This window comes from Phlebotomus papatasi, chromosome 1, assembly GCF_024763615.1.
Source record: "Phlebotomus papatasi isolate M1 chromosome 1, Ppap_2.1, whole genome shotgun sequence".
In the NCBI taxonomy this organism is placed as follows: Eukaryota; Metazoa; Arthropoda; class Insecta; order Diptera; family Psychodidae; genus Phlebotomus; species Phlebotomus papatasi.
This window is the reverse complement of record NC_077222.1, coordinates 80431924-80561098: the sequence shown is the minus strand read 5'-3', so window position 1 is coordinate 80561098 and position 129175 is coordinate 80431924. Positions and strand designations below refer to the sequence as shown.

The 129175-nt window shown below is 35.5% G+C and overlaps 18 protein-coding genes across 20 annotated transcripts; 11 read left to right on the top strand and 7 right to left on the bottom strand.

Moving 5' to 3' along the window:
* Positions 1 to 4548: 4548 nt before the first annotated feature.
* Positions 4549 to 5387, top strand: LOC129810306 (60S ribosomal protein L32). Its single transcript, XM_055860679.1, has 3 exons — positions 4549 to 4632; positions 4855 to 4952; positions 5015 to 5387. Exons 2-3 carry the CDS (start codon positions 4860 to 4862, stop codon positions 5324 to 5326), a joined length of 405 nt encoding a protein of 134 aa, XP_055716654.1. The 5' UTR covers positions 4549 to 4632; positions 4855 to 4859; the 3' UTR covers positions 5327 to 5387.
* A 2443-nt stretch (positions 5388 to 7830) lies between these two features.
* LOC129810268 (small G protein signaling modulator 3 homolog) lies at positions 7831 to 14368 on the top strand. The gene is made up of 4 exons (XM_055860615.1): positions 7831 to 8015; positions 8081 to 8236; positions 8362 to 9467; positions 13087 to 14368. The coding sequence occupies exons 1-4, from the start codon at positions 7947 to 7949 to the stop codon at positions 14144 to 14146; spliced, it is 2391 nt and encodes a 796-aa protein (XP_055716590.1). The 5' UTR covers positions 7831 to 7946; the 3' UTR covers positions 14147 to 14368.
* On the bottom strand, positions 14317 to 17815 carry LOC129810302 (DNA-directed RNA polymerase II subunit RPB7). Its single transcript, XM_055860673.1, has 4 exons — positions 17690 to 17815; positions 17301 to 17621; positions 14500 to 14637; positions 14317 to 14432 (listed from the first exon to the last, which is right to left on the bottom strand). The coding sequence occupies exons 1-4, from the start codon at positions 17804 to 17806 to the stop codon at positions 14382 to 14384; spliced, it is 627 nt and encodes a 208-aa protein (XP_055716648.1). The 5' UTR covers positions 17807 to 17815; the 3' UTR covers positions 14317 to 14381.
* A 31-nt stretch (positions 17816 to 17846) lies between these two features.
* On the top strand, positions 17847 to 24698 carry LOC129810269 (cullin-5). Its single transcript, XM_055860616.1, has 4 exons — positions 17847 to 18039; positions 18193 to 20050; positions 23746 to 23921; positions 24009 to 24698. Exons 1-4 carry the CDS (start codon positions 18031 to 18033, stop codon positions 24294 to 24296), a joined length of 2331 nt encoding a protein of 776 aa, XP_055716591.1. The 5' UTR covers positions 17847 to 18030; the 3' UTR covers positions 24297 to 24698.
* Positions 24691 to 25585, bottom strand: LOC129810301 (COMM domain-containing protein 2). Its single transcript, XM_055860672.1, has 4 exons — positions 25469 to 25585; positions 25337 to 25414; positions 25191 to 25273; positions 24691 to 25127 (listed from the first exon to the last, which is right to left on the bottom strand). Exons 1-4 carry the CDS (start codon positions 25533 to 25535, stop codon positions 24708 to 24710), a joined length of 648 nt encoding a protein of 215 aa, XP_055716647.1. The 5' UTR covers positions 25536 to 25585; the 3' UTR covers positions 24691 to 24707.
* A 260-nt stretch (positions 25586 to 25845) lies between these two features.
* On the top strand, positions 25846 to 26737 carry LOC129810299 (uncharacterized). Its single transcript, XM_055860670.1, has 2 exons — positions 25846 to 26026; positions 26089 to 26737. Exons 1-2 carry the CDS (start codon positions 25935 to 25937, stop codon positions 26690 to 26692), a joined length of 696 nt encoding a protein of 231 aa, XP_055716645.1. The 5' UTR covers positions 25846 to 25934; the 3' UTR covers positions 26693 to 26737.
* Positions 26668 to 27378, bottom strand: LOC129810300 (DNA replication complex GINS protein SLD5). Its single transcript, XM_055860671.1, has one exon. The coding sequence runs from the start codon at positions 27376 to 27378 to the stop codon at positions 26728 to 26730; it is 651 nt and encodes a 216-aa protein (XP_055716646.1). The 3' UTR covers positions 26668 to 26727.
* A 2824-nt stretch (positions 27379 to 30202) lies between these two features.
* LOC129810262 (histone-lysine N-methyltransferase SETD1) lies at positions 30203 to 44028 on the top strand. Its single transcript, XM_055860608.1, has 6 exons — positions 30203 to 30734; positions 30839 to 31070; positions 31143 to 31392; positions 31462 to 31709; positions 36272 to 40232; positions 43324 to 44028. Exons 2-6 carry the CDS (start codon positions 30844 to 30846, stop codon positions 43495 to 43497), a joined length of 4860 nt encoding a protein of 1619 aa, XP_055716583.1. The 5' UTR covers positions 30203 to 30734; positions 30839 to 30843; the 3' UTR covers positions 43498 to 44028.
* On the bottom strand, positions 43926 to 44598 carry LOC129810307 (mediator of RNA polymerase II transcription subunit 21). The gene is made up of 2 exons (XM_055860680.1): positions 44474 to 44598; positions 43926 to 44414 (listed from the first exon to the last, which is right to left on the bottom strand). Exons 1-2 carry the CDS (start codon positions 44513 to 44515, stop codon positions 44067 to 44069), a joined length of 390 nt encoding a protein of 129 aa, XP_055716655.1. The 5' UTR covers positions 44516 to 44598; the 3' UTR covers positions 43926 to 44066.
* Positions 44599 to 49359: 4761 nt separating this feature from the next.
* Positions 49360 to 69253, top strand: LOC129810292 (uncharacterized). The gene is made up of 3 exons (XM_055860662.1): positions 49360 to 49804; positions 67631 to 68153; positions 68299 to 69253. Exons 2-3 carry the CDS (start codon positions 67640 to 67642, stop codon positions 68880 to 68882), a joined length of 1098 nt encoding a protein of 365 aa, XP_055716637.1. The 5' UTR covers positions 49360 to 49804; positions 67631 to 67639; the 3' UTR covers positions 68883 to 69253.
* An 879-nt stretch (positions 69254 to 70132) lies between these two features.
* Positions 70133 to 73209, top strand: LOC129810274 (serine protease gd-like). Of its 2 annotated transcripts, none has more exons than XM_055860627.1 (4): positions 70133 to 71065; positions 71137 to 71572; positions 71790 to 72067; positions 72572 to 73209. In XM_055860627.1, exons 1-4 carry the CDS (start codon positions 70684 to 70686, stop codon positions 73099 to 73101), a joined length of 1626 nt encoding a protein of 541 aa, XP_055716602.1. In that variant the 5' UTR covers positions 70133 to 70683; the 3' UTR covers positions 73102 to 73209. The 2 variants fall into 2 exon arrangements, with proteins under 2 accessions (XP_055716602.1, XP_055716601.1); XM_055860626.1 differs by having other exon boundaries at positions 70134 to 71065; positions 71787 to 72067.
* A 702-nt stretch (positions 73210 to 73911) lies between these two features.
* Positions 73912 to 85555, top strand: LOC129810275 (serine protease gd-like). The gene is made up of 3 exons (XM_055860628.1): positions 73912 to 74427; positions 78632 to 79487; positions 84804 to 85555. The coding sequence occupies exons 1-3, from the start codon at positions 74212 to 74214 to the stop codon at positions 85343 to 85345; spliced, it is 1614 nt and encodes a 537-aa protein (XP_055716603.1). The 5' UTR covers positions 73912 to 74211; the 3' UTR covers positions 85346 to 85555.
* LOC129810304 (actin-related protein 2/3 complex subunit 3) lies at positions 85524 to 91682 on the bottom strand. Its single transcript, XM_055860675.1, has 3 exons — positions 91543 to 91682; positions 91044 to 91413; positions 85524 to 85757 (listed from the first exon to the last, which is right to left on the bottom strand). The coding sequence occupies exons 1-3, from the start codon at positions 91546 to 91548 to the stop codon at positions 85600 to 85602; spliced, it is 534 nt and encodes a 177-aa protein (XP_055716650.1). The 5' UTR covers positions 91549 to 91682; the 3' UTR covers positions 85524 to 85599.
* Positions 91683 to 91715: 33 nt separating this feature from the next.
* On the top strand, positions 91716 to 92712 carry LOC129810297 (GPN-loop GTPase 3). Its single transcript, XM_055860666.1, has one exon. The coding sequence runs from the start codon at positions 91788 to 91790 to the stop codon at positions 92640 to 92642; it is 855 nt and encodes a 284-aa protein (XP_055716641.1). The 5' UTR covers positions 91716 to 91787; the 3' UTR covers positions 92643 to 92712.
* Positions 92650 to 98353, bottom strand: LOC129810295 (polymerase delta-interacting protein 2). Its single transcript, XM_055860664.1, has 5 exons — positions 98150 to 98353; positions 97793 to 98072; positions 97383 to 97724; positions 92893 to 93098; positions 92650 to 92830 (listed from the first exon to the last, which is right to left on the bottom strand). The coding sequence occupies exons 1-5, from the start codon at positions 98245 to 98247 to the stop codon at positions 92713 to 92715; spliced, it is 1044 nt and encodes a 347-aa protein (XP_055716639.1). The 5' UTR covers positions 98248 to 98353; the 3' UTR covers positions 92650 to 92712.
* Positions 98354 to 98418: 65 nt separating this feature from the next.
* Positions 98419 to 105602, top strand: LOC129810270 (snRNA-activating protein complex subunit 4). Of its 2 annotated transcripts, XM_055860618.1 has the most exons (4): positions 98419 to 98579; positions 98649 to 99871; positions 104457 to 105385; positions 105497 to 105602. In XM_055860618.1, the coding sequence occupies exons 1-3, from the start codon at positions 98514 to 98516 to the stop codon at positions 105379 to 105381; spliced, it is 2214 nt and encodes a 737-aa protein (XP_055716593.1). In that variant the 5' UTR covers positions 98419 to 98513; the 3' UTR covers positions 105382 to 105385; positions 105497 to 105602. The 2 variants fall into 2 exon arrangements, with proteins under 2 accessions (XP_055716593.1, XP_055716592.1); XM_055860617.1 differs by having other exon boundaries at positions 104457 to 105602.
* Positions 105603 to 107734: 2132 nt separating this feature from the next.
* Positions 107735 to 118335, bottom strand: LOC129810283 (deformed epidermal autoregulatory factor 1). The gene is made up of 4 exons (XM_055860652.1): positions 118258 to 118335; positions 117293 to 117929; positions 113290 to 113726; positions 107735 to 109007 (listed from the first exon to the last, which is right to left on the bottom strand). Exons 1-4 carry the CDS (start codon positions 118333 to 118335, stop codon positions 108837 to 108839), a joined length of 1323 nt encoding a protein of 440 aa, XP_055716627.1. The 3' UTR covers positions 107735 to 108836.
* A 318-nt stretch (positions 118336 to 118653) lies between these two features.
* On the top strand, positions 118654 to 119994 carry LOC129810291 (SWI/SNF-related matrix-associated actin-dependent regulator of chromatin subfamily B member 1). The gene is made up of 2 exons (XM_055860660.1): positions 118654 to 118734; positions 118803 to 119994. The coding sequence occupies exons 1-2, from the start codon at positions 118654 to 118656 to the stop codon at positions 119829 to 119831; spliced, it is 1110 nt and encodes a 369-aa protein (XP_055716635.1). The 3' UTR covers positions 119832 to 119994.
* Positions 119995 to 129175: the final 9181 nt, after the last annotated feature.

Below are 129175 nucleotides of genomic sequence, written 5' to 3'. Positions count from 1 at the left end.
GGAATTAGAATAACTTATTTTTTAATATTGAAACATGTGTTGAGATTCTAATTTCAAATGTGAGGTCAAATCAAAAGTGAAAAAAATTATTTTTCATATTTAGGTCTTTTATTGACGTCTTTTTACGATGTGAATGAAAAAAAACGAAGAGTATATTTTTAAGTAGATTTTTTTTGAAATGTAATATTGTGAAAAGATATTTTTTGTAATTTTCTTGCCTGAAAAGGTGACAATTTGGGCAACTTAATTTTTTTTTAGATTTTTTTTGTCTAGTAAACGATAAAAGTACCAGATATCAAAGTGCCTTCTATAAACTTACACACAAAAAAAAATGTTGCAACGTTAACACGTAGATTTTTTTTCTTTTTAATATTTATGAAGAAAGTTGTGTGGAAAACAAATTTAATTTTATAAGCAAAAAAAAATATAGGTAATAAATTTGTAAAAAAAAAGAAAACTTGTGGCCAATTTCGACCCAAAATTCTTTCTTTGATGAAAAAAAAATGAATGTTTTACTACTCAGTATTATTTTAATTTTTTCTCTGTAAATATTATGATAATCAAACAACTAATATTTTACTAAATTATTGTGTTAGAAAATTTCTAGAGTTGTATACTTGAGTGAGAATGGGTAAAAGTGTCATTTTTATTCACGAAATGCCGACCTATCTTTACAAAACGCGCTATTTTTAGCGATGGAAAACGTTAAGGGATGCGCACAATTGATTTTATTTTGCATGAGGATGCCTTTAAGCTGAAGGTTTGAGTGAATGAGACAGCTAAGTGCGTTTCACTCCCTCTGAAAAATCAAAACATTTTCGCAAAACAAAAGAAATTGTGCTTTGTCCATTAGTTTATCTGAAAATGCAATAAAAATAAACAAATCACACAGTAAATCCTTCCAGTTTTAGTCCAATTTTCTCCAAATAATTTTTCCCAAAAAGAAAACAAAAAGAATAACGTGAATTTCTTATTTTATATTACACTTTGTAAATATTATCACTTTTATTTAGGAGGCATTCAATGTGGGTTGAGCCATTGAAAATATTTGTATAATGTTTCACAATAAACGCACTATGTAGCAATTGAAGTGTTTATTTTTCAGTCTTCTGATCCAATTGAAATGGTAAAGAGATATCGACTTATGTCGAGATATGACCTTTGAAAAATGACATAATCCCGAAGCTAATCTCTTTCTTTTTCGCCACTCCTTTTTATGTTTTCCATATCGCCCTAAAATACGTCAAAAATTAGATTTTTCTAATTTTGCAAAAAATTGGCCTACACAGAAAAAATATTTTGTAAAAATGTCCGTAAGTGTTTGGGAATTCCTATGGGGGAGTTACGAAATGCTCGTGAATCGTATAACCCAGAAACATGTTCGTAAAAGTTTGTACTTTTTCACTAACAATGTTCGTAACATGATCACTTGACGAGCATTTTTTGTACTTTTACAAACATTTGTTCGTTAATGTTCGTAAACACACAAAAAATGTTCGTAAAATTTTGTCATTTGTTCGTAAGTGTTTGTTTTCCTGTCGAACATTTTTTGTGTGTTTACGAACATTTACGAACAAATGTTTGTAAAAATACAAAAAATGTTCGTCAAATGATCATGTTACGAACAATGTTTGTGAAAAAAAGTACAAGCTTTTACGAACTAGTTTGTGGTTTGTACGATTCGCGAGCATTTCGTAACTCCCCCATAGGAATTCATAAACATTTACGAACATTTTTACAAAATATTTTTTTCGGTGTAGGCGATTTCATTCATTTTTGGATTATGTTTTGGAGGTAGTCCATTTGAACATGTCGACGTTGATACCTATCATAAGAAAAATCGCCATCTTGAATTATTGGAGGTCAAAATTCAATCACACTGGGAAGGACTAAGTTTCAACCGATTGGCAAATTTGGGTTTTTTTTAAAGGTCGTGAAATTCTGAGCCCGACTACATTGGTCACAATCGGTGATGAATCGGTAAAGTAACGGTAATAGCTCTATTAAAAATACTGTTTTTCGCATTTTTTTCATATTCCAAACCATATAAAATTGAAACGGTAAGAGTTATCGACTTACGGTCTTCGATGACCCTTTTAAAATTTTTGCTGTAGGACGAAGTGCTTTGAAATTGGGATTTTTCTCCTATGTTTGAGTGGAACTGAGCCATATCATGATGTAACACAGCTTCTCAATCTGTTTATGCACCTAAATTATTTCACGATAAGGCTCAATTTTATTTAAATTATGTGAAAAAATCCCAATTTCAAAGGTACTCCACTTCTCCCTATTTACAGATTACTTTAACATTTTAATACCCAACGCAAAAAATCTTGTTGTGGTAAAACCCAAAATGGCATAAAACGCCAAGTCAATTCTGTAAAGGGAATATAAAAATTTCAATCAGACTCCAAAGACTTTATATTATAATGATTTTAAATGTTTTCTCTAGTTTCTTATAAAGTGTCTTTATATTTTCTTCTAGTTCTTACTTTTTGTTTTTTCAATGAGTTTTAAATTTTATATACAATTACACCGGATTATGATAAATTAAGATCTTATAATTTTTTTTATCCCAATGTTTTTTATGAAGAGGCATCGACCTCGGAGCAGACCTAGAGCAAGGTGGCTGAATCAAATTCAGAATCTTGCCTTTGGAGCGCCTTGAGATCGAGCCTGAACATCTTATTGAAGTGACGGAGGATCGACAGGTGTGGACTGCTAAATTAGATGTCATGGGCCCGCGACCCATGTTTTGATGATAAATGTTTTTCTCAAATTTTTCTTTTATGATTCTCACAATCGTGTTTCTTACAATGATCGCAAACTGCAGTTACTCTCTTTTGCAAGAAAAATGAAAATGGTCTCGGAACGCATTTCTCTTCTTCTTTTTTTTTGAAATCTATCCTGGGCCTTTGTGCCGCTTTATTTGTGGTCACACCAATTCCTTTGCAGCATGCATGAGAAAGTTTACCCGGTTTACCCTTTCTTTACTGCGATTGATAGCGCACATAGATCCGGTTATCGTCAATCCTCTTTTTTCGCATCCAGCATCAAGGGCAATGAAGTAAAAAAAATTGTCTGACGTTATCTGTTAGTTTGAAAATATTTGCTGGAAAATTCCAAAACCATATTGGGACCAATATTGATAACTTCGGTCTGCAAACTTAGGGAATGCCTTTTAGAGAGGATACCCTGTGTAGAATCATTTAGCTAAAGTATTTTTATTCCATATATTCATGGTTCAGGAGACCTCGACCTCGGGGCAGACCTAGGACAAGGTAGCTGAATCAGCTTTAGGATTTTGCCTTGGAGCAACTTCAGATCCAACCCAAACAACTTCCTGAAGTGGCGGAGGATCGACAGGCTTGGGCTGTTAACCTTGATATCGTCATGAGTCCGCGACCCCAATTATTATTAATCGTATCGAGATTGTATTAGAAGGTAATAATTTTTACAATGTCAATTCTTGTAGTGGAAGAATCTGCTGCAGAATGGGAGCGCCTTCCAGTGGTGTGGATGCTTCTCCCAATAGGGATAAGCTGTTGAAAATGATGATGATGATCTTCATGGTTTCGAAGGGTATAATGGATATCTTTTACTGGCATCAGTTTGTCTTTTTCCTCCCTATGAGCATGTGTTCCGGTTATCAAATCGAAGAAATTGCATAATTTCTTTCAGTCGATTTCTTGACATTGTAGCTCGGATCATATTTACTGCATAAGATGATCCCAGATCATTTGAATAGGCCGCTATTCCGAGTTGAAAGCTGCAGTTAAAGATAGAATACCAATGAAGGGATTTATATCTATTTCATCCACTGGTCGTTCTTGTCCGTACACCCCGTACACCCTACTGGAATAGTGTCCTTCTCCTTCATAATGAAATCATCCGGCTCTTCAATACCTCGAAAAGAAAACTCTTGTAAAAGATATTCCGGCTTTTGTAAGACCAAAACCACCTGAAGCAAATACAAATTTGTTCACGTAGCCACGATTCTTATTGTGTACATGAGTCTTTTTTAAACAGCAGACAAGGCTTCCTGCTTCATAAAATACTATTCTTATTCTTTGTATAAAATAATGGTTCTACTTCCACGATATTTACAGAATAGGCAGAATTTTGAGGGGTCACAGAGGTTATGCTGCTTTGATCCCATTCCACGATATCCTCTCAGACTCAATGGACTCATTTAACTCAGGCATATCTCCAGCTTTTCCCAAAAACTCATTTTGCAAAATATTGGTTCTTTCTGATCTTCCAAGTAGTTCACTCTTTCTTCATCTTGCGAAAGAAAATCTTCATCCTCGTTCCAGAACTAGAACTAGTGAACCACATCACTATATCTGATTCTCTTCCTCGTTGTGTAAATGTAAAAGATGATCGTAAAATCTGAATTTTGTCCATTTTCTCATACGAAAATTTCAAAGCAGAAAAAAAGTCACTCATCAAATGAATCTTCGTAACTGTGTTTTGTTTCAAAATCATTTTCATAGATTTTTCGATATTAAATATCGAAATAAACATCGAATGGCGAAATCGGGTTGCCATATGTTCTTCCGGCTTCCATGTCTGCCTTTTCGATCGGTGTTGTCAGAAAACGTGGATTTCCTTGATAGTTTTCCTCAAATTGTAAGTGAAATACTGGGAATATTGTGAAAATTTGTGCTGAATGTTTGAGCTAAAGGATTAGTGCATCCGAAAAATGTGTAGAATGCCTGAAATACTTATTTTAAACATGAATTTAATGTGTGAATGGGAAATGTGTGGTTATGCTATGGATTGTTTTGTGTTTCTCTGCAATATCTTTAGTATTTATTCTCTAATTTTACTAAAATTTCTTGTGAATTTCAGTGAAAATGACCATCCGACCAGCATACAGACCCAAAATCGTCAAGAAGCGCACAAAGCGCTTCATCCGTCATCAGTCTGACCGATACGCTAAGCTAAAGGTAAAAATATTCTATGCTTCCTCGATATAAAAAGACTAATTTGTTTATCTCTTCTCTTTCAGCAAAAATGGAGAAAACCCAAGGGTATCGACAATCGTGTTCGTCGTCGTTTCAAGGGCCAGTTTCTGATGCCCAACATCGGTTATGGTTCCAACTCCAAGACCCGCCACATGCTTCCAACGGGTTTCAAAAAATTCTTGGTGCACAATGTGCGTGAACTGGAAGTGCTCATGATGCAGAATCGTGTCTACTGTGCAGAAATCGCCCATGGAGTGTCATCCAAGAAGCGACGAGATATCGTCGAGAGGGCCAAGCAGCTCTCAATCCGCGTGACGAATCCCAATGGAAGACTCCGTTCGCAGGAGAATGAATAAGCTGACCGTGTTATTCTTAAGAAGGGAATTATCGGCCAATAAATGGATAAAATGGACAAAATGAGTTTTCTTATGGATTTTTTGGGGAACCCAGGATAACCTTTCAATCATTCCGGGAGTTTTTTTTGGTAAAAAAAACTGCAGAATTGTTGCTTCTTCCATATGGCAACCCGGACTAATCATATCAGTGAATTATTCGAAAGAAATCACAGCTCTTGCAACCAGAACAAAATTTTTGGATAATTTTTTTATGTAATTTTTAATAATAATTGTAAATCTACATAATAATTATCTCCTCTAGGCATTTTAATGTAGGGCAAGTGTGCCAAATTTCGGTCAGCTTTATATTTCGGCCACTGAGTGTAATTCCGGCCAAGCAATTAAATGAATTACAATTATGGATTTAATCTTCGAATAATCAATGAATTCATTTTGCTTTTAAATATTTATTCATTTTAGGATGTATTAACACAAAAATCGTTAAATTTTAGGTATAATTTGAATTTAGATTGTACAGTACTCTCTCAAATTCGGGCATTTGGAACCGAAATGTCACCCGAATTAGAGAGTTCGGGCGACAAAGTTTTTGAAATGCGACGAATATTTATTCATCTGAATACACATATTGAGTTTACATACTCATATATATCGTAAATTGCATGAAAATTCCTTTATAATGCAAAAGCACATCAAAACTAAGACAAACCATGCCAAATTTGAGCATGTTTGATTCATTTGATAATCATAATCACACTTGAAAAATGACAACAAACTTTTTTCAAATGTAACTGCTGCTTGAATTAAAAAGTAGCCAGATCTTAAAAGATCTGAATTAGCGAGAGTCTACCATATTGTAGAAACTCAGTGTGGAAATGGAAAGAGTCTTATGCCCTAGACACACTTACGACTAAAGTCCAGAGACAACTAAGCTAGTTCATAGCCAAGTCAGTTCCTGACACACTACAAACAAGGCTTAACAGTTTTTGGCACTCATAAAACATAACTCGTGGGTTTTTATGCAGATATTTCTGCTGAAATGCACTAGTAGTCCTTTGAAAATGAACTACTTTTAAATGTACTTCACAATTCACGTATAACAACAAGAATTATTCACTAGAATCGACTAAATTGACTTAAGTCGCGAGTTAGCTTCCACCTCATAAATAATTACAATTAACATTACATATGTTCTGAGACATGAATTTACAAATAGTTTCATTTTCAGAGGAGTATTAGTGCATTTCAGTAAAAATATCTGCATAAAAACCCAAGAAAGTTATTTTTTGTGGATACAAGTAAATGCTAATCCTCGTTCACAGTGTGTCAGAAACTGACTTGGCTGTGAACTAGCTTAGTCCTCTCTGGACTTTAGTCGTAAGTGTGTCTAGGGCAAAAAATGTGACAGATCGCTTGTGTTTCTAGCAGTCTTGTGATTTGTGGTGAAGTGCAGAGCTTTTTCCTTGGATGTTTTTCATGAAAATTGATTAGTTTTCATTAAAGATTGTTTCTGTTTATGTTAATAGTGAATCATTCTTTAAATTTCGGGTGAAATTTCCCAGCTGGATCCTGTATTTCGCGTGAAAAAGTAGATTTTTTGTGAGCGTCTCTCCAGTGAGGTAATGTTGCTTATTCCGGCAACATCTTTTGGCTTTTCTAAATTTCTTATTCATTTTATTTTCTTTTTATTTCTGAGTTCTGCAATGCCCATAGAAAAAAAGCATCGCCTCTATGAAAAAGATGATGTACACTAGACTCTCTTTCAATTGGGTATTTGGGGCAAAATGTCATCCGGTTTACTGATAGATTTGGGCATCAAAGCCTTTGTAAATTCCACAAAAAGCGCTCAATTATAAAGAATCACGATAAAATAGGAAGAACTACAGCGAATTTGAGCAAATTTGCTTCATAATTTTTCGCCCGATTGAATAAGAGCCGATTGAGCGAGAGTCTACTGTAGAATAGGCCTAGGAAGAGCTCAGGAAGGGCAAACTGCTACGGGAATCTGGTCGTAAATTTGGGATACCAAGGTAAACTCTTCAGGTCTTCAGAACAAATTATACGGAAGATCTCAGGGTTTGTGGGTCATATAAACGTATTAAAGTAAATATTTTTAAACTCGTTCTGCATAACGTTTTGTAATTTTCTATCCGTTACTTCACAAAAGGTGGTCACAAACAAAGTGGACGGTATTACACTCAAAGTGGCCGGAATACTACAAAAAGCAATGTCTATATTTTTATTAATTTTAAAATATGTTAGGAACTGATTTAAAGAAAACAGAGATGATAAACTAGTTTTCAAGAAAAATTTTTCCTTTTCCCGAAAAGGAAGTAACAAGAAACTTCAATATTAAAAGTATTGCATTTCAAACTTAGGACTTCGGTGCTTATTTGCAACTATGCCGAAATTTGGCACACTTACCCTACTTGCTCCAAAGAGCATTTAAAATGTCCAACGAAGCGAAGCATTGTTATCAAAAAAATCACATGGATCATAAGCAAATATAGGTTCACCTAAAACTTTTTCTCTGTGTGAGTGGGTGTTGCGGGATTTCTTCTTGTCCAGCAGGATTCCAGTTGTTTTCGTTCCTTGTGCAATTTCTGGTGTGAATTTCCTGAAAATGGAAATGGCAAAGTCACTCTTTGGCACACGAGATCACGAGGGATACGTTGGCAGAGAAGAACATACGGTGAGTCAGGGAGAAATTGCTAATGAAAGTGCACAATAACAATGCAGTTGGATTAATTTTGGCAGAAGAAACTCGACACAGCTGCTTCCGAGGATGATGCTGAATTGGCAGAAATCACTGAATCTCTCCACCTTGTTCGACCAAGTCCCGGAGGTCCCTTTTCAGCCCTCACGCCATCCATGTGGCCACAGGACATTCTCACGAAACTCGGTCAGCCTGAGGTGAGTGTGGGTGTTTCTTATCTCTAGCCCTTGCTGAAATATTATTTATAGACTCCCTCGAGAGGTATTAATCCATCCAACTGATAAAAAAGACATTGATGCATGGTGCTTTTTTGCATTTGTAGAGTGACAGTGACCAGGCTGATTATCGATTTGATGAATTTGGTTTCCGGGTTGAGGAGGAAGATGGCCCAGAACAGAGTTCCAATAAATTACTCAGCATTCCTTTTGTCGAAGATGACAAACATCGTTTGCAGTGGATTGCCCATTTGGAATTTTCCCATCACAAGGAAGCAACAGAACTCACCTGGGACACGGTGGATGTTGTTCTGCCACGCACAGAGAAGCTGAGAAATATGGTCAGAGCTGGAATTCCGCATTCCCTGCGTCCGCAGATGTGGATGCGGCTCTCGGGAGCGTTGCAGAAGAAGCTAAAAACCGAGACTACATACCGTGAAATTGTCAAAGCATCCAGCAATGATGCCCTAATGACATCGAAGCAGATAGAAAAAGATCTCTTGCGCATCATGCCAACAAATGTCTGCTTCAGTTCACCATCTGGCACAGGAATTCCACGTCTTAGGCGTGTCCTCAGAGGCATAGCCTGGCTCTATCCGGACATTGGATACTGCCAAGGAACTGGCGTAATTGCTGCTTCACTGTTGCTCTTTATGGAAGAGGAAGATGCCTTCTGGATGATGGCAACAATTGTAGAAGATCTTCTGCCAGCCTCCTACTATTCCTCCACCCTTCTGGGCATCCAGGCAGATCAAAGGGTGATGCAGACCCTGATTGGCAATTACCTGAGCACAGTGGATGATGCCCTCAAGAGTCATGACATCGAACTCTCTCTCATCACTCTCCACTGGTTTCTCACCATCTTCGCCAGTGTCGTGCACATGAAGATTCTCCTGCGTGTATGGGATTGGTTCTTCTACGATGGCTCCATTGTCCTCTTTCAGCTCACCTTGGGCATGCTCAAAATCAAGGAGCCCAATTTGAAAGATCTGGAAAATTCTGCACAAATCTTCAATTCACTGAGTGACATCCCTGGGGACATTGACGACGTGGAGAATCTCTTTGCCATTTCCATGGAAGTGGGTGGATCTCTCAGTCAGACTGTCATTGATACCCACAGGAGACGGCATCTGGCCTACCTTATGGCAGACCAGGGTACTCTTGTGGGTAATCCCGAGGCTACACCCAATCTGCCCAAACAGCAATTGGTCAAGTAAGTTATCTCCTAATAACTTAATTTATTTTAGCGTCCTGAATAATTATCTTATTGTGTTCAATTTATAAATCGAGTTCAAAATTTCGTTTCGCTTTTTTGGGGACTTCTATTTCAACACACCCTCGAAAATGCATTAACCCAAAATTATAAATGTAGAGGAAAGTGGGGCAGCTTTGGAATTAGTCTATTTTAAAATAGGATTGAGCGTTATCATAGTGTAATTTAGCTTCACAATTGATTGCTAGATTATATCATGGCAAGGTTTCAATTTAATTTAAAAATAGAAGAAAAAGCCCTATTTTAAAATTACCCCAATTCAAAGCTTCCCCTTCCACCTATTAAAAAGCAAAAATTTATCTAATGACTGGCGCTTAATAGCGAGGCTGGACTTCCTAAAAAAAATAGACCACGCCCCAAGAATAAATCTCGCATAATCAAAAAAATTGACTTTTCATGAAATATTTTTAAAAAATTTATAGTTTCCAAAAACCCTATAAATTAAACCTGAGATTATTGTTTTTCCTTTCCTGTTTGCTTGCCTACAAACTTAATTCTCTTACCGAACACTTCTAAAAATTCTATATAAAATAAATATTTTTTAATACAAATTTAGGGCGTAGTTTATTTTATCAATTTTATCAGATGTAAGGCTGTCTACATACTATGAGCATTTTTTAAAAAAATTCTTTAAAAAATAACCCTAAAAAGGTTTTTAAAAAGAATCGGCTCTACACTAGTGAAAATTTTTGTAAAAAAATGGATTTTTTACAGAAATTTGCCTAGTATGTAAGCAATTTTGTAAAAAAAACCAACCCATTCTTATTTTTTAAAAATTTTTTTAAAGAATTTTTTTAAAAAATGCTCATATGTGTAGACAGCTTAAGGGCGTTTTTGTAAAAATTATCAATAAAAAATTAATTTTGGTCAGCGAAATAATCAAAGTAACATATTTACATTTGGACAATGGTTTCGGAACATCTTTTAGATCAGAAAAATTTCATGAAGTCGAAATTCGGTATCCCTTTCTTTGTCAAACCTATATTGTATATGTCTATCTCACTCTTTCGTGCTCATCTTCTTCTTTTAAACACCATATCAAATTAAATTTGGCTTAACAGAATTTGGAGTGCGAAGCAATGAGACATACATACGCTAAACGTTTGAGAAAAAATGTGAATTTTGATTTCATAAAATTTTCCTGTTCTAAAAGGTGTGCCGGAGTCATAAAGGTATCCGATTTATTCAGTTATTCTATTGAGAACTTAAAAAAAATCTTCAAGTTAAATTAAAAGTTGGTTAAAAGGGAAAATTAATAGTATAATTCGTTAGCTCTACTACTATTTTATGTGTAGCAGTTATTAATTTAGATTTATTTATGTGAAGATTTAGGCATTGATTCGACCAAAATTTAAAATTTTAACACTATTCACTATTAACGATCGAAAAAAAATTAACTGACCACTTTAAATTTATCACTAGTTAAGTTTTTTTGTAATTATGTATTTTAATTTGGCACAATTTTTTTCTTTGGATGCAGAAGTTTAAGCAGTAGTTTGGTGAAAATGATCAGTAAAAATTAAATTCGTCAGTGATAGCATTAGCTTCTTCCCAACGGTTAAACCCTCCGTTGGTATCTTAATTGACATCAAAAGGTCTCAAAAAGCATTCCTAGTGTTAGCCCTTAGAGTTAAACTCTTCATGGGGATATCGTAGAGAAGTTTAATATTGAGAGTTGATTCATGTTGGATAGGAAAGCTGAGTGGATAAATTTCTTGTGACCAAGGCGGTCATCCATTCGTTCCTTTAAAAGCTTCCACCCTTAGAGATTTCTTGTACGGATATAACATCAATAATGTAAATAAAACAGAAATTAAACAGTATATACTGACAAAAAATTGTTAAAATATCTTGCCAAGAGGTAATAAAAAGCTATGGCTCTGGCACAGATTTTGGATCAGAAAAATTTCATAAAATCAAAATTCACATCCCTTTCTTTCTTAAAAGCACTTTGTGATCATGTACAGGTATTAGAAATGAGTCAATCATCCTTCTAAAATCTAAAGCTTGAAGGGGTTTATGATCACTTTTTAGATTTTTACTGACCATAATGGAATATTTTACTGATCAAAATTATTTTTTACTGATAATTGTGCCGCTTAGAAAAAAAGTTGGCTATTTTGATAGGTCGGTTCAAGGATAATGCCACCTTAGCTCTGAAAACTTCAATTTTGATTTTTTTACAAATCGATCTGATAGGTTACTGAAATATTTTTTTTTTTTTATTTACTGACCAAATATATTTTCTTTTGAGGAAGAATAACCTAATTTAGAACCTGATCTAAATGGGAACATTTTTAATTAAAACTTGTCAATGTGAATGGAATTTTGATTTATCTGGAGCGCAAATCTGGAAGAATCCGCTAAGTCCATGTGTAGACCCGCCCAGGAGCGGCTTCCCCGTGTTGTGTATGCTTCTTTCATGCTCCCGGAGTTTTTTTTTTTGGGCAGAGGCGGTGCAGTTTTATTACGTTATATCACAGTGAAAATGTCTTTTTCTAAACATTCAGATCTTTGGACCTGGCGGGACTCGAACTCACAACTGTGAGAGTCGAGCCAGAGATCTCATCCGTCCAAGAACCAACGGTCTTGCCTATTGCGCCACTGAGACCCCCGATTCCGTGGATTCCGTGGGTCACTGAGACCCTGATTCCGTGATAATTTAGTGTAAATCTCTCATAAAAAAACAAAAGAAATTCACATTATTCGAACACTGAGAGAAATCCGAAAAGGTTAAAATAACATTCCGGAAATGTTTATTTTACCCTGTAGTATTGATCCGAAATCGGTGTAAATATTATGCTTTTTAGGTATATTGGGGGTTAAAGGTACCCTTTTTCATGTTAATTTTACCCTTAAAAAGGTGTAAAATTAACATTAAAAAATGTTGATATATTTTTATACATAAAGAGTGTTAAAATAATGAGGAAAAAAAAGTTAATCGCACCCCCGTTTTTTTCTCAGTGAAGCCATGAACGTTCGAAGGGAGAGCACTTTCCCCTATAACACTGATAAAAAAAAGGCTACGATTAACTTTTTTTCGTCATAACTTTAGCACTTTTAGTGTTTAAAAATATCGTCGGTTGCGTCTACCTCTGTCGTATCTGCATTTGTTTTGTATCTGCATTTGGTGCAAGCTACAATACCTACAATACAGACGTCCCCTCTTGCATGAAATGCTGACACAAAAGAAATGCAGATACGACAGAGGTAGACGCAACCGACGATATATCAACGTTTTTAATGTTAATTTTACACCTTTTGAGGGTAAAATCAACATGAAAAAAGGGTAACTTTAACCTATAATATACCTAAAAAAGGGTAATATTTACACCGATTTCGGATCAATACTGCAGGGTAAAATTAACATTTCCAGAATGTTTTTTTTTTTAACTTTTTCGGATTTCTCTCACAGTGATGCTATACAAGAATTGCTGAACTAAATTACAAGTTACGACAATTACTGATTGAAGCGACGTCGTAGCAAACTCAATTGACTAGATACAGGGAATCCGATCTACCGTAGGACTTACGAAAGCTTCCAACATTTTTTTTTCAGGCGTCAGGTGAAGAAGAATAAATCTGTCATCCAGACACTCCTCTTTGGTGCTGAGAATGGAGATGAGGATCTCAAATCGAAAAATATCAAGCAAACGGAAATCCTTGTGGATCTCCGAGAGGCTATTCTCAAGGTAGCTCGTCACTTTCTCACAATCGAACCCAAACTTCAGGCTCACATTAAATTAGTGGCTGACTACACGATGGACAGTCATGCCAAGGATCATGAAGACTATATCAATGTGTCGCGGAATAGAAAGAGACGTGCCAAGGCACTGCATGACTTTGAGCGTCATGACGATGATGAATTAGGTTTCAGGCGCAATGACATTATAACAATTGTGAGCCAGAAGGATGAACACTGCTGGGTGGGTGAACTCAATGGACTCCGTGGATGGTTTCCGGCAAAATTTGTCGAATTGCTCGATGAGAGGAGTAAGCAGTACAGTTCTGCTGGAGATGATGCCATCTCTGAGACCGTTACGGATTTGGTGAGAGGAACATTTGCACCGACAATTAAACAGGTGCTAGAGCATGGGATGCGGAGACCATCTTTTCTCGGTGGTCCATGCCATCCGTGGCTGTTTATCGAGGAGGCAGCTACGCGGGAGGTAGAGAAGGATTTTGATTCGGTTTACAGTCGCCTGGTGCTGTGCAAGACGTACCGTTTGGATGAGGATGGAAAGGTGCTGACACCAGAGGAATTACTCTACAGATCCGTCCAGTCGATTAATCAGAGTCACGACAATGCTCATGCTCAGATGGATGTAAAATTGCGATCATTGGTTTGCCTAGGGCTCAATGAACAGGTGCTGCATCTGTGGCTCGAGGTACTGTGCAGTTGTGTGGAAATTGTTCAAAAATGGTACTATCCATGGAGTTTTATCTATTCACCCGGATGGGTGCAGATCAAGTGTGAAGTGCGAATTCTTTCGCAATTTGCCTTCAATCTCAATCCCGATTGGGAATTGCCGGCCAAAAAGGGTGTTCAGAGTCAACCGCTTAAGGATGGTGTCCGGGATATGTTAGTGAAACATCATCTCTTCTCCTGGGACCTCTAAATTATCAATTGTATTGAACAAGGTTATTGCATTTCCTTTTCACCAATTTTGCCATCTTCTAGTGCAGCTCACATTGTCTTTTTTTTCATGGACAAGATCTTAACAAAAACAAAAACTATTTTTTAATTTAGGAAAAAAAAACCATGCTATTTTATGAAAAAGAAAAAGTGTAAATTGTAAAGTTAATTTATTCAAATAGAAAATCTTACGTAAGATTCTTGATTCTGGAAATGTTCTAATTGCAAACAAGACCCAAATAATCATCCATTAGAGTTCCTATCGCGAACTGGAAGAAGAAATAATTGTGATTGAATCCTACTGACAGTGTCAATTTCAAAAGAAAAGTTACTTACAATTCCGGTTGCATCAACTCTGGTGCCCACAATCTTGAGTCGTATCTTGTCTTCTGCCGCTATGACCACATCTTCGTCTTTGGATTTGTAGCAGGGTGGATTCCCATTCGGGCAGAACTGCATATCGGCGGGGATTGACTGAAATAGAGGAAAGCCAGTGATAAGCCTAAGTCAGCTTATAAAGATGTGATTCTGTCTCTGAAAAATGGGTTTGTTGGCACAGCTGAGGAATTTTTATTTGTAAGTAATTCTAATTTCGCTACTAGACCTTACACTGAGGCATATTATTTTTGGTTTTTTTTTTTAATTATATAGTATTAAAATAAATAAAAATTCATTTCTCACAGCAATTTTGTTACCAATTGCGTAGAAATAAGTTATTCAACATTTCTCAACTTGCTTATGATATGTAATGCTATAGTAAACCAGTGATAAGCCCATTTAAGCTTATGGTAGCTGAGATTCTTTACAAGTGACCTCGAAATGCTAATGCTTGCAACTCAGGGTGCTTGCAACTCTGAATGCGTGAAAATTCGATTGTGAGTTGAATTTTGGGGGCAAAATGTCATCCAAATTATCGAGAGATTTGGGCATTATAAACAAATTATAAATTCCAAAAAAGCGCTCAAATTTAAAGAATCACGATAAAACGGGGAAAATACAGCAAATTTGCTTTAAAATCAATCGTGAAAATGGCCAACAAATTTTTGTGCCCGATTGAAAAAGAGACGATTGAGCGAGAGTCTACTGTATGACAGATGTTCGCTTCGTAATCCGGATAGATTTTTTAAATTTGTTCAACGTCTCGAAAATATAATACAAGGTTCTTTTTGTAGAATTAGAATAAAAGTTTTAAAGAAGCTTAAAAAGACATATTTAGAGAATTCTATGCTATTATACTTCATTTATTAAACAAAAACATCACAGGATAAATCATTTTCATTGTTGAGCACACATGCATACATGACCTCAAAATTATTTTGAATGTAACCGTCGATAACTCGTCCGGATTACGCCGATCCGTATTAGAGAGCGGGCACTGTAGTCTGAGTGGGGAAGGCCAACAAAAGAAAAAAAAGTTCATTGAAATCTGTTAATAAATATTAGAGATAGAGTCCGGTCCATATGAATATAGTAAGGGTCGGAGTACTGTGGGTTGGTGTAGAGACGGATGGGACCCGTCGGTCGTTAGAAAGATCTCGATCTCAGATACAATATATACTAAAATTTCATCGAAAACGCCCCATAAACACTGAAAATATGATCCGGTCAAGATATATTCGATTATAGCTCGGGTCAGGGAACATTTAGGTAGGAGTGCGACCCACCGTTAGAAAGGTCTCGACCTCAGCTACAACATACTAAAGTTTAAAGAAAAAACATCGTCTAGTTTTCGAAATATTCGTGATTAATAATAATAATAATGGTGGCAACATTGCATTAGGCCTTCCGGCAAGGGCAGTTCGGAATATCCATTTTTATTTTTTCTTATACGAGATGAGATTGTCAGTCTCATGCCCGTGGAATCAAGTGCAGTGAAGCTCACTGGATGCAATCCGAACACCTTTAAGGCCAGAAAAATTCCTGGTGACCTAAAGGGAACTCGAACCCGGGACACTTGCATCATAGAGCGAGTGCTCTACCACTTGACCCATTGAGTACCTTAGAAAATCACTAGAAAATGTGGCGAATTCAATGAGAATAATATAGAAGTAGTAAGGTAGATGGGGTAGTAAGGTAGAAGTAGGTAAGATAGATGGGGTAATTCGGAATCATGTCTATTTTGGAATTTGGAGATTTTCTTACTGTTTTAGATGGCCAAAGAGAAAAAGAAAACCACAAAAGTCAAAAACTTTATACATTTGAGAGTACTTCTTCGTTGTTTTTTTTTTCCTTTTGCCATCTAAAACGGTTGAGAAATCTCAATATTCCAGATGAGACATGATTCAGATCAGATATATTACAATTAAAAAAAAAGGAGAGGGGAATTTAAGTGCTACGTGATCTATCTGATAAAGTATTAAGATTTTTTTGAGGATAATTTAGTGCCTAAATGTACATTCGCTTTTTTGTGAATTTATTGCAACAAATTCGTTCAATTCATTATAATGAGATTTTTTGAAAATTCAAATTGTCTTTAAAATTGGTGCCGAGTGGCGCGAAAGTTATTTTATATTTTGAAATTGGTCTTCTTAAAACACAGCTTTGCGACATGAACATGATCAAAATCGCACGATAAGATTTCGAGATACCGTACACTGTACACAGTAGACTTTCGTTTATCCTTGCAAAGCGGAGTCAAAATACGGATTTAAAGATTGACACACATCGAATTGTTTGAAATCAAAAGATTTTTTGTTTGTCAAAAATTGTGGGGTGAATCCTGATCTGACTCAATCGATATTCTTCCTGAATACACTCCAAAAGTCATATTGAGAAAGAATTACAGTAGACTGGAGGACATTTGGTTTAACAAAAACCTCCAAAACCTGAATGTCAACAATTTTTAAAATATAACTACCTTACGGACTAAATTATATCATCCGGACAAATAGTTCACGAATAAAAGAGTATAACGATCTTGTTACACATTTTTTAAAATAGCTCAAAGACAGTGCATAGAATTGGAAAATTCAGTTACTTATTTTTATCATCCAGGGATGCACAAAACATGTACTCTGTGAGTTTCAGACCGATCGGAGAAAGTCGATCAACCGTGCTTGAATACAATAGCTGTGATTATGTAATAATCACACATAATTAAGCATGCATAGTTGTAAAATGAGCTTTGGATTACTTACATGATGAGAAATGAAACAGGATAGGGGTCCAATTTCGGCAAACATTCCGACTTTGTTGACCTGCGTCACAACGGCATCCAGAACTTCTCCCTTGAATGGCCGGAAGACAATGGCTTTGTACTTGACGGGATATACGACAAATCCCTGACCGGGCTGTATGATTCCTGATCCTATATTGTCAATTGTGGTCACAGCAATCACAAAACCGTACTTTCCTGTGCATGTTCCCTCGACTTCCGTGTAAAGTTTCTGTTTGACTGTCTCCAGGAGTTGGGGCCCAAAGTAGCGTGGATGGAGCAAAATTTCATGTTCCAGGGAGATCTGTGGGATAAATTACAAATCTAAGTAGTTGATCAAGGGCATAGAACATCCAAGTATGATGTACTTACGTGATAAAACATTTTCAGAGCGTAATATTTGCAGGAATGCCGATTTTGTTTCCTTTTAGTAATTTTGTTTACAACGCACACTGTTGCAACAATGTCATGACTACACGCAATTTGCATAACTTTCGGCGCATTTTGCCTCCGCGAGAATGTTCAGCGACTCTTAGCTCTGACGAGCGAGGTGATACTTCATAACCTCAAAAAGAGTTTGCTGTCAGAGATGTTTGACTTTCCGTAGAAGATTTTTATTAGGTAAAAATTAGTGGCATTAATTGCAATCTAGTGTCACAAATAGAATATATTCTGTCTAATGGTGCATCCTAGATTCCCAGGAAGTATTCACAATGTTGAAGGTGAGTTTGTGTGTGATGGGAAAAAAGTGTGTATGACATTGAGGGATATTTTCGAGGGGGGTGCTTCAATGCCGCAACTTTCGCCCCAATTTGGATGGATTTTCTCATCTTTGTGTGTTTTGTTTTGTACGGCTTGGTGTGTGTGTCTGATAGGGCAAAGGGGATCAGCAGACATTCGACGGCTCATGGCCAGAGATGCGTCCCATAATACTGAAAGTGTTGAAGCAAGAAGCTGTGACGCATCATGAATGGCAGGACATCTTCTATCTGATCCATTTGGTGTGCCTGTGGGATGAGAAGGGTGCCACAAAGATCTATGAATGCCTTCAGGAGGATATTGTTGCATTTATCAAGCAGGCCCAGACAAGGGTACTGGCACACAGGGAGGAACAGGCACTCCTCAAGGCCTACATTGTTGAATGGAGAAAATTCTTTACACAGAGTGAATACCTTCCCATGCCATTTCGTACGCTAGAGAGTGTGCTGCAGGGCAAGAGTTCATCATCTAATCACAATTCGGGTAGTGGATCACAGAAAAAATCCACCATTGATGACAGCATTGTGCGCAAATTGATGTTGGATTCGTGGAATCAGAGCATTTTTATCAATATCAAGCATCGCCTTCAGGATTCAGCCATGAAGCTGGTACATGCTGAACGCAATGGAGATGCCTTTGATTCACAATTGGTGATTGGGGTGCGCGAAAGCTATGTGAATCTCTGCAGTAATCCTGAGGATCAATTGGAGATCTACAGGGATAACTTTGAGGCAGCTTATCTGCAGGCCACAACAACCTTCTACACCCTGAAGGCCAGTGAGCAACTGCAGGCCAATGGGGTGCAGAGCTTCATGCGATATGCCGACACTAAGTTGCGCGAAGAAGAAGCCCGGGCAAAGAGGTATCTGGAACCGAGTAGCTTCAATGCTCTGACACAGTGTTGCGTCTCTGTGTTGATTTGTGATCATCTGCCAACACTCCTGGCTGAGTGTGCGCCCCTGATCAAGGCCGGTGAGACGGAGCGGCTACAGCTGATGTTTAGGCTGCTGGACAGGGTGACGGGTGGTGTGGAACCGATGTTGCGTGATCTGGAGAGTCATATTGTGTCTGCTGGCTTGGCAGATATGGTAGCGGCAGCTGATATCATCACGCAGGATTCGGAGAAGTATGTAGAGCGCCTATTGGAGCTCTTTAGGCGCTTCAGTACACTCGTACGGGATGCCGTCAATGATGATCCTCGCTTCCTAACGGCACGTGACAAAGCCTTCAAGACCGTGGTAAATGACACGACAGTATTTAAACTGGAACTGCCCACAGCCACAACGGCACGTGGCACCAAAGTCACAACGCCCGAGAGCAAGTGTCCAGAGCTCCTGGCAAACTATTGTGATATGCTGCTGCGTCGGACGCCACTGAGTAAGCGTCTAACGAGTGATCAGATCGAATCTCGCCTCAGGGATGTCCTGCTTGTGCTCAAATATGTCAGCAATAAGGATGTTTTTATGCGATACCACAAGGCCCATCTAACACGGCGTCTCATCCTGGACTCCAGTGCAGATAGTGAAAAGGAGGAGGATATGGTGGAGTGGTTGCGTGAAGTGGGAATGCCAGCGGATTATGTCAATAAATTAGCACGCATGTTTCAAGACATCAAGGTCAGTGAGGATCTCAATGCTCAATTTAGATCATCCACCACACGTCACGATGCCATCAATATCAAAATCCTCAATGCTGGTGCCTGGGCCAGGGGTTCAGAGAGGGTATCTGTGAGTCTTCCTGTAGAACTGGAAGACTACATTCCCGAGGTGGAGGAGTTCTACAAGAAGAAACATTCCGGACGGAAGCTTCAGTGGTACCATCATATGAGCAATGGTACCATCACCTTTGCCAATGATGTGGGACGCTTTGATCTGGACGTGACGACTTTTCAGATGGCTGTCCTCTTTGCATGGAATCAGCGTCCACTTGAGAAGGTGTCCTATGAAAACTTGAGATTAGCCACGGAACTTCCAGGTGAGCTACCCTAAGCTCAATTTTATTTTTAGCGCTCGGGGCAGAATTTAATTATTTCCGATTGGGCTCAAACTTTGCCAAAGTGTGTGTTCTTTTTACAATTCCTTGATTCAAATCTTAGGGCAGGGGCCCATCAAGCCTAATAAAAAGTGAAGCTATTTTTCATTTTTCCTAGTAAAAAGTTTGCAGATATTGCACCGCGACTTAAATAAATTTCCTCGTAGTTGTTGTATTATTTCGGCGAACATTATGAAATATGTATTTTTAGATAGCTTTTAACGCACAATTTCGAAATATATCAGAATGATAAGTCAATTCTCTTTAGGAAAAAACTTGCCAATAGGCTTCAGTGCCTCTATGCAAAAACGTATGGAAAAATGAAATGTCGAGAGGCCCCTGCTTAGGGTTTTCTTGAACAGTTTTCGGTTTTTCTAACAATCAGAGATGGCAGAGATAGTTACCAGAGCTAAAGAATAACAATAAACGGTTAGAGATAGTGACTTTGGATATTCCAGTATTTTCTGATAAGTCAACCCAAGGATTATTAAAATGCCATTATTTTTCATTCACTTTTCTATATATATATATATTACAAAGGATTTTTATTTCTGGATCAATCAAAAATTTATGAGGCTGCAACGTCCCTTTAAGAGACCTGGAGGGGAATTCTGTAACGCTCTGGCAATGCCATATGACAAATTGGGTTTGAGTCTCAGGATAGCTTTTTCGAAATTACGATTCTGTAGCTGTGGCATTGCCATTTCAGCTCACGTGGCATTGTCAAAAGTCATATATTTGAGATTTCTGGCAATTCCGGCAATTCAAATGACAATGAATTTTGTTAAACAAATCAACCAAGACGTACTGTATTTTCATAAAATCATCAAGTAAAGGGATTTCATTAAAAATTCAATGAATTGCATTTTCGAACTCATGATATGACAAAAAAGTTAATATTAGATGCTCGGTCAGTAGATTAATTGAATGAAAAGAAACACAGATTTTGACCTAGAACTAAGTCAAAATCTGTGTTTCTTTTCATGACAAAAAAAACTCCATTTGGCATTGTCAAGTTTCGAACTCACGCGTGACAATGCCACGAAAATTATGGAATTCCCCTACTGGAGGAGAATTCTGTAACGCTCTGGCAATAACATATGACAAATTGGGTTCGAATCTTAGGAGAGCTTTTTTCGAAAATGCGATTCTGTAGCCGTGACATTGCCATTTCAACTCACGTGGCATTGTCAGAAGTCATAAAATCATAAAAAAGGGATTTCTTTAAAAAATTCAATGAATGAAAACGCGTCGTGCATTTTTTTTTTAACTTTTGGATATGTTTTAGAGATTACCCAGGCGGACATTTCGTCCTTGTACAAAATTACCATTGAATCATTCCTAAATAATGGTTTTCAAGGGTTTAAAAAGTTCTATAGACCGTATTTCTCAACGGAATGGTTTCGTTTGGGCTCGTTGAAAATGTCTTGGAATTCCTGATATAACTTAAACGATTCTAATCGGTTATGAATCGGTAATGATACATTCGACAGTAGTCTTCAAATATATTTCTCCACGTAGTTTCTCAAAATCAAAATTAGCTGTAGATTCTTAAACGATTGGAGAAATTATAGAATCATGTGAAAGGCCTTGGAATTTTGGTTGAGCGTAAACCGTTTGCAATCGTTCACGAACCGATCATTTAATTTTGCTTAAAGTCTCGGTGTTATGGAGCAAATTTTAAATTGATTTACGAATTGGTTGAAAACCGCTAAATTATAGAATACGCTATACGACTATTAAATAATACAGTCAATATTTACCCTATGTAGAGGACAGTTAGGTAGTTTCAGGCTACTGAAGTTTTCATCAAAATTTATTTGACAGAAGAATCTTATTTTAAATTTTGAGACTCCTTTATGGCCAGCGCACAATAACTTTTGTTTAGTAAAAATGTTTTTTGACATTTCTGTGAGAATGAGTGAGATCTAGATCTAGTCAGTCATATCGCTCTCTCACAGAAATTTTAAAAACATGTTTACAAACAAAAGTTATTGTGCGCTGGTCATTACTGTTTGAAAGAGAGGAAGAGAAGGCTACGGAAAAAGTAGCTAGGAGAAAAATAATAAATGCAATTCTTCCTGGTCCTTCTCTTTTTATCCGACATTATTTTCATTACTCCATTGCACCCTAAGTTCACTTAAGGTGTCTACATATTATAAAAAAATTCTGTCAAAAATTATAGTTTCAAGAAGTGTGCTTCAAAAAATTTATCTACTGGTATGAATGGCTCCGTTCACTAATAACACTGTGCAACAAAATGAAACTTTTTTTCTTGGGATGGAAAATAATGAGTAGTTTCTTGTTCCTTGGTATGTCGTGAACATTTCTCCCGAAGAAACTTGTGGTCCATCACGTCAAGTTTCTGAGATATCTTAAGAAAAAATCTTTAAGAAATTTTTCGAAATATTTGAAAAAAAGTTGTTTATAATCAATAACGGTACATCCTAGGATGTTGGTATCAAAAGATAATTCAAGGATGTGTAGAGGAGGATTCAATGACATTTTTCCTGGAACATCGCATATCCCTATCCCTTCATTTTTTAGATTTGTTTCATAAACTCCTAAATGTCCTCTAAGTCCATGAAAAGGATTCGTGGGACGACTTGAATCCTTTACAAAAATAGTCTCCTGAATATCATAGGTTCGTAAAATATACCGTTATCCAGAAATTACGTATTTGAATGACTTATGAACAAAAGAATTTTCTCTCAAAAATTCATTATTTTATTTCATATCTTAACAACATGCACTATAAGTCAATAAGACCTCGATATGGCATCGATCGGGTTCAAATTTAAATATGTTTTACCTGGGCCTTAGATCTTTCGATATTTTTGAATGAAAATTAATTCAATATGGGGACAGTGTTCTTGAAAAATTCCTTCAAAAATTTTTGTTTAAATCAGCTTTAATGCGTAGACACCCCTTTAGTTCCTCTTTGTCTATTTCAAAAATTGTCCGAATGGCTTTCGGTGAGCTTCACTGAAGTTGGTTTCACAGAGCTCGCACAGAGTACAGAGGGATAGGGTTTTTTATAGCTCGTCATCCTGAGATCCTGAAAATTTCCGAGGCCCCGAAAATCCTGGAAACCCAAAAATTCCGGGATCCCGAATATCTTAAGGCTCCGAAAATCCCGGGATCCTGCGTGAGTTTTGATGCCGGGATCCTAAATTCTACATTTCCCAGATACCGGGATCCTGAAATTTGGGACTAGCCAAATATTTTAAACAGGATCCAGTAATTAAAAAAAATCAGGTGTGACATGATAACTTGTTTTCGATACTATCGACTGTCGATTCTGAAAAATTTAAACGATAGCTGCACTTCCTGCAACTTATACAGATTTTTATTATCAATCACATTCTTTTAAAAATGTCACAATAAATGGTCTAACAATGCGGAAAAATTCGACATTCACTTAATCTAACAGATACAGATTTATCGATACTGTCGATTCGATAGTATCGAAAAGTTATCATTCCACCCCAGGGTTTTTCGAAAACTCTATATGTGAGTGATAATGATATCATTCACTCCATCCCTGCACTTAAACTGTTTTCTACCGATTTTTAAAGCGACTTTGAGAATCCCATCTACCATAAGCAGATGTAGTCTGACTTGTGTTTATGTTGCAGATCCGGAACTCAGACGTACTCTGTGGTCGTTGGTAGCTTTTCCCAAGCTTAAACGCCAGTTGCTCCTCCATGAGCCGGCTGTGACTGCGCCCAAAGACTTCATTGAAAATACTCTGTTCTGGGTAAATCAGGAATTTGCTCTGATAAAGAACAATCGGCCACAGCGTCGAGGAAAGGTTTGCAGATAATATTTTTAAGAAAAAGAATAAAAGGTTCATGACAGAGGATTAATTTAACGAATGATTTTTATCGTTCCTTTGCAGATTAACATGATTGGTCGTCTCCAGTTGAGTACAGAGAGGTCTCAGCAGGAGGACAATCAATCCATAGTGCAATTGCGAATATTGCGCACGCAGGAAGCAATTATAAAGATAATGAAGATGAGAAAGAGACTCAATAATGCAGCTCTCCAGGCGGAACTCATTGATATTCTCAAGAATATGTTTCTACCGTCAAAGAAGATGATTAAGGAGCAACTTGAGTGGTTGATTGAGCACAAGTACATGCGACGGGATGACGATGACATCAATACGTTCATCTATATGGCCTAGATTTGAAGAAAAAAAAAGAACAGGTCTCCCTCCTACTCAAATTGTTTTGATCCAAAATTTTCGGGGGCGATATAGGAGGACAATCTTATCAGTTCATCCAATCCTGATTTCAATCTCCTCTCTCTAGCAGTTATTTGATGAAAAAAAATGCTCTTATTCTTTCAATATTCTTAGCATTAATCTTTGCTTCTGGATAATGTGCAGCAGCGTTGCAAAGAAGTAATAGGCTTTTCTATTCGCCCCGTGGCAATTTTCTTTTTTTTTCTTCAAGTTCTCCCTCCCTCGTAACACAAACAATTATTATAATACAATTTAATTGTAAATATTGTAATGCAGTTGGACAATTTTAAAATCTAGATATCTAGAACTTTGAAGGTGTAATAAAATTGCGTAATTTGAAAATAATTCTATTTATTGCTGGAATGCCTTTACAAAGTTCCTTGTTCTGTGTGTTTTTGACTGCTGCAGAGCATTCTCCAGGGTTGAAATAACATGAGTGAGATTGCACGGATCTGTACTTACGACAATCTGCTTCCGGCTCGAAGATCCCTCAGCGTCATCGTGAATTCTGTCCTTGTGCTCGTCAATTGTCTCACGGTCTAGGTGAAATTTCATGGTGATCATGGGAGTAGCTTGGGCCAGATTGGATCTACTAGCTACTCGAGCTTCCAGTCGCCATTCCAAGTCCCGGAATCTGTATTCTTGACTCCGTCGACTTTGCAGGAGAGTTCTCACATATTGATTTTTATTTGTGACAAATTGCCAGAGAATTCCAACTTGTTCAGGAGTAAAGTTCAAATTAGTCAACTCCTCAAAGTCTGTTTCAGTCACCTGAAAGGAATTCAGATGGAAATCTTAGCTAGAAGTCAAAAGAAATCCCAGGAAGCTCCATACATTGAAAGCTGAACAATCGATCAGAAGGGAAATCAAGCATTCAACTGTTGCCTCCACATCTTCGGGTGTTGCAGATAGTTTCTCTAGACAAAAGACATTGCAATTGTGTAATATTACTTTTTATCACAAGAATTTCTCAATCTTACGAGCTGCAATTGTGTATTTCTTCTCATTTGGACCACTTCCCAGGTACTCAAGGGCTAGCTTGCAAAAATCCACGAGAACTGAAAGAATTCCAATGGTAAGTACAAAGACTTTGTTTCTAAATCAAAGTGTACCTTCTGGAGTTTGTTTTGAGAGGAATTGAAGACGGTCTTTTTGGGAATTCTTCACGAAAAATGCCATTTCTTTGAAAAATAAAAAAAATTGTGGTGTTTTGGTTTTTAGTTGCGCATAATCCCGCTAGGGAGCACACATATATCTTTTTAAACAAAGTAGCAACGGATTTTTGGGTCTTTTTTTATTTTTCAAGTAAAAGTCATTAAACAAAAAATAGTGTTGGGTAATTATATGATATTTGAGATTTTTGCAATTAAATTGGCACTGAAAATAATTTTTTTTATTCCAGTTAAGGTAATATTTCCATAAAGTTAGAAGTTACCCAAAAATCAAGTTTTTTAAATTTTCCTCAAGAGGTCCTCACTGGCTCCCGAAACAGTGCAAAGTGAGGTTAGGTTGGAATTATAAGCAAAAATTTTGTTGTTTACCAGGAAAACCGCTAATTCCGCAGAGAAAATCAGGAAAATGGAAGTAGATTTTGGTGAAATCTTAGAGCCAGTGTCTCGTGCATTCTGGGATGACTACGACGATCTGACAGACAATGAAGAATACAAGAAGTAAAGAAGACAGTAACATACCTGTTGAACTTTTGTGTAAAAAAGATGTTTTTATCTTCCAGGCCGGAATGGAATGCAGAAGAAAAAGACATAATTTGTCCAGGAAATGTGAAATCTTGCATTGTGATTGAAGGGGATAAGGTAGAAGAGTTAATGAAGCTCCTGATTCTCAATGAAGCCAAACCCATTGCCAGGCTAAAGTCAGGAAAAGTCTCTCTATTCCATCTTCCGGATGTGGGAAGCATAATTTGTGTTTCCGAGGAGAAAACCCTCAATTATTTTGCAGCAATAACGGAGTTAATGAAACCATTTATCGAGAAGACTCCTCAAGTAGTCTGCATTTCCATTCAGCCCTCATCTCTTCACAAAGGACCAAAGGAGGGCGATTCTGATAAGGTATCGTTTATTCGTGGCCTTGATTCACCCTTCCCAGAAATTGTGGCACTTAAAGAACCAAATTTTATCACTGGAGTTTGTGCTGGAGTTGCCTCTTGGAGGAAATTCAATGACCTTTCCACATCTTGCTATGTGGTCTACGTGGAAACTCTTCGATTTGATTCCCAGACAATTGAACCTCTCATTAGGATTCTCCAGAAGATCGGAGTGCGATGCAATGAGAATAGCTACATAAACATAAAAGCTACAGATTCAAATCTTTATATGTAAATTTTGGGGATTACAATAAAACTCTGTACAATTTTTCAGATCAAGTCCACCTTTCCCTTTAGTACGAGATCCTCAATCAATTTGTAGGGTACAATGTGTTGTGAGCCCTGTTCCAAGTCCACTTCCTCCTCATCATCTCTGAGCACTACGCTATCAACATTCTCATTGGCACGGATGAAGACGTGACTGTCGAGATTAGGCTGCACAATCCTCTTTCTAGGGTCATCTGGAAAGCTCCGGGGAAGATGTCGAAGAACAAGTTGCTGAAAATGGGTTTCCATGTGACTGAGGTATTCATTTGCAAAGGCTGCTTCCTCGTCAGATAGCCTCTTGTCCGTAACCCTCCGAGATTCTTCGTCTCTGATGATGGCCTGTGTGAATCCTTCAATTTTATTCAGCCGACACCGCAAGTAACTGGCAATGAGATAGCGAATCCTCTCCAATTCCATCCTATGGGCCACTGAGCGAAAGTCATTCTTGTCCAATTGCTTAGTACTCTCCTCCATGTATGCCAGCTGACTCAGCATAAGGTCCAGCATTTCAGTCTGATGCGGGAGGATGTCTGGCGAGAGTTTCTCATTGAGCCAGGCTTTCTCCAGAATCTCCAATACTTTTTGTGCTGTTATTGGCTCTTCTTCTTCATTACTTTCGTATCCATTGGTGATTGCAGGTTCTGTGTCTTCCATTCTGGACTAATTATTCTACTCAGTTCCTTAGACTCCACGAATAAAAAGCCCTAACTATTTTTATTTACTTTTTTGGAGAAAAAAATATAACCTAACAAAAACAAAGAGATTGGAATTTTCCCGCGCTTGGACAGCAGTTGCCCAAACATACCTTGCTTAATGTGTTACACGTAAGCAATGCGTAAGGTATATTGGACAAGAAAAAATAAATTTAACACTTTATGGCTCCGGCACACCTTTTAGATCAGGAAAATTTCATGAAGTCGAAATTCCAATCCCTTTCTTTCTCACATGCTTTGTATATGTCTATCTCATTATCTCGCACTCTTCTTCTTCTTTTAAACATCACACCAAATTTAATTTAGCTCAATCGAATTTGGTATGCGAAAGAATGAGATAGTCATATGCAAAACATGTGAGAAAGAAAGGGATGCGAATTTCTACTTCATGAAATTTTCCTGATCTAAAAGGTGTGCCGGAGCCATTAAAACCCAAAATGGCATTTTAGTCCAATTTTAAGTTTGGAGCTCCATAGTAGAAATTTTATTCAATATTATGCTAAAAGCTAAAGGTGATGACACTAATGTATAGACTATAGAGATAATTTAATTAGCTTTCGTTTAGTAGAAAAAAAAATAGTTGACAACTTTTTTATTATTTAAAAAAATTGGAAAAAAGACCAAAAAATGGGCGTAGAATACCAAATTGGCGTAAAATGCCACCTTTTTTATATGGAGTTGGCATCCGAAATGGACATAACCTAAAATATGTTAACATTTTTTGAGTTTTGTCACGATTCGAAAAAATCGTAAAAAAATACGTGAAAATGTTAAAATAATTATTAAAAATTAAGTATTATAAGACCTAGAATTGTTGTGAAATGGCAATGTAAAAAAAGTACGGTGAAAATTCACTTTTCGCTTTGTTTTTCTTTTTCGATTCCCTGTTGGAATTTCACATAAAATTTTCCTAAACAACAGCACAAACTATATATGAGAATTTGAAAATTTTACAGGAGAATATATAGATATGAGTTCTAAGATTCTTGCCAAATTGCTAGGAAAAAGGAAATTCAATAAAAATTGCCTTTTTGCTACGAAAATCTGTAAAAATTCACTTTGGCATTTCTTGTTAATTTTCACAAAATTTATATAAAAATGACAAGAAAAAATAGAAAAATATTTATTGTAAAAATAATTTATGAGTCCTAGAACTGCTGTAGAAGTCTTACGGAACGAAAAACTATTGAAAAAATGCTTTTTTGTGGAGAATATCTGCACTGGCATTTTATGCCAGCTTGGTATTTTACGCGATTTTTTGGCTCGGGTTTTAAAGTGTTAAACGAAACTAATAGATATTGAAGCATTCAACAAATCATTTGCAATGCCTGCAATTCTATCTAAAAATAGTAAAACAATTATACAAAAACGTGGGAAGTTAATTTTTTTATTAACTCTTTCCGGACCACATCATATCGTCAGTTAAATCAGCATTTATCGTAACTTCATTTTTGCGATTTTGAGATATATACATATTTGGAATCAGCGTAATTTTGTTTATTAAACGCACTTGTGAAAAAGAAACTTTTATAAGCCCAATAAAAATTATTTTAAACAAAAATTATCGTAAGTGCCCTTAATTAACAAAAATTTATCAGAATTTGTCGTAACTTTCATTTTTGGGGAAGTTACGACAAATTTCCATACAAAATTTTTAATAATCAGCATTTGCGGTAACTTCTTTTGCTCACTTGCGTGGCTTGTAATTTCCAGAAAAAATTTGCAATATTTCTCAATAAAACGTTTATAAACTCTTACAAATATCGAAAGACAGTGCGAATAGTGTAACATGAAATTATTTTAATTCAATATTTGCGAGAAAAAAGTGAGAAAAATCCCTACCCATCTGTCATTAATACAAAACAAAACAAGCGACGTGGCGCACAAAATTTATTCAATAAAAGTTATGAAATAAAAGCTTTTAGGGACAGAGATAACAGTATTATTGACTAATTTAGTCAAATAAAGGCGCTTATTGTCACTAGAATAATTCAAATTGATATAATGCATTTTAGAAAATTGTCGTAACTTCCAGAATCTCCATACATTGGAAGTTACGGCTTTATAAATGATGGAAGTTACGATAAAATATTATTGTGTTTCTTCTAACATATTTCTCAATATTGCAGCTTTTAAATAATTTTATAAAGATTCTCTCGAGCTAACTTACAGTTTATTAGTGCCCCTTTTATTATTTTGACTCAAAAGTATCGCATTCGGGGCTCATTTTTAAGAAAAAAAAATATTGAATTGAAAATTTCGTCTCCTGAAAAGTTATCAAAAGGAAATTTCGACAAATGCTGATTTAACTGACGATATCCAGCGAACGAATTTCAGTTAAACTCACTTTATTATAAGTCTTAGTGGTCAAATATGATACTTTTTTAGAGAAAGAATATTTTCCGCCTCTGGGAAATTGGAAAACTCGTGGGTACTCTCGTCCCCAAAAGAACGCAAAGGATACAAACTTCAATTTTCCAAAAATATCTTTTTATTTTCCAAAAAAATTATCTAAGCTCAGGAGTTATTTAAGATCCTGCAAAAATATCCTAGGTTTGGACATCCTTCTAGTTTATAATCATCCATAAGAATCGGATTTTTATCGATTCTAAATAGTCCAAACAAATTCTTTTTTCCATGGGTACCCAGAGTCCCAAAGGAGACGAAAGAGTTAAAAACATTTATCTCAAAGTCCTTGCATACCGAGCATGAGTATGCATTACCCCATTGCATACGCGAATGAAAGAAAAATCGACATGTCAGCCGGGGAGTTTAATTTCGTCACGCAAAAAATGGAGACAGCTGCGGAAAATCTTCTGAATTATTTTAATTTTTCTCATATCGTTTGCATTTCAACTATGAAAAGAGTAGCTGGAGGGATCAAGGAAGAGTTGCAGTTGCTAAATTCACTGAAATGCACTGGGTTTTGGCTGAAAAGAGGCTTTTCCTCTTGTGCGAGGATTTTTTTTTTCATATGTCTTCCATGTTGCTTTCCCGTCTCGCTTGCTCTGCTTGCTTGTCTCATTGGCAATCGAGTGAGCCAAGAGGCGAGTTGTGTGATTATTGTCTTTTGATATAATTGACGAAAACATCAAGAAAATCGGGATTTTTACTGAATTTTCTCCACTGAACTAGTCTCTGGGTGATAGAGTTTGGGATGGATATGGAAGTTTCCCCAAGGCTACACAGTGAATGAGCAGGGAATCGTTTTGGTGGTTGGCAGAGGGGTCTGGCAATATTAGATGAATTTTTGTCATCTCTCGCCCTCCCAGGAAAAGAAAATCACTCTTAATTGAGGTAATATTTGTCAGAGAGTCAGTAGAAATGGATATTTCATGTTTTTAGGCTTTTTGTCTGATTTGGATGTCAAAACAATTTAGAGGTTATGTTTACAATTTCAGGAAAAATGAATGGCGCAATCGAGAAATGCGGAGCCCCACCAGGTCACAAGGCCCCACGAAACTACAAATTGCTGGTGGATCCGTTCCTTCAGAAAGGAGCCACTAAGGTCTATCGATATGATGGAGTTGTTCCGGGAGATACATCGCATCCTCCCATTGTCCTTCGGGATCCACGGAATCCCCTGGCAAGACTTCGGGCACGGCTGGAGGCACTCGATTTGCCCGTGCCACGGTACATTTCATTGACTTCTTGGTATTTTCAGGGAAGCGTAAACAAGGGAGTTTGTTTTTGTCATGGTTACAGGTTCCGGATCGATCAGAACTACGTGGGAGAGCCACCACCGGTGGAAATAACTATAACAAATCTCAATGACAACATTGATAAGACTTTCCTGGCGGAAATGATAAGTAAATGTGGTCCAACGGATGAGATGCACATCTACTACCATCCTGTGACCAATAAACATTTAGGCTTGGCCAGAATTGTCTTTGAGAGTGTCAAATCTGCCCGGACGTGCATTGATCGCCTCAATGGGACATCTGTGATGGGAAAGGTGAGATTTTCCACATGAGCCCCTCTTTTGTTCCAGGAAAATTTGCTACATTGCACTTTTTTCGCGTAGGTCTTGAGTGTCTTTCACGATGCCTTCGGTGATGAGTGCAAAAAGTTACTTGAGAATGCTACAAGTGAGAAAAAGCCCACATCAATCCCTTCAGCACCCTCAACTGTGCCATCCATGGACGAGAACACAAGATCAGACATCCATGGAGATTGGGATATCGAGACTAACAGCATGGATGGACACCACAAGGAGAAAAGCCGCGAGTATGAGCACTACTCTTCTCATAGCCGGGACTATGAGAGTGATAGGTGAGTTGCAATTTCAAATTTTAGACTTTTCATTATTGTCTATGCAAACTCTTCATGAGAAAAGTTCAGATAGGGTAAGTGTTCCAAATTCCGGCCGGCTTGCAATTTCGGCCACTTTTTGTTCCACGAATTTCGATGAATTTTAGTTTTTGCGTACTCCAGAGATCATACAATGCAAAAACATAACAAAAATGTCGTTTCGACACAAGAGATAATCCGAATAAGACACAGGAAAAATTCTGGGAAGGCAAAGAACTTTAAGAATGAAGGTGGCCGAAATTGGCCACCAAAGCTGTGTCTACATTTTTATTTATTTTAAAATGGAATAATGAATTAATTTGACTGAAAATGAAGATGATAAACTGCGTATAAAGTCCCAAGCAACACTTCTTAAAAAGAATGAATAAAAAAATCAATGTGTATTAAAAATATTACATTTCAAACTTGAGACTTTGGCGCTTGCACGCAACTATGCCAAAATTTGGCATAGTTACCCTACATATTTTTGAGAGTTCTATGGCAAATTATTTGTCCAATTTACTGTTTATATGGAGCAAATTTTTGGTTTAAGGAAAAGGAAAGTGTCTCGGATAAATAGAAAAAGGTGTGTTGTATGAGATAAAAATTGTTAGTAGTGTCCAAGCTTCATAATAACTCAACTTTCAAAATTTTGAAAGCTAAAATCCAGATTGGGGCAAAATCCTGAACAGCCAATATCCCAAAAACGCAAATTACGGACGTCAAACTCACGAAAGTGCCAAAATGCGAACGCAGAAATCCTGAAAGCCAAAATTCTGAATTTCGAATTTTGGCTTTCGGAATTTTAAGTCTTCTGGATATTGACTGAGACCCCTTTTCTTAGTTTCAGCAGGAAGCAAAAATAGGCGCAAAACTGCAATTTCGATCTGTAATATTTCATACAATTTTTTTTATAATTTATAATAATTTTTCAGAAGAAATTTCAATTAGAAGAAATTTTATTAGGGTTTAATATTTATTTAAAAAAAAATGATTTAGGGGGAATATTAATTTTGTGAACAGTGGAAAACTCAAACCGTATCCTTTCCGTACAAATTCTTCGTAATAAAAAAGCTGTGCTTCGGAATATAAAGCAAGGCAACTCTATCAGTTAACCAGTAATTGCATTTTAGTTTGAATGCTTTACATTCAAACAAATGTGAAAACAAAAAAAAGGTTTACAAATGTTAAACTAAAATTTATTATTATTATTATTATTTTTTTCTTAAATTTCAATCGATACTTGCGATCGCGGCAGCGTTTAGCCTAATGTGTTTACAGTAACTGTGTTATCTTTTGCGTGTTTTTTTTTAAGTGACTGTATAGTTTGTTTTACTTTTGTCCAGCAAAACAAAATAGTTTCTGGAATTGAAAAGAAAAGATGGGTGGCAAAGCGTCCCAGGTTTTGCGAAATGCTCGAACTTGTGACTTAGATGCTATGCCTTAAAAGTACTTTCGCATCATTTACCATTTAAAGGTTCTTAACCGATTTCAACTGGTTCATAAATCATTCAAAAGATCCTCCAAAATTGATTTAAAAGTAAATAGAATTGATTTTCGGATTAAAATTAGTTATCGGCTATGAACCGGTTTAGAATCGATTAGAACCGGTTCAGTTTTATAGGAAATTCCAAGACCTTTCCAACGACCCCAAACATGACCCCATTCGCTTAATAATGCGCTCTTTAGTGTTTTTTAACCTGAAAAACCATTATTAGTAATGATGCAACGGTATTTACGGAGTGCTCGAGCTCACGAGAAAGAACTCTCCGTGTATTATCTTTTCGCACGGTTTTTAGGTACTTACTGGTTTATTGCCAATTAAATTGATTATAAATTTAAAAAAAATCTTTCCGAAATAATAAAAAGTGCATAAGAAAAGCATATTTTAGAATATTTTAGAATGATTAGCAAGCATGCGGACAAATAAAAAGTAAATCCGAGAAAGGTATTTCATTTACGGGTATATTATCGATTCATTACTGATTGAGTTCGATGCAGTCGGGTTGGAAATTTCAAGATTTTTCAAAAAACTCCAAATCTAATAAAATCGGTTTAGAAGTAGACCCGTCAAAATGGTTAAACTTTGACCTTTGAAAATTCAATATAGAAATGCTTTTCGAACATAGGTTTATCTAAGAACGAAATATTCACCTTGATTAAATCTCAAAAACATATACGAAAATGAAAAAAAAATCTAGGAGCCCTTTTTGAAAGAAACTAAGAAAAACATGGCTTTGGAGGGATTGAAGGGTGTGGGAGAAAGGAAAAAAGACTGTCCTAGATAATGCTGAATTATAGGGGGGGGGGTCGTCGAAAACTGAAAGTTGATATCTTTCACCGTTTAGCTTCTAGTTGTGTCACAAGTTGAACAAAATGTGGATTATATAACTGCTCTTTCTTTGAGTTCGAGAAATAAAAAGTAGGATGAAAAGGAACACTTATTGACACTTTAAGAATTTGTCATGCCATACTTATTGAGACTTTCACTACCGATTAAGGATATGAAATTTGAACACCTATATTCTTTTTGTAAGAAAAGGTACATTACAAAAAAATATCATATTACTTGTATTTTACCAGTTTAAATTTAATCATTTTGACAAAAGTGTCAATAGGGGTTCCCTGTCGAAGAGGTGTTCCTTCGACCTTAGGACTTAATACAATTGAATTTTAAGCGTAATTTATTGGTTTATTGCTGGGTTTAAGGGAATTGTTCCAAATTCAGGACAGTTTGCGTGTAAATATCATTTCCGCAGCTTATTTTAAATGCTATATTTTTATTACGAATTAGTTTTTTATCACTTCCTTTTCAGGAATATTTTTGCAAACATTGAAGGGTAGTTTATAGTCTCGGTTTTCTCTAAAAAAAATTGTTTTTTTTTATATTTGAAAATTAAAACAAATATAAATATTGCTTTGGGTACTATTTTGGACACAACATTTTTCGAAGTTTCTTGACCAAAAGGAATACTTGTAAGGATATTTCCACAGTATCTTGTTTCTAGAGGCCATATTTTTTTCCTTTCTAAACCCAAAGTTATCCTAGACAAGAATGAAAGTATCACAGTTCTTATAAGTTCAAAAAAAAAATGGATAGGGTATATGTGCTAAATTTCGCCATAGTTGCATGCAAGCGCCAAAGACTCAAGTTTGAAATGAAATATTCATCTGCATACTTATATTGAGTTTATATGCTCATTGCTATTATAAATTTCATGAAAATTTCTTAATAATGCAAAATCACATCAAAGCTAAGACAACACCGAGAAAAATGTGGATGGTAAAATTTACCATCCTCCATACAAGATTCTAATGGCTGGATAGTAAAAAAGTCACCCAGCAAACGCTATATTAAATTGGTCTGTCAAAAATTGTAGAATCTATTGCATGGATAGTAAATTCTAATAGCCGAATGGTAAATTCTAATATCCTCGGATATTAGATTTTACTAGCCGGATGGTAAATTTTACTGGCAGGATAGTAAATTTTACTAGCCAGATATTAGAATGAAAAATTTATTTTTCCTTATTTTCATTGATTTTTGGCCATTGTTTGAGGGCTTGGGACCTTTCTTGGATGACATTCTTTGTATTTCAAACCATTTTGGTGCGTGAAAATTGACGACTGCGCCGAGATTTGAACACGCGACCTTTGTGATGACAGTCGAGCGTCTTCCAGCTGCACCACGAATTCCTATAATGTATGCAAAGCATATCGGGACACGTTGCATTGGCATCAACGATATTCCAAAATGACATTCTAACAACAGGATGGCAAATTTTACTGACTTGGATAGTAATTTCAATCCAAATTACTATCCTCCGGTAAAATTTATTGTCTTCCAGTTAAACTCTAACATCTAATATGCGGCCAGTAAAATCTACTATCCGGATATTAGAATCTAAGAGTAGTCAAGGTAAGATCTAAAGGAGGATAGTAGATTTTACCATCCGACTATTAGAATTTACTATCCATAGGATAGTAAATTTTAAAATGTGAAGATAGTAGATTCTAAAGGAAAGTTTCTATGGAGGATGGTATTTTCTACTATCTTTTGGGGCAGTAGAATTTAAAGACACGATTTGTAGAAAATACCATACAAATTTTTTTCGGTGAAATAATGACAAATTTGAGCATATTTGCTTCATTTTTGATAATCGTAATCGAACTTGAAAAATGACAACAAACTTTTTTCGAATTTAACTGCCGCCCGACTTATAAAGTAGCCCGATCTTAAAAGAGTCGAATTAGCGAGAGTCTACTGTAGTTCCTTGTTCATTCATTTTCACTGTAGTTCCTTGTCCTTTTGGAATTCTTCCAATGCGTTTTTCAGATCATCTTGCTCGCCGAAGCGATATTTTTTGTTATTTTTTGCATTGTATAATCTCTAGAGTACGCAAAAACTAAAAATTAATGGAAATTAAAGGAATAAGAAATGTGGCCGGAATTGCAAGCTGGCCGAAATTTGGTACACTTATCCTAAATGTGGGGGGTTGCCGGAGAGAAAGGCTTTGATTGATGTTATGATATTGTTGTTGCAGGCGCGAGAAGGACAAGTACAGCGATAAGAAGGATAGTAGGCGGTGGGAGAAGGAGCGGAAGCACCATAGATATCATCACAAGAGTGATCGGGAGAGAGAGAGAAGGGATAGGGAGCGTGAGTATGAGCGTGAGAGAGAACGTGATCTACATGAGCATGAACATCACCGAGATAGAGTGGAGCGAAAGAGTAAGAGTCGACGACATCGGGAACGACAGAGGAGTACCAGCATTGACAAATATGGCTACAGTAGCCGATCAGAGAGAGAATATTCCGTGTCTATCGATGGCTATGGTACATCAATGTCCTCCACTGAGTTGATGTATGGCAATCATTCGGGTTACATGAGTAGTCACTATGATTCAATGTATTCCTACTCGGCTACGGCTTATGCCTCAGCATCTCAGCCTCATGCCTATGAACAGTATGCAACGGTTGCAACGCCAGTATGGCATACTGGGATTCCCTGGACAGCGGCACCACATGCAGCACCACCGCCACCTGAGGAGGAGGATTGGGATGCTGAATTGGCACCAGCACCACCACCGCCGGAGGAGAAGCCAAAGAGGAAGAATAAGGAAGAGAAACAACGTGAACCTGAACCCGTAGCGGCAGCAGCGGTTGACAATGAAGAAAACTCCAATCTCGATCTCGATACTCGAATTGCCATGATGTTCAAGGATAAGGCGGCTCCACCATTTCTTCAGTTTGACAGCAGTGATAGTGAGACTGAGGGTGGAAAGGTGAAGGAAGAGGGTGAAATTAGTGAGCAGATTGCAGAGGAGGTCAAGGTGGAAAGTGGGAATTGTCGAGAGAATTCTCTGAGTCCACCTGGAACACCACCGAGTCCCTTTTTGTCCCTGGAAGCTTATCAGGAGGCCAGGATTTTGTCACGGAAACTGTTGCGAAAGATGGAGAAGGCAGCAAAGAAGTTGGCACTGGATGAGGGTGCCAGTGATATATCGTCCAGTGACGATGAGGTACTTCTTGAGAAGGGAACGTATAGTCCTCTGCCACCGGATAAAATTGAGAGGGATGATGATCAGATGTCATTGTCATCATTGTCGTCTACTGAGGCAAAAATTGATGAAGATCCTCCACTTGCTCAAGATTCAGTGTCCCTTGTGGTCAAGCATGAATTTCATCCGTCGTCAACTTATCTCTATCCAGCTGGTACAAATCCCTACTATCACTATTCGTCCGAATATGATTCCTATCACTACATGAATCCCTATATTTCGGGCTTTATGATGAATCCTGCATCGAGTTACTATCACATGAGGCAGGAAATTCAACCGGAACCACCTAAGAATTCTGGTGATCCACATGCAGGTACAATATCTGCTGTGGTGGATCAGGTAACGGCTGAATTGAAGCAGATTTTGAAGAAGGATTTCAATAAGAAAATGATTGAGAATACAGCATATAAGCGTTTTGAAACATGGTGGGATGAGCAGGAACGCAAGAAAACAGCTAAAGTGCATGATAGTAGTGGGATTAGGCCCCTTGGTGAGGCAAATCAGATTCGTACGGAGAAGAAGGCTCCTGATATCAATCAATTGTTGAATAATAACATTGAGAACCTCGATTTGAGCAACTATACGGGTAACTTTGGCCTAGGCTTGAGAGCTACTATTCCAAAGATGCCCAGTTTTAGACGCAAGAAACCATCTCCGGTGCGACATGATGATGAAGACAGCAGAAGGCATCTCAGTGATCAGGAAGAGATGGTACAGGGATCAGATTCGGAGAAGGAAGATGTACAGCAGCATAAATCGAAGATCTCATATAGTCGTCCGGTGCATCATCAACAACGTGTAAGGAAGCGTAAGGGTAGTACATCAAGCTTCTTCACAACCTCCAGCGAAGATAGGAGTAGTGGCAGTGAATCTGACACGAGTACAGTGTACAGTTCGGGATCGGAATTGATGAATGAGAGGCGTGTACCGCAGAAGAGGGACAATGACAAGAGGATCTATTCGGACTTTGACACAGATGATGAGGATATAACACCGACAAAGGTAGTGGAATCAGTGGCAGGACGTATTGGAAGTGGAAAGATGAAGGGTGTCTACTCAGATACGGAGACAGAAGATGAAACAGAGACGGAAGTTGTGAAGAGGAAAAAAGGAAGAAAGTCTCCGGTAGAGAAAAAATCTACAATTATTGTGACCCAGGAGAAGGAAAAGGAGAAAGATCAGGAAGATTCCAAAGTACCTCGAACTCCAGGAACAGAAGAACAGCATGAAGAGAAATCATCAACCGTTGGAGTAGCAGCAGTTGCAGAGCCGTCGAAGAAGGTATCTGTGTTGAATTTGGACAGATTGTACAGTGATTCCGAGGAAGAGAGGGAGTATCAAGAGAAGAGGAGACGTAATACAGAGTATATGGAGCAAATAGAGAGGGAATTTGAGGAAGAACAGAGACGGAAGCGTGAAGAAGAAGCTGCTGAAAAGAAGGTGGATAAAAAGGTGGAAGAGAAACCTCCTGAGAAGGCTATTGAAGAATCCATGCCACCTGTTCCATTTAGTCCAATGGATCCCGAAACGCCAATTCTCACAAAACCTCCACCAACTCCAGGCGCCAAGTTATTTGACAATCTTGATCCTCTGAGTAAGTTTATGGCCAAGGATAAAGTTGTTGAGACAACAGAGAAGAAACGTAAGAAACCAATGACAGAAGATACAGCCACCAAGGAGCCGCCGAAGAAGAAGAAAGCTTCGAAGGATGTCAATGGATATATTCAGTCATTTGAGAAGTTTGTGAAAGATCAGGAAGAGGTGTCTAAGGAGGAACCTAAGGCTACTGTTACTGATGCATCATCAGTTGAGAAGCCACCAGAGCCAAAGTATTCACCCACAATGTCAGATGGGAGCTCAAGTCAGACCAGTCAAGCGAGTCAAGTGGCACTTGATCATTGTTATTCACTTCCACCGTCAGCATCACCATCATCTTCATCGCCATCGTCAGCACAGCAACAAGCAACGGCCAATGCTGTCAAAGTCACTTCGCAGATCTTGGCACATGATCATGGATATACCACAAGTACCGCTCCAGATATCACTCCTGTGACTCAATCTTCAGCACAGCAACAGAAACCTGCAGCTCCTCCAGTCAAGGCTAAGAAAGACACAACAACGGCCAAGACCAAGAAGGAGCCAGTGAAGAAGCAACCGGAGAAACAAGTAAAAACCACGCCATTTGTGCCACAGATGAAGTACGCCAAAAGAGATACCCACGGAGAACTCCTGGTGCTGTATGAATTCCTCATGAAGGGCATCGATGCCGAAGATAGTGAATATCTCCGGCGGAGCTATGAAGCTCTCCTACAAGATGACGCAAATAGTTGCTGGCTCAATGCAACTCATTGGGTTGAGCATTGTGTAACAGATAGAAATTGGATGCCAGCAACACCGGCTAAGAAGCGAAAACGCGATGTGGATGATCTGAAGCCTCATGTGACAGGATCAGCACGTACAGAGGGCTACTACAAAGTTGATGTGCGCGAGAAGCAGAAGCACAAGATGACACATATAAAAGCAGAAGGTGGTGCAGGTGGTGGTGCCATTGGAGAGACAGCCAGCAAAGTGCTAGTGGCCAAAATGCAGGGAATCTCGAGGGAGGCAAGATCCAATCAGAGACGTCTGCTGACAGCTTTCGGTGCCAGTACAGAATCGGAATTGCTGAAATTCAATCAGTTGAAATTCCGCAAGAAACATCTGAGATTCGCAAAGTCACAAATTCACGATTGGGGACTGTTTGCACTGGAACCCATTGCAGCGGATGAGATGGTGATTGAGTATGTGGGACAGATGGTCAGACCTGTTGTAGCGGATTTGAGGGAGAATAAGTACGAGGCCATTGGTATTGGTAGTAGCTACCTCTTCCGCATTGATCTGGAGACGATCATTGATGCTACAAAATGTGGAAATCTCGCAAGATTCATCAATCACAGCTGCAATGTGAGTACAGTTCATTTATTTTATGGGGTTTTTTTGGTTTTTGGGTTTTCGGGTTTTGGGGCGAAAATTCGGAAAATTTGATAAACAAATCCAATTTTAGAAGATTTCAAAAGATTATGAGTAAGACCGTCTTCAGGCTAGAAGTTTAGCCTAGTTTCCGAAGGTCTCAAAATCTTAAATAGCAATCATTAAGAAAAAAAACCTAAAATGTTAAAACAACTCTATGGCAGAGTTGAATTAACTCTACGAATATCGATGTAATTGTTACTCTTTTTCGTTGTAAAATTTAGTAAATAGAGTTGTAACAACTCTTCGTGTGAGTTGAATTAATTCGTCGGATATCGATGTAATTATTACTCTTTTTCGATGTAAAATTTCATCTCGACTGAAGTATATGCTTAAGTGTTTTCGTTTTAAGAATATACTTCAGTCAAGAAGATTTTCGTGTGACAAAGTTCATATCGATCCCTCATAATATAATCCGAACAACTCGCGAATGGCCAACTTTACGGTGTTCTACAAAGGTGTAGTAGAGGAATAAATTTCCTATGAAAATATGTCATCTAGGTTTTTTTTTTCAAATTTGCGGAAGCCCAAGCAAATCAAAATGTGTTTATACCCCATGCCTGGTACAATTTGCTCCAGCATTTTTTGAGAATGGTCACAAAATTACTTTAAAGCAAACGACTCCATAAATGTATTTCCTTACAAAATAGAGCAAAATGTGTGTCACAAAGTTGTAAAGCGGTAAATTTCCTGTAAAATTTCGCTAATTAGAAATTTCTAGGGCTCTCGTGTAGCTTGTAAAAAAACAAAATATCCGTTTTGTGACTTTTTGCCCCACTCTCTCATATTGCTCATTTTTTCAGACTAAATATTTTCGAAAATTAGTCTGAGTCTATTTGGGCCTGGCATTTAGCCATATGGCCTAAATTTTCTAATTTTTATTCACTCATGATTTTTTTTGGAAAATTTTGACTTAGGGCAGAATCACATTGACAGTAAAATGCTCACCGTCACCGTCAAACCCCTCACCGTATTTCGTTAATTTACGCATTTTCATTGCAATTCTTACGCAAATTTTCCATTCCTTGTCTCATACTCGGTGGCCCTAGGTGAAAATAGTATAAGAAAATTGAATAAATAAAGCGAAAATGCGATAAACGGTGAGCAATAAAACTGTACGAAAAACTGTAGCAAAAAAATCCTACAGTATATGTTTTGCTTACCGTTTATCGCATTTTCGCTTTATTTATTCAATTTTCTTATACTATTTCCAGCTAGGGCCACCGAGTATGAGACAAGGTAATATCGTAATGGAAAATTTGTGTAAGAATTGCAATGAAAATGCGTAAATCAACGAAATACGGTGAGGGCTTTGACGGTGACGGTGAGCATTTTACTGTCAATGTGATTCTGCCCTTATGATTGGATATACTAAGGGTAAATGATGCATTATATTCTGAGTGACTAGCAAAATTACTTGTTATTTAAGATTTTGAGACCTTTAGAAACTTTGCTAAACAAGTTCCTGTCAAGTTGCCTGAAATTTGAAGCCACTGTGCTAAACCTATAATCTTCTGAAAACTGCTTAAAGCTGTCTTCTGACAAGAGGTTTAGGGTAAATTAGGCTAAATCAAAACCTGCTCTAAATGGAAATTTTTCGCTACTCCAAATGGAAACGTCATTGTTTTCACAATAAATACAGTATTAAATAATTATATTTATATATTTTCTATACCACATATTCATTATTTAGTTAATTTTGCTCTCAGAGGATAATAGAAACTTGATTCATCTATCGGACAAATCGCCATTAAATTTTCATTTTCCTCTGGAGGAAAATCTAAGGATTTCCTGGGATTTTGTTTGGTGGGATTATGAACCTTATAAGTAAGACATTTTTTTGGCATAGTTGGAGAATCCATACGGTTTGCATGGTAGTCAGAAAAAATCATTGAACTTGAACATCATTTTTGTGTGCGAAAGTTCAAAGCCTCCCCCTACCTTTTTACCATCGAATTTTGAATCGATCGTCCATGTTTTCCAATGAACTGTTGTTTATTCGTTTTGTTTAACATTTAATGTCATATTTTTGGCTAATTTTAGTTAAATTAAGTGCTATTCTTTATTGTTAACAGTACGTGAAGTTTTCAAATGAAGTAATTACCTATTTCGTGAACAAAAAGGATTTTTCTGAAGTGTCTGCAAATGCTTCAATAGGAAACCCCGGAAATATGATTTTTTTGGAGAGATTTTCCTATTATTTTTGATGGGAAAGGAGAAAAGACCGGAAATAAGAATAAGCGGTTTCACTTACACTGTTTGTCTCCAATTAGAAACTTTCCCTTGTCTCCATTTGGATTAATATGTTTCCAATTGAAGAATTTTACACTTGCGTATTTTTCTTGTATTTAAGAAGTTTTTAAATTTATATCTAAAGAATTTTCACTAAACAGTAACATTCTAGAAGAGTGAAGCAGCAAATTTATGTAATTCTCTTCAGAGAAATATGAACTTAATGTGTTGAATCTTCTGTTAAATTTAAAACATCTGGAAATGGTTTTGAATTAGGACATTTACCCTAGTCCAGTTCCCCAAGGTATCAAAATCCTAAATGGTAACCAATTTTATGGGATTTTCAGGATCTAATAAATCATTATCTGTCCTTAATAATCGAATCCTAAATCAGTTTTCTTAAAAAAAAATCTTAACTAATAAGAATTCGAGAAGTTAGGCCAAATGTCTATGCTCTAACTAAGCCTTAGGTCTGAAGTCCGTATATACATACATACAGCCGTGTGAGATTTTTAGGCCATTGACGGACGAACAGAGTGATATAATTTTTTCGGAAAATCTTTAGTTCAAAAATTCTACTAAATTATTATCCTTTGGGGGAAGGATAAATAAATATGTTACTCAAAATTGAGGGATTATCTTGATTTCTTCGTGGAAATCATTATAACATAATTAATTGAAAAATTCGTGAGAAAAAAATTGGGAGAACCCTCCAAAAAAACCCTTCAATGAGTGTATCACAATAATTAAAATTAAAAAAAAAATCCTTTATTTGAAAAATTTTTATTTGCAGCCCAATTGCTATGCCAAAGTGATCACAATAGAGTCAGAGAAGAAGATTGTCATCTATTCGAAACAGCCCATTGGGATCAACGAGGAGATCACGTATGATTACAAATTTCCGCTGGAGGATGAAAAAATTCCATGTCTCTGTGGGGCTCAGGGATGCCGTGGTACTCTCAATTAAGTGGCAGGAGAGAGGCACCGCCGCCTATGGAGCTGCAGATGGGAAGATTTCGTTTTGCCGTTGTGAATCGTTTTCTCATCTTTCCGATTTTTTTCTCCCAATTTAAAGTCTCTTTTCTATAATTGCAGAGTTCTGTTTTTCTTTTTGAAAAAAATATGTAGGATAAATTTTTTGTGTAAAAGAATATTAAGATAAGTTTAATATTTTTTAAGAGAGCAAATAGGAATATTTTTTTAGTTCATTCACCTAATGATCCTTTAATTTGTAAGTTGAAATCCTGAACGAGAATTCTTCTGTTTCATTCTTAATAATGAAATAATAATTTTTCGTCGACACTGAAAAAAAGATGTTTGAAGATTATGTAAAAAGTTGTAACTTTTAAAACGTTAACGAAAAGAAGGGTATCAATAGAATAACTAAATTCAGCATTATGTAAAAAAAAACTTGTCTTTTTATTAGGATCATGCTTGTAAAATAATTTATTCCTTGAGAGACAGAGTCAGTGAATTAATAAAATCGCCCTCGAGATGATTGGGAGAGCATTTTAATGGATTCCTGGCTGGGGTGCTTCAGTGTTGCATATCGAGTTGTGCTTGGGCTATATCACTCAGAGCCGATTGGATTTTCTCCAGGAGGGCTTCACCTCGTTTAACCACTTCTTCGAGACGTTCAGCTGCGTCTTGATTCTCCACTTCCAGCCTCTTTAGGCTCTGTACCTGAAGTTCCGGACCAGAATCTTCATTTGGCAGGGATTCAATGAGGGTGTCGATATCTTTGGCACAGCGACTGATCAATGTGGAGAAGAGCTGAGCATAGTCCTCTTGTTGATTTTGCTGAGGCGTCTGAGAGCCGGAAAAGCGACTTGGGGGCGCATACTGCTGAAGAATTCCGATGCTATTGCAAAAATTGTCCGCTTGCTAAAAAAATTATTCTTAGGATTTATTTTCCTGGGTTTTGAATGGTTTTTGACACTCACGAGATTGATAGTATCTTGTAGTTGCGTTAGACGATCTGCCATAGAGATTTTTGATGAATTTTCTTTAGAAAAAACAATAATTTCCTAAGAAAATCCTAATCAAAACAAACAAATTTTGACAGTGACTGAGAACTGAGAGTGCTCAATAGGCAACAACTCAGCGGACTCAGCGACTTTATATCAAAGACACCAACCGTCGCTCATTTTGGAATATGTCTTGAATTACGTGGTTACACTTAATCGATTAATAATCGAAATACCGCCTAAATTGATATTTTGGCGGGTAAAATATAAAACGACTCTGCATAGTGCTTGCTGCAGAAAATAACGACACAGAAAAAAATTTCTTGTCAAATTAACAAGAAAAGTTTGGGGAAAGCATGCTCTTTTATACAGAATTTGGAAAAGTTTTGTCAAATTGGCAGCCATAACTCGCATAACTCGATCTTGTGAAAAGTTTGTCAAAAGTATGTTTTTCCATATAAAATGTGAGAAAAAGTTTTATAAAACTGGTAAACAACATCTTTTGACGATGTCCTTTCAACAAGACATTTTTTTTAGAGTAAAAATAGATTTTCACGAGCTTCCCAATTAACACATTAAGAACTTCATTAAGTTATTTACTAAGTTTTTAACTTAATGACTTAATTTTAAGGACTTTGTCGAACATCCAATTAAGGTAAGGGGCTGTATGTCGGCCACTTAAGGATGGGTTTTATGAAAAACTTATGTAAAAGGACATTTAATTTGCCTGTTTTGATCAAATTTTCACCCTAAGTTGTAGTATAGATCTTTGTCCATCTGATTGTACACTTCATTTGGAGATAAAATAATTTTAGATTATTAAAAAATTAAAATGTTTTAAAAATGTAGAGTGTTCCTCAATTCGGCCACTTCAATATAAGCGTTTCTCTACTCGGCCACCTGGGGTTCCTCTAGTCGGCCACCCATTTTTCAAATTTTAAAAGCCCGTAACGTTTTTACGGACTAGAAAAGGATATTGAGAAAGAAAGAAAGAAAACCTTTAAAGAATAGTAATTTTAAGAAAACAAAAAATTGTAAGGGAAAAATTCTTTTTATTCTTTTATTTAGCCGGCCGAATTGAGGAACATGGCTTTAAAATTTCACACCTTCACATTTAAGACAGAAAATTAATATTTTTATCAATAATGAAAATAAATTTATTGCACAGTGAGTTAGTTAAAGTTCTCAACTTGCGGTTTGACTCAAAATTTGACTGCTAAAGTAATCTGTACAGGTAATAAATCGAATAACTCTTTGTGAAAAAATGTCGTGAATATTATAAAGAACATTAAAATATGCTGAAAAATGACCAATATTGCTTAAGGTAAATTTGAATCCTCTGACTTTTAATAATTTTTTTTAATGTTTTGTGTATAATTTCATTTGTATTCTCGGTCATTTGTGTTATTTATACAATTATTGACCTTATGATGTTATAAAACTCCTGGAATATTATTGCAAAATTATATAATATGAATAAATAATTCCACCGGCCGACTTGAAGAACACATAGTGGCCGACTTGTTAAACGGCCGACTAGAGAGTACCTTACCTTACTTGAAAGATATAACGCCACTGCTTTGTATCGAATAGGGAAACTAATTCAGCATCGTGTCGTGACACAACCTTATGCCATTGACACACTTACGACTTAAGCCGAGAGATGGCTTAGTGGAAAATTAAAGTAATGAGGTTTAACCACTATTTTGAATATACTTACGCTGAGCCGTCTCTCGGCTAATCCCCAGGTCTGTCAAGGCCCTTAACATTAAGTAGTTTTTAAGACTTTTGTAGAAGTCCTTAATTGAGTAGTCTGAATTAAGGCCATGAAAAATATTTTTACTAAGTACTTATTTAAGGACTTTCGGCTACACACAGAAGAATGGAAAATTCGTAGACACACTCAGGAATTCAATTTCGAATCCCATCTGACGAGTGCCAATGTCCTAAATCTGAATCCTTGATCATTTAGTTTCAGTTGAAATTTGCAAGTCTAATGGCCTCTACACACTAGAGAAATTTATGTCCATATTGAAGTGTTTTTCCTACACAAGCGTAGGGAATTTTATTCAATATGTACATAAATTTCTCTAGTGTGTAGAGGTCATAACCGTGCTATCACACTAGGATTTTTTTCAATTTGTAAATTCAATTTAATTTTCAGATGAATTGTTCCTATGCGTTATTTTGCATTAAAAATCATTTGAATTAATAAATTTTCGCTTATTTATTCATATAAAGTAATACTTGGCCCACCAAAACATGTTTAAATATGCTAAATTAGCATAAATGTGATTGCTCAAATTAAATTTGAATTCAGCATATTAAAATGCTAAAATTGGTCATTAATTTCAATTTTATTGCAAATAAACAAGTATCTTTTTGAACCAAATTGTTCTTCTTAAATTTATTTACTCGTAATTAATTATTATTTGTGACCAAAAAATAAGATAAATACAGTAATTTAGTGATAAAATTGTACGCGAGTGAAGCATATCGGGAGTAAATTACTAAGTTTCTCCAAAGCCATTATTGTGCCAAGAAATCTTCTGTTTATATGACTTCAACAAATCTTTCAAATCTTTCTTCTGGCTTTGGGGAGCCTTCTGAATAACAGTTAAGTGACTTATCTCTTTCCGGACCGCAGCATATACTGCAAGCCAATTTCATAATTTTTTAATCAAAAATATCTAAGGTCAGGAATTAATTGAGGTCATACAAAAAATATCTTACATTTGGATATCCTTATAGTTTGCAATCATCCACAAGAATCGGATTTTTATCAGTTCTGAATAATTAAAAAACACTGTTTTTCACAGAATATTCATATGCTGCTTTGGGTACTCAGAATCCCAAAAGAGACGAAAGAGTTTATAAGACATTTTAAGTACTATCACACATTTTCCGGAGTCATTCAGAATTAAAAATCTCGCGGCAATATTTAAAATTGAGGAAATTTCTTGCAAAATGTGTCCTGCCTGTGAGAATTTTCAAGTAAATTCTAGAAATCTTATAATGCTCAATTGACTCAATTGAATTTAAATTTAAGTTCTGAAAATCCTAGTGTGATAGCACTGTAAGGCCATGAAAAGTACTTATTTAAGGACTTCCGGTTACACACAGAAGAATGAAAAATTCTTAGACACACCCAGAAATTTAATTTCAAATTTCAACCGATGAGCGCCCGTGCCCTAAATTTGAATCTTTGATCCTTTTTGTTTTAGAATTTGCAAGTCTCAAGACATTTATCATTTTTCAGCTAATGCTGAACTTAAGTTCCCGATCGCTTAGAGCTTCTATCTAAACTTAAACGTCTCGGGGATTCACGGTCAAGTTATGTCAAAAGGATCTATTAATTTTTAAGTATTGTAATTTCTTTTACCAAAATAGTTTTGCTTAAAAAAAATTTAAAGTATAAAAAATAATTAAAATCAATTTTTCAATAATATTAGAATTTAAAAATTCGTCATTTTTTAGCCTAAAAATTTACTAATATAGAAAATAGCTGGAGGCTTGCAAAAATATCCTAGATTCCTTCAACCTTCTACTTTGCAATTACTTACAAAAATAAGAAAAAAATAACTTTAGGTAGTAAATTAATAATAATTTTGTAAAATGTAGACCCAGGACATGAATGTATGGTACTCAAAGAGAAGGTATGCAGTCCTGGCTTTCACGTTATTTGCTGGTGACGTGGGACTTGTGAGAGGATTAGAATTTGGAAATCTTGTGGATTATAATTTACCCTTCCGGATCACGTGCTCAAAGAAAGGTTTAGCAGAATATGGGACTGTTGAAAATATACGCTTCCTTATCAGAAGTTGTGAGCATGAAAGAGTAATTTAGCCAGATTTTGGGCTACTTGTGGGCAATGTAACGTTCCCGAATAACAAGCTGTTGACACTAAAAAAGAGCTATGAGTTATACAGTAGACTCTCTCAAATTCGGACATATGGGACCGAAATGTCAGCCGAATTAGACAGAAATTCGGGCGACACACTTTATGAAATGCAACGGTTTTTTATTCATGTGCATATAGATATTGAGTTTACATACTCATATATAACGTAAATTGCATGAAAATACCTCAATAATGCAAAATCACATCAAAACTAAGACAAACCATGCCAAATTTGAGCATATTTGATTCATTTGATAATCATAATCAAACTTGAAAAATGACAACAAACTTTTTCAAATGCAACCGCTGCTCGAATTAAAAAGTAGCCCGATCTTAAAAGAGCCGAATTAGCGAGAGTCTACTGTAACAACTTACCGTAGATGCAGGTGACTTTGTCCTCAATGGGTGACTTTGCTTCCCTCCTGGTCGTAAGCTTTTCTTTAATTCTAGCACTTAAGGATGGTCTTTACAGATCCGATCTACCATGTCTGATCGATGAGGACCATTCTTACACATAAGAATTAAAGAAAAGGTTACGAACAGTAGGATGGCAAAGTCACCCACGGAGGACAGTCACCCGCACGGCCGGTACTAAATCAAAATGCAAACAAGAATGTTAATTTTATCACTAATTTCACTGAACTTACTTTTTATGCTTTTTATAGATTTATTACAAAAATAAAGAAAACTTTAGGAAACCATATCACGTACTGAAGAACGATCCAATATGGTTAATATATGTCCATCGCATACTCTAGTTCACAGCTTTTGCTACCAGATGATGCTACCGTCATTTAAAAATGACTTAATTAAGGTTTTAATAAGTACTTATTTAAGGACTTATTTTATGCACTTGGACAGTTCTTTTTAAAAATCACGCACAATACGTTTATAACATTGGGCTAATAACAGCTTACGTTGTGCAGGGCTATTAATTTTCATTTTTTTTGTTTAGTCGCAGTTGCCTGAAATGCCTTTTATTTGAGAACTTGCAAAAATATCATAGATTTTTAAATCAGTTGATTACACTATCTTGCCCCTCGTGGAGGAGTTTTGCGTGTTTGAGTAGTGTAATTGTGGAGCAGCCTCTCTCGATGGAGCTGCTGAAACAGTTCCATCGAGGCCGCAGAGAGTGGCGGACGCATAGTAAAGAAAAGTGAACAAGAAGTGCCGCAGAGTTTACCAAGATTTTCTTGATCAAGTGGTTATAAAAACTTCTGTGCTAAAAAATAATTTTGAACAAGAAAGGATCAAAGAGTGTGTGTTGAGAAATAGAGCGGAGGAAGTGATTATGGATTAATTTGGCCAGTAAAGAGAGCCAACAAGACTCACTAATCTGACCGTCATACAAGAAAAAACCTTCTCCAGCGTTGGATAGAGACTAAAAAATCGAGTTCATAGAAAAGGTATTTTCATTGATATTTCTCGAGGAGTTAGTGTAAGAAAAACTCGCTTTAGTTTTATTGCTGCAGTGTCACGAGAGTCTTGCAAAATATTCCTCCGGAGTAGAATTATTCCACTAAAAGAGACGCGTTTCACTGCATAGGCGCATAGACCGAAGCCCTCCAGGAGAGGTGCAATCATTCCGGTTTGGTACTTTTTGCCTTCTCCCTTTGTTGCATTCTTTGAGAACACGAATTGAATTACATTCTCCATCCGGGCATTGTTGTGCCCAAGAGGAAGAAATTCAATGAGAGATCAAAAAACCACAGAGCAATTGTGGCTCAATCGACAAGCATTGAGAATTAAGAGAAAATTCTTGCAGAGTTAATTAAATGTGAAATAATCTCGATGACTTTAGCCACTACTGGGGCTGGGAATTAATTTACCACGACATTTTTTTATCATTATTCTTTGTGGTGATAGATTCAAGAGAAAAAAACCCATGTACTCTTTATTAAATAACAATTAAATAATTTCTTACCACAGAGCGTGCGTGTACTTAAAATATACTTTTAGAGTGAATATAATATCTAAAGAAAAAATAAATAAATCGAGGATTAATAACGGGTCTCGAGAATCGTTCATGTGGATCATTTTAGAAATTTTATGAATCACACCCATTCATTTTCACAATTTGCTGCAAAGGTTTTTTGGTGTTGTAAGAAAAGCTCAATTATCTTTGTAAACAAATCTCTTCTACATGCTGGAAAATTTTATATATAGAATCACTTGTGATAGTGAACTTGAACGACTTGAACGCTTGATGGAGGCGCTCAATCGAGGTAAAAGAGAGAGTATCTTGGTCGCTGGGATGACAAAAACAACATAATATAAAGCCAGTTTGAATCTAGGGTACAGTGAGGTAATTTGGAATCGAATCTAAATTGGAATTTTGAGATTTATAGAAAGACCATGAAGATAGTACAAGACATTTCAAGAGTAGGGTTGAAGGAACACTTATTGGCACTTGAAGAAATCTTATCCTGATCTATTGGCACCCTATTTTGTATATCATTTGGGATATAAAGTTTGAAGACCTATTCTTAGGAAATGGTAGATTAATAAAAAATGTCGTATTAATTGCATATTTTGACGAAATTGTCAATAAAAGTGTTCCATGTCGAATATAGGTAATTCCTTTCCTTCTTTTTCGACCCCTCTTCTTCATGGTATTTTTCTTTTGCTCCAAAAACAGTTCAAAATACCAATTTAAATCCGATTCCAAATTACCTTTTTGTACCCTAGACTGAAATGGTAATTCAAACGGAAAGCCTCTTAAATAAAATGTCTAAAATACCATAAAATTCTTTGTCGTATGGCACGATCTTGGTGTTTTTCGCATTTTGTGCCTTTTTTCCATCTTGTTTTTGCCACATTTCGTGAGGTTTTTTTCCATGAAAATTTCACCAGACATCCCACGAAAATCATGTTGATAAAAAAAAGACTCATTAAATTCTTTTTATTTTTATATCAATACTGAATCATGGACTTGAAGAGAATGAAGGAAGCAATTGATGAATTTAATTGTAGATGATATTTCTGGTGGCCTCGATTTTCGTGTGCAGAATACTTAACGCATCCACACTGTCTTCCTCATATTCTCTCCTTCTGAATTTGGTCATCTGCGACGTTTTCTCTTGTGGGAGACACTTTCAAGCACCACTCTGAGTGACTTCTTCCACCTACAGATTAATTGGGTCATTGGCCGAGGTCACGAGGCTGGTCCGTTCTCATGAAAAGTAAAACGATATGGGGTCTCATCGAAAGACAAACATAAATGTGTTAACTGATTGTTTATGCAAGGTGTATATACCGTATTAGAGTTTCCTGCAAAAGAGAGATTTTTGGTTGGCTAAATGCAAAAAAAGAGTCATTTAATGAGATATTACAAGACATAAGTAAACTAATTTGTTGGGTTTTACTCGCCAATTAAAGTTACAATGGTGAACAATAAGAAAAAAGGGAGGGAAATTAGCGAATTCCTCTCAGCTGTTAACAGGAGAGAAAGAATAGTGAATGCTTTTAAAGCTTGCGCATTTTTCAATGAAATTTTCACAAAAGCTCGCATTCAATTATGAAAAAGTAAGAAAGTAAAAATTATAATTTTTTCATATTATAATTCTAGAATATAATAATCCCCCTATAACAACTCAAAGATCTAAGTTAAATATTTTGTGCCAATATAAAGTATTATAAGGGCTATAGTGCTTTATAATCCAATCTATCTCTAAATTTTCTGAAATTAAAGATGTAAAAGGTCCTACCGATAAGTTTAACACTATAAAACGGAGGTGGCACTTAATCCTAATTTCTGTTTTTATTCTTAAATACCTCGAAAACCTGTTATCAAATCACAATTTTTTGGAAAAATTCAACTTAGGATTTTTGTCAAAGATAATTAATCTATTAGGCTCTCAAAAATCTATAAAATTGCTCGCTATTTAGGAATTAGAGACCTTCGGGAACTGGGCTAAACCTCTAGTTGGAAGACTGTTTAAAAATTTTGATTAGATAGATATTTATTTAATCATCAATGACTTAAGAATGCGCTACGGCTTTGAGTTAGACCTGTGATTCTGCGGTTTTCGCCGTCTTTCCGTTGATAACTAACCTACGCCGGTGTAAAACGGTGAAAAACTCCGATTGTATAAATGCCACAGAAGTCTCGATGTGATTTAAAATAAATCAAGAGTTTTACTTAAGTTTTTTAAAAAAACTTTTTTAATGCAAAAAAACTTTTTTTTTAGAATTTCTTGTAAAGACAATTCATTGCGCTTTATTTTTTGTTATTAAAAGAAGCTCAAATCGTTTTTATTTAAAGATGAAATGGATAAGGAACTATAAAGCAATTCACGGTCAATATTTTATGTAAATCTGAGATGATTTAAAATCGGAGATCAGATACGGAAGTTTATATGGGTTTTACAACTAAGGTATATCTATATTATGGCCTAACTGCTGCAATAAGTAAGGTTTTCGGCAAAATTATGACTTAAGAATTGTAATTTATGCCAACTGACTTAGTATTGAAAAATTATGCATTTGCTTGTTGTTTAGAAAATCCAGAGTTTGCGTAACTAGGCTTTAGTTTGCGTAACCTTTAGTACGATGACCACTTTAGAACGCTCTTTTATCCCTAAAGAATTAAAAAGAGATTGATATTTCCACTCTAACTTCGTTATGGTGATATATTGTAAATTGAGTACTTTAAAATTAAGGGCCTTAATTAGAGAATATAAGGTTAGCTTTTAAAGCCCGATTTAAGGATAACGTTTAAATCTATCGCAGAATCTAGGGGGTACCTCTCTATGTGTAAAAGTTCATTTACTTATGTTGGAAAGTTTATCGTATTTTTTATTTTCTGGTTCTTCTGCATATCAATATTTGATTTAATTTAATAATTCAGATTAAATCTCGAAGTAATTAAGAGAACAAATTCCAAAATCAACCGAGAAATTATTAGGCGCAAGGGAACACCTATTGGCACTTTAAAATATAGTATAATGTCCTATTGGCACTCAATTTTGTACGATTTTATTAATAAAATCGTTATAGGACAAGGTAGATTTATGAAAAAAATGTCATAATTACTTGAATTTTATTAGGTAAATATAAGTTTCAGTATTTTTGACGAAATTGCTGCTTCCCTACCGAACAGGTGTTGCTTCAACCCTACAAAAACAGAAAGGTAAACAGAAAGGTGCATTTGTACTGTAGAGATATTATTAAGATACGTTAATCTTTTAGGGACAAAAAAAAATAAAAAAAAAATATTATTTCTTTCAATTTATAAACAAAATAAATTACACAGTTGCAGAATTTAATTTTTCCATTTCCGAAGCTTAGAACATAAAGGGAGTCTGTAAGGGAGTAAGCGAGATGTAAGGGAGACTGGTGAAAATTTGTCGAATCGAAAATTCCAAAATTAAATAATTTTACAAAATTAAAAATTTAAGTAAAAATTTAAGGTTTCAAATTTTAACCTACCTTCAAATTTTTACGTAGAATTTTTTAAGTGGTTCGAGCAAAGAATATGGAAATAAAAAAATATATTATATATTGAAATTTTTAGATTATTTTTATTTCAATACTAAATAACTTAATAAAAGCACATCTTTTGTTAAGAAAGATAAAAGCTTTTGTTAAGCTTTAAAGATAAAATGATCTTCAACAAAGTTGTAGAGAAATTTCCTTTAAAAAATTGGGTATTTTTTGAGTTTTCGAGAGTTAAAATGTCACAAATTTTATCGCATGTCTGAAAAAATCCGCCGCAGTAGTTTTGATGATCTACATACATGAAACCGATTTTTATTACTCGAAAAGCGCATTATCTATATCGAAAGAGGGGAAAGTAGTCTTCAGAAATGTTGTAGAGCAGTAAATTTTTTGTAAGAATGTAGAAATTAATTTGGAGAAAGACTATTATTTATACAGTAGTAGATCTGCATTTTCAGTACAGACGTCTCATGAATTAGTTTTCGTTTCTTGAATCCTATAAGAATATTTTCATTTAGATCGATTAATTTCTTGAGAGTTCACGAAAAAAATTAAATAATTATTTTCATAAGTTTTAGCCCAGTCTCTCTTATTTAGCATAAACTTATCTACATATATTCCTCCATATCATTGTTTAAATAGTATAAATTAAAATAATTGATAATTTACAATTCCGATTTCCAAGAAAATTTTAGAGTCGGTAAGAGCTTTCTAATTGATACTAAAATTTATCAAAATTTAACTAATACACTTTGTTATATCAGAAATATTTTTTTGGATTTTTTTTTACGTTTAATATGTTTATAAAAAGTTTTGAATATGCGTCAATTGTAGTAAAAGTGAAGACCTTTCCATCGGTACTAATTTTATGCAGATCAATTAAGCGACTTGGCTGAAATTGAATTAAAAAAAAATATAAAAGAGTCTTTCAAAGAAATTGTCGTCTTGTTTCTTTTCAAATTAAAACTAAATATATATCATGTCCATACTCCATATGCGTTTAGGTAGTCTTTCATCATTAGGATTGGTAGAACAGAAATTGAAGTGAAAAACCTGCCCAAAACATTTTGTAAAAAAAATGTACATTTTTGTGCAGAACCAAGGATTTATCGACATTCATTTTTTTCATATTATTTTTAAACAGAGGCACTGAAACCTATTGACGAGTTCTTTAAAAATATATAATTCATCATTTTCGCCAAAATCAAACAAGAATTTATGAGCCAATTTGTTTGAGTTGCGGTGTTAAAGGGTGAAGCGAGAATAGCTTCACTTTTATTAGGCTTGATACCCCCTGGTCTGGTGTAGCTATTATAGGGGCAGTTTTTAAAAAGTCTCAGATAACTCAAGTATCGTACCGATCGTACCTCTCGATTGCCTAATTAATCTTTCTATGTTGCCTAATTAATTTGGCTCATGTCAATATGTATTATATTGCATTACCGTGGGTCAGTTACATAAAGAACATAGAAAAAATCGAGTGGTACGATACTTCCGTCATCCGAGACATAAAAATCTTCTCTCCCACTCGAAAACATAACACTCTGGTAGTCCAAAGTAATTGAATAAATACTTATCATATAATTATGAGTTTATAGTCTCCTCTTTATTTGCTAAAGATTATTAAATTTCTTTTAATGCAAATGACTTTTAATACCGAATTAATTTCAAACTGCTAATGTTATTTATCGGTTTTTGAATAAATAACAATTACAAAAAAGACTGAATTTATAGACTGCTTTATATGTTTATTTTTTTTATTTCATGAAATTTATCTCAAATCATTAACTCTTGAGAATAAAAATTACAAATTGGAGGAAAGGAGCTACACATAAAGTTGAAAAAGACGGAAGTGTGGTATTTACCCTTCACATAAAATCTCGGAATAAAGTTGTTAGCACTTTTGCATGCTTTATTAAATATATAATGCAGTATAGTGAGTGTATGCGAGGAGCAATTAGACAATTAATTAAATCAGCAGGGAGATATAAATATAGCCTGTGAAAGCCATAGATTGGGAATGGTAAAATGGCAAAATATGACATAAAATCACGGAATTTTTGTCTTTCTTTGGGCTCAATGCCCATGTTACTACCCTATACCAGAAGATCACGCGATCATGTCAATTTTTTCAATTATTCAAATCTACCTTTATAGTCCCATTGATCTTTCTCAAGATGATCAGATTGCACAATTCAATTGCATGGAAGATTTTGAGAATGATAATTCCATTTATAGAATTATTCCTGGGAGAGATTGTCTCTCATACGATTGACACATAATTTAATTAATTCCACCTTTTGACCGTGAAAGCTTCCGAATTTTCGCAATTTGTAATGCGTATGTGAGTGAATGAAAATGTGACCCAATTAGGCAAAAAGGCCTCTCTAACGCAATTTCAAGGGGTCCACAATTTATTAGCAGTTGTCTGTTGACTCTCTTGAGTCTGCAAATTGATGGCACACGATGATGTTACTGGACACAATTTGTACGAATAGGTAGAAAGTTCCTGGTCACATTTTTCTACAACTATTGCCATGGAGAAATTTCTACTTCATTCAATTTACCACAGTTTAGTGTATTGCACAAAATATATCTGACCACAAAGTCCTAAAAAAGAAGAATTCTTTCTATTTGGAGTCAATTTTTTCCGATAAAAAGTGTTGCAATGCTCAAAAGAGTAATTGATTGCGTTAACAGGGCCTCAAAAGCGTGTGCTTCACAAATTCTTCCATTCAGTGTTATGACGATTTGGTAATTTCTACACCAATATGCTGGTAGTTTAATTATTGTATGGCAATTATTATTAAAATTCCTGCCAATAAGCTGCAGATGACACGTACAAAAGGAGAGAGTGAGAGAAGACCAACTCTTTGATAACATTAATATGTGACATGAAATACAATAATAAAACTGCAAGAAGAAAACAAAGTGGAACAAACGTTTAGTTGCACTGTCGCGAACATTTTTTTATGCTGAAGGAATATATTTTTTCTCAATCTTTTTTAAAATGTAATAAAAAAGTTTTTGTTGTTACGAAGAAATGACTTTGTTGCTGAAAATATGGTTAAAACAACAATTATTAGGTAATTAAATGGCGAAATATTATTTTCTTGTATAATATTTTGTAGTTTTTTGTATAAATTAGCAGGTTCCTTTCGCACGATTGTAAAATTTTTATTTGTATTTTTATTAGATAAATTTTTGGTGCTTAAAAATACTAGTGCTTAAATTCTTGGCAGAAAGTAAATTCAGAAGTTATGTTACGATCTTGGCATCTCAGGCTTTTGATCAATTTTGAGTTACTTGGGAACGCTTTCAGGCTTCACACACATTCTGGGCTTTGAAAACTTTTTTCCCCATATTCCTTTAACGAATCTGATCTATATGGCAATATAATTAATAGCTATGTATTAAGCTACACATTTCCTAGAAAAATTAGATCAGATTTATTAAAGGAATATGGGAAAAATATGAAGTGTTCACAGCCTGCGTGTGTGCGAAGCTTCAGTAAATAGTCTTCAGTAATGATAGTCTATCGTTTTTCGCAATAATTTCACGTTGTTTAATTTTTGTCTAAATAAACTAAGATTAAATAGTTTTGAAGAAAGAATATATTAATGTTTAATAAACATTTTTTCATTAAAAGAAAACAAAAAAATAAATGAAGTGAAAAAAAAGAAGCAATAAAATATTGAATTTTGTTCAATAAAAGACCTAAATTTACAAACCTTTTCTAAAACGTCAATGATAAATTCACCATTTTCCAAAAGTATAAATTTAGTTTGACTCAAATTTGATTTCAGAAAATATTTTGGATCAGTAAATCAGTAAATTGGGCAGTAAAATATGGAAAAAAAATACTTAATAAAATTGATTTTTTTACGGACCATTTTAAATTTTATTCACTAAATTTTAATTTTTCTCTTACCTTAATTTACCAATTTATTATTATTTTTAGGCACTTCTTTTAATATCGCGCCGTATAAATTACAAAATTTACCAATTTACAGGTCAAAATATTTTTTTTCTTAAAGAAAATGAAATGGCCAGTAAAAAGAAGAAAGTGAACATAAAATATTTTTAAATCAAATCAAAATGCCAAGATGGTTTATTACTCCTTCACGATCCATTTGCCAAAAATATTTTTCCAATTTATCTTTTTTTTTATATTACTACTTTAAATATCATCTAATTACAACTTAGGGGAGACCGGGGTACTTTTAGCCAGCAAATGAGGCTTTTTTTCGCTCATGATTTGTGAAAAAATGATAAGGCTTGTCTAATATTTTTATGTTTTATAAGCAGCATTAGGATATTGGCTTTATGAAACAGTGTAGTTCAAAGCTCTAAATATACTTAGAGAGGAAAATGAAAAAAAGTATGACACATTGGCTACAAGTGCCCCGGCCTGAATAGATATAGCCACTTCTGGGGTACTAATTGCCACCAGTTTTCCAGCCGAAATTTTAAACTGGAGATACCAAATAATGTTTCACTTGATACACTGAAACCCACTGATTTAAAAAAAAAATTACTAAAACCTAAAGGAAAAAGCTTTGGCAGACTTTTTAAAGTATTTTTTGTAATTGAGTTAAAACCGATGCAAATATCGTGAAAAAATCTATTTCACAAATTGCTCATCCGAATGCCAATATTGCTTGGAATATCAATAGTACTTTTTCATCTAACAATTATCCATGTATTAGTAAAAAATCATCAATAGTTTTATCCCGCCACGGAAGAATGGCTACATCTGCCCCGAGCGCTGTTTCAGTGTTTATCAGCTGATATAAAAAAGTAGATAATTATTGTCCAAGTGAAAAATATCTCTTAATTAACTTTTTTGAAAAAGAAACAAAGTAAAACTATGAGATTCTGATTAACAACTTAGAAAACCAAATGCTGGGCCAAAAACAGTAACATCAAAACTACAATTTCATACCAATTTTATAAAACTGCTTTTAAATTGTAGGATAACAGGATCAGACTTATAAATATTTCTGGGAATATGGGGATGTGCTCCCCCTTTCATTAAAAATTTTTTGCTCAATGTACATTTTAAGGGAAATGAGAAAAATCCACTGTCTAATTCTTCCCCTGGTTAATTGTACCCCGGTCTCCCCTACTAATCTTTTTTATTAAAATTTTATCCAATCTATGCTCATTTTTGAAATGCCTCATTACAGATTAAAGTTAGATTGTAAAATTTACCATTCTTTATATTAAATTCTAAATTCAGAATTTGTATAATTGTATTTCGATAGCTCAGAATAAGAAACGAGTAACTCGCAGTAGGCAAATTTTACAGGACAGCGATTAGAAGCTGAGATTTTACATGCAGAATATAGTATATTTGTGATTTAAAAGCTTTATAACTTTGAAAATAATTATCTTTTAAGTATAATATTCACAGGGTATAAAGAAGTATTCAAAGAGCGAATAAAACGATTTTCGTAAAAAATCGAGTTATTTGACTTATATTCTGAGTGCTTTTATAATTTTATAATTTTAGTTAAAGTTTAGCTTTTCTTCTGCTACACTAAATATGGATTTTAGAAAATACTAACGACTTTTTCTCGATATTTTAAGATAAAGAGACGAACAGAATTTTGTATCTTTAATCATGTTAATGATATAATGAGACATATCTTTCTGCTTTATATGTTTTAACGTCTGAGGCAAATCGTATTAAAAATATATAATAAATATTAAAAATCTCAATGAGTTTCAGTAAATTGAATATGTTTAAAAGATTCTTCAGTTTTTAATTTCAGAAACTCATTATTTTGTCTGAAGACAAGATTGATATGATGGACGTTCTAATAATAAACCTTAACCCAAAATACCATTCTTATACCACGATTTAGCGATATTTTATAACACTGAACAGCACACTAATGAAGCACTGAAGTCCAAATTTTTTTGATTATGCATGCGATTTTTATTTTTTTACATAAAATTTCACTGAGTGGAAAAATCATTATAATTAGTCCAGTTCGTCCAATTAAACTATAGTCAAATATTAAAAATAAAAAAAGTTCATTAGTTCCAAATTATAAATCTAAAATCTAACATGAAGTGAGAAATGAAAGATGTCTCATTTGCCTTAATTAAAGTAAAGTACGTTAATGTCAAATGTTGACTGTAAAAATTTAAAAATCGATAATTTATTTTTTTAAATAATAATTTAATTTTTATTGAAAATTAAATTATTCTGTTTAATTTATTATTATTACAAACTAAATACAAGAAAAGAGTAGGGGGAAGAAGAAACCCTTAAAAATTGACTTTTTCCTTCTGTTTTTAAAAGAAATTAAGCCTTATTCGTATGTAATTTAGCTTTACAATATGGGTTTTTTAAAGCTAAATATTGTCACGATAAGGTTCAGCTCCGTTTAAAAATAATAGAAAAAAGCCCCTTTTTGAAGCTGCCCCACTTCTCCCTACATAACCCGCATGTAACAAATATGATCCTGACTTTTGAATCATTATAAAATTGAGGTTTGCTAGCACTTCGCGAATCTATTTTTACCACTATTTAGGTGTGATTGCTTTTAAGTTTAGTTTTTTATATGTTTACCAATTTTTTTATACATAGCATTCCCTCCAAATTGTGTAGCTTCCATTCACTAAACAAAGTCTGAAACCTTATTTGGTTTGTTTTTAAATGACTCATTTATTTTTTGGTGAAAAAATGTTGTGACTATTTTCCATGTTATTTTAATGATGTTCTTAAGCTTTTGTGGATTGTGTGACGACTTTAGTTAATTTAAATTAAGATTTTTTTTTGCAGAAAACATTTAAATGCAAATTTGACCATCACAATAGCACAGCTAAAAAGAAAACAAAAACGGTCACAAGAGATGAAAGTTGTTAGAGGTCAAATATCATATTACTCAATTTACTCTCACGATGTGAATTATTTCTTAATTATTTTGAGAAAATTGCTAATTCTCTTTTTTGAAGGGTTTTTTGGGGAGAGAGAAAAAAAAGAGAAACAAATTGAATTAAATTTTATATACAAAGTCTTGGCCCATAGTCTCACGAGTTCGTGTATTTGTTTCGAATTTTGTATGGCATTATGGGTGATTAATCTCAATGGAATATATTTTTGTATAATTTTTCTGTCAGATTTCTTAAGGAAAAATCACGTAAAATTGTTGCTATACCAAGGATGATTGAGAATTTTCGTGGAAACACAGAATGAATCAAAGAGTTTCTTGTTGTTTTCAAGCAATCATTTCCGGTTTTATTCTCACGTCTCTCACCATCTCGCTGGTCATTTGTGTCTCTTGCTATGAAATACGGTGCAGCAAGCATCAGGGTCAGTGGTGGTACATGAAATACTCTCAATTGAGCTCTCAAAATAAGTTTTTTTTTCTTCAATTTGCAATTCAATGATGCTATTGTACTTAAACTTATTTGCATTCCAGAAATGATCTGTTTTTTTCTTTTCAAATGTTAAAAAAAAATAAATTGCCAAATAGCTTTTTCTTATACATGAAGTTTTGAGCCAATTTTTTGAGAGAAATTCATTGAAATTTTTCTCACATATCTCTTTTCTTAAAACGGAAATTTGTCTTAGCTTTCTTCCTTGTTACCGAAAATATTTCAATTAAATTGCAACAATTTCCGTCAATTGTTAACTCGGAATATTTATTTTGGCAATTTTGCGCTTGACTTGAATTACTTTATTTCCTTCCTCAAATACAAAAAAAATTCCATAATAATGTAATGCCTCTAACGAAGTGTCTTGTCTTTTTGTCGGTAAAGATAATTCAAGTGAAATTTTTGGTTCTTTTTTTCTCTCTCAATCTCCTCAACTCTGGGCGTTAAGAGGAAATATGGTAAATATTTGACGATTTTTTTTTCAATTTACCTTTTTACTAATGAATTCGTTCTTCGTTCACACCTAAATCACTGTCCATCAACAGTTACAAGAGATGTACTATTAACGCTTTTGATGGAAAGGCCAAGTGGAGTGAAAATTTAGCCACATTGAAAGTTTTTCCCTTCATTTGCTTTTATTTCTCACTATTTGCACTGAGGATGAATGAAAAATTCATACAATGTTATATTCCCAGTGAAAATGTTCATAAGTTATTATTGTGAATGTCATATTTTCAATTTTATTTAATATGTAGGGGAAGGCTTTCAAGCTTTGCACACACTCTAGCTTGGAACACTTCATATTTATTCTATATTCCCTTAATGAATCTGACCTAAGGGAGTGTGCCAAATTTCGGCCAGCTTCTAATTTCGGCCACTTTGAGTGTAATTTCAGCCATGGAAGTAAATTAATTAAAATTATGTATGTTATCTTCGAATAGTCAATGGATTCATTTTGCTTTTAAATATTTATTCATTTTAGGATATATTTACGCAAAGATCCTTAAATTTTAGGTATAATTTGAATTTAAATTGCGTTGTAAAAACTCAGTGTGGAAAGAGTCTTACAAAAAATGTAACAGATCGATTGTGTTTCTAGCAGTTTTACTATTTATGGTGAAGTGCAAAAGGTTTTTCTTCGGTGTTTTTCATGAAAATTGATTAGTTTTCATTAAAGATTGTTTCTGTTTATGTTAATAGTGAATCAATCTTTAAATTTCGGGTAAAATTTCCCAGCTGGATTCTGTATTTCACGTAAAAAAGTATATACTTTGTGAGCGTCTCTCCGGTGAGGTAGTGTTGCCTATTCCGGCAACATCTTTTGCTTTCCTAAATTGCATATTAAAGTAATATGGGAAAAATCAAGCGTTCGAAGCCAGAGTGTGTACGAAACCCAAAAACTTTCCCCTAAGTTCATTTTTAAAGTACCAATTATATTGTACCAATAATGATGATAGACTTGGGATCTTTTTCCTCAAAAGAGGTAAAAGTTACAATGTGCCAGCGTTATTCATCATTGGGATAGAAGAATGTGCTCACTGAATTATAGGTGTTTCGACTGAAAATGAAATTCATTACCAATTTAAAGTGATTTGCTATAGTGAAATGAAGACATTTCGTGCAAATTGGACGAATAATTATAATCTGTTTAAGTGTTAAAGACAACACAATTTTAATATTCATCAATCTTAATTTTAATGAAAGCCAATTGTGCTGTGAAAGAAAGGTATATACTTTCCAGCATGAAAACGCGACGATTTTTTCTCACTACGAAATTCCACGTGAATTTTTCATAAGATAGTTGTTGTTCACTGATTTTGTGAATTAAACTCGAAAGTTGGAAAGTATATAGACATAATATTTATTTAGCGATACACTTTATTGAGTGCCTTAGAATTTTTTAAGTAAATATTGCGAAAGATCAAAAACGCTTCAATTTATCAGACTTACGATGTTAGTTTGTTCAAATCAATTATGTTGTTGTCGAGGTTGTTGTAGTACAAAGTGTTGTACGTAGTTAAACCACAATGATTCACTTTACTAACAAAATAGTTTTCCGTTTTATTTCATCCATTCCAGATTGAATTTGGTAGAGTTTGTCATATGAGATTTTCCAGAGATAATTGCAGAGTTATTGAACTCCTTGTGAAGGAAAGCCTTATTGGCCTTCAATTGTAGAAATTTCTACAATTTTCCGCCACGAGGTTGTTATGCAAATTTTCATAGACAAAATAATCAAATAGAAAAAAAGTGACTCATAATATAACGCAAAATTCTCACAATTCATTTTCATCTTTCAAAGTAAAGAGATACGGCTCTTTGGTATTATTTTCGTGTCGGAGAAAACTGTTTTTGTCTTCTCAGTTTTAACCCTATTCTCATGCACTGACTATAATGGAAATAATGAGATTTTTCTTATAAAAATACAATAATGAATTTAAACATCAACTCATCACTTGGCGATGTGAGAGAAAGACATGAGATCAGTAGAGCCAATAAAATGTAAATGAGATTTGAGAAGCGATCACTCTTATTTTCATCCCAGAAGCATGAATAATCTCACATGATTATTCCAAAAAAAAAAACTTGTATCAAAGAAAAAGACGCAATTTCTTTAAATGCTTGTTCTACCTAAAAATCACGTGACATCATTTATCCTCGAGCGTAAAATGTTAACTTTTTGGTGTTATACAAGAGGAACTAAATTGATTTCTTTTCCTCGCATTTGATGGATGATGGATTTATGGAATGGATTTAGCCTGAAGGAGAATTTATAATCGTGTACAATTCTTCTGTGAGAATAGAGTATTAGTCACTGAAAAGTCTCACTGCAGTGGAAATTTTTGAAATTCACCGATTTATACTGAAAAATTCCTCAAAAATCTCATACGAAGTTATATAGCGAAGGCCTTTACTGGATTCTGCAGGAAAACAATGGCTAAAGAAAATTCGCCAAGTGCTCGGTTACTTTTTTTTTTAATAATTTCATGATTTTTTTGTTGTAGTTTTGTTTTTTTTTAATTCAGGATCCACTAATTTACCGGATAATTTATGGATTCAGAATTGCAGGGAAATTCAAGACCTTTCAAATGAATTAAATTTTGACCAAACCGGTTAAGAAATACGTATTTTGAAGAAGTTTTATTGTCGGTCTTAAAACCGATGGAATGATTGGTCAAAGGCGCAGCGAGGGAGGAGTCTTTGCCCTTCTACACGACATTTAAATAATAAAAAAAAGTTTAATATTAAAAATAAATAAATAATATGAACTCTCCAAAAAGTTCAAAATAATTTAATTTGGATTAAAAACGAATTTCCGGAGAATTTTAATAAGAAATTTTGCACAAAATCTCATAGGGTAATGTAGGCATGGTTCGCACAGAATGAACCTTCAAACGATGCGAATTTTCTCTTTGTTTGCAAAGAGCTGACCTACCATTTCTCATCTCGTTTTATGAGCTTAATAATGATCTATCTTATGGCTAAGAAAAGAAATGACGAACTAACTCTTTGCAAACAAAGAGAAAATTTGCGTTGTTTGTAGGTTCACTCTGTGCGAACTATGCCAACATTCCCCTATTAAAAACTTTTAAAATGTCTTTTTGGGAGGACTTTGGGTAAGCTTTTAATTAACTTTTTCCCAAAGAACAGTTTTAAGGAAGTTTTTCAAGCTTGTCGCATCTTTTCCAAAATAAATCAAAGTCAGTTTAACTCTTTCGTCTCTTTTGGGACTGTCGTACCCAAAGAAGCATATGAATGTTCTATGAAAAACAATGTTTTTTAATTATTCAGAACTGATAAAAATCCGATACTTGTGGATGATTACAAACTATAAGGATGTCCAAATGTAAGATATTTTTTGTAGGACCTCAATTATTTCCTGAGCTTAGATATTTTTGATTAAAAATTGTGAAATTGGCTTGCAGCATATGCTGCGGTCCGGAAAGAGTTAACATTATTTTTTTTTAGGAAATTTTTGAAAGAAACTTTGCAGAAAAGCTTTTGAGACTTTTCCGGCATAGAAAAATTTCTTCTCGGTATCTTTAATGAGCTTTTAGGTTACTAAATCCACCAGATTAATCGAAATTGGGTTTGAATTATTTTTTTAACCTATAAGAACATTTTTATTTGTTAGAATTTTTACCCAAGAAAAGCCCATTTCAGAAAATTTTTGGGGTAAAAATCTTGTTATCTTTACAAAGAGTTTAAAATTCTAAAAAAATTTAATGGATATGAATTTATGGTAAACTCGTAATTAGAAACCATAGAAAACTTCGAAAGGAAGTTTCATAGAAACATTGAAGTTTTCATATCCTTTCTGTTAAAACTGAACAGAATTAACGTGCACACTTTAAAAAACTAAGGAAAAAGTATATCAGCTGATTCCAATTACTCAAAACCATTAAAACAAATCAAAATCGGATTAAAACGGAATTTTCTCCTAGAAAAGCTATCGCTTCTCGGCCTAACGGCTAATATCAAAGTGTAGTATCCTAGAAAAGCTATTCAGATACGAGAACGTTTCTATGGTACTCGTATAAATCTTTTAAAATTGATTCAGAAATGAAACAAAGAACGAAGTATCCTCAAAGATCTGGTCATTAGGCTAATATGGGATATTTTTGCTCGAATTTTCGAGAAAATTTTTGTTCTTTGCGTTTGAAAAAAAATTCTTTGAGGCATAATTCCGCAAATTCTCTTCAAATATCAATCAACATTAGGGTAAAGTGGTACAAGTTGGACAACTGTACAATTTGGGCAATCAATGGTACAAGTTGGACAGGATTTTTTTTCTTGATAAATTTAGTACATTTTTATTTGTATATTTTTAATGTTTTAGTTTTATATTTTGGTTCCTTGTGCTTAAAAAAATTTTGTACTGTATTTATCAAGAAAAAAGCTTTGTGCAACTTGTACCGGGGAATTGTCCAACTTGTAACACTATGTCCAACTTGTATCACTTTACCCTATTTCAGATTTGCTCCCCGTCTTACTAAAATCCTGACCACGCCCTTGTAATTGATTAACAGTACCAGATTCGGGTGACTACCTCTTGCTCTCCTTAAGTTTTTCTCTAATCCAAGTCAAAGATGGTCTTTCACCGTTGCGATTTACCATATTCGATCGGTGAAGACCATTTTTAAGTGCTAAATGTAAGAAAGGTTTACGATCGAAAGGGAGGCAAACGCGCCCCCAGAGAGCAAAGTCATCCGCATCTACGGTACTTGCTCTATTTGAATTGATTATCTGCAAAACAGATTCGAAAGTGATAAGTCAAAACGTGGTTTTGTGGCGGTGAGGGAAAATATGTGAAAAAACTTGAAAACACGAATCCATCGTTGGTTAGGGGTTGGACACACCTACGGCTTAAGCTGAAAGACTGCTTACCGTAATTATAATCAAAATCATGATTAGGCTATACATTCCCATTAGTTAGCCACTAAACTGACTCTCGGTTTAAGCCGGAAATTAAATGAGTCGCTGTGGTATCTGCATTTCCTTTGTGTCTGCAATTAGTGTAAACGTGTACACAGCGATTCATAGTTTTCAAGAAAGATACAAATGAAATGCAGATAGCACTATTGTTGAGGTTTCTGAAAACCCTAAGTCGATATTTCAAACTGTTTATCGCCTCTTTTTAGGCCAAAAAACATACCTTGACCAACAATAAACAGACATATTATTTATTTATTTATAGTAAGGATTTGATACTCGTAACTAAAATTTGACAATTATATGCATCGCTCTTCCATAGAGTGCGAGCAATAAAAATCTCAATTGCCGTTTACCATGAAAAGTACCAGAAAGATTATCTAAAAATCCCAAACCTAAGAGGTGGTCACGATTGTCGAGTCGTGCTTTTGATATAATTAAGTGATTGGCGCAATACTCAAATTGCTATGCAGACGGCGGGAATATTCTTTGGCTACCTCTCCTGAGAGTTAGAAAAAAGTGAATCTTGGGAAGAAATTGAGAAAGTTACCACAGAGGAGTTTCACTTTGATGAATGGGAAGATTCACGCAATTCTATTGAAGTGAAATAAAGCATAATTGAATTGGCGCGGGCAGATTCAACGTTATTTTGCACTCTTTTGATTGACGTTGGGGTATTTGGCTATATGTTGAGAAAAAACATCAATCAGGCTGGACTTGGGGGAGGAGAGAAAAATCACGAGGAGCGCCCTAAGATCGCGACACAATGCACGATAGAAAAAAAAATGTATATATATATAAAAGAAGGTTGTCCAGGAAGTGGCAACACCGTGTAAAAGAATGGTGTGATTTTTCCTCCATAATTCTCCCTATAGCAATATTGTGGGTGTGATGCAATTTCTCTCTCGACTTAACACAAAAGAATATGCGGCTTCATTGAAGATGTTTTCCTGGATTTTCTCTTGCAGGGCACTATCATGTTGAGGGTAATTGCCGCAATCACTGTATTTGCCGGCTTGGTGACTTTAAGCTGGGGACATGGCCGTATGATTGAGCCACCGAGCCGAGCATCAGCCTGGCGCTATGGTTTCAATACACCACCAAATTACAATGATCACGAGCTATTTTGTGGGGGCTTCTCCAGACAGTGGCAGCGCAATGATGGCAAATGTGGAATATGTGGAGATGCATATGATACTCCCGAGCCACGTGATAATGAGCTGGGTGGAAAGTATGGACTTGGGGTTATTGTGAGGCGGTACAATCCAGGATCAGATTTTCTTATTCGAATTGAATTGACTGCCAGCCATTGGGGATACTTTGAGTTTAGATTGTGCCCTGATCCAGCCGGAAAGCAAGACTGTCTCGATGAAAATCTTCTAGAAATTCTCAGTGGATCACCTGCTGTGCTAAACGTTGATGATCCTTCTACACGTTTTTATCCCAGAAATGGAAGCAGAGTCTATGAGATTAGAGCTAGGCTCCCAGAAGGTAAATTATCTCCAGGAAATTTCAGATAAAAAACTAAGAAAAATGTTCTTATAAGAAATTCTATTGAATTTTTCATTTTGCGAGCGTATCATCAGAATTGCCTGAAAGTATGTAAAATTGAGCGGGCTTTTTTTTCCCTCCACAGACTTAAAGTGCGAAAGTTGCTTGCTCCAGTGGATTTATGTTGCGGGAAACAACTGGGGCATGTGTGAGAATGGCACAGGTACTGTAGGTTGTGGACCACAGGAACAGTTCCGTGCCTGTGCAGATATTTCTATAGGATACGGAGCACCTTCACCGCCACTTCGTCCCGTCCGACCGGGCACAAAGACGACGCCAAAGACAAAGATGTCCGAGGCTACGCGACTGCCACCCGGTGCCGCCGACGAGCCACTGCCCGAGGGTCCCAAGTACATTGGTGCCCTCATTGCCATTGTGTCCCTCTTGTTGGTGCTCTGTTGCCTGGCTGTGGTGTATCTCTATCACTATCATGGTCAGAGGATCAAGCACCTGATGCGGTGGCAACGTACAAAAGCTCCTGCAACAACTACACATCTCACCTCTGTAGAATCAGCACCGATTCCACCCCCCAGAACGAAACGGCAGGGTCATCATGGGTCCGAAATAGATGCCCGGGAGTCGAGTATTCTCACAGGGAGCAATTCACCGTCACCGGGGGCTCGCAATGGAGGCCCAAAATTGCCAAAGGTGTCTCCAGAGTGTGCCTAAAATTTCCCGCGTGTTCTGCAATACCTGAGAAGTCCCACCTTGTCTGACTTTGCAGTGTATTCTACTCTCGAGGAAGATGCGAAACATCTAAAAAAATTCCTCCCAACATGAAGACTCAAAAACCACTTTTTGTATAAGAGTGTATGTTTTATTGTTAAGTGAACGACAAATATCAACTTAATTACTTCCACAAATATTAACTATGCTTGATTGTAGGTGAAATTCTTTTGGTGGTAAAATCTCCCTAAAATGATTTTCCCTTGTAGTTGTAATAAACTTAATTGTCGAATGAGCAGAAATTGTCTAAAAGAAAGTCATTTTGTGATTTATATTTATTTTATTTTCTGTATGAATAAACTATTTCCAAGAACGATATGCATATTTTATCTGATCAAATAAGAGATTTTTTTTGAGAAGGGGGATTTCTTACAATTTAAAATGCCATCTTTCGCGCTTACGTAGTGCCCAGACAAGTATTCAAATGTGATCATCTCATCCTCTTGCCTAGTTTCTGATTTTGGTTCTTGCTATTAGTGAATTATCTTGTATTCAGTCCATTTTTCACTTAAAATTCTTATAGTCACGTTTACCCATTACTCTAGATTTCTTTCACGTGAATCTCTGCGTAGGTAAAACTAAAGGGTATTCCGTAAACTGTGCAAAAACTTTTCTAATTACTATGGATCTCTGTTGGAATCTCTCGTGGATGTTTCAATATTGGAATCTCTGGTAAAATTTTTAGGATTTTTTTTTCTACGCAGAACTCTTTAGTCAACGTATTACTTGCAGAAATCTAAAATACAATTTAGCGGTAAAGGATCACACACTTTGAGTTTTAAGATCAGGGATTAGAGGTTTTTTTTGCATCAATTTCCTTTGCCTAATCTTTTATCGATTTTACTATTTTCGAGGATCAGTCTGAGTAACACCATTAATACACATGAATTTATAACACATAAAACTTTTGTACACCAATCAAACTTTCAATCACTTTCCTGAAGATTTTTTTTTGTATCACTCGTAACACATTTTGTCTGAGATTTCTTGATCACAAATGTTAAATAGTTCTTAAGACTATCGCTCTTTTTAATGCAAAATCGTTCTTTTCAACAATTCACCAGTCCATATTCCTCTCTACTGCTGATCATTTTTGCTGTTAGAAGTACAATTATCCAGATGGGACCACCAACATCACCAATATAGTGTCGCGCGTGTGAAGCAAATAAACGATAATTAAAGATTCTCTGACTCGCAAGATTCAAAAGTACTTCTTCACTAAACTTTGCCCAATTCGTCTCTGCATGTTAAAATGCCCCACCACTTTGCGAAGATGCTTCTTTTGCATTCCGGAAACTTGTCTTGCCTGGTCACAGATCACCACGACTGCGTCACACGCAAGTATGAGCTTCTGGCTCTCCCACCCTAAAAAGCTTCACCACGCATTCGTATATGTATTTGAGCTTTCATATGGGATTTGGTGGAATTTGTGGTTTCCCGTGAAAAAGGAGAAAATGAGAGAGATACCAACATGCTCCCACAGACACTGCTTCCTTCCCAAAATACCCATTTAGTCTGCTCAAGTCGCTCCGGCCGTGAGCATGTTTTTCTAAAGTATTTCTCCATCGTGCTGTGGTCTCAAGTGGATAACAGGTTTTTCCTCTTGTAACTCAAGTGTTGTGTATTCCCCCACAAAGAAGTGGAAGAATAGCTACATTTTGGACAGAGAAACAAATTCCGCATTTTTAACACACACAACATCTGCCCAAATATTTAGCTATCAAATTCGCACTGGAATATCGCTATGAATTCACTATGGTACTTTGCTATCTTCTTGTCTGTCGTCATATCAAGTTCATATGGCCAGGAAGTACCAAACACACCATGTCCCTCCACATTTCGCTATCAATTCGACAATGGAGCTGGTGAATGGATAGGTCTTGGGAGGATAGCTAAAGCTCCCATTGGCGAGGACATCATCCTCTACGTCACACTATCCGTGGGAACTCAGCTGGCATCTTCGTATGTGGGTGAGGTGAAGATCCTGGGTCAACCCAGTGAGATTGCCAATCGGATTTACAGTGGTCAGCCACTGAACTTCGAAGTGCGCTTTCCCATTCAAAATCCCCTGCCCGAAGTGTCGACGATCACGGTGAATGACAATGTGATTTGTCGGGCGGAATACAGTGAGATAGCCCTATTGTATGGTATCTCCAATTTGCTCACTCATCCAGAAAACTTATCTCTTCTCTCACAGCCACACAGTACGAGTACACCACAAAAATTCGCCTGCAGTACACATTTAAACCCCAGGGAGGATCACCTGTACATCTAAGTCAGAATCACAATCACCAAAACTACAATCAAAATCAACCGACATTCAATCAGAATCAAGGGGGATCCTCACTAAATGTTGGAATACCCCAAGCGAATGATTTTGGTTTCCAGGGTCAGCTTTCCTTCCCTGACATATCACTGGGTTCATTCCTGGGTGGCGATGATACGGCGCAATTTTCCTCCCCGAACATCGATCACCAGCACCAGCCACAGCATCAACAGCAACCGCAGCGTCAGCCACAGCCGCAACAGATACCCACACAGATACAACCCACCCGTCCTCAGCAGATTGATTCACATATTCAGCCGCGACCACGACCTCCAAGTGTACCATCATCCATTGATAGCAAAGACAGGTGTGTGTTGGAATCACCTTTTTCGCATACCTCCACAGATTTGCAATCGGAATGTGTGTTACTGTTATGCCTCACAATCTCTTTCTTTATCACATTAATTCCTTCCCCCCCCCCCCTTGGGCCAGTTTTGCGGAAATTCCCAAGATACAGTCACACCTCCTTACGTCCGTTGAACTATAAACTTAGCTCAAAAATTCCCTCCTTTTCCCAACAGCAGCTCATCAGTGACATGCGGGAAACCCGATCCACTGGCCGCTTTCACACCACTCATAGTGGGTGGTACGTCTCTTCAGCGTGGCACTTGGCCATGGCTTGTGGCTGTACATGTATACAAGGAGCACACCCTTGCCTTCCAATGTGGTGCAACCCTGGTATCACAGAAAATTGTCCTAGGAGCTGCACACTGTTTCACCGATCGCCAGGGCCAGAAGCTAAAAACTGAGAATGTTGTCCTCATTCTCGGACAATACAATCTCAAGAGACCCCAGGAAGAAGGTAAGAATTACATTCTCCATTAGGCATGATTCACTGGTTTGTCGGCTTGATCTTGGGGAATTCCGAAAATCACTTCATCATTAATATTTTCTCCATTATATTTGCTGAAAGATTGAAGGGTTTCTTGCAAAAGCAGTTCATATATTGCAAGAGTCTTTTAAGAGTCACAATATTCGTTTGGAATTTCTTTTTTCATAAACGTAAAATTGATTTTGAGAATCTGCTCAATTAAATAAACCCAGTCATCATCGAGAAATTTATTGCTGAATTTTCCAAGAATACATTTCAAGAAATCCAGTTTAGAAAACATTCCTTTTTTTGCCTATTTTTTATTTATTCTTGAATTCCTATTCAAGAACAAGAATTTACATTGAAATGTGTATTTAAAAAAAAAAACAACCGTTTTTGCTTAAGATGCTTGAGACATTTTTAAAAGAACTTTAAAACAAATATCATTGGCCTAAATTTTGCAAAAATTTCACTTGAAAAATTTCTCTCTATCAGGTTCCCAAATTGTCTATCCGGAGAGTATCAACAATCACCCAGAGTACATGAGTGCCCATAAGATCGATTCGGATATTACGGTGGTGGTGATATCGCGGCCAGTGGAATTTACGCAGTTCATAAGGCCAGCTTGCCTATGGAGTGGTCCCGTCACGCAAGACCTCATAGTTGGACGGACAGGAGTTGTTGTTGGCTGGGGACGTGATGAATACGGGAATGTGAATACGCCTGAACCGAAAAAGGCTGAGGTTCCCGTTGTCTCAGACGCCACATGTCTCCGGTCCAATGAGGCCTTTTCGAAGATCACCACAGATCGCACTTTCTGTGGCGGATGGCGGAATGGGTCAGAGGGACCGTGCAATGGGGATTCCGGTGGTGGCTTGATTTTCGACATAAACGGTCGCTGGACGATCCGTGGGATTGTATCTGCCTCCCTATCGGACATGCTTACTAGTTCATGCAATCTCAAAGAGTACGTCGTCTTCACGGATGTAGCAAAGTACATGGACTGGATTAGAACGTTTATCTAATAATCCTGGATTCTCACAGAGAATCAGAGGATTTGCCAACACCATCCTAAAGTCACATCGATAATTACAAGGACGCAAATTATAGACGGAATAAAATTTAATTAAGTAGCTCAAGTGTTTTGTCAAGAAACCTAAAAATAGAGTCAGGAAGCCAATCTGTGTTTGTCATGATCTCCAAAGATTTTTTTTGCCTTTCTTTTGTGTCTCGTGCGTGTTATTCAATAATGCCATTGAGAATTTGTCTCGAGAGTGATATTTGGCCATTAGAGAATCTTTACTCACATGTGCAAATATTAAATTGGTCAATGGAAGTGAATTTAAACGAAAGACTTCAACGCCCATAGGTGACGAACCCGATTTATCAAGTGTTTCAATCAGTATAATTTTCTGCCAAATTTAGCAATTCCGTTTTGGCAGAAAAAAAAACTTGGAAATTTCAAATGTGACTGTGGCAAAAAGATGTGCTACAACTTATAGAAAAGCAACTCTCGGAAATCAACATACAAAAACTTACACAAATACCAATATCGATTTGATTTCTAAGCTTTATCGGACAATGCCAAACTATGCCATCTTAATTATTAATATATTGTTTACTCTTGTATCGAAGAGATAGATATTTACTACATATTGAGATTTGTCTGTAGTGCTTCATAGAGCTTTTTCACTTAAACATATTTCGTGTTGGTGTTTGTTAAATGCGACTGTGAACATTGTCTTAAGGTATGGGTGCATTTTGGAAGAAGAGGAGACAATTTTTATTAAAATATTTCCCCCACTTGACCGTGATCTTCTCCAACTTCCAGAGACACTCGTCACACACCAACTGAACTTCAAGTTCTAGCCAGTACAACATCAACCTCCATCATCACCACACGGAATTTTTTGTCAGTTCTTCAGGTCCACTGTTTTCCGGTTGTTTGATCACCGATAATTCCATTGTGAAATATTTGCTGTGATTTTGAACTTACAACATTTCGTATTCATATTTATCATCAAGCAATTAGTATTGAAGAAAATATGAGTAGAAAGAGAAAACAGTTTGTGGTTAAAGTGATAAAATTCCTGTGATTCAATCTAACAAATAATAGAGACAATTGTTAACAAAAGATGATCGCATCGTTCAAACACATCTTCACTCTAGTGGACATTGTTCTAGTGGTGATTTCTGTGGTCAGTGGACAAGTAAATTCTCCCTGTCCCAACCTCTTCCAGTACCAACATAATGGATATGAAGCAGAAGGCGCCCTTGAAGTACCTGGACCACCACTTGGTGGAAAACTTGAGCTTCATATCTTCCTCACTGTTCCTGTCCAGTTGCCATCGGTAATTAGTTTTTAAATTCTATCATCGTGCATTCTTCATTTTCCCTCAGAACCAGTTTCCCATCTTCTCTTTTCCATTTTTCAAGCTATTCTACAAGCACACAAAAAGACCACTTTGGAACACCTTAGTTTCTTTTTTTTGTTGTCTCTAAAATATTTAAAAACGACAAAAATTTATCGCCATCAATAACGCACATTCAACCAGTTATATTTTGTAAAAAAAAATAACAACATTTCGTTAGATCCTCCTTTAACACCAAAAGCGTGCCAAAATATTATAAGCTCTCTTGGTATATTGAGATTTTTTCTCTATTACTTGTCATTTTTTGTCTTAGCCCCATCGACAATATATGATGACGCACTTCCAGAATCTAATGAAGCATTGAAAGCCGTAGCCTAAGAATTGTCGGTAACATACTTGCTATTCTTTGGAGCACACCACCTTCCACGAAAGTGCTAATCAAGTGTGTTTTCTCTTGGGAATTTCCCGCATACAGACATTCGCGAGACACTTGAATACACTTCAAATCAGCATCATTTAAAACTTTAATTTTAGCTTACCTTTACTTAAAGCCAATTATTCATTTTATTATTTGACTACCTTTAATTTATGCCCAACGCACAATAACTTTTGTTTGTAAACATGTTTTCAAAATTTCCCTTGAGAGAGAGCGAGATGACTAGATCTAGATCTCACTCACTCTCATTAAAATGTCAAAAACATGTTTACTAAACAAAAATTATTGTGCGTTGGGCATTAGTCGATAAAATTATTTTCCCAGGTAGACTAATTTACAAGAAATTCCTCTGGCAGTTGAGATATTTGATTAAAGTTATTATTATCTTTACGCATAATGTACTATTACAATTTATGTTGCTTAAAAAGAGAATCTAAAATATCATTTAAATTATTTTCCTTGTTGATTATTGAATTGATTGATTGATAAAAAAAATATTTTGCTTTGGTCACTGAAAAAAATGTAGGGGAACGTAGGATAAAATGTAACACAACGCGACCATTATTTTTCAAAATCTCTTTTTGATCAGCGATCCTACATGAGATTTTTTACAATCCCTTTTTCTATATCGCGAAAGAAATTGTGCTTTTTGAGCCATCTTCTGAATATTATTGATTTTATGGACTTTGTCAAAAACACTGGAACAAATATTGAAAGGTATAGACAGAGTAGGGGGAGGTGGGCTATTTTGAGATGTAGGGCTAGATTGTTATACGACTTTTTCGCCTATTTCTAAATGAAGCTGGTCCTTACTGTGTTATCACACTTGCACATTAGAATTTTAATATGATTCACATTAATTGTCGCTGGTGAGAGTCCAAATGTGTAATTTGTGTGTTTGAATCATTTTATATTCAAAATTTGATCTATTTGTCGATAAAAAAAAGTAGACTTGGCTCGCAAAATTTTAAATAAATTGATTTATAGCATTAATGCTATTTTCTCTTTAATTTTTTAATGTGAAAAATATTTATGATTTACGTAAATTTAAACTTATTTTTGCAGGCCAAGTCCACTTCTTTGTCAATAAATAGAAAAACCCCAAATATTAAGTGACTCAAAGACACAAATAACATATTTGGACGCTCACAAGCGACAATTAATGTGAATCACATTAAAATTTTAATATGCAAATGTGATAACGCCGTTACAATGATTTTATTTAGATCTGCAATTAATTTGTCTATCCAAATTACGTCATGTTGAAACCCAGTTGCCATTGGAAATATGCGAAAAACCGTATAACAATGTAGCCCCACCTCCCCCTACCTAATTTATGGCATTTTTGTTTACTTTATTACATGCTATCGGAATAAAAGAAATTATCCAGATGACATAACACTAATAGGAAATTTACTCCTTTACACCTTTGTCGTAGATCCCTTTACGTGTTTTCGAAAAAATGTGTTTTCCAAGTCAAATTCCTAAAAATTTTTTTTTAAATGAAATTTTGAGAAAAGGCGAAGTTTAAAGTAAAGATATTTTTTGAAAAATCCTTTGAAAAACCAATTATTCTTCCTCGAAACACTAACTAACCCAGATATAACACACTTTCTCATTAAAATTTTAATACGAATTACTTTGTACCTGTTGCTAATGAGAGTTCAAATGTTTAATTTGTCTCTTAAAATTCTTTAAAATTTATGGCTCCAGCACACCTTGATCAGGAAAATTTCATAAAGTCGAAATCCACATCTCTTTCTTTCTTAAAAGCTTTGCATATGTCTATCCTACTCTTTCGCACTCTTCTTCTTCTTTTGAACATCACACCAAATTAAATTTAGTCCAGTCGAATTTTGAAACTGAAAGAGTGGGGTAGACTTATGCAAACCTTTTGAAAAATAAAAGGAAACGAATTTTGATTTCATGAAATTACACCGAGCTAAAAAGTGTGCAGGAGGTATTAGAATTTGATTTATTTATTGATAAAATGATAGACTAGGTAAACAAAAATTGATTTACTTTGGTCTAAGTAATATAAATAAATAAATATAAATATTTTAAAACATCTAAAATTCATGAGAATCGAAATAATTTTACACATTAATGTTATAAGTCAATTAATTTCAACCAATTTTTGCAGACCATTCCACATTTTTATCAATAAAGAAACCGAATTCTAAAAATAATATACATCGAGCAACTGCTCCTTGTGCAGGTCATGGTTCTGACGTCACTGTCGCTATTGATGATGATCATCATGGCGGGTTCATTGGCCTTAGATCCGACGTCTCAATATATTTGACGTTACGCCACAATATGACGTCATACACATGTCCGATGACGCAGAATTTTTGTGGCATGACACATTTCTGGTGTAAATATTATGCTTTTTAGGTGTACTAGGAGTTAAAGTTACCCTTTTTCATGTTAATTTTACCTTTAAATAGGTGTAAAATTAACATTAAAAAATGTTGATATAATTTACACCTAAAAAGTGTTAAAGTTATGAGGAAAAAAAGTTAATCGCACCCCCGTTTTTTCTCAGTGCACGCTCACACATTTTTTCACAGCAAGCCAATTTGACGATATTTTGATAACAAAAATATCTTATCTCAGGAATTGATCGGGATCTTGCATAAAATATCCTAGATTTAGACAGCCTTATAGTTTGTAATCATTCATAAGAATGGGATTTTAACGATTCTAAATGATCTAAAAAATTGTTTTCCCCAGAGTATCTATACTTTTCTTTTTCTTTGGGTATCAGAGTACCAAGACTACGAATGAGTTATCATAATTTTGTGAACTTATTTTGTTTTTTTAAATATCGCCGGCTCTAAACAAGACTATTGTACTCATAAGTCTACTAATAGTAGTATGAATAGATGGTATCATTGGATGCAGAAATATTAAACCTATCCCCAAAAATTATATTGATTAAGTTATTCCTGCAAAAGTTATGAGAAAAAACTAAAAATCGCTCAAAACAATTATCGAAGTTTTTGCCCAGAATTTTATTGTATATAATTTAAAAATAGCATTAATCAGAAAATATTTATTGTTTAAGTATGATAAAATGGTTTCAAAAGTTGAAAGTATATACTAATTGTGTTGTAATTAATGAAAATAAATATTAGCTGCCAAACTTTAAACCTCTCTTCTGAAAAGTTGCATTTTAGAATTCTTTTAGTCTTCTTTGGAGCTGACGATATTTTTTTACGTCTTTAGAGAATTGTGGGTTTGGTGGGTCTATAGAGGATTCATTAGTTAATATCTCTAAAATCTAAACGTAAATTTTTATTTTTGGGCAAAATATCATGCTATTTTTTCCATTTGGAGAAACTTGATAAAAATCAAATTTAAAAGATTATTCATTGCGCTTAATCTCCATGTTTCTCCGTCTGTTCTAGACATCGAGCAAAGAAATCGCATAGCATTAACATATTTAATTTATGGTAGCATTAAAATATGGTTCTTATTGAAAATGGTATCTCCACATCTTCTCTTCCTGAAAAGCCTAATTATATCACAGTTAAAACTGGATTATATTTCATATTATAAGTATCATTGTAACTTCTCATCAAAAAAATATTTATTTATCTTTTAACTTTATCATTTCCAATGACCTTTCCTTTGCTCATGACCCTCATGACTCATTGAACTCTTCATTACAATTAGTCGCATGTGTATTCTGTTTTAAAACAACTGAAGTTGACAAATTTTAACTAAGTCTCTCTTTTCTAGAGCTACGTGGGAACTTTAGAGCTTCGTGACTCTCAAGAAGCAACACTGCAACGTCTGCAAAGTGGACAAACTGTTCGTTATCGCGTGAAATTCCCTTTACCTAATCCTGTGCCACGCCTTGTAAAGATCACATACAACGGAAACGTAATTTGTCAGGGTGAACAAGCGAAATTCCCATCACGAGGATCGTATTTGACTAACATTCGACTGCATCATGTACTCACCACAAGGCTATCCAATTCGCCCTTTCAGGATGTGGATGAGTATCCAAATAGTGCACCTTTTTTGCCTCAGAATAATTATTACGGCAACAATAGCACTAATCCCTTTTTTGACCAAAGCAACAATTACAACCCATATGGTGGAAGCAATAATTTCATCCCTCAAGCTCCAACACATGCTCCTGCTTTTCCTTCATACCAGGAACCTCAAACACCAACTCCCTTTTATCCTCCCTACCAAGAGCCACAAACACCACCTCCTCCACCACCATCACGTCCCACAAATCCTAGACCTTCGAATCCCTTTTTCTCTCCAGGAATTAATCCTCAAATAACTTCCAATCGGAACCAAGAAAACACTGTTCAAGTGTGTGGCAAGATTGAGAGTAGATTCTCAATTACTCCTCTCATTTTTGGCGGTGAGGAATTTCCCAAAGGATCTTGGCCCTGGCTTGTAGCCGTTCATGTATACAAGGGAGCTCAATTTTCCTTCGTTTGTGGCGGTACGCTTGTGTCACAGGACGTTATTGTCAGTGCAGCTCACTGTTTCACTGATGGCAGAGGGGGTGGCTACCAAGCCGCCGATGTTATTGTGTTTGTGGGAAAACACGATCTCAGGAAACTCAAAGAAGATGGTGAGTTAAATTTACATAATATTTCTTTTAGAAACTGCATTATAGGAAGACTTTTAGTATACTTTACCAACCGTCTATCGATAATTTTCACTCTTTTTAATAATATGCTAAATTTACTGAATCAATCTGAACCACTGCTTTAGTACAATGGGGTAATTTTGAATAAGAATTTGGAATTTTGAGATCTCATCACTGCTGTTTTAGATAGGCAAGGGCAAAAGAATAAAAACCAAAAAAATATTAAGGACAGTTATTACATTTTGAGTGTATGGCTTATTTTTCTTCGCGATTTGCTCTTTCTTTTTGCTCACATCAAACAGCGTGAAAACCTGAAAATTCCAATGTAGGAACAATTTCAAATTATTTTATTGGGCCCTAGTTAAAGCTTTAAAATTATTTACAAACTACACGTAATCAATTTTTATTTTTTTTTAGAAGTAAATAAAAAATTTAAAAATATTTTTTTTGTGCGATATTGAAAGCGAATTTTATTTAGATAAATTAGGGGGAAATGGGACATCTTTGAATTGGAATAACTTTGAAATTTTACTTTTCTCATATTTTTAAATGAAACTGGATCTTAATTGACTCAGTTGCACTTAAAAATAGGAGAAAAAACCCAATTTCAAAGATGTCCTATTGAAAAAGTGCCCCACTTCCCCCTACATTGATACAGGAAATCTGAAATTTATTAAAATTTTCTGAAGTACTTTCCCAAAAAGCAAATTAGCTGCCTTTTGGAGCCACGACTGACAAATAATATAATGCACCTTTAAAAGGCTTAGAATTAGAATTTTGTGTTTAAACTTTAAATTATTCTAGAAACACTTAAGCCTCTTAAGTGATGGAACCAAAAGTGTTATAAGCAGATTATAAGATTTTTGGTTCTATAACGTCTTATACGGGCTTCAGACAAGGCTTAGTCAAATGGCTTAACTTCTTTAACTACCCAAGAAACAAAATAGCTGCCTTATAGAACCAAGTGTTAAACAAGTCTTTTAATATACTTTTAAAAGACTTAAAGTGAGAATTTTCTGTTAAAATTCCTATAGAAGTTCTTAAGATCCTTAAGAGTGCGCCACTTTACTTATAGTAATCTCAGTAAGAGATACCGACTTCCAATCTTCGATGACCCTCAATAAAAAATTCAATTCAATTCTCTACCCCCTCCAAAAACATTTTAGAACTAGTCTAGGCAAATATTTTGTCCAAACATACCTATGACCGGAAAATTCGCAATTTTAAATTATTAAAGGTCAAAGGTTAACCACTTTGGAAGGCTCATTTTTCAACCGATTTGGTTAAATTTGGATTTTTTGGAAGATATTGTAATTTCGAACCCGACTGCATCGGTCTACATCGGTAAAGTAGGCGAGACCGGGGCAGAATTAGCCACGTATAGTATTAGATAATAGTATCTTATAGTTTGCCTGCGAAGGAATATTGAGGAAACCACTCTTTATTCTAAATATATACTTTCTTTCCTATTCATTGCAATATTTATCAGCCTCATACAAACATTCTTTGTACGAATTATACGCAATTAAAAATCTCATTTGGTGGGTAGTTCTACCCCGGTCTTCCCTACCGTTTTTTTTTATTTTCAAATACTTTTGTGGTTTATGAAACAATTTGAGCTCTAGTAGACCAGTAACTCACCAAAAGATTAAGCGAAAAACTAATTCACGGTGAACTCTATCTCGTGAGTTCGAGCATTCCGCAAAGCTGGGACGCTTTGTCATCTCTTTTTTCTTAATTAAGAAAGTTGTCCAACTTATATATTAACAGGCGTTTTACAACCGGTTCCTTGAGCATCTCAAAATTCTGGCCAAACTTGCTTAGAAACAAATAGGATAAAAATTATTGTTGGTTCAAGGTTCATTACATGTTAAAATTCCTTCAGGATTATTAGAGTTTCTAAAAAATCGTAATTTAATCTCATTTGTCTTAATCGATTGAGGAATATGCTCTCTGTAAATAATTACACTCTCTTGAAGATCTTAGTTCTTAATTCGCTATCTCAAATCGTTTGAACTCTCAACTCAGCTCAAAATTCAATGAATTTACGGAGAAACAGTGTGACGTGATTATACAGAAATAGTCAGAAATTTTCAAAAAATATAATATATATATTTGTCGCTATTACGCTAAAACCAATTGGTTAAAGATATAGACCTGGGACCTTCGAGGGATCTCCCATTAATCGCCCTCCGCATCATTAACATGCCCCTCATACTCCCCCATCTCTTTCCTTGTCTACCAAAACATGTTTTTTGGGATTCCTCAAAACGCATCTTGAGATTTTTTCGTTTTTGATATGTTTTAGTATGGGTTACCTAGGGGGCAGGGGCATGACATTTCCTATGTTTTCCATATGTTTCTAGTGTGCTGAAAAAACTTTTGGGTTTATTAGCTGTTTTCTGTCAGTATAGAATGAATTAGCAAAAAATATAAATACTAAATAAAAGCTAACTTAATATTGAATGGGCAACCGAAAACTACAAATTGGCAACCTACGTGGTTTTGGAGATATCTTGTGAAATATGTACGAAAAAAGGGAAAAATTTGTACTAGAATCGGTCACATTTTTCAGAGCTATTTCCGATTTTGTCCATATACGAAAATACCCTCGAATTATTCACAATCCCGATTTTTCAAGGTCAAAGTTTAAAAATGCTCTAGAGAGTGTATTTATCAACCGAATGGTACCATATTTGGGCTTTTTGGAAAGGTCTTGGAATTTTTAATAAGCCTGAATTGACTTAAATCGGTCATGATCATGAATCGGTAGTAAACCGATAAGTAAAAAAAATTAAATAAAATTATTTCTAAGCTATTTTTGGCGAACTTTTGAATCTTTTGAGTGATTTACAAATCAAATGTGAACCGGTAAACATGGGAACGGAAGCATGGGACGCTTTGCCACACCTTTTATTGTCTTAAAACTCTTGGCACAAAGAGGTTCAAGGCTAGGGGAATGGAGGCAGCCTTCGCACATTTTTTCGTGCTTCATATTCAGGACTTTTTTCTGACTAAACTGTAAAATGGGCAGTGAATTGCACTACACCAAAAAGTTCTCTGATCTTTTAGGTTTCTATGCATGCCTAGTTCACTATCTCAGAATTTTTGGTTTTTCCTGGACAGGAAAATGAAAAAATATGTCGATTTGTGCGATTCTTGCCCTCAGGGGCAGCGTTTACATGATGGGGGGTTCGGGTTCGTCATCGTTTTTTTTCTCGAAATAAATTTTATCTACAATTAAAAATTATTTTTTCGATTGTTATACTGTACTCCTGTAAATCCGCGGAAACTATCACTGTACTAAAAGCAGATCTTTTAAAACATCTTTTTTCACATTTTCTGGAGCACTGTTTTTCTTCCAAATTAATATCGAAAAATCGATTATGAACATGTTCACACGGTTCACACTGTCAATAACCGTCGTCTCATGGAGATGGGAAGGAGACTATACGCCTGTCGAAGAGGAAATGACCACGAATGTCTCACTGTGGCTTATGAGGCTTAAGTGAGGTTATGATTTTCAAGCCTGGAGTTGTCTGATGGATGTGCGAACGCTCACACATTTAGTGTTTGAAACCACACACAGTGTAGTACTTGCGAATTTTCCGCCCCCGTGATAATAATTTCCCTCCGATGCAAAAAATTATTACGTAAATATCATCTCAAGTATACTCTTCATCCACTGTGTAAGTGATTTTTCTTTAGAAATGAGTTTAACTCTTTCCGGACCACAACATATCCAGCGAACGAATTTCAGTAAAACTCACTTTATTGCAAGTCTTAGTGGTCAAATATGATACTTTTGTAGAGAAAGAATTTTCTCCGCCTCTGGGAAATTGGAAAACTCATGGGAACTCTCGTCCCCTAAAGAACGCAAAAGATAGAAACTTGGACAAACTTCAATTTTCCAAAAGCCAATAATATCAATTTTGTGAATTATTTTTGCATGCCAAATAACTCCTTTACAATGTTGATCACTAAAACAAGAAGAATTATTGACCAGTATCTTGTGGGATGTCCAGGAAGTGCTGAAAAGGACACTCAGCTCCTGCTTGCCAACAGATTCCTCAAAATATTTCACAGAATAGCACTTTAACACACATTTCTCTCAACAGGATGTTATTGCAGACACATTAAGCTTTCTCAAGAGCCAAAAAAACACTTCCTGGAGAATCAGAATTCACCAAAATCTGGAAGAATAGGAAAAACTTCCCCGAAAGCAATCTCCTTCGCTGCCAAATGTCAAAATTATCGGCCATATTGACAAAAATTTCGCTCCCGCTTGAATTTTCTTACAAGGGTCAAAAACCAAATGGCGGGCACTGGCGGGATAACCTTACATTTGACCTCTATATTTTTGGGGACGAGAGTACCCATCAACTTTGAACAAGTTTTTTGAAAATTTATGAAAAAATTGTTTTTCGAATTTATGTAATTTGTAATTGTTAGTTATCATACTTATTGGCCCCGAGAGGTTTTTCCTTATTCGGGTCTAGAAATATGAAAAAAGTCACAATATGTGCAAGGAAGCAGAAAATCGAAAATTCACGATTTTTGACCAAGAATATCTTAGCTCAGGAGTTAATTGGGATCCTGCAAAAAATATCCTAGATTTGGACATCCTTATAGTTTGTAATTATCCAGAAGAATCGGATTTTTATCGATTCTAGATGGTCTAAAAAAATTGTTGTTTCCATGGGTACCCAGTGTCCCAAAGGAGACGAAAGAGTTAACTATGAGAAATCAAATCAAATGTGCGCCATCAAAATTACTCATTTTGGTCCAATTTTCTATTTGTGATTCTATTTGTGTAGCACCTGGGAAAGAAGGGCTTGGCTGCCTATTTTTACAATGAAGATAAGGTTCATAAATACTTAATTTATGGCTAAAAAATGCGGAACGAACTCTTTGGAAATAAAGAGAAAATTTGCATTGTTCGAAAAACCTCACACGTGCGAACCCTGCCTACATTCCCCTATACAAATTATGAGCCTTGATGTTTATTTTAATCTGAAATGTTTCGAATGATATCGAAATTTTCGACTTGTTACATTTTGCCCCAGGTTTCCCTTAAGTAGAATTAGACAAAATTGGTCAGGAGATATTTTTGGCTAAGAATCTTGATTAGTTCGACGAAGACAATATAAAGTTAAGTATCCTAATTTGCGTTTCAAATTGACTTAAACATGTTCAGAGCAATTAAATAGTGTTAATCAAGTTATAGACACAAAAATTAGGAGCTTTTTGTATTCTCTTGAACTTAAGACAAAATTAAAAGAATAATTTTCTCCACAGGAGCGACAATTTCCGAGGTTAATTCTCTAAATATCCATCCTGAGTTCCTGAAAGATCCTCGAGGATCTTTTGATGCGGACATTGCCGTTCTTATACTCAGAGAGAGTGTGGAGTACAGTGCCTATATTCGACCTGTTTGTCTCTGGAGTCTGCCCACGGATGAGGAATATTTCGTGGGAAAGACTGGAGTTGTCGTGGGTTGGGGACGCGATGAGAAAGGCAATCTTGTGACATACCTGCCAAAGCGAACTCAAGTTCCTCTCGTCTCAACGCAGGAATGCATCAATTCTCGCGAGGACTTTAGCACACTCACGTCCTCACGTACCCTCTGCGGAGGCTGGAGAGATGGTATCAATGGACCCTGCACAGGAGACTCTGGCGGAGGTCTAATCATGTACGAAAATGGCAGATGGCAACTACGGGGAATAATTTCCATTGCTATCAAACATCCCGTATCAGGAGTCTGTGATCTCCGGGAATACGTGGTGTTTACGGATGCAGCTAAATTCACCAACTGGATACGATCATTCATGACGCGGTAGCCAAAGTTCCAAGTTAAACTCAGTTAAGACAATGATAAATGCTTGCCATTGCTTGAGAAAGGCATTTTTTTTCTGAGTGACTCTCTTTAGTTAATACTCAGGTGCTATTTAGGGAAGCCGACTTGTATTTTTTTTTTAAAGATATAACTCTGTATATTGCAAAATTCTCTAACGACTGTAGGACATTAAATGCTCTTTTGTTAAAAAAAATTAAACTTGATTTTTTTGGGTTCTATTTTTTTCTTGGAATATTTTTATTGACCTGGACCAGATAGGGATTTGTCCATGAATTTCTTTTTGGCAAAACACAGCCACCACTTACTTGGCTTTCCGTCGTCTCCGCAGAATACTTTCTCACAGACCCGATTCCCAGTCTCTTGGCGCAATTGCAGGAAATACTGACGCATTAGATCTGGAAGATCAAGTAAGGCTTAAGCAAGGTGAGTGTTTAATTAAATAGATCGTCTCCTCAAAATGCAAGTGTTCTAACTCACATTTTGGTCGATTTTGAGTTATTGCCATAGTGGTACTATATTAACCCAATACTATCGGAAAATGCATAAAATTTTTCCCGAAAACCATTTGTTTTTCTAATATGAGTAAATGAAATTGTTCTATGTGCATGAATTCACTAAATGTTTCTGTGAAATTGTTCTATGTCGCTGCGAAGAACAATTTCCTTCAGGAAAGGACAATCTGTCCTTCCGGTGAGCGTCGGAATTTGTTGATCAAATCCTATGAATCAAACACAGAATTTTACCAGAGCTTTCGACACTTATCGTGTCTTCCTCAGTGGTCCTTGGTTGGTCTTTTCTTTAGGATTTTTATCACTAATTCCTCTATTTTCAACGGACTAGTACCAGTCCGTTCGCTGTGCAAAAAAGAAAGAAGAAAATTAGCTCCTAACCAAATTCGAAATTGATGTATAAGAAAGTAGAGGAATTAGTGACAAAAATCCTAAAGAAAAGACCAACCAATAACCACTGAGGAAGACACGATAAGTGTCGAAAGCTCTGGTAAAATTCTGTGTTTGATTCATAGGATTTGATCAACAAATTCCGACGCCCACCGGAAGGACAGATTGTCCTGAAAAACCTAGCTCAGTATTTGAAAAAAATGATAATACTTAGTTAGAATATTTTTTAATTCAATTCAATTTTATTTATTTTATTCAATTTTAATTACTTTAGTTGGAAAAAACGCATTTTTTCATTATCTAGAATTCTTATGACAAGCCTTGAACCTACAATGCAGTTAAACTACTAACAGATTTCGATGGATTTTTTTTTACTTTTATGGACGATAGAGATAAAAATAGCCCAAGAATTTAAGGTTGTCTTTGGACTGACAAAACCAATGAATGATAATTTTCATTCTAATGAAAAATATTGTGTATTTGTATTGTGATTCTTTTCACAAAAGACTATTTCTTTAAAAAATTCAATATTATATAGAAAAAAATAAAATTCAATTTATTAATCTGATAATTTAAAAATTACTCACTTTTGAGCTTAAATGATTTCTATGGAGCAAATAGATCGAGGAATTGGAGATTTCCAAAAAATATCCTAGATTCCTACAACCTTCTACTTTGCGATTACGTAAATAGGGTAGAGTAAGTACTTTTCGCCACCTTAAGGTTTGACACCCTTAAAATCCTTACACTTTTTGTCGAAATAAAATGAAATTTTGTGTACAAGTGCTTTGAAGCATTGTCTATCTACAACACGCAGAAAAATGGAAAATTCTTAAACAGAAACACCCAGGAATTTAATTTCAAATCCCATCCAATGAATGCCAATGCCCTAATCCTAAATCCTTGATCATTTAGTTTTAGTTGCAATTTGCAAATCCGTAGACATTTTTCGTTTTCCAGCTAATGCAGAACTTAAGTTCCCGATCTCTTAACTTGAAAAAGCTAGGGATTCTAGCCCATTTCTTTCGCTCAGAGCTTCTATACTTAAACGCTTCGGGGATTCACGTCCAATTTAAGTTCCCAGGATCTTATATATTCTTAAATTTAGAGTCAAAATTTTTCTGTGTGTATTGAACCAGGACACTTTCCGGGAATTTTTTAGTATCTGGTTGAAAAAGTACATTACCTGCAACAATGCATGTTTCAGTACTTTTCGCCACCTTGTAAACACTTTTTCGCCACTTTGTAAGCACTTTTTCGCCACTTGTTTTCAATTGATTTTTAAGAAACAGCAGCTTTCGAAAATCTTCAAAAGTACACGGCACAGTACTTTTCTTATTTAGCACCGATATTAGACAATTATTAGAGTATTTCGTATGATTTCTTGCACATTTTTTATTTGCGACAAAAATCAATTGAAAATTACGCCTGTTTCAACTAAATTCCGCGAGGAGCGCCACTTGTAAAATGCTTGAAAAAATTAGTGGCGAAAAGTACTTACACAACCGAAAAAAGTAAGCCCTATTTCACCACATTCGTATTTCTTTATTTTTTTGGAAAGCATTATTAAAAAATGATATTAGAACAAAGCTTAGTTAATAACGGATTGACTTTCAGTGAAAAAATATCGAATACTGTACTGAAAAACATAAAATAATGCAAGATAATTTATCTGAGCGTTGACAAGTTTATTAAGAACTCCATATTTTTTGGTGACTGTTCACCTTGTCGGCAATTTCTTTAATTAACTTGCAAATAATCTAGTCGATGGAGAATCTGATATGGTTTTCTGATTCATATGACTTGAGGTCACGAAATAACACTCATTTCGTAGTTTCACGAACTCATAATTTTCTTAAAATGTGATTTTAATTTAGGTGGCGAAAAAGGGCTTACTGGCGAAAAAGTACTGACTCTACCCTATTAGGGAAAAATAACTTTATATAATTCAGAAAAAAAATTCTTTATAGATCACCGTTGAACCAATCGTCCACGGTTAAAATATTAAAGTGGCATAAAAAGGTTTTAAAAGGTAGAATGAGAGTACTGTTCAGAGGTCAAAAATGAATCTTTAAAGAAATGTCTCTTTTGAATTATTTATTCCTTTTTATAATTATTTTAATTGATAAAATTAAAACGTTTTTTAAGGTTTTAACCCAATCATCCAGAAAATAAAGTAACGTAAATAATATAGACTAAATTTTTTTCTTCCTCTGTTTGATAAATTTTTTTTTGTGATTTTCTAAAACTTTAGTATTAAATATTTTTAAAATAAAAAAAGATCTTTTTTTACATTATACTTTTCCATAGAAAAAAAAAAACTCCAAGCAAGCTTGCTGATTGCTTGAAATACGCTTTAATATTTTTATGGCTTTTCAATGTGAAATTGTTCTATGTAACAGATTTAGGGGAAGTGTGCAAAATTTCGGCCAGCTTCTAATTTCGGACACTTTGAGTGTAATTTCGGCCATGCAAATAAATTAATTAAAATTATGTATGTAATCTTCAAATAGTCAATGAATTCATGTTTTGGTTTTAAATATTTATTAATTTTAGGATGTATTAACACAAGTACCGTTAGATTTTAGATATAATTTGAATTTAAATTGCGTTGTAAAAAACTCAGTGTGGAAAGAGTCTTACAAAAAATGTGTCAGATCGATTGTGTTTCTAGCAGTTTTACTATTTATGGTAAAGTTCAAAAGGTTTTCCTTCGGTGTTTTTCATGAAAATTGATTAGTTTTCATTAAAGATTGTTTCTGTTTATGTTAATAATGAATCAATCTTTAAATTTCGGGTAAAATTTCCCAGCTGGATCCTGTATTTCGTGTAAAAAAGTATATACTTTGTGAGTGTCTGTCCGGTGAGGTAGTGTTGCCTATTCCGGCAACATCTTTTGGTTTCCTAAATTTCTTATTCATTTTATTTTTATTTTTCAATTTCTGAGTTCTACAATGTCCAGAGAAAAAAAAACCATCGCTTTCATGAAAATGATGATGTGGAAAAGGCCTTGGAAGAGTTAAGGAAGGGCAAATTGCTACGGGAAACTGCGCGTAAATTTGAGATGCTACTCTTCAGGTCTTCAGGACAAATTACACGGAAGATCTCAGGGCTTGTGGGTCATACAAACGTATTAAACTCGTTCCGTTTGACTTTTGAAATTTTCCATCCGTTGCGTTACAAAAGGTGGCCGGAATTTAACTCAAAGTGGCCGAAATACTACCCAAAGCCGTGCCCATATTTTTATTCATTTTTCAATATTTTAGGAAGTGATTTAAAGAAAACAAAGACGATAAACTAGTTTTCAAGGTTCCACACAACCCTCCCGAAAAGGAAGTAACAAAAAATATCAATAAGAATTAAAATTATTGCACTTCAAACTTAGGACTTCGGGGCTTATATGCAACTATGCCGAAATTTGGCACACTTACCCTATACAACATTTATTGAAATTTTTGTGACTAGAACAATTTCATTCGATGAAATTTCTTGAATTTTCCTTCTTTGTGAAAAATCTACTGATCGAACAATCTTCATATTTTTAATATATCATATTTAGGGGAAAGGCTCATAATTTTGTCCAGTTTCTTATTTTGGACACTTTGAGGATAACATTGGACACTAAAAATAAATTGATTAAAATGATGGATTTTTATTCCAATATTTGATGGATAATGTATTCTATCTAAATATTTGTTCTTTTTGGAAGATTTTAACACTAAATACGTTAAAATTTGAATATGATTTGAAATTGCTTTGTTGAAAATTCAGTGTGAGCAATTGCTTACGAGAAATATGACAGAACTTCGTGTTTACTTCAGTCTTATTTAGTTTTGGTGAAGTACTAACAAAGTTTGTTCGCTGTTTTTGAGTGATATTATTGAATATTCATTGAATATTGTGTTGATTCACGTTACTGATGATTTGTACATTTGACCTGAAGTGAGATTTGCCTTGTGAATTATATTTTTCGTGTGAAAAATGGAAAATTTTTTAAGACATTCACCAGTGAGGTGATGATTCTTATTTTGGACAGGTGTTTTTCTCACGAAATTTCGTGAAGTTTTAGCTTTTGTGATGACTAGGTTGGACAAATGCCTGGAGAAACAAAGGAGCATCATCTCTACGAAAGAGATGTAGCGAGAAATGCCTTGAAAGGCTCCCGGAAAGGTCAGGGAATGAGCGAATCCGCACGTACTTGGAGTACCGAAGTCAACTCACTTTAATGAATGATATGGAAAGTTTCCGGGCTTCTGTGACATTCTACGTTTCCCTTACATGAACAGGAAGAGGACTTGGTAAGATTGGTTCATCAAATGAAGAACAATGGGCATCCTGTTGAGGCGGATTAGCTGTCCAAATTTACAGCCAAGTTGGACAAATTAATAAACAAGTTTTCCAAAATAAGAGCCAAGGTCACCTCTACTTATCAATTCATTTTTAAACGTATTAAAACTAATTTTAGTAAAAATAAGACGATAAATAGCTTGCCAAGTTCATAAACAAACCTTCTGAAAAGAGAGTAACAAGAAATGTCAATTAGTATAGAAAATATCGCACATCAAACTTGGAACTTCGATGCTTATAAGCAGACTGTCCAAAATTATGAGCACTTCCCCTATTAGTTGTTTCGAAGATTTAATTTTAAACCAAAAAGAGCGATTTTAAGGTGTCAAAAATGTGGATCGAGAGCACAAAGTATTAAATAGCTTTTCTCGTGAATTAACTTATTGTGAGTTAGAACACTTGCATTTTCAGGAGACGAGATTTTGTTAATTTTACCTGCTTCCTGGCTCGTTGAGGGTTTGGCATACACGGAATTCAGTGGAAATCCTGCCTCTCCCGGAATATCGAATTTCGATATAGCCAAGGAATACATCTCCTGGTGACCTTGATTCTTGTTTGAGCATCTCTGGAGTTTCTTCAGACACTCAGTTATGTAGAGCGTAACATAAATAAGCACACGATCAACTTCCGATTTGATCTCAAATGTCCGGAAGAAGATGTTTGCTTTGAAGTAGTACAGAGCCTCATCAATGATATCTTGCTCGTTGTTTGTGGTTGGTGCTGGACCCCGATGTTGCGTTCTAAGTGGCAATAGTGCCATATTTCCCAGGGATTGGGAATAGTCACGTAATTGCGAATGGTATGCCTGGAAAATCCATGAAATATTGTTTTCTTATCAGAAAGTAGAGCCTACTCCGGACACACCCACAAAAACACTGATGAATTTCCTGTGAAATCTACGGTTACAGAGATTATTTTCTAATTATCCACTTACCGGCATATTAATCTTAACGTTATGTAGGAGAAAATTAAAGAAATTTGCGTATTTTAAGTAGATTTATGTGATTTTTAGTGATCAATGAATCATAACAACTCCCACAGCGACAGAGGGGAAATGATTTTGGGGCAATTTGGGTGGAATTGGGACAAAGGAGAATTGAGGTTATGTCACGTTGTTGATTGTTTTGATAGCGCGGAATGGGTTGTTTTTGTGAAAATTCGTGAAGAAAACAGAGGAAAATGCGATACGCACAGTTGGTGATGGGGCCAGCAGGATGTGGCAAGTCCACCTATTGCAGCACCATGCAGAAACACGCAACAGATACACAGAGAGTCATCAATATAGTTAATCTCGATCCAGCAGCAGAAGTATTCGACTACCAGCCTCTTGTGGACATAAGGGATTTGATTAATGTTGAGGATACAATGGAGGATGAGGAATTGCACTTTGGACCAAATGGAGGACTTGTCTTTTGTCTGGAATACCTGATAAAAAACTCAGATTGGCTCAAGGATCAGCTCTGTGGAGGATCTGATGAGGATATTGAGGGAGAACCGGATGATGACTATATAATTTTCGATATGCCTGGACAAATAGAACTCTATACACATCTCTCAGTGGGAAGGGATCTTGTGCAGCTGCTGCAGTCATGGAATTTTCAAGTATGCAGTGTTTTCCTCCTGGACTCTCAGTTTATGATTGACGGAGCTAAATTCATCTCCGGGACCATGGCAGCACTCAGTGTAATGGTAAACGTTGAGTTGCCCCATGTAAATATCCTCAGTAAAATGGATCTCTTGAGCAAGGGTGCCAGGAAGCAGTTAGACAGGTACCTTGAGCCTGATCCAATGGCTCTTCTCAGTGAAGTCAACACTGAATCTGCTTGGGGCAGGAAGCACCAGAAGCTGTCTGAGGCAATTGGAAATCTCATTGATTCCTTCAGTCTGGTCAGATTCATCCCACTCGACATCAGTGATGAAGAAAGTGTCAATGAAGTGCTCATGATCGTGGACAATGTCATCCAATATGGAGAGGACTTTGATGTGAAAACCCATGATTTTGAGACCCCAGACCCGGACGACGAGGAAATCTAAAGAAAGATTCTCCACTGTTCTCTCAATTTTATTAACTCTGGGAGATTTTGAATAAATAAGTCAGGTGAAATCACGCATTTTCTTCCGGAGGACTAGTTCCTCCGTCATCAGGTTTACTTTCCAGCGAAAAGGGCGGAATCCGGCAATCAAAGGTATGTCCATCTTCCCGTTCTAGACGAAAGGTCCCCCTGGAAGTGAATTTTCATTGAGTTTTGGGCGCCAGGAAGGGATTTTCAAACAGGATGCTCACCACATGTGACCGCTAGGAGCTTGAAGACTCACATGGCTGCTGTATTGGAAAGCTGGAAGACGAGGACTCAGAACAGGTTCCTGGCCCACGACACCTCGGCCACGGACAGTTTCGAGTGTGCCCGAGAGGGAAAATATCCTCCAGTGCCTCTCTCGAAGCTGAACGCTCAATTCCCCGAGATTCTCCAGTCGAATGCAATAGCGCCACTGCGAAGAGACGGAAGGATTCATATATTGAGTAAAGAGTGATAAGCCTAGATCAGCTTATAGAGGTGTGATTCATTCATTGCAAATTTGGATTGTGGCAAACCCGATCAATACACTCAGTCCCGGGATTATGCACATTTTCAGGACCGAAAAAAACGCGCAAATGGCTTTATTGCATCGTGAAAATTTGCATACCCGCAGGGGCTTTCTTTTGAATAAATCGACCGTAGAACGAATTTCGCGCGGAGGAAAAGTAGTTCAAACAGAAAGATTCAACTGTTTAATAGAAATGCATTAACAAACTTTACTTTTTAGCCAGAGTTCTTCAATAAATGGTTATAATATTTAAAAAAATTTACCGAAATAAAAGAAATTAAAGTTTTATTTTGAAAAAGAAGCACAGTGTTTTCAAATTTCCCGCGACGCATATAGTATACATTCAGACGTATTTCAAAAATGATTTCATAAGTTGACTCCCAATGATAGGCAAACTTGCATAATTGTATGTGCATAATTCCGTCAAGTGCATAATCCCGAAGAACTTAATGCCGGGACTGAGTGTATAATGCAAGTTTCGTTTAATAATTCTTAAAGTGTATGAAGCATATTATCCTTATTAATGATGAAAATTGAATGAGAAATGCATAAAAGTAACTGAAAATCTTTAAAGTGGATTATCTCGGGAACTATGAGAGATAGAGGCCTCAAACTTTACATCCATTTAGAGTTTCTTTCAGGCTTGACATATGCAAAATTTCACTTGAAAGTAAGGAAAATTGGAAGAAAAATGCATAAAATTGTCTAAAAAACTTTAAAATCGATTTTCTCAGAAACTATGAAAGATCAAGCTCTCCAACTTGACAACACACTTATCGTTTAGGCTTAAGAAGTGCCAAAATCCGCGAAAAATTTAACGTCCTGCGAAAATCCGCGAAAAATTTTGCGGCCCGTGAAAATCCGCGAAAAATTTCGCGGCCCCTGAAAATCCGCGAAAAATTTCGCGTCCCGCATAAATTCGCGAAAAAACTAAATACTGAAGTAATTATAAATTCGATGAATGAATAAACAATTAAATAACATTGTTACAAGCTTTTATTTATTCATCGCGACTCCTCTTAACACGTAAATGACTGCAACGGCATTTCATGCCAAATTTCTCTTTTTAATATTTTACTACAGTAAAAAGAACTTTAAAAAAAACCTTTGCATTTGTACTAATTCAATTATAAATACGTATTTATACGTATAAAGATTTTCTCATTTTCTTGTGGTATTGTATAAATTTTCTGAAGATTGTCAAATTAATGCTAAAGTGAATTTTCAGATATTTTTGTAACAAAAAACCAATTTCCATTGTTTTTTTCTTTTTTTTTTAGCAATTTGATAAGGATTATTGGATTCATATCTATATATATTTTCCTGTAAAATTTAAAAATTCTCATTTATAATTTACGCTTTTTAAGAAAATAATAAGTAAAATTCCAAAAGGAATTCGGAAAATAAAAAAAACAAGGTGTAAATTTAATTTTATCTCTGCAATATTATTCGGCAATAATTCTTATTATTTATTTTTTCAATATTTTCACATTTTCTTGTATTTTTTGTGATTTTTCGAACCAATTTTCAATTGATCAGACATATTAAATGTTAAGCGGTTACGAGTTTTCGTCAAGAAAAGTATTCTTAGTAGCTAATTATTTATTGTTTTCGGATTTAACGAGTATTTTTGTAACATTTTTGCAATACTTGAGAACCTTGTCGAGAAATCATGGAGCAGTCTCTAATTTTTTTTTTTAATTGGTCTACTCAAGTGGCGTTACAACATGAACAAAAAATGGTTCAAATGCAAGGGTTTATTCAAGATTGAAAATTTGTGTTCATATTCCATTTATTCCATGTGATTCCAATATGATTCCAGGGATTCCAAGTTGTGATTCTGTTAATAATTCAATTCGGTATTCTCTGATTCTCAATTATTTCATTCTCTGATTCTGTTTATCCCAGAATTCTTCGAATTTATCGAATTGCAGATTTTGGTTAATACGATCGATTTCGTTTGTTTTTCGAGCAAACTAAATTTTTCTTTCTATCACAATTCATCGATTCAAGTGGAAAGATTGAAGATTGATCTACAATGTTGAGCTATATTTAAATATTTTACTACAATTAGTAATATCTCCAATTTTTGTTATGCTGACGGGGCCCCTGCCCCAAAGGTGCCCCAATGAACCGTTTTTTTTAAGTGTTTTGTATTTATGGGCTTAATGTTATCCAGTCGGCCTTCTTTAGTACTGCATATTTCAAAATTAGAATTTCTATTCAATTCTAAAACTAAACAATTAAAATTAAAAAAAGAAAAATATGAAAAAAATAAATAAATTCAATTCCCACAAGACACTTCTTCGGTTTTGAAATGTTTCTTGTTGAATTTTCCAAGTTTTTCAAAAAAAAAAAACTCAAAATCATTTAATTTGGATTCAAAATCAGTAGGAGATAAAAATCGATAAAATATACAAAAAGCGCAACATCTAATTTTAAAGATTTTCAAAATAGGATTTTTTTAGAGAACCTGGAAGAAGTTTTTTAGGAAATATGTAGCTTTAAAGATTTTCACATTAGGCCTCAAAATAATCAAAATAGGATGAGAATTCATTTTTTGAAAGAAAGTATTTGAGACTAATCAACATCATTTTTCAGTCCACTTTTGATAAAAATTTCCCGCGATTTTCTTCAAGGAAAAGCCTTCTTGGTGGCTTTAGGAAACTTTCAGCTTACGAAATTCGCCGAAAAATTGAATTTAAAATAATTTCTTGATCTTAAATACGTAAAAAATAATTTTTCTTTATCAGAATTTCCAACCGATTTTTTTGTAAGTGTTTTCGTTTTTAAAAATAATTTCAAGTATTTAAAGTCTAAGAGACTTTGTGGTCTCTAGGAACATCGTTTTGGGATCTTCGAGTTTAAATGATCCATGTACCCTTAGCTACTTAAATCCTTGTACTCTTTGTCTAAATCCGATAAAATCGTATAAATCGGCATAGTGATTTTCTTGAAAAAAGGTCGCAATTGGATTCCTTTTTCCTTTTATTGATTTTTAGATAAGCTCAAGTCATAGTAATTGAACTTATTTTGACAAATTTTCGGGAAAAGTCTTATTCTTTGCGTTCGAAAAACGTTTTCTGTTGGGGATAGTTCACCAATTTGACTCCCCTCTTGCTAAAATCCTGGCTGTAACCTTGCCTTTAAATAGAGCCTCTTATCAATCCTAAAGAATGGGCAACTCAATCTGTGAAAAATACTGAACATAAGACAAAACGCAGTGCCTCATCATTTACAATTTTGTTCTTGGTATCCCGGGTGTCCCCCTTCGCATTTGCTTACTGGGTGACTTTTACCTTACATCCGCTACGGAAGAAATCGTATTTCTTATCAAATGAGACATATTCTAGGATTGTTCTTTTCAAAAGGTATGAAATGCTATGAAGGATAATGTGTAGAATAATTTCCCAAGACACAGAAAATATCCCTTTGCCTCCAGCAAGCGAGGATGCAATCGTGGGAATAGCTATGACACTTTTAAGAATTCTGGATTGGGATTTCAGTTTTCAGGATTTCGGGATTTTGACCGGTACATGTTGTTTTATTTGAAAACGTGAAAAAATGTCCATTTTTATTAATCTTTTTTGGAAAATTAAAAAAAAAATCCATAGAAATCTGTAAGGTACTTTGTCTTATCATTATTTATCGCGGAGTTTTAGGAAGGAGTGATTCTGTAATTCCATTTAATTCTAGTAATTTCATTTCCATTTAATTTGATTCCAGTGATTCTTGCAGGAATATCATTTCATATTCTATTAGAATCTTATGAGTGATTCCGTGGATTCTATGGATTCTAACGGAAAAATGTGTCGGTTATTCCAAACTTGAGTAACCCCTTGTTCAAATTGCATAGGCCAATTTCGAGAAATCTAGAAAAACCGGTTTAGAACCGGCTTTTCAAAAAAAAAATAATAGCATAGAAATCGTCGTACGTGTAAATAAATATATTTAAAAAAAAATTATGAAGATATCCTCTTTCCAAACCGGAGATATTGCGTACTACGGACGGCCGGACGGCCGGCCGGAACCGAAAATAGCAGACTACTATTTTCGGCATCAGGGATGTTCAAAACATAAACCCTGTGAAGTTCAGCTAGATCAGAGCACTTTTAGAAAATCGGAGGATTACAATAAGTGTGATTAGAAAGAATCACACGTAAATGGGAGCTGGTTTGTGGAACTTACCCAGTATACAGACGCTGCTGGAGTCTCTCTGCATCCCATGTAGAATGGAATAACTGTCACACGGACACCTTCAGTTGTTTCCTTGTGAACATCCGACAACTCCAACCAGGGATGGTTCTTCTTCTGCCAGGCTCTGAGTGTGTCCTGAGCCTCGAAAGGAGGATCCCTCTCTGGTTGGTACGTGAGAAATTTGTCAAAGAGTTCATGATGGAGTGGAGTCTTCTCTGGACTTGAGTACGGAAGGATGTCTTCATGTGCGACATAATCGAGTCCGGGGATGGCATAGAGACTCCTGCTGCTGTCCTGATTGCCCAAAAATGTCACAGCCTCTGTCTGGGCCCTCTGAAATCATCGCAAAGAGGGTAATCAATTCTTTCTCCGTTTAAAAAAAAATATTAAATGCGTCTTACAATGAACGGACAGTCCCGTGAATCGATGAGAACCTGGTAGAAAGTGTGTGTTGTACCTTTCACTTCTTTCCCCACATTCCCAGATGGTGCCTCTGCCCCTGTATCAACTTCTGTTTTTATTGGCGGTGACTGTGTATTTGGGATGTCTCGGTCATATACCCGTGCCAGCCATGGGAAGAGGACAACACCACGATAGCCAAAGACCCGATGCAGGAATAATTGCCCAGTGTCGTATTTACCCTGAATTTTTGGCGCCTCCAACTTTCCCACTTCTGCCAAACTGAGAATATTGCGTTTGATTTTTGGTGGAAAAATTATATAAGAATCGAAAGGAGGAAATGTTCCGCTCTGACTCACCGGGAAAACCTCAAGGATTGTGTGGAGATGCATCGTAGGGCAAGTTGGAATTGAATTGATCTTCCCGTCAGCAAGTGTTTCATCACAATTACCATCATTGGAATGGGATTTTTCACGATTTTCCCAAAAGATAAACACACACACTCCCCGACTTATTTTGGTACTATTTTGGGCCGCTACTCTGCCTGTGACTTTGGGACATCTACCCCTCCGTTTTTGGACAAACTGAAAATTGCAGCAAACTTCACGCTTTAGTTTTTGGGACAAGCGGCTGTCAATTTTTTTTTATTGTTTTCAAAACAATCACTGATAGCATCACAAAAAATTAGCTTTATCAAGTGAAAAGTGGGTTTTATATGTGAAAATGGATGTTTCATTTGAAGAAGGGACTATCGATCTCTCAGATTCCGATGATGATTGCTTTACAATTGTAAGTGTTTGGCAGGAAACTGTTTATAAACAAAGGTGTCTAGTCTAAGCCAATGTAACTTTTCCACAGGATCTCAATGAAATTGGAGGAAGTCTGCTGAACGAAGCAAAGGATTTGATTGTAAAACATGATGATATTACTCCATACAATGCCATGCAATTGAATCAGCGATATATAAAATATCTAGAGATCCTACGCAAAAAAGTGCAATCGCTCATTGAACTCTGTGACAAGAGATACAATAAAATTGACGAAATATTCCAGAACAGAAAGGCCTTATCCACAGAACCCAAGCGGAATGCCAAATGGCAGAGTGTTCGATGCTACGGATATCCCTTCTTCAAGACCCAAACGGGAAAGAAAGCCCCAGAGAATGAGGATCATATCGCCAGGAAGGCCCGCGGAGAAATGGTTCCGCTGGATTTTGTGTACATGAAAAAGAAGAATTGGACGCTGCTGGATCAAAAGGACATTCTGGATGGTGTAAAAAGCAACATGATAACATTTCACAATCAGAGAGTGCAGAGAGCAATAAGAGTGCTTCAGAGGCGCCGGAAGCATCCCAACAGATTGGGTAAGATTGAATCTCTGGAAAAAGAGGCAGAGAATGTCTCCTCAATGTCATTTCCCGAACTCTGGGAGTGCGTCAAAGACTGTGAGGATTTCAAAGTGGATTGGGACTTGGTATCCTTGAGAATTGGTAGTCGTCATCAGCCCAATGAATGTGAAGCCATGTGGAGGCTCCATTTGAATCCCGAACTCAGAAGAGGCTTCTGGCTGACTGAAGAGGAAGATGATCTTCTCAATGCCGTGGAGGAGTTTGGAGAGAATGCCTGGGATAAGGTTGCATCGAAAGTTGGGAAAAGATCTGAATTTCAGTGTTTTGTTCACTATCAGGCCAATTTTGGCATAATGGCACGCATTGAGTTCAAGAAGAAATTCACCCCGGAAGAAGATGAAAAAATTCTGGAATTGGTAGAAAAGTATCGATTTGGTGATTCAATTTGTTGGACTCGGGTTGGAAGTGAGTTTGTGACCAGGACAAAGCATACCCTTTACAAGCGCTATCAGTATACATTGAAGCCCAATATCAATCACGACAGATTCACCGTGGAGGATGATTGTGTCCTCATGGCAGCCATTGAGGAGTATGGCACGAATTTCTCCAAGATTGTCAAGGAAGTCATGCCAAATCGGACGGTTCCACAACTCAGAAGTCGCTATAAGAATTCCCTGATGTTTGTTGGCAACAACAATATCTGGACAGTTGATGAGGATGAGGCACTCATGAGGTAAGATTTTGCATATACGGGAAAGTAGGGCAGAGGAATGCATGATTTTTAAAAAAAATTTAATGGTGACAAATTAATTGCTTAAGAGAAACTAGCTCGAAAGAGTCCGTTGGAACATAATTATAAACTTTTGGCAAACGATACATTTGATTTTCTTATGAGAATTACTTATCTATTCATAACCGATTGCAACCGGTTCAATCTTGTCAGAAATTCCAAGACCTTTCTAATGAGCTCGGTCATGATCCCATTCGGACGAGAAATACGCTCTCTGGAGCCTTTTTAACCTATGACCTTGAAAAATCCTTATTAAGATTGATTCAATGGTTTTCGTATATGAACGCAATGTCCGCCTTGGTAATCTTCTAAAATTAATCCGAAAGCAGTGGCACAGCGTCCCAGGCTTTGAGAATTGCTTGAACTCATGACTTAGACTGTCTTCAGACTAGAGGTTTAGCCCAGTTCCCGAGGGTCTCAAAACCTTAAACAGCAACCGATTTTATTGTTTTTCAAAATGTAATAGGTCATTTGCCCTTAATAATCCAATCCTAAGTCAAAATTTACAAAAAAAAATCTTGACTGATAAGATATTAGAGAAATTAAGCCATATAGTTAATTCTTAGGTCTGAAGCCCCTATTAGATTCTGTATCTTAAAAGTACTTTTGCATTATTTACCGTTTACCGGTACTCAATCGATTTCAACCGATTCATAAATCACTCACAAAATCTCCCAAAATAGTTTTAAGAGGAATAAAATTGATTTCCTTAAAAAAATTATTTATTAAGACTGCTTCCAGGGGCATGATGTTTCCTATATGTTTCTAGCGAGTCGAAACTACTTTGGAGTTTATACGGTGTTTTCTGTCATTGTAGAATGAATTAGCAAAAAATAAAAATACAATCTAAAAGTCAATTTAATATGGAATGGGCAACCGAAAATTCCAAATTGGCAACCTACGTACCTTCGGAGATATCTTGTAAAATGTGTACGAAAACAGGGAAAGATTTACACTAAAACTGGTCGCATTTTTCAGAGCTAATGTCACATCCTTGACTGCTTCAATACCGATTCATTACCGGCTCATAACCGATAGGAACCGGTTTAGTTTTTTTTTTTTTGAAAATTACAAGACCTTTCCAACAAGCAAAAATATGATATTATTCGGATGAGAAATACGTTCCCTAGAGAATTTTTACCCCATGACTTTCAAAAACCGTTTTTAGAAATTATTCAACAAGATTTTCGTATGAGGATGAAATGTCCGCCTGGATAATATCTAAAACAGTGCAAAAAATGAAAAAATGCACGTCGCGTTTTCGAGCACTCCTAAAAAACATGGTTTTGGCGTATTAATGATCCTGAATGCTCCAAGTCGTTATCTCTTACCGTTTGGCCTCTAGAGCTGGCGACAGCCGTACGGATCAGACGGACAGACGCACAGACGGACAAACAGCGTAACGCCATTCCTCATTTTTGCAGACCATTTTTACCAAAACTCTTCTAAACCTACTGCACCTTTATAGCCCAGATAGACTCCGGCTGATCCTCAAGAATATTTAAATTGGAAAATTCGGCAGTAAAGATTTTTTTCCAAACTGTTATACATTGAGGGTTGAGGATTATCGATTAAAGGTCCTTCGCATAAATTTTCTTTACTTTTTCCCTTTTATCTCCTGGAATTTTCAAAAAAGAAAATTCTTTGCAAATGTTAGAAAATTAGTCCTACGACTTTGGTTCCTTTGACAAAATTTTAGAGATTGAAAGTAGCAGAGATCGTGGCAGAATTAGACAGTGTGGCGTTATAAGTTTTCTGAAAAAAAAAATTGAGCAAATTACTATTTATTCCCATCATGGACAAAAAGAGATGGCAAAGCGTGCCAGCTTTGCGGAATAAATCAGAAATCACAAAAGCATTCGAAAATCAAAAAAAAATTGGTACTTAACCGATTCATTACCGGAAGACCGATGTAGTAGGGTTCGAAATTTCAATAGACTTTCAAAAAATCCAAATTTAACCAAAACGGTTGAAAAATGGGCCTTCCAAAATGGTTGACCTATGACCATCAATAATTCAAAATTGCGAATTTTTCGGTCATAGGTACGTTTGGGCAAAATGTTCACCTAGACTAGCTCTAAAGCATATCCGAAAATCATTGAAAAAGCTTGGCCCAATTTTGAGAAAAACCGAAAAAAACATGGTTTTGGAGAGGATGGAGTGGGGGCGGGCAAAAAAAACGTCAGGAGATATTGTTTTTTTTATTGGGGGTCAGCGAAGACCGGAAATCGATATCTTTTACCATTTAAGCTCCATTACGGTGACAAGTAGAAAAAAACACGATTATATAACTGCTCTCTCTTTAAGTTCGAACAGAAAAATGGACATATTAGGGTTGTGTATGGAGTACAAGCTGTCGGAAACGTTGAAGACGAGTCTGATATTTAAAAAAAAATACTAATGCGGTATTAGAATTTAATTTAATAGACAGATATTCAATTGAATTTTCGTAAAGTGATCATGTTATGTTATTTACAAATAATTTTTCGAAATTTTGTAAAATCGTTCGCAAATGTTTGTAAATTACTGCTGAGGACTTACGAAATGTTGGTAAATCGTTTTTTCTTGTTTCCCTCCTTACCTACCCCCCATAACTAAGGTCTTAGGCCTTTAGGCTTATTTTGACCAGTATCCTACGTTGAAAATCCTTTAAAAACTAAATACACCCATAAAAATAGATATCAAAATCATCAATCTATATCTATAAAATGAATTTCTGACAAATGGTGAGGAAAAACAATACATAACAAAGACGGGGCCCTTACACATTAATAGCCGTGCTCTGCTCGTAAATCGTATAACGCGTATAACACAATAAAAATTCGTAAAAGTTGTACTTTTTCCACAAACATTATTCGCAACTTGAGCACTTAACAAGCATTTTTTGTTGTTTTACAAACATTTACAAACAAAAAAAAGTTCGTAAAATGTTGTCATTTGTTCGTAAAGTTTTACCAGACAAACAAAAATGCACGAAAATTTTTTTTATAAAAGAGCAAAAACTTCCCGTAAAGTTCTCTACGAATAATGTTTGTGGAAAATGTACAAACACAAACTTTTACGAACTTATTAGTGGGTTATAAAATTCATGAGCATTTCGCAAGTCCTGAATAGACATTCACAAACATTTACGAAAAATGTTATAAAAGATTTCTTTCTGTGTAGAGGAGAATGGGTCAGTTAGTTAGCTAAAATGTATTTTTTTATTTGCCATATTTATGTGTTATCCCGGGCCCTGGGATGACTAAATCCACTTCCTGAGGACCAGAAACCCGAGCCTGATTGCTCATCCTTCTGTGGTTCTCCCAAGAATATCTCTCCCTCCCTACGAATGCTCTCCTTTCGATCCCCTTCTAGGGAGGGGAATAAAATGGTGAATTAAAAAAAATTAAGACCGTTATAGAACTTTATAGAAGAACTGACTTTTACGGACTTCTATAGGAGCTATATTCAAAATGTACAGCTAGTTTCTTCGCGATATTGTCTATTTTTTGAAAATACCCAGAATATTTTTCATGATATTAATTTATTATCGCAAAATTTTATATTTTTAAAGTCATTCATGCATTGTTACCAACGCTAAGACGGCGGTGGCCGCTAATTACACAAACATTGAATTCACGTTGTACACATCTGTCAAAATTTTGCTTTCAGTATTTGAATTAAATAAATAAATAAATAAACCCTTCCGTGCTAGGGGAAAATACTCTATCTTCGAACGTTTATGCCTTCGAATAGGGTGGCGACATTACTTGTGGCCTCTGTCTTTACTTATGGCCTCCTCGCAAAAAAACTTTACAATGTCACAAAATGATTTTGAAAAGCCTCAAAATTGAAAATATTTTATGTGTTTTAACAGTATATTGCTGGTTTTTAGGTTTTCGGAATCGTTTTCTGACAAAAAATGCGACGTGGCCATAAGTAGAGACAGGCCACAAGTAATGCCGTCACCCTAACGTGAATTTTCCTTTCTTTTGTTTTTCCTGAGAGACTTAGACACTTAGAGCATTGACAGACCTGAGGATTAGCCGAGAGACGGCTTAGCGTAATTATATTCGAAATAATTGTTAAACCACATTTCTATCATTTTCCACTAAGCCGTCTCTCGGCTTAAGTCGTAAGTGTGTCAGAGGCCTTACACACTTCTATTAAATATTACTTAACTTATTATCAAATATTGATGATTATGTAATAATTGTGTGAATCTCATAGGAAAAGTAAAAGAAATTCACATTATTCGAAGGTATGAACGTTCGAAGGGAGAGTACTTTACCCTACGTATTTTAACTGTAGCTTCTTTGAATCTTATACGGGCTTCAGACCTAAGACTTAGCCACATGGTTTAGCTTCTCTAATTTTTTTATGAAATAAATTTTTTTGGTAAAATATTGACTTAGTATTGGATATTAAGGGAAAATGATTGATTAGATTCTGAAAGGCCGATAAAATTGGTAGCTAAACCTCTGGTCTGAAGGCCACTTTACCTCCACAAGCTGATTTAGGTTGCTTATTTCTTTTTCCAATTTAGATACAGTGATGTTGAGAATAAAACGTGGGCGGAGATTGCTAATATTCTCCAGACACACAATCGAATCAGTTGCCGAACACGCTATGTTACAATCAAGAAATTTCTCGAGGCAAATCCAAGAAAGACTGTTCAAGATGTTCCCCGGAAATTCCGAAGACTTACGACAACTGTCACCCGAGACAATTGGAAGCAGAAAATCGTGGAGCTCCAGCAGAATAAGCCAGAGGTTGATGAGGATCCACTACGGGAAGCTTCGGTGATTGATAAAAAGTTTTTCAAGCTTTTTCTCACCACGTATGACTATCATTTTGGTGAGGAATTGAAACCACAGAGAACCATCAAAAATAATCTTTTTCACATTTCCAAGATCCTCGACATGAAAGTGACCAAATGTCAAGTAGACGCTGTTAAGGATAATTTCAGTGAAAATCAATTGAAACATATCAGAAGTATTACAGAGCGCTCTTTTCCCAAGGAATTGGAATTCTGGAAGACATTGTGTTTACCGGTCAGTTGGAGCACAATTGTGGCTTTTAGAGGAATTGCAGCGACTCTGGCATTTGAGAAGCCCGTCAGCAAGACTGCTATGATATCAACAAATGTACCAGAAGTGCGGGAATTTAAGGAGCGCTTTCGAAAGATGTTCTACTGGACTGCACTTTTGAGTCGTTTGGCCCATCCTGTGACTCAGTCAAATGATGCAGAAGTTCAGGAAGAAAATGATCCTGAAGCATCGTGTTCAACTACATTGCCTCAGGAAGCCACAATTATTCCAGACGATTTGAATAACTTAGAGTACGTGATTGAATATTCAGGAGATGAGTATGTGATAAAGCAGGTCTCTCCAAAGAAAGATACTGCCAGCAAGAGGAACATAGAAGTCGGTGAGACACTACTGCCTACTAAAAGGTTGAAAACTGAATGAAAAGGTGAGACTTTCGCGATTGAATCTCAGAATTGGAGGATTTTGGCTCCATGTTACGATTTTTTAGCGATTCCTTTGCAAGATTGATTTTTTTTTATAATTCTGTAATTTGCAGAAAGGGCAGATTGTTAGCATCCTGAGTAAGCTACACCGAGAAATTGTATTTTGCACGTGCCCTACTCTGAAGTAATTATTAAAATAAATGCTGATATTTTGAAAAATGCTTGCAAATCTTTTAACATCTGAAAATTGAACAAATCTTAAAGCACAACAATTAAAGGTATTTGCGGATAAATGATCAATTATTAAATTTGTTCGAACACCATGTAATGTAACCTCGAGTGTAACTATATAAGAAAAGAATTTGGCACCCAGAGCCAGAACTCAAATCAGAGGGTCAATTTTTGAAACTCTCACTCGCACTCGCGAGCTCTTTAGTGGCCGAGAGAAATCAACTTGCACACCCCGCAGATTCAAATCCTTCTGTAACGACTCCTTTATAACATAAAGTACTCGTTGCACATACTTAAGTAAAGGCCCTTGACAGACCTACTGCTTAAGGCGAGGGACGACTTATGTAATTATAATCAAAATAATTAATAATGTTTCTGACTTTAGACCAATTAGTATCCTGCCTGCTCTGTCGAAGCCTCTCGACAGAGGCTTTGTTCGTCTGAAGACGATCGTTAATTGCCTATAAAAATATCCAACTATCCACTTTCGCTATCTCTAGAGTTTTCTTCAACACTTTCTATATCCTTAAGAAAGGATGTGCTTAATTGAGATGACCGAGGATCACACACCTTTTTGATCGTTTGCCATCCTTGTCCCCATTTGTTTTCAGGATTTTATAGCTTTCTTGGCGCGAGCGTCTCGAAGAGAAAGTTATCTTAAAAACTTGTCACCATAGATCACCCGCTTTACGAGTTTTTCAGGCATAGAGGGTGCCTTTGTTTGCTTAAGCCAACAAATGCACTCCCTTTTTGGTCACTCATATCTCGCCCATCGTGATTTTACGAACACCAGCTTAATGGCTTCAAGGTGTTACTTTGTCTCTGGGCTATAAATTTCGTAAGGACTAATTGGATAGAAACACTCTCGCGGCGCTAGACATGATCTATAATGTCTCTTCTTGATATTTCACGAAAGAACCAGTGCAATCATGAATATTTGAAAACCGAGTTGTGATGCACAAAATGCGTCACAACAAACGAGTTTCAACATGAAAATGGTACTTCAGTCGATACAAATATTCACTGTCACTGATCCAAACACACACCGACATAGGCTGCTGTGATATAGTAGCGGCACTGGTTGCCCATAGAGCTGTGATATGGAGCGGCTACGCGTATCGAGGGATAAGACAGAATAAGGAGTGTGGAAGCATAAGAGGCCCAATTCTGGCCTAGATGCATCGGTAATCCGAAATGGAAAACTGACCCCTAGCAAAATCTTATCTTTTCTGGAACGCTTTGCCAAGGGAGCGAAAGAGGGGGCTTATCTTGAATACTGTGGCCTCCATTAAAAAGTCGTCCTAAGGGCCCAAATAGGCTCAGGCTGATCCTCGAGAATATTTGGCCTGTAAATTCTAGCAGTGATGCAGGTGAAGGAAATTTATGCGAAGGACCTCTAATCGATGATCCGAAGCCCTCAACGTATGACAGTTTGGGATAACTCTTTACTGTTAAAATTTAAAGGCTAAATATTCTCGAGGATCAGCCTTAGTCTATTTAGGTCCTAAGGACCTTGATATACTTGAGGATTAGACGAGAGACGACTTAGCGTAATTATATCCGAAATAATGGTTAAACCGCATTTCTATCATTTTCCACTAAGCCGTCTCTCGGCTTAAGTCGTAAGTGTGTCTAAGGCATAACATATTGTAAAGGGCTAACCTTTGTTCAAAAGACAGTTTTCCTAAAGATTACGAAATAAATTGAATTGAAAATAATCATCAGATTATATTTCCATCAGTTTCTGACTAAACTATCTCTCGGCTTAAGTCGAGAAACGGTTTAGTTAGTGGAAAAATGATGGGAATTTAGTCAAATCATTATTTTGATTACAACTGTCTCTGAGGCGTCTCTCAGCTTAAATCGTAAGTGTAGTCTAGGACGTAAGCTTCAGTTAATATGAGAGCCTCAAAGGCCTCAAAGGTACGTGATAAACTTTTATTGATAGATGGAGCTTACTCAGGATACTTATTAATATCATTTTGAAAGATATGGCACGAAATTTGATTCCAGCAAAAAAATACAGTTAATAAAGATAAAAATTTTGATATGATATTAGAAAAAATCTATCTCTGCAGACTTTTTCCTGGAAATTTAAAAAAAAATCAAACTAATTCTCATTTATCTCTATTTCACTTATTATTTTCTTTTCATTCATCTACAGTATACAATATATTTCTATTTACCTCATTTTACTGTCCTCAAGTTTTAAAGATCTACTACACAGATTTTTTTTCTTTTAAACCGCTTATTAGATTATACAGATTGTTCACTTTTTTTGCAATAAAATTTTCTCTCATTTATTTAATTATATAAAAATTAAGTTTTTGCATGGTACATTATCCTTAAACAGTATTCAATTGATAAATTCATTAATAAAAATGTATAATGATTTAGTTTACAATAAAGCAGTTTTACTATTTTTTATCAAACTTTTCGTCCAATTTTTCTAGCAGTTACTTTAAAAAAAAAAATGCGTCGAAAAAAACATTCATCGGACGAAAGTGTGATTATGCGAAAATTCCTTTAACCCCCCTACCTTTGATGTAAAGTGAATTTTTAAAAGGTATAAAATGACCAAGGCAGGGATGTCCTGTGAAATTATGACATAGAAAAAAAAATTAAAAGATTAACAATTCCCAACAAGTGATTTACAGTAGTTACAATTGATGCTACAAATTTTTATATATCATTCCATACACTTACATGATAAAATAGATGTTTTTCCATTTGTGTTATTTTTATGTGCAGCAAAAATTTGTTTATTATCATCAATGTATGTACTTTAAAGTGCGTCAATTGCTTTGCTATTAGAATCAGAGTTAGTGAAATTACTATTTTCCCAGGTTGGTGGGTTTGTATTGTTGTGTTTCTTTCTTTTTAATCTTGCTTTTTTTGGTATCTTTCCTTTCGCTCCATTTATCCCCAATTGTTAACATTCCTTACCTAAGTTATCCAGCACACAGGAAATTATATATTTATATATATATATATTTTTTAATTCTTGGCAGAATTAAGAATAGATAATAGAAATAAAGAAAATGCGCTAATTGAGAGATTGTTTTACACATTAGAGGACACACAAGATGATTTTATGTACTTAAAATTAAAGTGTTGTTTCTTTTTATCTCCTTAAGATTCCACAATTTTTATTTTGGGCAAAAGCCTTTCTTTTTTTAAACTCACCATTATTTAGTCACGTGCAATACCTTGTCCCATTGCTTATGTCTGATCATCAACAAGAAGCATAATCTGTTGAGTACCATCAGTCGGATCTCGCGAACATTCGACCTGATGCGAATTCCAATCCTTTCGTTGGCAAAATGTCGAACAGTAGGGTGTTCGTCTGCACAGAGAACATTCTGCTAGGGCCTCTCTGTTACAATTGGCACACTAAAAGATACCAAAGGGAATAATATTCAAACATTACTTGAAACGCTTAATAAATAATATTCATTGAACCTTTAACTTATTAACAAGGGAGCTTGAGTTATAAGGTAAAAAAATTGATTTATTGCTGCTGGAACTCCACAGAAAGAGCAGTAGGGGAGGCCGGGGCAGTTAACGAAAGGGCAGTCTCATTTTTGCATATTTTACTGCTCGTACTCAAAGAAAGAGCAGTTGTATAATCCTCTTTTCCCAACTTGTCACCGCTCTGGAGCCTTAACGGTAAGAGATATCAACTTCCGGTTTTTGGAGATCCACCATAAGAAAACATTATTTCCAGACGTTTTTTTTCCGGTTTTACAAATTATCTGGTTCCCATAATATCGATATTTAAACATTAATATATCGTCGGTTCCGAAGAAGACTATTGTAAGTCTACTTACAATAGTATAAAAAGATGGTATCATTGGATACAGAAACCTTAGATCTATATCCCCACAAAATTTTATGTTGATTAAGATATTCCTGCAAAAGTTACAAGAAAAAAACTTAAAATCAGTGTGCCCAATTATTGAGTTTTTTGCCCACAATTTTGCTATAATTAATTTAAAAGTAGTGTTAACTAGAAAATATTCAATGCGTAAGTATGATAAAATAGTTTCAAAAGCTGAAAGTATACTAATTGCAGTGAAATTAATGAAACTAAATTTTAGCTATCAAACTTTAAACCTCTTTCCTGTAAAGTTTACATTTTGGACTTACAATATAGTCTTCTTCGGAACCAACGATATTGCTCTTATTGTAACTTTGGAAATGTCCAAACCCACCATTGGCCTTTCAAATGATATAAACTTAAAATATAGACGGTTTACTTTAAGTTCGTTGCATGTTTTTGACTATTGTGAGTAACATTTCAAATGAGGCAACAAACTTTTGACGCATGAAAAATGAACAACTTTTAGAAAACAATTCTTTTTTATATGAAATACAATGAAGTTTTTTCTTCGAAATACTTACATAAATAAGATTTACGAATCACAGGCAACTAATTTGCAAAAAGAAAAATTTTGAAAAGTAATTTTTTTCTATCATTTTTTGCACCTGATTTGCCGAACATACATGAGGCAACAAACTTTTGACACCTACTGTATATGTTTTGAACATCCCTGCTGCCGAAAATCATAAGTCGGCAATTTCGGGACCGGCCGGTCGTCCGGCCGTCTGTAGTACGCAATATCTCTGGTTTGGAAAGAGATATCTTCATAATTTTTTTTTTAATATTTCTACTCGCGCGTACGACGATTTCTGTGCTATTAGTTTTTTAAAAACCGGTTCTAAACCGGTTAAAAATCACGTTTTGTAGTTTATCTCGAAATCTAAGCATGCGATTTTGAAAATTTAATGTTTATGTTGCAGCCCAGAAAATTTAGACCAATTTAAAAAAAATGTATATTTCCGCAGATTTTCGCGGATTTTTGCGTGACGAGTTTTTCTTTTTATTTGAAGGAGGCTGAAGGAGGCTCTAAATGGATGAAAAGTTTGAAGTCTCTATTCCTCATAGTTTCCGAGAAAAATCAAATTTAAAGTTTTTCAGACACTTTCATGCATTTCTCATCCAATTTTCCTTATTAATAACGATAACATGTTACATACAGTTTAAGAATTATTATGACCAGCGCACAATAACTTTTGTTTGTAAACATGTTTTTGAAATTTCAATGAGAGTGAATGAGATGACTAGATCTAGATCTCATTCACTCTCATTGAAATTTCAAAAACATGTTTAATAAACAAAACTTATTGTGCGTTGGGCATTAAACGAAATTTGCATTATTTATGTATAAATATCGTTCGAGTTTGTCACAATACAAATTTGCAATAAAGGAATCGCACCTCTATAAGCTAAGCCAATGATAAGCCTAGATCAGCTCAAGGAGGGGTATAGGGGAAAAGGAAAAAAACCGTTCGAGATAAGGTCCACTTATGAGGGGAGGTCATTGAAGACCGGAAGTCGATATCTCTTACCGTTTCGAAAAAAAATTTCAAAAATCAGTTTAACCGATTCATTGCGATGAAGACCGATGCAACCGGTTCCGATTACTTTAAGAAAGTAATTTTAATTAATTCTGGTATTGCGAATTTAAATAAACGCCTCAGGATTTACATTATATTATCTGAGATTTTTTGCAATCTCAGCTTTTGTAATCCGAGGTGAAATCCGATCTTGTCAGTTGGACCCAAATTTTGGATATGAATATCATTTGCACCAAAAAAAGATTTTCGTGGACGGTCCGTGTCACGTCCGTCCGTCGTATAACACTTCTGGAGAAATAACGGAAAGAGATATCCACAAGTGGTTTTCGGCAAAGGTTAAAAGTCGTCATTTTGGAACACTCTCAAATTTTGTTTTCTCAATAACTCAGCCTCTATAATGGCATCGATTGATTTCAAATTTTTAGTATGTTACAGCTTCGCTTAAGAGCTTTCTATTAAAAAAAAAAAGTAAGCCAAGGTCCTTTAAGGTTTGAAAATCTTAAATTCATTCATCGAAGATACGTAGTGGGAACTAGGGTAGTAGTAAACAGGGGTAGTTGTAAACCTACTCCCTGACAAGTGGCCTTAAAAACTGAAGCCACTTTCTCACATTCACATACAGATTCGTATGGAAATTTTTCTGCACTCGTGACCTTTACACGATATATGTCACAATTGAGGTGTGCCTTGTACACATGACTCTGTGCCTTGTATAGAGGGATAAATATTCTATATTTACATCTGAAAAGTTTTTCGGAATTCGAAGTATAAGCTGAGTTTGGAAGCAATTTATGAGTTGGCTTCAAACAGCTCCATATAAAAAAAACTTTTTGCCAGGGGGTAAACACTGTGATTTTTTTCAATAATTTTAAGACTCCAGAGGATAAAACCCATAAGCATTCATAGATACCATGGGGATGTATGTCCACAGATGAATTGGTAAATATAATCCTAATACTTTAAAAATAAAAATAATTTTTCCTGAAAATGTTGATATTTCGATTATTTTGGTCATTTGGATTTCCACCTCGAAATTAAAAACTGATTAATGGGGTAGATTAAAAGAGCGGCAAATTGACCTTCATGCGAAATGTCTAAGTTATTGACTACGAAAAATATTGGTGGCGTTGTGTTCAATAAGAAGGCACATGATGTGAAAATATGGGGAAAATCCATTGAAAAATGTCTTTGATTTGCATGTTTTTAGTTTTTTTTCTATTTTAATATTCCTTGTAAAAATTGTAGTGATTTTTTGAAAAATAAACAGTCTTTATATATCTCTTAAGTAATTAAAATAATTGAAAGTGGTGCAAAGTTAATTTCAAGGGTGGAAAAAGGGTGTTTACATCCTCCCCAGAAAGTGTTTACTTCTATCCCAGGTATTTTGTGAAAAGAGAAAAATGCACAGTGACACAAATTTAATTTTTATGGAAAACTCAATTGTTTTCCAGCGTCCGCATTACCCGCAATGAATTGTCTATACCCAAGGGTAAAACATGAGCTAAGAAAGATTTTCCAAAAAGTCACGGTGTCCTTGGAAAATCACCTCAAATTCGCATCTATTGAAAATGGTTACATGTGCCCCAGTCTCCCCTATAGATTTTTTTATTATGTATTTAAAAGGTTTTGATTTATTCCAAATTTCAAAAGGTAAATTTAAAATTATTTTAACTCGAAATGAAGTTCACAATTGAAGATACTACAACACTCGATCAAAAAGTCAAATTAGAACTATTTTTAATAATTTTCTGTCAAGTCTCAACTGATTCCGATCGGTTTTGAACCGGTTCATAACCGATAACTAATTTTAATCTGAAATTCAATTATATTAGAGTAAATGTCCTAATTCAAAACCATTTTAAGACGCTTTAATTTTGTCAGAAGATTCAACACATTCAGTTCATATTTTTTCTGAAGAGAATTACATAAATTTGCTCCTTGACTCTTCTAGAATGTTACTGTTTAGTGAAAATTCATTAGATATAATTTGAAAACTTCTTAAATACAAGAAAAACACACAAGTGCAAAATGATTCTATTGGAAACATATTAATCCAAATGGAGACAAGGGAAAGTTTCTAATTGGAGACAAACCCATAAAACCCAGTTTTTATATCGAATTAAGTCATTATAAACCCGGTGGTTTCTAATGGGTTAAATACCTTGGCTAAATTTTAAGAAAATTGTTAAATCGATGAATTTTTGGGATGAATCATAAATATTTCAACATTGATATTTACAATGAGCAATCTTACCTTCTTGGCACCATTCAAGTCCACACCAGCCGCAATGTTCATGGCATTGGGATCCTCGATGTCGTGAACACGTGCCGCAATAAGAGCAGCATCTCTTTCGCGCTGAACTCTTTCCACTTGCTTCACGTGAATTTCCTGTGCTTCATTGATGCAACGCCTAAACTCAGCAATTGCCTTGGCCATCTGGACACAGAGTGACTTGAGTCTCTCGAGGGGAATATTGCCCTCGGCAATTTGTGTGGTATCGAGAAAATCACTAGAACCATCTATTCCGTCCGTCAGGGTGCCCCAGGGTTCTTCTTTCGTTATGACCACTGGCTCCTGTTCTGCATACTCATCAGCTGATCCCGATTGGCGCTTCTTCTTGCTGTCAATCTCAATCTGATTTCGTCGACGTCTCTTGTAAGGCGTGAAAAAGCGCACTGGACCTGTAGCGCCTGTAAAAAGACCTCGAATTAAGTCATCTGCTGAAGGGATTCTGTACAAAGAAAACCATTAATCATTATCTCCATGGAGATTCCATGATGAGAGATGATGAATAAATTTGAGTGGGATGGAAATAATGGGTTCCCAAAAGGCTATTTTCAGCATTGCATCGCTCGACTGACGCACTAAATTCTTGTGGGCGTTTCGATGCGCCTGCTGAATCCCGGACTAGCTTATTATTGCTATGATTCTATTGATGACTCTCTCCCTGGACATTGAACAATTTATCAGCAATAAAATTGATCTTGAGTTCAGAAGTGCAGTATTAATGCGGCTATCAGACTATAAGCTTAATCTCATTCGTAGACTATTTTATTTCATATTTTATTGTGTACCTATGGGAAATATTACGGTTTAAAAAAAAATTGAAAATTCATAAATTATAATCAGCTGAGAAGCGAATTAAGCAGAAACTGATGGAAATGTAATATGATCATTTTATTTTGATTACAATTACGTTAAGCCGTCTCTCGGCTTTAGTCGTAAGTGTGTATAGGGCATTAAAATAGGGAAAAAAATCTAGGTCTTATTATATTTTAAACAATTTTCTTTATTCTTATTTCATGAATTAGCTTGTATTTTTTTCAATTAGTAGTATACCTAGAGCCTAAACGATCCAAGATATCGACTTCTGGTCTTCGGCGACCCCTCCTCAATAAGTGAAAAATTATTATTCAAGTTTTATTTCATTTCAAATTTAATATATAATCTAGTCTAAACGAATAATTTGTTCCTAGATTCTTCGATTGGAAAATTACCTATTTTGAATTTTCTGCGGCCAAAGTACAACTGCTCCAAACGCTCCAAAGGGTATTTTAGCTAGATTTTTTACAATTTTAGCTTTTGTGGTCCGATGTGAAATGCGACCTCGTCAGATCGGACTCAAAATTTGTACGTACATGCTTTGACACTCTTATACAGACTTCAGACCTAAAGCTTAGCCATGTGGCTTAACTGCTCTAATTACTTATTAATTAAGACCTTTGAGAAAAATAGGATTGGATTATTACGGCCATTGATCTATTAGAATCTGGAGAACCAATAAAATTGGTTATTATTTACGATTTTGAAACCTCCGGGAATTGGGCTAAACCTCTAGTCTAGAGCGGTCTTCAGACTAGACTCTAGTCTGAAGACCGCTCTAGATTATGAATAGAACACCAGTAAAAATTGCTTTTTTCTACTTCCCCGTCGACCAGCATAACTTACAATCGAACTTACAATCGAAATTGAATTCAACTTACAATCGAATTTGAACGTTTTTCGAGTTGCAGCAACCTTTCCGAGGTTTCCTGTAAGGGATCTTAACTACCCCAGTTACCATAAGCTTATCTGGGCTTGCCACTGGCCAGGCTAAATTTTTTAACCAATTCGGCCAAGATTGGACATGGTAAAAGACCTTGAATTTTTCAATCCTATCGCATTACTTCTATCTTACTTCTCGAACTCTATAGATTTACGGTTAATTAACCCGTTAAAGGGGCGGTATATTGTTAGAATTTTGAAAAGTTGAAGTTTCGAATTTTGAAAATGTGACATATCTGTCCATTCGACAGTTACCACGCCTACAGGCCAAAAGGTTAGAGGAAGAGATTAGGGGCCTTCGGGAGACTTCCTAAAAGTCTACCCTGGGACCATTAACATGTCGCTTATTTTCCCTTTAAAATCATGTTTTTTATGATTGCTCGAAACACGTCATACGATTTTTTTTTCATTTTTGGATATGTTTACGGTTTTTCAAGGTAAAATCTTAAAAATGTTCTAGAGAGTGTATTTCTCAACCGAATGGTGCCATGTTGGACTTGTAACAAAGGCCTTAGATTTTTCTGCCAAGTCTCAACTGATTCCAATCGGTTTTGAACCGGTTCATAACCGATAACTAATTTTAATCTGAAATTTAATTACTTATATTACTTCTAAGCGATTTTGGAATATTTTTTGAATGATTTATGAATCGGTTCAAATCAGTTAAGAACCAATAAACGATAAATTGTGTGAAAGCACTTTTGTGGTATATAGGGGAAAGTACTCTCCCTTCGAATATTCATGCCTTCGGATAATGTGATTTTTTTTTCATTTATCCTAAGAAACTTACACCTTTCTATTAAATATTAGGTAGCTTATCATCAATTATTGATAATTACGTGTTAATTGTATGCAAATCTCTTACACACAGAAAAATTTGGACTCTAAATTTAAGAATATATAAGATCCTGGGAACTTAAATTGGACGTGAATCCCCGAGGCGTTTAAGTTTAGAAGATCTGAGCGAAAGAAATGGGCTAGAATCCCTAGCTCTTTCAAGTTAAAAGATCGGGAACCTAAGTTCAGCATTAGCTGGAAAATGAAAAATGTCTACAGATTTGCAAATTGCAACTAAAACTAAATGATCAAGGATTTAGAATTAGGGCATGCATTGGCATTCATTGGATGGGATTTGACATTAAATTCCTGGGTGTTTTTGTATAAGAATTTTCCATTTTTCTGCGTGTAGGAAAAATAAAAGAAAATCAGGGGGGTGACATTAGCTCTGAAAAATGCGACCAGTTTTAGTGTAAATTTTTCCTGTTTCCGGACACATTTCACGCGATATCTTCAAAACTACGTAATGTTGCCAATTTGGGGTTTTCGGTTGCCTATTCTATATTGAAATGGCTTTAATTTTTTGCTAGTTCATTCTACAATGATAGAAAATAGCTAATAAACTCAAAAGTTTTTTTTTAACACTCTAGAAACATACAGTAGAGTCTCGCTATAGGCCATCGCTCTATAGTCCACAATTTATCGACCGTTGATTTCAAAACACTGATTTTATGTTAGGTTATGTTTTTTAGTATGTGACATGCATAATTATTTTAATATTTTTGGCAAACTTTATTAAGTAGTTGTGATAACTGTGATCCACAATGAAGAGAGCAAGGACAAGTACCACAATCGCAAAGAAAGTGGAAGCCGCCGAGCAATTACAATACTAAAAATCGTTGATAATTTTAAAAAATTACATGGACTATAAGTGCGACCCAGGCGAGCACCAAATGCTAAGCATTTTCAAATCAGCTGAAAAAATATATATTTTCAGCTGAGCTCCCAAGTGTCAAATTTGAAACCAAATATGGACTATAGCGAGACTCTACTGTAATGGGAAACATACACTGAGAAAAAAATAGGGTGCGATTAACATTTTTTCCTCAGAAATTTAACACTTTTTAGGTGTAAAAATATATCAACATTTTTTAATGTTAATTTTACACCTTTTGAGGGTAGAATCAACATGAAAAAAGGGTAACTTTAACCCCCAATACACCTAATTGGGTAACATTTACACCGTTTTCGGATCAATAATGCAGGGTAAAATTAACATTTTCAGAGTGTTATTTTGACTTTTTCGGATTTCTCTCAGTGAAGGCATGAACGTTCGATGGGAGAGTACCTTCCCCTACAGAGCATGGGATACTTCGCCATTCCTTTTTTTATCGATTTAGAAGTTTGAGCGGTCAGCAAAATCTTTTGTACTTACTGGAGTCATCGTCACAGCATGCCGGACAGGTGCAACTTGTTGCATGTGGTTGAAGGACACCCTCGTCAATGAGTGCCTGGAGACTGCGTCCGCCGAAACGAATGGAACGCTTCCAATCTTTGCTGGAACCACGACCGCATTCCTGCTCAAATTCGCTAGGAGTGAACCAGTTGTCCTTGTACTTGATGCACCTGCCACGTCCTCCGGAACCCAGTCGACTCTTGTATAGCTCAGCAGTGGTGGTTTTGCATCGAATTGGTAATACTTCCATATTCATGATGTCTGACCATTGATTCTGGATTTGCTGTGGCTGTGACTGGGGCTGAGGTTCTGTCATCGTGGTGATCTCTTGGGTGCTCGTGGCTACGGATTCTGACGTTGTCACCGGTTGTTTGATGACAATATGTGTAGCCTTGAGATCTCCACCAACCACCTGACCAGATATAAAACCATTGTTGTCCACGCAGATCATTGGCTTGAAGTGCAGGAGTTGTTCCGGAGTTATCACGTTGAAGGTGCTGCCACTGGCACTGCCTACAGGAACACTCACTGGTACAGGGACGGACACCACGGTACCCCCCTCGACGGAACTGGCTTCCGTCGTGGTGGCCGTGATGAGACGCGTCCTTGTGGTACCCTGAAATGCCAGATTAGAACAGTTTGTGTTGGAAAATCCGTGCGAGATGACGCATGGCATGGATTTTTTCACCATCAGCCTCAATTTCAGGCAAGATGGAGTATTTGCCTAGACTCTGGGGCCTCCGGATAGATCCTAGAGACCTTCCGGATACCGTCAATGGCAAGCAGCAGTAATATGTGAGAAATTCAAAATGGATGCTCAAGAGACACAGGGCAAAAGGTGCGCCCAGGCATTGTGGCAGCCAGTGCCATGGGAAAAGTTGCCCTTGCCGTGTGTCTGGATGGGATTTTCCCACTGCAAAGGTGCAAAAGATATGCAGACGTACCTGATTTCCATTTTCTTGTTCAGCTTCGGCTTCGGTAATGTCCGGCAGTGCGAGATCCGACTGGTGATTTTCATCCATGATCGGCGCCCTCCGAATGTGTGTGTTCAAATGTCAATTGTCGCTTCGGCACTCAATCAACAACCTCGAGACATGCACAACACACTTGGTGGGTATTTGCTCTGAGGGTTTTAGGGCAGGTTGCACTTGGGAATTTTCTCTTTTTTCGCGAAAAGCACCAGACAAGGTGACAAGGCGAGGAAAACCAAAAGCGGAGAAGATTTACCTGACGCTAGCGACGCCATACGGAGGAATTTGGCATTTGCTTTTGTGACAGCGGCTTCCCCTGCAGACAGGAATTTTCCAGTGTTTTTCCCCCGGAAATACTCTCCAAGCACAATGTCTATCCGGACGTACGGTGACAAACCGATAAGTTTTCAACTTGAGGAAAATGGAGAGTACTATTGCGTGGGCTCAGAGGTGGGATTTTTGTCGGAAAAATACAATGTAAACAAACTAACCTCAAAATGCTTTGGTTGGCTTTCTAGGTGGGGAACTACCTGCGCCTCTTCCGGGGCTCTCTCTACAAGAAATATCCGGGCATGACACGGCGCACACTCAGCAACGAGGAGAGGAAGCGTCTGATTGAATCTGGACTCAGTAGCCATATCCTGGCTAGTTCTGTGTCACTGCTGAAAGCATCGGAAGTGGAGGATGTTATTGATGGCAATGATGACAAGTACAAGGCAGTTTCTGTACATTCCTCAGACCAGCCCATTCTGCGTGAGAGCAAATCCAAGAAACCCACCCCATGGGTACCAACAATGCCCAATTCCAGCCACTTAGATGCTGTTCCCCAGGCGACTCCCATCAATCGCAATCGTGTCTACCAGAAGAAGGTACGCACCTTCCCAATGTGCTTCGATGACACAGATCCCTCGACAAATCTCGAGAATGCAGCTCAACAGGAAATGCTAGTACCTGTTCGCCTCGATATGGAGCTGGAGGGACAGAAGCTGAGAGACACTTTCACATGGAACAAGAATGAGAGCATGATAACACCAGAGCAATTTGCTGAAGTACTCTGTGACGATCTCGATCTCAATCCATTGGCTTTTGTTCCGGCAATTGCAGCGGCTATTCGTCAGCAAATCGAAGCATACCCCAGTGAGCTGATTATTGAGGAGAGCTGTGATCAGCGTGTCATCATCAAGCTCAATATCCACGTGGGCAATACATCCCTTGTTGACCAGGTGGAATGGGATATGTCGGAGAAGGATAACAATCCCGAGGAGTTTGCAATGAAACTTTGTGCTGAACTGGGATTGGGCGGAGAATTTGTCACGGCAATTGCCTACTCAATTCGTGGGCAATTGTCCTGGCATCAGCGTACGTATGCATTCAGTGAGGCACCACTGGCCACTGTTGAGGTCCCGTTCAGGGCACCGAGTGAGGCCGATGGATGGGCACCCTTCCTCGAGACACTGACAGATGCAGAGATGGAGAAGAAAATCCGTGACCAAGACAGGAACACAAGGAGGATGCGACGTCTGGCAAATACAACTCCAGGTTGGTAAGCAGCATTTCTCCTTTTATTCTCTCAAAATATTTTATAAAACCACAAAATATTTATATTTCGCGATTATATTCCTCAGAACTATCATCATTTCTAAAATATTCTGTGTGAAATTACTGTAAACTTTTATCAATAAAATTTGTGTATGAGAGGTGTTTAATTAATTCCTGATTCCTGAACGACTAAGAAATTTCCGGTGGCAGCTAAAATCCCTAAAAAGATCGATTATCGCTGGAAATTATATTTTTTGATGTCTTATAAAAGCGATCAATTGGTATTTTGTATAGGGGAGAGTGGAGCAGATCCAGGAATGTTTGACTTTCCTATTATTATGGAACCAGTTTAATTCGTTAAACTGATTAAAAAAGTTAAAAGGACGCAGATCTCACGTTTCGAAAATACTGAGAAGTCTTTTCACTTCACATAATTTAAAACAAAGTGGTTTATAATTAATGAAATAGGGAGAACCGAGGCAGCATCATACAGTGGCATGGTATAATTTGATTTAGAAGGAACATTGAGCAAATCACTATTCAAACTAAACATCTCCCTATTCATTAGCTTAATTTCAACATTTTTTTCACAAATTCTTGCAGAAAGAAAAAAAATCGTTTGCTGGCGTAACGGCATCGGTCTGCTTTAAACTCTTGAAGTTAAAAAAAAACATTATTTTTTGTCAGTAAACAATTTAAAATTGATAAGAAATTACCTTATTTAAAAGGGACAGATAATCCTAACCGGCTTATGTAGATGAGATTCTTAATGTGAGCTAACTCGGAATGCATGCAAATTCGATTTAGAGCTGAAGTTGGGGGACGCCATTCTCAGTTATATTGAATCAAATTCGTGAAATTATACAGATTTTGTATTTTTGAACCAAAATATATGGGAGAAATGTAGACCAGAATGTTCTCTATAATTTTGCAGAAGAACTAGATCTCATCGATTACTCAGAAGCCGAGATAATCGAGGTTGTTTGTTTCTGAACTGGTTTTTTCTACCAGAGCGCCCCAAGTGTTCATTTGATGAACTTCAACTATATCAAAGAATTGTTATATTTTGTGAGACTTTCCATTTAAAACCCTATTTTAAGTGTCTTGGTGGAGTAGAGGCAGTCAAATTGGCATCTGAGTGGTTTCAAAGCGTTATTATAGGAAAAGTCAATTTTTTCACACTTAAACGTCAAAATCGGACAGATCGCATTATCTGATCGAAAAATTATGTATGGACGAAATATAGATATAAGTATCCTCTACAATTATGTTGAAGTAATCATCAAAATCGGTTCAGCGACAGTCGAGATAATTGAGGTTATGTGATATTGAAATTAGTTTCTCGACTGTGGCGCCCCTGGTGTAGGTCTCATGAAGTTCAAATGTTCTAGAAAGTTGTAGCATTTGGTGAGATCTTTCGTTTAAGCCCTCACTCGTCAAAATCGTTCAAATAGAACCGGGGATATAATTTTTTGAATTTCGTGAACTTTGACCCATCATATTTCCGGTTCTATTACTAGCAAACCAACGCCATTTTTTGTAAACTTCATAGCCTCGACTACAACACTCTAAAATTTGATTAACTTGCACAATGCCGTTTTTGAGAAAAATGAGTTTGAATTTTGATGAATTTTAACGCTATCGCAGCGCCACTTGTGGTGACCTTTTGAATTTCCATCTGAAAGTGCTCTTCGAAACGAAACCAAAAACCCGAAATTTAGGTCAAAATGCTAATTAGAACCGGATATAGAGGCCGGTCAATTTTCAAACTTTGACCCCTTATAGCTCGAGTCAGGGATTATCGATCGACTTAAGTATTTTTGTTTGATAGGTATAATCAAGAGCTACAACATACTAAAATTTCAGCCCGATGCATAAAGGAATTTTTGAGTTATTTAACTTAGAAAATTGAAAAATCTTCTTTTTAAAAATAGCGCCCCTAACGGTAGATTTATGAATTTGCGATGTTAGAAGGGGAAGTGGCATTTCACGAGAGCTTTCCAAAACGCCCTCACTTTTTAAATTCTGACAATTAGAACCGGAGTTATGGCCATTTTAAGAATTTTTTTTGACCCTTATTGCTCGGGTCAAGGGTGTCATTCAACCTTAAGTTTGGTATTGATCGAAAGTCCTAAGGCTCAGCTATAGCATACTAAAATTTGAGTCTGATCGATGCCAAAGGGGCGGAGCTATTGAGAAAACAAAAAAATGGGGTATTCAAAATGTCGGAAGGAGGGGTGGGGGGTGAGGGGTCAATGCACCAAGTTACAATTTTCACCCGATATAACCTTTGCCGAAACCCGCAAGTCGATATCTCTTTTAGTTTAGGAGCTATTAAGCTCCAAAGAGTGGCCGGCCGGCCGGCCGGGAACGTAATTTAGCAATCCATATAGGGGAGACCGGGGTACAATTAGCCAGGGGTAGAAGTAGACAGTGGATTTTTTATCGTTTCCCTTAAAATGTACATTGAGCAAAGTATTTTTTAATGAAAGTAGGAACACATCCCCATATTCCCAGAAATATTTATAAGTTTGATCCTATTATCCTACAATTTAGAAGCATTTTTATAAAATGGGTATGAAATTGCAGTTTTGATGTTATGGGCCAGAGTTTGGTTTTCTAATTTAATTTTAGTCAAAATCTCATAGTTTTACTTTGCTTCTGGTTTAATAAAGTCAATTAAGAGATATTTTTTTATATAAGATGATAAACACTGAAACAGCCCTCGGGGCAGATATAACCACTCTTCCGTGGCGGGATAAAACTATCAATGATTTTTCACTAGTACATGGATAATTGTTAGATGAAAAAGTGCTATTGATATTCCAAACAATATTGACATTCGGATGAACAATTTGTGAAATAGATTTTTTCAGGATATTTTCATCAATTTTGCCGCAATTACAAAAATGTCATAAAAAAGTCGACTAAAGCCTTTTTCTTTAGATTTAAGTGACATTTAGCATCAGTGGGCTTCAGTATATCAAGCGTGTATCAATATTTGGTATCTCCAGTTTAAAATTTCGTCTGGAAAACTGGTGGCAATTAGTGTACCCCAAAGGTGGTTATATCTACCCAGGCCGGGGCACGTGTAGCCAACCACAGCGAACAGACTGGGCTTTTCTACATAGTCATTGCATTTTTTTTACTCCTTCATTGCTTTTTTACACGTGGAAAAATAATCAAAAAATTGCGACACCAAACCAATTTTTGCACTAATTTGATATTTATTACGCCTTATGAGACAATATTCTTTAAAAAGAAAATGATATATTAGTAAAATTTTCCGATTATAAGGACCTTGAGCAAAGAGCAAAAAGCAATTGCCCGGTCAATTGCTCTTTGCTCTTTTTTCGAGGTGTTTAGATTTGGCAAATTTTACTAATACATCATTTTCTTTTTAAAGAATATTGCTTCAAAGAATGGAAAAAACATCAGTTTGATGCAAAAATTGGTTTGGTGTCGCAATTTTTTGAGTATCTTTTTCACGTGTAAAAAAGCAATGAAGGCGTAAAAAAGCAATGACCATGTAGAAAAGCCCAGTCTGTTCGCTGTGAATGTGTCATACTTTTTTCATTATCCTATCGAGAAAAATTCAAGTTTTTGAGCTTTGAACTACACTGTTTTATACAGCCAATATCCTAATGCTACTTATGAAACATAAAAATATTAGACAAACCTTACCATTTTTTTCACAAACCATTCGCGAAAAAAAGCCTCATTTGCTGGCTAAAAGTACCCCGGTCTCCCCTATTCGTGATCAGGTGATTAAACACATTTTGGCCAAGTGTGAGCCCGGTCGGAGGACATGAAATTTTGTTAGGATTAGTAGGTGAGATTGTTAAGAATCTCACCTAATATTGTACTTTAAGAGCTTGAATTAAAAAATTATATGTCGCAAAATATCGATAAAAAACATTCTGTTTTTTTTTGTCTTTGTGACCCACGGAACCCTCTTAAGAAAAAATACGTTTTATAAAACATTTCTATAAATTTCTTAAAGATTTTTTATGGTAGGCTAGCCTAGAAACTAGACGTAATTGACCATAGATTTCTTAGGGAGATATACCAATGAAATCGAAAATACAGGACACTTGAAATAAACTTTCTTCTGTTGCTAAAAATGGATTTCAATTTTTTTTTTGAATTTTATTTTACAAGTTAAAATTTTGATAGACATATTATCACAGTGTTTAGTAATTTTAATTACTAATATAATTAATATTATTTACTGCAAAATTCTTTAAACTCTACTTTAAATTTTTACTTAATTATATTAGTTATACACAAATCATACAAGTTATTATACTAAAATAATGTTGAAAAATATAATTTTCTTTTGCATATTTTTTTTTGTTTTCCTTTTTCCTGAATTTGTTTTAATTTTTGGTTAGTTTAAAAGGGTGTTATTCCGTATTCCTTAGCTACTGTATTATGTTTAATAATGTTAGGGGGAAGTGGGGCTACTTTGAGCTGTGGGGCTACATTGTTATACGATTTTTTCGCATATTTCTAATGTAAACTGAAGTTTAACTTGATATAATTTGGATAGACAAAATAATTGTGGATCTAAATAAACTAATTGTAAGGACCAGCTACATTGGGAAATAGGCGAAAAAGTCGTATAACAATCTAGTCCCACAGCTCAAAGTAGCCCCACCTCCCCCTATGTTGGGTAAATATCTAAGGTTTTGCAAAGTACATTGTATACAATTTCGCGGTTGACTTCTGGGGTTCATCATTAAAGCTGAGACGGCAAGGGACGCATTTGAATATTTTTTTTTAAATTAAATTTTCATGAAAAAATTTGTGAAAGAAGTTAGAGAAACAATTTAATCATTAATTGTCTCAACTGAAATAAATTCTTGAATGATACCCTGAGTTGAGACTTGATTTGGGATTTGAAAAATTATCTGAAAAATCTTATTTGACATTTTTTCTCATTAATTATGTGAAATTTTTATTTTTGTTGACATGGATATAGACCAAAAAAGCAGTGCATTTTTATTTCCAACTAGAGAGACATTTATACAAAACACTTGGGAAGTTTATTAATTTCAATGTGAGATTTTAAACCGCAATTTTTCACGTGAGCACAGACACATCGAGAAGAAGAAAAAACAAAAATGAAAAAAAATCACAAAAGGAAATTAAATTTTCTGCTCTGCTTCATCCTTCCAACTCATTTTATTTTTTTTTATACCAATGTTTTTTGTCTACAAAATGGCTATTACTTTTATTGCTGAGAGAACCATACATTTTGTCATCCATTCCTCCAAAGAGCTTTTTCCCTCATTGAAAATAATTAAGCTACACCCTTCGAAATGAAACACGCATACATTACATTGCATATATTCATAGAAAATATACATAAATCTGTGTGTCAGACGCGTTTTTCTCACACATAATTACTCTGCTATCCCTTTAGCATTTAATAGAAGATTCAGCAAAGTCTTTAAAGGTGTCCCTTTTAAGTTCACATCTCCCGCGTTGGAATGTGCTTCTTAAAAAAAATAATATAAAATGTTGCAGAGGTTGCAGATAAAAACTTTAATTGAGAGTAAGCCTGAGGACACTTTCTAATTGGATTTTCTTTTGTATCAGTTATTGCTGAATTAATAGCTCAATTGATTTGCAAGTCAGTCAGATTTAAATAAAATGACTTCAAAGAAAATCTGAGTTTTTTGTTTTACCACCGCTAGCGATTAAATTTGTCTTCAATTTTACTGTAATTGGTAACCGCTTTTCCGGCTTTTTCTATCGGAAAATTTCGCAATTTACTTTGTATTCATTTTTGTTCAAAGAAGTTTCTCACAAGAAGTTTGGTACTTATTCCTTTGAGCTTCTTATTTAATTGTTTTAAAAGTTGTTTTTGATTTTTGTAAATATTCTGTGAGGAGCAAAGTTAGCAGGTGAGACTTCTGTTTGAACTGAAGATCTACAAAAGAAAAGAAATAAGATTTTTTAACAGGGTTGTGTAGAAAAATGACAATTTTCGGAAGAATTTACAGCATGTCTTGCCTTGAAAAGTAAGTTATGATAAAGGAAAAATCCTTCGATTAAGGGGAGATTCTGGTTTAGAAGTTTCAAAAAATTGTTTATTTATTTATTTATTTTTTTTAATTTTTAGTATTTCAAATGTCAAAGAAGTCCTCTTAATTCTGAGATAATTTTTCAACTCATCTGATTAGTTTTTGATCAATTTTTTAATAATCTCAGATATTAATAGAGCTCCTGCAATTTTGGATATCCTTATAGTTTGTAATTATCCACAAGAAACGGATTTTTATCGATTTTAAATGTTCAAAAACCGTTGTTTTTCCTAGAATATCCATTTCTTTTGAGCATTTGAAACTCAGAGTAATAGATTCAAAAGACTTAGGGGAAACAGGGCACTTTTGAAAGTGGGGCACCTTTGAAATTTGGATTTTTTATCTATGTTTAAGTGGAACTGAACCATAGCATAATGTAATTTAACTTCTCAATCTATTTGAGCAGCTAAATTATATGACGATAAGGCTCAATTTTATTTAAAAATATGTAAAAAATCCCAAATTTAAAAGTTCTTCACTTCCCCCTAAGCATTAAATGTTAAAAAATTGGCTTTTAAATGCTGATTGTTATTTTCAGATATCTCAAATTTCTTTAAATTTTTAAACTAAAATGTAAGATCCCGAATAGACTCAGACTGATCCTCGAAAATATGTAGTCTGCAAAAATTGGCAGTCAAAATTTAAAACCAGAAACCAGACCGTCATATACTTAAAGTCCTTTAGATAAATTTTCTTTTCCTAATCCATTACTGCAAAATTTTAAAGGCTAAACATTCTCGAGGATCAGCCTGTGTCTGAGTCAGAGCAAAATAATAACGAGGCTGAAATAGAAATGTCAAATACTTATACACTTAGAAAAAAGAGGGTTCGATTAAATTTTTTTCCTCATAACTTTAACACTTTTTAGGTTGTAAAATATATCAACATTTTTTAATGTTAATTTTACACCTTTTTAAGGGTAAAATTAACATAAAAAAGGGTAACTTTAACCCGCTAATACACCTAAAAAGGGTCATATTTACACCGATTTTGGATCAATACTGCAGGGTAAGATTAACATTTCCGGAATGTTATTTTAACTTTTTCGGATTTCTCTCAGTGTATGTTTCATTTAATTGTAAAGCTGAACGGAAGGGCTTTTTAAATCTTAAAGTAAATACAGTAAATTTTGAGATAAAAGGGGAATAGACGAAGCATACCTAATCTTTAACTTGAAACTGAAAATCTTTAATTTTGAAACTAAAAATTTAATTTGAAAATGCATGCTGTCTTTTTGTCAGAATTAAGGGCATAAACTCTACTTAAATTATCGAAATTGTGGCTCTGTTTCTTAAAAAAAAACTTTTTTTGGTTTGTTTCAGTGATTAGGAAAAAAAACTTAATGGGTCGAATTGCTTGCGAAAACATTCGAAAAAGTATTAATATTCTATTATAATAGAAAATAAAAAAAAATGAAAGCAAAAAAATGTTTTTTTTTAGCTTTTTTCAAAATCTTTTTTATTAGTCAGAAATTAAAATTTTAGGCGAAAATGATTTTTTCGTTTAAGCCTGTGAAAAATTATGAGATGTTTACATTAAATTAATATTACATATTAGATCATAAAAGATTAAACGAATCCTCAATTTTACTGTTCAAACTCAAAGAGGGATCAGTTATATAATCCGTTTTTTTCCAACTTGCCACCGTTCTGGAGCTTAAACGGTAAGATATATCAACTTCCGGTTTTTGGAGACCCACCATAAAAAAAACATCTCTTGACGTTTTTTTCTTTTTCCCCAAACCCACCTCCATGCCCTCCGAAACCATGTTTATTTCGGAAACGGCACTATAGATATAGATTATTTATTTTCGGATATGTTTTAGAGGTAGCCTAGGCGAACATTTTGTCCTTACACGCCTATTACCGGAAAAATCGCCATTTTGAATTATTGGAGGTCAAAGGTGAATCACTGTGGAGGGCTCATTCTTCAATCGATTTGGTTAATTTTGGATTTTTTAGAAAGGTATTGAAATTTCAAACCCGACTATGTCAGTTCCAAACGGTAATGAATTGACCAAGTAATCGTATAATTGATTTATTTTTTCAATTATCCTGTTTTATTTTTGCGTTACTATAATGTCAAAGCATTCTAACATGCACATTTCTTAACCAATTTTTTAGTTCGGAATTGATTTTTGATTGTGAATCAATTTTATCGGTAAATAAACTGTTACTGGGGTAAAAAACTGTGTTAAAAAGATAATTTACGAATACCTCTATCTCGTGAGTTTGAGCATTCCGCAAAGCTGGGACTCTTTGCCATCTCTTAACCTCTACAGATAATTGGAACATGAAATTTTTCAAAAATTACCAATAAATTATAATAAATAATAAAAAATTGGAATAAATAAATAAGAAAAATATTAAAATTTTAATCATCAATGTGGGAAATTGAAAATTCCTTGCTTTCGAATTTCAATATTTACTACAGCAAATAGGTAGGGATTTGTAATAAATATCCTAGATTTCTACAACCTTCTACTTTTCGATTATATACAAAAATTACAAAACTACAATAACTTTAATTAAGTCAGATTTTTTCCATGGGGCACCGGTAATCTGCTTGTCCTTAAAGGGTTAAGCCCAAGTTAATCTTGCTTTAGAAGAAGTGCGAAAATATTTGATAATATTGGTGTATTCGCTATTGAAAAATCGTGATCACGGATTTTCAAAAATAGATTTTTACAAAAAAGACGATTGAAGCAGGGGCCTCTCGACATTTCATTTTTCCATACGTTCTTGCATAGAGCCACTGAAGACTATTGGCAAGTTTTTTCCTAAGGAGAATTGACTTATCAGTCTGATATATTTCGAAATTGTGCATTAGAAGCTATCTAAAAATACATATTTCATAATGCTCGCCGAAATAATACAAGAACTACGAGGAAATTTGTTTAAGTCGCGGTGCAATATCTGCAAAATTTTTACAAGGAAAAGTGAAAAATAGCTTCACTTTTTTTATTAGGCTTGATGGGCCCCTGATTGAAGTTTTAATAGACGACTTACTGTATCTAATAGCTGGAAATTCCTAACCCTCTAAGTCGTAGAGTTTTATTTCGATTGCCTTAAAACTTTGCGATAATACGCTTGATAAGTTCTACTAATTAGATAAAAAAAATGGATTTTTTGAACTTTCAAACTGAACTTAACGTCTTCAAGAAATAAAATCGATATTTACGTAAAGTAGTGCCGTTGTTCATGAAATTTTCAGAACAAATGCAATTGAACAGAAGTTTTTTTTTGTTAAATGCAACAAGT

Bases quoted from the DNA above. Each gene is read 5' to 3' on its own strand.
- LOC129810306 (XM_055860679.1), top strand. From the start codon at position 4,860: ATGACCATCCGACCAGCATACAGACCCAAAATCGTCAAGAAGCGCACA. The intron at 4,953-5,014 runs GTAAAAATATTC...CTTCTCTTTCAG, and splicing joins ACCGATACGCTAAGCTAAAG to CAAAAATGGAGAAAACCCAA.
- LOC129810268 (XM_055860615.1), top strand. From the start codon at position 7,947: ATGGAAATGGCAAAGTCACTCTTTGGCACACGAGATCACGAGGGATAC. The intron at 8,016-8,080 runs GTGAGTCAGGGA...TAATTTTGGCAG, and splicing joins TTGGCAGAGAAGAACATACG to AAGAAACTCGACACAGCTGC. The intron at 9,468-13,086 runs GTAAGTTATCTC...TTTTTTTTTCAG, and splicing joins CCCAAACAGCAATTGGTCAA to GCGTCAGGTGAAGAAGAATA.
- LOC129810302 (XM_055860673.1), bottom strand. From the start codon at position 17,806: ATGCAAATTGCGTGTAGTCATGACATTGTTGCAACAGTGTGCGTTGTA. The intron at 17,622-17,689 runs GTAAGTACATCA...TTTATCCCACAG, and splicing joins CTCTGAAAATGTTTTATCAC to ATCTCCCTGGAACATGAAAT. The intron at 14,638-17,300 runs GTAAGTAATCCA...CCTCTATTTCAG, and splicing joins CCTGTTTCATTTCTCATCAT to TCAATCCCCGCCGATATGCA.
- LOC129810269 (XM_055860616.1), top strand. The intron at 20,051-23,745 runs GTGAGCTACCCT...TTTATGTTGCAG, and splicing joins ATTAGCCACGGAACTTCCAG to ATCCGGAACTCAGACGTACT. The intron at 23,922-24,008 runs GTTTGCAGATAA...GTTCCTTTGCAG, and splicing joins GGCCACAGCGTCGAGGAAAG to ATTAACATGATTGGTCGTCT.
- LOC129810301 (XM_055860672.1), bottom strand. From the start codon at position 25,535: ATGGCATTTTTCGTGAAGAATTCCCAAAAAGACCGTCTTCAATTCCTC. The intron at 25,274-25,336 runs GTAAGATTGAGA...TCTTTTGTCTAG, and splicing joins GAAATACACAATTGCAGCTC to AGAAACTATCTGCAACACCC. The intron at 25,128-25,190 runs GTATGGAGCTTC...AATTCCTTTCAG, and splicing joins TCGATTGTTCAGCTTTCAAT to GTGACTGAAACAGACTTTGA.
- LOC129810299 (XM_055860670.1), top strand. From the start codon at position 25,935: ATGGAAGTAGATTTTGGTGAAATCTTAGAGCCAGTGTCTCGTGCATTC. The intron at 26,027-26,088 runs GTAAAGAAGACA...TTTATCTTCCAG, and splicing joins GACAATGAAGAATACAAGAA to GCCGGAATGGAATGCAGAAG.
- LOC129810300 (XM_055860671.1), bottom strand. From the start codon at position 27,378: ATGGAAGACACAGAACCTGCAATCACCAATGGATACGAAAGTAATGAA.
- LOC129810262 (XM_055860608.1), top strand. From the start codon at position 30,844: ATGAATGGCGCAATCGAGAAATGCGGAGCCCCACCAGGTCACAAGGCC. The intron at 31,710-36,271 runs GTGAGTTGCAAT...TTGTTGTTGCAG, and splicing joins CGGGACTATGAGAGTGATAG to GCGCGAGAAGGACAAGTACA. The intron at 40,233-43,323 runs GTGAGTACAGTT...TTTTATTTGCAG, and splicing joins TCATCAATCACAGCTGCAAT to CCCAATTGCTATGCCAAAGT.
- LOC129810307 (XM_055860680.1), bottom strand. From the start codon at position 44,515: ATGGCAGATCGTCTAACGCAACTACAAGATACTATCAATCTC. The intron at 44,415-44,473 runs GTGAGTGTCAAA...TAATTTTTTTAG, and splicing joins TACAAGATACTATCAATCTC to CAAGCGGACAATTTTTGCAA.
- LOC129810292 (XM_055860662.1), top strand. From the start codon at position 67,640: ATGTTGAGGGTAATTGCCGCAATCACTGTATTTGCCGGCTTGGTGACT. The intron at 68,154-68,298 runs GTAAATTATCTC...TTCCCTCCACAG, and splicing joins TAGAGCTAGGCTCCCAGAAG to ACTTAAAGTGCGAAAGTTGC.
- LOC129810274 (XM_055860626.1), top strand. From the start codon at position 70,684: ATGAATTCACTATGGTACTTTGCTATCTTCTTGTCTGTCGTCATATCA. The intron at 71,573-71,786 runs GTGTGTGTTGGA...TTTTCCCAACAG, and splicing joins TCCATTGATAGCAAAGACAG to CAGCTCATCAGTGACATGCG. The intron at 72,068-72,571 runs GTAAGAATTACA...TCTCTCTATCAG, and splicing joins CAAGAGACCCCAGGAAGAAG to GTTCCCAAATTGTCTATCCG.
- LOC129810275 (XM_055860628.1), top strand. From the start codon at position 74,212: ATGATCGCATCGTTCAAACACATCTTCACTCTAGTGGACATTGTTCTA. The intron at 74,428-78,631 runs GTAATTAGTTTT...TCTCTTTTCTAG, and splicing joins TTCCTGTCCAGTTGCCATCG to AGCTACGTGGGAACTTTAGA. The intron at 79,488-84,803 runs GTGAGTTAAATT...TTTTCTCCACAG, and splicing joins CAGGAAACTCAAAGAAGATG to GAGCGACAATTTCCGAGGTT.
- LOC129810304 (XM_055860675.1), bottom strand. The intron at 85,758-91,043 runs GTAAAATTAACA...TTGATCTTCCAG, and splicing joins CTCAACGAGCCAGGAAGCAG to ATCTAATGCGTCAGTATTTC.
- LOC129810297 (XM_055860666.1), top strand. From the start codon at position 91,788: ATGCGATACGCACAGTTGGTGATGGGGCCAGCAGGATGTGGCAAGTCC.
- LOC129810295 (XM_055860664.1), bottom strand. From the start codon at position 98,247: ATGATGGTAATTGTGATGAAACACTTGCTGACGGGAAGATCAATTCAA. The intron at 97,725-97,792 runs GTAAGACGCATT...CGATGATTTCAG, and splicing joins CACGGGACTGTCCGTTCATT to AGGGCCCAGACAGAGGCTGT. The intron at 93,099-97,382 runs GTAAGTTCCACA...GTCTCTTCGCAG, and splicing joins CAGCAGCGTCTGTATACTGG to TGGCGCTATTGCATTCGACT.
- LOC129810270 (XM_055860618.1), top strand. From the start codon at position 98,514: ATGGATGTTTCATTTGAAGAAGGGACTATCGATCTCTCAGATTCCGAT. The intron at 98,580-98,648 runs GTAAGTGTTTGG...ACTTTTCCACAG, and splicing joins ATGATGATTGCTTTACAATT to GATCTCAATGAAATTGGAGG. The intron at 99,872-104,456 runs GTAAGATTTTGC...TTTCCAATTTAG, and splicing joins GAGGATGAGGCACTCATGAG to ATACAGTGATGTTGAGAATA.
- LOC129810283 (XM_055860652.1), bottom strand. From the start codon at position 118,335: ATGGATGAAAATCACCAGTCGGATCTCGCACTGCCGGACATTACCGAA. The intron at 117,930-118,257 runs GTACGTCTGCAT...CTGGCATTTCAG, and splicing joins AACAAGAAAATGGAAATCAG to GGTACCACAAGGACGCGTCT. The intron at 113,727-117,292 runs GTAAGTACAAAA...GTCTTTTTACAG, and splicing joins ATGCTGTGACGATGACTCCA to GCGCTACAGGTCCAGTGCGC.
- LOC129810291 (XM_055860660.1), top strand. From the start codon at position 118,654: ATGTCTATCCGGACGTACGGTGACAAACCGATAAGTTTTCAACTTGAG. The intron at 118,735-118,802 runs GTGGGATTTTTG...TTGGCTTTCTAG, and splicing joins ACTATTGCGTGGGCTCAGAG to GTGGGGAACTACCTGCGCCT.